The sequence below is a fragment of the Meles meles genome, chromosome 7 (genome assembly GCF_922984935.1).
Source record: "Meles meles chromosome 7, mMelMel3.1 paternal haplotype, whole genome shotgun sequence".
NCBI classification, from domain to species: Eukaryota; Metazoa; Chordata; class Mammalia; order Carnivora; family Mustelidae; genus Meles; species Meles meles.
Window position 1 is genome coordinate 94,241,034 of NC_060072.1, and position 144,179 is coordinate 94,385,212.

The 144,179-nt window shown below is 37.1% G+C and overlaps 2 protein-coding genes and 5 pseudogenes across 2 annotated transcripts; 6 read left to right on the plus strand and 1 right to left on the minus strand.

Moving 5' to 3' along the window:
* Positions 1–32,300: 32,300 nt before the first annotated feature.
* LOC123947332 lies at positions 32,301–33,245 on the plus strand (annotated as a pseudogene).
* A 24,272-nt stretch (positions 33,246–57,517) lies between these two features.
* Positions 57,518–58,456, plus strand: LOC123946973 (olfactory receptor 6C1-like). Its single transcript, XM_046012881.1, has one exon. It carries the CDS (start codon positions 57,518–57,520, stop codon positions 58,454–58,456), a length of 939 nt encoding a protein of 312 aa, XP_045868837.1.
* Positions 58,457–73,377: 14,921 nt separating this feature from the next.
* LOC123947673 lies at positions 73,378–75,576 on the plus strand (annotated as a pseudogene).
* Positions 75,577–82,202: 6,626 nt separating this feature from the next.
* LOC123947203 lies at positions 82,203–83,141 on the plus strand (annotated as a pseudogene).
* Positions 83,142–86,398: 3,257 nt separating this feature from the next.
* On the minus strand, positions 86,399–87,027 carry LOC123946437 (annotated as a pseudogene).
* A 23,724-nt stretch (positions 87,028–110,751) lies between these two features.
* On the plus strand, positions 110,752–111,296 carry LOC123946438 (annotated as a pseudogene).
* A 19,104-nt stretch (positions 111,297–130,400) lies between these two features.
* LOC123947161 (olfactory receptor 6C3-like) lies at positions 130,401–131,324 on the plus strand. Its single transcript, XM_046013170.1, is given in 1 exon segment — positions 130,401–131,324. A coding segment is annotated over 1 exon segment (924 nt).
* Positions 131,325–144,179: the final 12,855 nt, after the last annotated feature.

Here is a 144,179-nt window from a genome sequence, read left to right on the forward strand (position 1 = left end):
TTTATGAGACCAGCATCACCTTGATCACAAAACCAGACAAGGATCCCACCAAAAAAGAGAACTACAGACCAATATCCTTGATGAACACAGATGCAAAAATTCTCGACAAAATACTAGCCAATAGGATTCAACAGTACCTTAAAAGGATTATTCACCACGATCAAGTGGGAATTATTCCAGGGCTACAAGATTGGTTCACCATCCGCAAATCAATCAATGTGATAGAAAACATTAATAAAAGAAAGAACAAGAATCATATGATACTCTCAATAGATGCTGAAAAAGCATTTGAAAAAGTACAGCAACGCTTCCTGATCAAAACTCTTCAAAGTGTAAGGATAGAGGGCACATACCTCAAAATTATCAAAGCCATCTATGAAAAACCCACCGCAAATATCATTCTCAATGGAGAAAAACTGAAAGCTTTTCCGTTAAGGTCAGGAACACGACAGGGATGTCCATTATCACCACTGGTATTCAACATAGTACTAGAAGTCCTAGCCTCAGCAATCAGACAACAAAAAGAAATTAAAGGCATCCAAATTGGCAAAGAAGAAGTCAATCTATCACTCTTTGCAGATGATATGATACTATTTGTGGAAAACCCAAAAGACTCCACTCCAAAACTGCTAGAACTTGTACAAGAATTCAGTAAAGTGTCAGGATATAAAATCAATGCACAGAAATCAGTTGCATTTCTGTACACCAACAACAAGACAGAAGAAAGTGAAATTAAGGAGTCAATCCCATTTACAATTGCACCCAAAACTATAAGATACCTAGGAATAAACCTAACCAAAGAGTCTAAGAATCTATATGCAGAAAACTATAAAGTACTCATGAAAGAAATTGAGGAAGACACAAAAAAATGGAAAAATGTTCTATGCTCCTGGATTGGAAGAAGAAATATTGTGAAAATGTCTATTGTACCTAAAGCAATCTACACATTTAATGCAATCCCTATCAAAATACCATCCATTTTTTTTTCAAAGAACTGGAACAAATAATCCTAAAATTTATATTGAACCAGAAAAGACCTTGAATAGCCAAAGGAATATTGAAAAAGAAAGCCCAAGTTGGTGGCATCACAATTCCGGACTTCAAGCTCTAGTACAAAGCTGTCATCATGAAGACAGCATGGTACTGGCACAAAAACAGACACATAGATCAATGGAACAGAATAGAGAGCCCAGAAATAGACCCTCAACTCTAGGTCAACTAATCTTCGACAAAGCAGGAAAGTATGTCCAGTGGAAAATAGACAGCCTCTTCAATAAATGGTGCAGGGAAAATTGGACAGCCACATGCAAAAAAATGAAATTGGACCACTTCCTTACACCACACATGAAAATAGACTCCAAATGGATGAAGGACCTCAATGTGAGAAAGGAATCCATCAAAATCCTTGAGGAGAACACAGGCAGCAACCTCTTCGACCCAGCCGCAGCAACATCTTCCTAGGAACATCAGCAAAGGCTAGGGAAGCAAGGGCAAAAATGAACTATTGGGATTTCATCAAGATCAAAATCTTTTTGGGGTGCCTGGGTGGCTCAGTGGGTTAAGCCGCTGCCTTTGGCTCAGGTCATGATCTCAGGGTCCTGGGATTGAGTCCCGCATTGGGCTCTCTGCTCAGCAGCGAGCCTGCTTCCTTCTCTCTCTTTCTGCCTGCCTCTCTGTCTACTTCTGATCTCTCTCTGTCAAATAAATAAATAAAATTTTAAAAAAAAGATCAAAAGCTTTTGCACAGCAAAGGAAACAGTTACAAAACCAAAAGACAACTGACAGATTGGGAGAAGATATTTGCAAACGACATATCAGATAAAGGGCTAGTGTCCAAAATCTATAAGGAACTTAGCAAACTCAACACCCAAAGAACAAACAATCCAATCAAGAAATGGGCAGAGGACATGAACAGACATTTCTGCAAAGAAGACATCCAGATGGCCAACAGACACATGAAAAAGTGCTCCACGTCACTCGGCATCAGGAAAATACAAATCAAACCCACAATGAGATATCACCTCACCCCAGTCAGAATGGCTAAAATTAACAAGTCAGGAAATGACAGATGCTGGCGAGGATGCGGAGAAAGGGCAACCCTCCTACACTGTTGGTGGCAATGCAAGCTGGTGCTACCCCTCTGGAAAACAGCATGGAGGTTCCTCAAAATGTTGAAAATAGAACTACCCTATGACCCAGCAATTGCACTACTGGGTATTTACCCTAAAGATCCAAACGTAGTGATCCGAAAGGGCACGTGTACCCGAATGTTTATAGCAGCAATGTCTACAATAACCAAACTATGGAAAGAACCTAGGTGTCCATCAACAGACGAATGGATAAAGAAGAGGTGCTATATATACACAATGGAATACAATGCAGCCATCAAAAGAAATGAAATCTTGCCATTTGCGACGACGTGGATGGAACTAGAGGGTATCATGCTTAGTGAAATATCAATCGGAGAAAGACAACTATCATATGATCTCCCTGATATGAGGACGTGGAGATGCAACATGTGGGGTTAGGGGGATAGGAGAAGAATAAATGAAACAAGATGGGATTGGGAGGGAGACAAACCATAAATGACTCTTAATCTCACAAAACAAACTGGGGGTTGCTGGTGGGAGGTGGGATTGGGAGAGGGGGAGGGGGTTATGGACATTGGGGAGGGTATGTGCTATGTTGAGGGCTGTGAAGTGTGCAAACCTGGCGATTCACAGACCTGTACCCCTGGGGATAAAAATACATTATATGTTTACTAAAAAAAAAGAAAAAAAAAGGATGAATACCCAACTTTTGTAGCAACATGGACTGGACTGGAAGTGATTATGCTGAGTGAAATAGGTCAAGCAGAGAGAGTCAAGTATCATATGGTTTCACTTATTTGTGGAGCATAACAAAGAACATGGAGGACATTGGGAGATGGAGAGGAGAAGGGAAATCAGAAGGGAGGTGAACCATAAGAGACTATGGACTCTGGAAAACAACCTGAGGATTTTGAAGGGGCGGGGGTGGGAGTTTGGGGGAACCAGGTGGTGGGTAATAGGGAGGGCACGTATTGCATGGAGCACTGGGTGTTTTGCAAAAACAATGAATACTGTTACACTGAAAAAATAAATAAATTAATTAATTAATTAAAAAAAAAGAAATACCTTAGGAGCCAATGGTTTTATTATTGGATATTTTCTATCCTCCTAAAAACCCACCTATTTGAATAATATACACATCCATATGCTTGCTGACAGTATTTTACATTTTTACAATAACCAAGACATGAAGGCAACGCAAGTGTCTGACAATAGATGAATGGATAGGGAAGAGGTGATATATCTATATCCATATCTATACACACATATATGTACATATGTATATGTGTACATATGTATATATATATATATATATATATATATTAGTGTGTGTAAGCATATGCAATACATGTAATGAAAAAATACACAGCCATAAAAAAGGGTGAGATCCTGCCATTTGAGGCAATGTGGATAGACATAGATGGTATTATAAGTGCAATAACTCAGATTGAGAAAGACAAATACCATATGATTCTCATCATAAGTGACTTATTTTTAAAAATTTATAAAGAAATAATAATCATAATCAGGTATTTAAATATGGAGAATAAACTGATGGTTGTGAGAAGAGAGGTGGGGGGTGGTAAAAGGGGTGAAAGGGAGAGGGAGATACTGACTTTCAGTTATGGAATGAATAAGTCATGGGAGTAAAACACACAGAAGGAATACAATCAATGATATTATAAAACCAGTGTAAGGGGACAGAGGGTAACTAAATTTGTGGCAAACATAGCATAATGTAGAAACTTGTCAAATCACTAAGTGTATACCTGAAACTAACATAACATTGTGTGTCAACTATATTCACATTTTTTTATAAAGTAATAACTTAAAAAAGAAAGCATAGAATTTGTTGAGCACAGAGCAGGCATTCTTCAAGGGAATAATGAGATCCAAAATTAGTTATGTAGGGTGTGGATATAATAAAGCAGGTTGGGGCTGAGAGTTGAAAGGATAAGGGATTTCTGGAGAGGCCTTTAGGTCTGGCAGTGGATTTAATCGTGAATGGTTTTTGGAAGAAGATGGGCAATAGCCTAACACTGATGTCTGAAAATGTTTTGCTTTTTTTTGTTTGTTTGTTTGTTTGTTTTTAACAAATCTGGTAACTGTTTGGACATTATTATTTCAGAGCTCTATTTTCATTTTAAGGTTAGTAATAAAAGTACACAACAAAAATAAATTGCAACCTTCCCATTTAGATCAGGAACACAACAAGGATGCCCACTCTCACCACTCTTGTTCAACATAGTATTAGAAGTCCTAGCAACAGCAATCAGACAACAAAGAGAAATAAAAGATATCCAAATTGGCAAGGAAGAAATCAAACTCTCTCTCTTTGCAGATGACATGATTCTTTATATGGAAAACCCAAAAGACTCCACCCCCAAACTACTAGAACTCATACAGCAATTCAGTAATGTGGCAGGATACAAAGTCAATGTACAGAAATCAGTGGCTTTCTTATACACTAACAATGAAAATACTGAAAGGGAAATTAGAGAATCAATTCCATTTACTATAGCACCAAGAACCAGAAGATACCTGGGAATCAACCTAACCAAAGAGGTAAAGGACCTGTACTTGAGGAACTATAGAACACTCATGAAAGAAATTGAAGAAGACACAAAAAGATGGAAGACCATTCCATGCTATTGGATTGGAAGAATAAACATTGTAAAATGAAGTGCTACTTCAGTGAAAGGCATGAGTGATAAGAAAGTGAAGCAACCTTGTTGCTGGTAGGGAGAAATTTTTATTGATCTGGATAGATCAATACAAGCACAATATTCCTTAAGCCAAAGCCTAATCTAGAGCAAGGCCCTGATCCTCTTCAATTCTATGAAGACTGAGAGAGGTGAAGAAGCTACAGAAAAAAAAAAATCTGAAGCAAGCACACATCATGAGGTTTAAGGAAAGAAGCCATCTACGTAACACAAAATACAGGATAAGCAGGATCAATGTAGTAGCTGAAGTGAGTTATCCAGAAGATCTAGCTAAAGTCATTAATGAAGGTGACTACACTAAACCATACACTCAATGCTAATGAAAAAGACTTATAGTGGATGAAGATGCATCTAGGACTTATAGATAAAGAGTAGCTAATGCCTTGCTTCAAAACTTCAAAGGCTAGGCTGATACTCTTGTTAAGGCTATTGCAGATTGTGGTTCTAAATTGAAGCCAATGTTCATTGACCATTCTGAAAGTTCTAGGCCTCTTAAAAATTATGCTTAATGTATTCTTCCTGTGCTTCATACGTGGAATAACAAGACCTGAATGAAAGTACTTTGTTTACAAACAAACATGGCTTATGAATATTTTAAGCTCACTGTTGAGACTTACTCTTCAGTAAAAGATTCCTTTCAAAATATTGTTGTTCATTGACAAGCACCTGACCATTCCAGAGCTCTAATGGAGATGTACAACACAATTAATATTGTTTTCATGACTGTTAACACCACCATTCAGCAGTATGTGGATTAAGGGATAATTCTCGCTTTCAAGTCTTATAACCTTAGAACTACATTTGATAAAGCTAGAGATGCTATGGATAATGATTTCTCTGATGGATCTGGGAAAAGTAAATTGAAAATTTTCTCATAAGGATTTACCACTCTAGATGTCACTAAGAACATTTTTTGATTCATAGGAAGGGGTCAAAAAGAGTCAATATGAACAGGAGTTTGGAAGAAGTTGATTGCAATATATAATATTTATAAATTTTATCAGTTGTTCTGTGTAGAAATAATTGAACATCAGACTTCGGTCAAAATCATTTATATTATACAAATGTTAGTGAACCTTGGAAGAAATTCAAGGTGTGATTTATTTATGTCTGTGTTTGGGGGTCTTCCCATCCTTTAAACCATCTATAAGTTAAATATTATTGATTCATTATTGATTCATTATAGTTATGTCAATGTAAAGAAATATATTAATGTACCTTGCATAAAAGTGTGTGCAATAATTTTAATCCAATATATTTAGATAACTACTGAGAAAGCATATTTAGAATATCCACATCATATTAAATAATTCCCTTTGTATCTTCAGAGCCATTCCCTATACTCCCCATGCCAGCCATTGGATTCAGGTATCCATTGATGTCCTTCAGCCATACACATTATTTTTGCTTTTTCTGGAACTTTTTATAAAAGAAATCAGAAATTGTGAGATTTAAAGTCTGGTTTCTCTTCCTCAGCCATATTTTGGAGGCTCACCCAATTTATTGTGTACATCCTTAATCTCTCTCATTTTTGCTCATGCAATTTGGCTAAATCTAAATTTAGCATATTTGATTTAGGAAATTTAGAATCTCCAGCATCCTTTGTCATGGCCAGCTTTCCCTCCCCCATTCCCACATGCTGGTGTTTTTATTCTCTGAGGAATCTCTCCACAAGACTGAATCATTTGATTCGATCAGTCTAATATCAAGTACACACCATATTCTGAAATGCCAATGCCTAAAAGCCTGTATCCTCCCATTATGTCCTTCTGAAATAAGTGTCTGCCAAGGGAAAATTAATTGGGGCAGGGAGGTTAGTCCCCTGTGCCTTGGTGACTCTACTCCTCAATTCCCATTCTCCATGGCAGTTGGAATTACAGAATTACAGGAACTGTCTATAGAGAAAAGTAAGAAGGATACATGAAGAGGAACACCATTCACCATTTTGTTGTTCTTTTTGGCATCTCATCCCAACTTCCTTTTTTTTTTTATTTAACTTAATTTTTTTTCAGTGTTCCAAGATTCATTGTTTATGCATTACACCCAGTGCTCCAGGCAATATGCATCCTCCTTAATACTCACCACCAGACTCACCCAAACCCCACCCTCCTCCTTCCTAATTAACATCTGCTACTCTCCTTTTTGATGCAACATGTTGCAAGACTCAACCTACTTTTCTCCTTTGTGCTAGTAGCTACTTGATCTTTTAGGGTTTATAACTGCAAAGAGTTGCTGAGGAATAATACACTGTCTTACCTCCCATCTTTGTTAATCTCTCATGAATCAGCATATTTCGTTTAAAGTTATACTGTCAGTTACATATGGAATCACAAAATTTTGTAATTATAAGAAATCATAAATTTGTAAATTCTTACAGCAAGGGTCCTACATCACTCAGGGTTCAAGTGAAGGCAGGACTTCTGTAAGGACTCTGGAAAGAAAGGAGATAATGGAGGAATTAGAGCTTTTAAAAATAATAAAAGACATAAGGAAGGAAAAGTTTGAGCACCAGGGAGAATGTTGAAGAAACAAATGCCAAAGATTGAATGTTGAAGCCCTGGAGAATGGTTCAAGAAAGTTTAAGACATGTGTTGCAGTGGTAGGGAGAGAGTCTACTTAGACAGGTACCACAACAATAGTAAGGATACAAACCAGGCTAGAAAAAAGCTCAAAAGACACTAGAGAATCAATAACTACAGAGAAAAAAGAATGAAAATGTAGTCAGGCCAAAATTAAAAATGTTATAACTGCAATGTAAGCACAAATGGAGGGCATGAAAAGGAGAACGGATGAAGGAGAGGAGGAAATCAGTGATATAGAAGATAAAAATATGGAAAATAATGAAATAAAAAAGAAGTGAGAAGGAAAGGTAATGAACTATGAAGGTAGACTTAGGGAATATAGTTATTTAGTGAAACATAATAACATTCATATCATAGGACTCACAGAAGATGAAGAGAGAGAGAAAGGGGCAGAGGTTTTTTTGAAGAAATTATTGCTGAAAACTTCACCAATCTAGGAAAGGACACAGACATCAAAATCTAAGTACAGATAACTTCCGTTAAACTCAACAAAAGCCAGCCATCATCAAGGCATATCATAATCAAATTCACAAAATACATAGATAAGGAAAGAACCCTGGAAAGGACATGGAGAAAAATGTCCTTATCCTACAATGGGAGACAGACCAGCTTCTCAGCAGATCTGTCCACAGACATTTGGCAGGCCAGAAAACAATGGAAGGACATATGCAATGTGCTAAATGGGAAAAACCTACAGCCAAGAATTCTTTCTCCAGCAAGGCTTTCATTCATAATAGAAGGAAAGATGAAGAGTTTTCCAGGCAAAAACTAAAGGCATTCTTAAAACCTTACCAGTCTTGCAAGAAGCTTTAAGAGGAATTCTTTGAATGGAGAAAAAAAAATACCAAAAGCAAGAAAGACTAGAAAGGACTTAAAAACATCACCAGGAATACCAGTTCTACAGGTAACACAATGACACTAAATTCATAACTCTCAATAATCACTCTGAATGTAAATGGACTAAATGCTCCAATCAAAAGACATAGGGTATAAGAATGGATAAAAAAATCCATTTTTATGCTTCCTACAACAGACTCATTTTAGACCTTAAGACACCTGCAAATTGAAAGTGAGGGGATGGAAAACCACCTATGATATAAATGGATGTCAGGAGATAGCTGGAGTAACCATGCTTATATCAGACAAACTAGATCTTAAAATAAAACCATAATAATAGATGAAGAAGGGTATTATATCTAAATTAAGGGGTCTAATCATCAAAAAGATCTCACAATTGTAAATATTTATGCTCCCAGCTTAGAAACACCTGACTATATAAATCAGTTAATAGCAAACATAAAGAACCTCATTGATGATAATACAAAAATAATAGGGGACTTTAACAACCCACTTAAAACAAGAGATCGATCATGTCAGCAGCAAATCAACATGGAAACAATGGCTTTGAATGGCACACTGGATGAGATGGACTTAACAGATATATTGAGAACATTTCATCTTAAAGCAGCGGAGTACACGTTCTTCTCGAATGCACATAGAACATTCTCCAGAATACATCACATACTGGCTGACAAATCAGCCCTCAACAAGAGCAAAAAGAATGAGGTCATACCATGCATAATTTCAGACCACAACACTATGAAACTGGAAGTCGACCACAAGAAAAAAATTCAAGAAGAACACACTTACATGGAAATTAAAGAACATCCTACCAAGAAATGAATGGGTTAACCAGGAAATTGAAGATGAATTAACAAAATAAACAGGGAACACCAGGTTGGTTCAGTCGTTGAGCATTCAACCCTTGATTTTGGCTCAGTTCATGATCTCAGGACCCTGGGATCAAAACCCAAGTCAGCTTCCACACTCAGCAGGGAGTCTGCTTGAGGATTCCCTCCCTCTCACTCTGCCTGACTCCCCTTGAAATAAATAAATGAATCTTAAAAAAAAAATACATGGAAGGAAATGAAATTAAAGGTATGAAAGCCCAAAACCTTTAGGATGTATTAAAATCAGTTCCAAAGGGCACCTGGGTGGCTCAGTGGGTTAAGCCTCTGCCTTTCGCTCAGGTCATGATCCCAGCGTCCTGGGATCGAGCCCCACATCGGGCTCTCTGCTTGGCGGGGAGACTGCTTCCTCCTCTCTCTCTCTCTATGCCTGCGTCTCTCCCTACTTGTGATCTCTATCTGTCAAATAAATAAATAAAATCTTAAAAAATAAATAAATAAATAAATAAAATCAGTTCCAAGAGGGAAGTGTATTGCAGTATAGGCTTACCTTAAGAAGCAAGAAAAGTCTCAAATATATGATGTAACCTTATACATAAAGGAGCTAAAAAAGGAACAGCAAATAATGCCTAACAGTAGCAGAATGGAGATAAAGATTAGAGCAGAAAAAGTGGTATAAAGACAAACAAATGAAACTAAGAGCTCGTTCTTGGAATGAACTGATAAAATTGATAAATTGCTAGCCAGACATACCAAAAAGAAAAGAGAAAGGATCCAAATAGATAAAATCATGAATAATAAAAGAGAGATCACAACCAACACCACAAAACAAACCATTATAAGAAAACACTATGAAAAATTATATGCCAACAAAGTGGGTATCCTGGAAGAAATGGACAAATTCATGAAAGTGGCTGAGCTGTGTTTTCCTTTAAAACTGTCAGTTCTATGTTAATGAGTTATAATAGTGAATATAAAACCAGTAGTTTTGGAACACAAATCACTTTGCTTACTATTGTAAAAAATAAAAATATTTTAAAAAAAACACTAATTCCAAAAATATATGCACCCCCCTATATTTTTTGCAGCATTATTTGTAACATCCAAGGTATGGAAGCAATCCAAGTGTATGTTGATAGATTAATAAAGAAGAGGATACACACACACACACACACACACACACACACACACACACACAGTGGAATACTACTTGTCTATAGAAAGGATGAGATCTTGTCATTTACAACTTTGATGAACAGAGGATACTATGCCAAGTGAAATATACCAGATAGAGAAAGACAAATACCATATGCTTTCACTTCTAGTAGAATCAAAAAATCAAAATGAACAAGTAAACCAACAAACAAAGCAGAAACAGACTCATCAATACAGAGAACTAATTGATGGTTGTCAGATGGGAGCTGTTGGGGCAATGGATAAAATGGGTGAAGAGGACTGGGAAGTACAGGCTTCTACTAATGGAATAAAAAGTCAGAGGAATAAAGGGTATAGCAGAGGGAATGTAGTCAATGCTATTGTAATCCTGCTGTGTGGTGACAGATGGTATTTACTCTCAAGGTGAACATAGCACAATGTATGTATAGACTTGCTGAATTGCAATGTTGTACACCTGAAGCCAATGTAACATTGTGTGTCAGGAATATTCAGCAAAAACAAAGTGTTACGGATGAATGATTAGAAATGAATTGAATTGCCAAAGGGAAAAGACCATATGCGACTATGAACACCCTAAAGAAGAAGAAAAGTATGATTATTAAAACAAATTAGGAAATAAAGCCACAGCTATTCTGGAATGGAAAAGGTGAGGGTGGATGGGGTGAAGTGAAATTGCAGAAAAGGGTCAAATACTATTGTGCTTTGACCTTGCTAAAATTAGACACTTATATTGAGGATACTAAGAAACTTTTTTTTTCTTTTCCTGAAAAATAAGAAGTATGAATTTCTGAGACCCATGTTCTCTGAGCTAAAAACATTACTTGCAGAGGATACCATGGCTTTGATGCTCTAAGTGACTCACTGTCCAAACTCTCATGTTGTCTCTAGTCTAGTGATATTAGAGAAGTTGATTATTTATTTAAAAGAAACAAAAACCAGGGCACCTGGGTGGCTCAGTGGGTTAAAGCCTCTGCCTTCAGCTTAGGTCATGATCTCAGGGTCCTGGGATCGAGCCCCGCATCAGGCTCTCTGCTCGGCGGAGAGCTTGCTTCCTCCTCTCTCTCTCTCTCTCTGCCTGCCTCTCTGCCTACTTGTGATCTCTGTCTGTCAAATAAATAAATAAAATCTTAAAAAAAAAGAAACCAGGTTCATATCTTATATAAGAACAAATTCTGGGTGGATTAAAGAGGCAAATGGGAAGAGCAAAACCATAGAAATAGTCAACTCTTTATTCTTGTCTGTGGAAGAGAAATTCTGAAATATCTATCAAAATTTATTATTCACAGGGATACCTGTGTGACTCAGTGATTAAGCATCTGGCTTCAGCTCAGGTCATGATTACAGCATCCTGGGATTGAGGCTCCTTGCTCAGTGGGGAACCTGCTTCTCCATCTGTGAGCTGCTCCCCCTGTTTGTACTCTCACGCTCTCATTCTTTCTCTGAAAATAAATAAATAATATATTTTTAAAAAATTCAGTCCTCACATAAATGCTGTACAAACACTTATATACTTGCAAGTGAATGCAAACAAATGGCTTTAACACTGTAGCTAATAATGTGCATTGGTACCAACCTGATTTCCTCAAATATAATCAACAATGAAACTACTAAATTATACAGAAATCTCCTCTGTTATTCTATGCAATTATAAATGGATGATAAATTGACCATGAATGATATCTACCACACTTTGTTAAAGGAAACTTGCAGAATATTTTCTATAGTACATATTATTACCATATTATATAAGGAAAAAGACAAGTCTGAGTGTATGAATGTGACTGTGTGAGGGAATATATATAAAAACATCTGGCAGAAAGAAAACTCTGGTAGAATATACTATAAATGTTTAATCCCAGTTATACTGAAAATGTGAGTGAGGATTGGTCAAACATCAAAGGGCCATTCTATATATCCCAAATACTATTGATACTTCATTCTTTGACATTATTTTCTCATTACCGTAGGCATATATTATCCTTAAATTAAAAGTGAAATGCTAAAGTTTCAAGTGCTCTTGAGGCTTTTCAAGATGTTAAAATGTTCTTTTGAATGGAGAAGATGGTGAGATAGGAAAACCCTGAACACACCTCCTCCATAGGTCACACCTAATTACACCTATTAGTAGTACGATTCCTCCTGAAAAAGATCCTGAAGGGCTGACTGAACAGCTTCTGAATAACCAAAGACAAAGAAAAGGCAAGAGCACAGAATAAACAGGGAGACACAGTAACAAAGGGAGCACTCCCCCCCCAACCTTTACTGGAAACATAAGTGAGGAGGGATACTACTGAGGGACTGGGAATAGATTCCTCTGACCTGAAGAGCTGCAGGGATCCTCTCTCCCCATCTATCCAAAAAGCAAAGACTAGAGTAGGATCTGGTTCAGTGGCTTGAGACCTCAGTGAGCAATCCTTATGAAAATACCGAAGCATTTTTCACAAAAACAAATAATCCTAATATGTGTAGGGACCCACAGAAGACCCCAAATAGCCAAAGCAATCCTGAGAAAGAACAAAGCTGGAAGCATCCCAATCCCAGCTTTCAAGATATACTACAAAGGTATAGTAATCAAAACAGTAGGGTGCTGGGACAAAACTAGAAACATAGATCAATACAAGAGAATAGAGACCCCAGAAGTAGAAGCTATGATTCCATGGTCAATTAATGTATGCCAATGGAGACAAGAAAATTCAATGGGGAAAAAACAGTATTTTCAAACAGCAGTGCTAGGAACCTGGGCAGTTACATGTAAAACAATGAAGTTGGACTACTAACACCACACATTCAATCTAAAAAAAATGTGAAAAAAATCAAAACAAAAAGGCAAACTCAAAATGGATTAAAAATCTAAATATGTGACCTGGAACCATGAATAATTCTAGAAGAAATCACAGGCAGTAATTTGTCTGACATCTACTATAGCAACATTTAAGGCAAACAAAAACAAAAATAAACTATTGGGACTACATCAAAATAAAAAGTTGTTGCATGACAAAAAAAAAAAAACACAAAAAACTAATATGTACTGAAAGGGGGAAGATATTTGCAAATGATATACCTGATAAGGGGTTAATATCCAAAATATATAAAGAACTTACACAACTGAACACCAAAAAACCCAAACAATCTCATTGAATGGGCAGAGGATCTGATAGACATCACTCCAAAGAAGACATATAGATGGCCAACAGACATATGAAAAGATGTTCAACATCACTCATTATCAGGGAAATAAAAATCAAAACCATGCTGGGATGTTACTTTATACAAGTTAGAATGGCTAAAATCAAAATGTCAAAAAGTAACACACATTGACAAGCATGTGGAGTAAAAGGACCAAAATGTACTTGGTGAGAAAGTAAATTGGTACAGCCACTGTGGAAAACATTATAGAATTTCCTCAAAAAGGCAAAAATAGGAATGCCTTATGATCTCATGATTCCATACAGGGTATTTAGACACTCCTCATGGAAAAACAAAAACAAAAACAAAAACAAAAAAGACAAACCAAACACGCTAAATTGAAAAGATATATGCACTGCTATGTTTACTGCAGCATTATTTATAATAAAATCAGCATTATTTTTATTTTTTTTAAGTTTTTATTTTATTTATTTGACGGAGATCACAAGTAGGCAGAGAGGCAGGCAGAGAGAGAGAGAGGAGAAAGCAGGCTCCCTGCTGAGCAGAAAGCCTGATGTGGGATTGATCCCAGGACCCTGAGATCATGACCTGAGCCAAAGGCAGAGGCTTTAGCCCACTGAGCCACCCAGGCACCCCAGAAATCAGCATTATTATAATATAAATCAATATCAGTAGAAAGATGGAAAAGGAAGAGGGGAGATATAGATAGGTACGTGAATTGTATGCAGCAATAAAAAAGGATGAGGGTTTTGGTTTTTTGTTTTGTTTTGTTTTGTTTTGTTTTGTTTTTTTCCTCATGAGATAACATGGGAGGACAAAGAGAGTATTATTCTAAGTGAAATAACTCTGAGAAGGACAAATACTAGATGATTCTCCTCATAAGTGATTTCTTTAAAAAAGATAATAAATAAACAAAAAGCAGGATCAGATGTGTAAATATGGAGAACAAACTGATGGTTACCAGAGGGGAGGTGGGTGAGGGGTTGGGTAAAATGGTTGAAGGGAGAGGAAGATATAGGCTTTCAGTCATGGAATGAATAAGTCATGGGAGTAAAACACAAAACAGAAGGACAATTATCTATGATATTATAATACCAATGTAATGGGACAGATGTAGTTACACTTGTGGTGAACATAGCATAATGTATAAACTTGTCAAATCATTAAGTGGTACACCTCAAGCTAACATAACATTGTGTGTCAACTCTACTCATTTTTTAAAAATAATAATAACTTAAAAAAGAAAGCATAGGTAAGTTTGTTGAGTACAGAGCAGGTATTTTGCAAGGGAATAATGAGATCCAGATTTGGTCACATGGAGTGTGCATATACTAAGTAAGTTGGGGCTGAGAGTTGACAAGATAAAGGATTTTTAATGAGACTTTTAGATCTGGCAGAGGATTTAATCCTGAATGGTTTTTGAAAGAAAGTGGGCAACAGGTCTAAGATGGTATATCAATGCGGTTTTGATTTGAAACTCCCTGATGGCTAGTGATGATGAACTTTATTTCATATGTCTGTTAGCCATTTGACACCAGTTAGAATGGCCAAAATTAACAAGATAGTAAGCAACATGTGTTGTAGAGGATGTGGAGAAAGGGGAACCCTCTTACACTGTTGGTGGGAATGCAAGTTGGTACAGCCACTTTGGAAAACAGCGTGGAGATTCCTTTAGAAATTAAAAAATAGTGGGGCACCTGGGTGGCTCAGTGGGTTAGCCTCTGCCTTCAGCTCCTGTCATGATCTCAGGGTCTGGGATCGAGCCCCGCATCGGGCTCTCTGCTCGGCCAGGAGCCTGCTTCCCCCTTTCTCTCTCTGTCTGCCTCTCTGCCTACTTGTGATCTCTCTCTCTCTCTCTCTCTGTCAAATAAATAAATAAATAAGAAATTAAAAATAGAGCTTCCCTATAACCCTGCAATTGCACTACTGGGTATTTACTCCACAGATACTGATGTAGTGAAAAGAAGGCCATCTGTACTCCAATGTTCATAGCAGCAACGGCCACAGTCTCCAGTGGAAAGAGCCAAGATCCCCGTCAATGGATGAATGGATAAAGATGTGGTCCATATATACCATGGAGTGTTATGTCTCCATCAGAAAGGATGAATACTCAACTTTTGTATCAACATGGACAGGACTGGAAGAGATTTTGCCGAGTGAAATAAGTCAAGCATAGAGAGTCAATTATCATATGGTTTCGCCTATTTGTGGAACATAAGGAATAACACGGAGGACATGGGGAGATGGAGAGAAGGGAGTTGGGGTAAATTGGAGGGGAAGAAAAACCATGAGAGACGGTGGACTCTGAGGAAATAACTGATGGTTTTGTAGGAGAGAGGGTTGGGAGGTTGGGTGAGCCTGGTGGTGGGTATTGTGGAGGGCACGTATTGCATGGAGCACTGGGTGTGGTGCATAAACAATGAATTCTGGAGCACTGAAAAGAAATTTCCAAAATAAATACAAAAATTTTGAAAAGAAAAAAGAAAAATTACCACCAAAAAAAAAAAAAAAAAAAAAAAAAGAAAGAGGGCAACAGCCTAACAGTGAAGTTTGAAAATATTTTTTGTTTTTTGTTTTTTGGAGCAATAAATTTGGTAACTGTTTGGGACATTTTCATTTCAAAGATCTGTTTTCACTTTAAAAATAATACTAAAAATACACAACAAAAATGAATTATTTATTTATTCATTCTATTTTATAATGATGGAGATGTATAAATGTAAAAAGCCTGGGTGCTACCCTCAGTAGAAGGTCCACTACTTTGCAGCTCAGCCCTGAATTTAACCAGTCCCAAAGCAACTGAGAATAAGCTATCTCCTGAGTGTAGACTGAGCTCCATGAGCATATCAGGAAAAATAAGTACAGACAAAGGGAAACCCTGTTGATGGATTGCTGGTGAATACACTTCTGCTTTTATTTCACTATTTTGTTAGCTGTCTGGAAAGATACCTGTCATGGCATGACAATGCTTCTTGAGTTTACTTCTCTTTGCACCTTTTCCTTTCTTTACTCTGGTCTCTCAGGGATTTATACCATGACCAGAGAAGGTAAAATTGTTTTGTCTTTGGATAGTATTCAATCTTCATCTTACTCAGGGAGCTGTGAAGGGTTTTACCTTCCAGTCATAGGGATTTACCCCTGGGAAATCTCTTAGAATTCACAGGTTTACAATAGTACTTCTTGGAGTTTAGGTCACAACAATGTTTATGGTAATATGGAAAGATAAAAGTGATGAAAACTAATTCCTTTGCTTAGAGCAGAGGCTATAGAAAGCTTGGGTGCAATCAAGTCTGCATTTTCTCAGTGTGAGAGGCTTTTACATGACAGAGGCAAGGATAAACTCATGACAAAAACCTCCTGAAGTAGATTATGAGTGCATTGCCTCTCACATTTTAAGTAAATTAAGAAAATCTTGGGCTATATTTATGACTTGAATCATTAAAATAGCAAAAAGAAAGTATGTTTCATATTGTCAATGAATGTGTTTATCTCTCCTCCATTCCAAAGGTTATTTTGCTGAAATAAATTACAGAGGTCTCCAAGTTATCACATCAGTATATTTAGGATCACTAATTTTATAATTTAACATTTCAGTCACTGTTAAAATACACTAATAATCTCTGCCTTTTGATCCAGTTTTGCTTGTGTCTGATAACAAATATGTGTCTATTCCTAAATGAAAAGAATGCTGGTTGTCAGAAAAATATAGAAGAAAAAAAGAGTCACAGTGCAAGTTTGACACTTAGCTCCTACTTACTTGCCAAGTTCATCCCACAGAAAGAAAATAATACAGCAAATATTATTAAGAACTTAGAGCATAGACAAAATGCTGTTGCTAAGAATGAAGAAAGAACATGATGGATAAATGTCATATAGATTACATTTTAACAATTTGTGGTTTTTACACAGTTAATTTTAGAGAGAATTTTTATTGATTCTATGTTTTAGTCTTTTAGAAAGAAGATATTGAGATATTTTGTCATCAAAACCCTCCCTTATTATAGGGCACCTAGATGACTCAAATGGTTAAACATCTGTTTTCAGCTCTGGTCATGATCCCTGGGTCCTGAGATCTAGCCCTGGGTGGGGATTTCAGCTCATCTGGGAGTCAGCTTCTCCCTCTTCCTACTTCCCCTGCTCTCTCTCTCTCTTTGTCTGTCTCTCTCAAGTAAATTAATAAAATCTTAAAAAAAAAAACCTGCTTTATAAATCCCTTCTTGTCCTCAGGGAAATTTGAGAGTAAAAAGGCAAGGTGAACATAGTAGAAAAAGAAAAGAAAAAACAAACAAACAAAAAAGGCAATTTCTATTTTAAATAAGAAATATAAAAATGATATAAATGGATCAGCATGCTGTACAAATTATATATTGATATAGATCTATCTATGTGAATATTAATATCTCTGGCTTCTGTTTTCTTTCCCACAAAACAAGAACTTTGCTTTTATTTACAACCAAGGCAATTCTGGTCTTATAGTTCTAAGACAGGAAATACATTTCTTTCTTCTAGCCACATTTAAAAGAATATATATTAAGAATAGCAATAATCATAGCTCTTATTAAGCTCAGGAATAGTGACTGGGTCATCAGCTTCCACCAAAATCTAGGAAGAAAATGAAGTCTGTAATTGGCATCAAACTTAAAACTCAGAATTAGGCATTTCAGCCCTAAGAGCACACAATCCTGGAAACTGGAGAACAGTGTCTCGATATCTAAATTATAGACAGATAACAATTGTTGCAGAAACATATTTCCTTTGCCTCTGGAGACATATCTAGAAAAATGTTGCTTTGGCCAGTTTCAGAGAGATTACTGCCTGTGCTCTCTTCTAGGATTTGTATGCTTTCAGGTCTCACATATAGATCTTTAATCTATTTTGAGTTTAATTTTGTGTAATTTCATTCTCCTACAAATAGCTGACCAGTTTTCCCAACATCAGTTTTGAAGAGACAAATATATATGTATATATATATATATATATATATATATATATATATATATATAGCTACCCCAGTAAAACCAAAATAGCAGAATTAAAATAATTATTTACTTATGGATTTTTGAACCATAGATCATAATCTAGGATTTCAATCTAGGATTTTCAAAAACTTTCTATGTCATGAACATAGTGTTATAATTATTGGGTCAGGGGCTCCTGGAATGCAGGAGGAACAGTAGAAATGACCTTGGGGGCCGCTATCTTTCGGCCCCTCTCCCCCTTCCTGAACCCTTGACTCTCCTGCCAAAAGGATATATGCCCAGGTCATGTCTCCATAGGTAACTCAATACCTATGCAGGAAACAGGAGCATCAGGACACCGCCCCCCGCCAATACCCTCTGATCAGCAAATACCTTACCATGTATGGATGTGAATCCAGGCCCTGCCTTGGCCTGATAAAAGACCCCGCCCACTCTAGTTCCATTCATGTTGCTGCAAATGGAAAGATTTCATTTTTTTGATGGCTTTGTAATATTCCACCGCATAATATTCCACATCTTCTTTATCCACTCATCTGTTGAGGACATCTGGGCTATTTCTACTGTTTGGCTATTGTGGCTATTGCTGCTATGAATATTGAGGTGCAGGTACCCCTTCAGATCACTACCTTTGTATCTTTGGGGTAAATACCCAATAGTGCAATTGTTGGGTCATAGGGAGCTCCTTTTTCAACTTTTTGAGGGACTTCAATACTGTTTTCCAGAGTGGCTACACCAGTTTGCAGTGTAGGAGTGTTCCCCTTTCTTGGTATCCTCACCAACATCTCTTGTTTCTGGCTTGTTAATTTAGCCATTCTGAATGGTGTGAGGTGGTATCTCATTGTAGTTCTGATTTGCATTTCCCTGATGCCAAGTGATTTTGAGCACTTTTTCTTGTGTCTGTTGGCCATTTGTATGTCTTCTTTGTAGAAATGTCTGTTCATGTCTTCTGCCCATTTCTTGACTGGATTATTTGCTCCTTGGGTGTTGATTTTGTTAGATTCTTTATAGATTTTAGAAACGAACCCTTTACCTGATATGTTACTTGCAAATATCCTCTCTCATTCTGTCAGTTGTCTTTTGACTTTGTTGACTGTTTTCTTTGTTGTACAAAAGCTTCTGATCTTGATGAAGTCCCAATAGTTCGTGTTTGCCTTTGTTTCCCTTGCCTTTGGAGATATGTTTAGCAAGAAGTTGTTGCTGTCAAGGTTGAAGAGGTTGCTGCCTGTGTTCTCCTCTAGGATTTTGATGGACTTCTGTCTCACACTGAGGTCTTTCATCCATTTTGAGTCTATTTTTGTGTAAGGAAATGGTCCATTTCCTTACACAAATGGTCCATTTTCTTTCTTCTCCATGTGGCTGTCCAATTTTCCCAGCACCATTTGTTGAAGAGGCTGTCCTGTTTCGATTGGATATTCTTTCCTGTTTTGTCAAAAATTAGTTGACCATAGAGTTGGGGGTCCATTTCTGGGGTCTCTATCATTTTCCTTGATCTGTTTTCTGCCAGTACCATACTGTTTTGATGATTACAGCTTTGTAATAGAGCTTGACATCAAGAATTGTTTTGCCACAACTGTGGTTTTCTTTTTCTTTTTTCTTTTTTTTTTTAAAGACTTTATTTATTTATTTGACAGAGAGAGATCACAAGTAGGCAGAGAGGCAGGCAGAGAGAGTGTGAGGGAAGCAGGCTCCCTGCCGAGCAGAGAGCCCAATGTGGGACTTGATCCCAGGACCCTGAGATCATGACCTGAGCCGAAGGCAGCGTCTTAAACCACTGAGCCACCCAGGCGGCCCTGTGGTTTTCTTTTTCAACATTCCTTTGGCTATTTGGGGTCTTTTCTGGTTTCATACAAACTTTTGGATTATTTTCTCCAATGCTGTGAAAAAAGTTGATGATATTTTGATAGGGATTTCATTGACTTTTTCAATGAAGAATTGAAATTAAATTCTTCATTGATTTTGAAAATTAAAATGAATTTTGAAATTAAAATTTTAACATCATTTGTTCTTCCAATCTGTGAACAGGGAATGTTTTTCCAATTCTTTGTGTCTTTCTCAATTTCTTTCAGGAGTATTCTATAGTTTTCTGAGTACAGATTCTTTGCCTCTTTGGTTAGATTTATTCCTAAGTATCTTATGTTTGGGGTGCAATTGTAAATGGGATCAGTTTCTTACTTTCTCTCTCTTCTGTCTCATTACTGCTGTATAGAAATGGAACTGATTTCTGTACATTAATTTTATATCCTGCCACATTGCTGAATTACTGTATGAGTTGTAGCAGTTTTGGGGTGAAGTCTTTGCAGATGACATGATACTGTATATGGAAAACCCAAAAGAGTGAGCATTTTGATATTTCACTTTGTTCAAAATATGTGTCTATTTATAAAGGAAGACAATGCTGAGCATCAGGAAAAAAAATTGAAACAGGAAAATAAGGCACGATACAGCACTGACAATTATCACCTACTCACTTGACCAGTTCATGTTATAAAATAAAGATCAGCAAATATTAGGAACCTATAGGACAAAGAAAATTCTGGTTACCAAGATAAAAAGAGAACAACACAGGGTAAAGTCATATAGACTAGTTTTGCAGTTTGTGTTTTCTATAAAGTAAATCTTAGAATTTTCTTTATTCTACCTATTTATTCTAGAAAGAAGGCAATGAGATATGTTGGAATTTAAAAACTCCTTTATGAGAACTCCTTCTTGTTCTCAAACAAATTTAAGATTGAAAAGACCAAGTGAACATAGTTGCAAAACAAAATCAATTGTTAATTTACAAAAAGTACATTAAAAATGATAAAAATAGATCAATAATCAATATGAACTATATTATTGATACAGGTCTATCTAGGTGAGTATTAATTAGTGTCTCTGGCGTCACTAGTGTTTCCCATAAATTAGGACGTTTACCTTTATTTGCAACCAAGATAATTCTAGTTTTTTATTTTCATGATTGGAAACACATTCATTTCTGCAGAGCATATTTAAAAGAATACACCTTAAGAAAAATAATTAAGCTATTCTTAAGGTCTCTAATTGTGCTGAGTCTTTAATTTCCATCAAAGCCTTACAAAACAAGAAAGTATTTTAAAGTCGTCAAAATTAGATATTTCACTCCTAAGAGCACACAATCTTGGAAACTGGAACATGGTGTCTCAATATGTAAATCCAAATACAATTAATGTGTTGTTATAGTAACATAATTAAGAGAGCTACTGCACATATTGACAATTTGGGTACAGGTACAGGTCTTAAATAAAGGCACTCAGGAGGGGAGTTTTAACATAGAACTGTGAATATGATGGAATACTATGCAGCCATCAAAAGAAATGAAATCTTGCCATTTGCGATGACATGGAACTAGAGCGTATCATGCTTAGTGAAATAAGTCAATCGGAGAAAGACAACTATCATATGATCTCCCTGATATGAGGACATGGAGAAGCAACATGGGGTGTTAGAGGGATAGGAGAAGAATAAATGAAACAAGATGGGATTGGGAGGGAGACAAACCATAAATGACTCTTAATCTCACAAAACAAACTGGGGGTTGCTGGGGGGAGGTGGGGTTGGGAGAGGGGGAGGGGGCTATGGACATTGGGGAGGGTATGTGCTATCGTGAGTGCTGTGAAGTGTGTAAACCTGGCGATTCACAGACCTGTACCCCTGGGGATAAAAATACATTATATGTTTATTAAAAAAAAAAATTGGAAGGGGAGGCGAACCATGAGAGACTATGGACTCTGAAAAACAACCTGAGGGTTTTGAAGGGTCAGGGGTGGGAGGTTGGGGGAACAGGTGGTGGGTAATATAGGGGGCACGTATTGCATGGAGCACTGGGTGTTGTGCAAAAACAATGAATACTGTTACGCTGAAAAAATAAATAAAATGGAAAAAAAAAGAGAGGTTATGTAAATTATTTGTGACAGACTGAGTGTATATTGCAAAAATGCACACAGGAAAAAGATCCATTGCTTCATTTATTTTGACTACTAATATGAACATTAAAATTTTTAAATCTTCAATTCCTTTACTATTAAAACACTCTTTTTTGAGGGGGTCTTGTTTCTCTATAGTACATAGATTTTGCTTAAAGACAATAAAAGCAGCATGAGAAACCATACACTGATTACAGATTTCATACTCTTGGGCATCTCACATGACCCACAGCCTCAGGTTGTAATCTTTATCTTTTTATTTATGGATTATGTATTAAGTTTCACTGTAAAAAAAAAAAACCATCATCATCCTCACCTGGATAGAATGACATCTCAGGACTCCTAAGTCTCACTTCCTGCAGATTTTCTCCTTCTTAGAAATCACATTTTTAGTTTCTCTATCCCCATATTTTGGGGGGCAATCATTAGGAATGCCAAGACCATTTCCTATAGCAATCGTTTAGCTCAACTATTTTTCTTCATCTTCATGGGTGTTTATGAATTTTTTCTTCTCACTGCCATGTCTTTTGATTGATACACTGCCACCTGCAAGCCTCTCATCATGATAATGAGCAAAAAAAATTTGCACCCTGCTTGTCTTTGGGTCCTGGCTAGGAAGATTTCTTACTATTTTCCCACCACTCATGTTCATCCTCCAACTAGATCTCTGTGCTTCCAATGTAATTGATCATTTCTCTTGTGACTATTTCCCCATCTTACAACTCTCATGCTCAGAGACATGGCTTTTAGAGATGATTGGTTTTACTTTGCTTTTGTCACTCTGCTCTTCACTTTAGCATTAGTGATTCTCTCCTACCTGTGCATCCTTAGCACCATCCTGAGAATTCCACCTGCTAGTCAGAAGAAAAGGGCTTTCTCCACATGCTCCTCTCACTTGATTGTCATTTCCATCTCTTATGGAAGCTGTATATTCATGCATGTCAAGCCTTCAGCAAGTGATGATCTTTCTCATCACTGACCAAAGGAGCAGCTATTCTCAACACCTTAATTGCCCCTATGTTGAACCCTTTTATTTATACCCTGAGGAACCAGCAAGTAAAACAAGCTTTCAAAAACTTGCTGCATAAAGTACTGTTTTCTAGAAACTAGTGAAAGTATGTATTAACATGAATAGATGTTATTATGAAGATCCAATAAGGGGCAAATAAAATTTCAACTTCTGGAGTATCCTCCAATATCTATCTCACAGATACCTGCAATGTTGTGTTCATTTCGTTAAGCTTACTGTTAAACCTGAAGTAACTTTGTTGTGTCTTTCTTTCAAACCCTGAATAGGTTCCATTTCCTCATTGATTTACAATACCAAATAGAGCATTAGTGGCTATAAAACAATAATCATTTTCCTGAGTGTTCCAAATAATAAAAATATTTATTTTACTGTAAAGCCTTGAGTAAATGCTCACTTCATTGATTTATTCTTAAATTTTTTGTTGTTCCTAATATCACATTTTCTTTTTTCTTACATTTTTGTTCTTAAAACTAAAAAAGTATGAAATAAATTGTGTAACAACCATATTCTGTGCACATTAGCTGCATATCTGCCCAGTTCTTCCCACTCAGTTGAGTGTTTATTTCACAGCTTATAGGTTATTTTATAGTCACACATCTTTTGCTTTCTAGTTATGCTTAGGGCATGTGTTATGTCTTTTTTATGTACTACCCTTGTTTAACTGTGTTATTATTACTTTTTAAAAGATTTATTTATTTATTTGAGAGAGAGAGAGAGAGAGAACATGAGCAGGGAGAAGAGGAGAGACTGAGGGAGAGGGACAAGCAGACTCTCTGCTGAGTGGGGAACCTGATGTTGGCCCGAGTTCTAGGACCCTAAGATCATCACCTGAACAGAAGCCAGATGTCTAACCAACTGAACCACCAGACAACCCATTTCTGTGTAATTTGTTTAAATATGCAACAGATGAAATTATAGGCAGTCACAATTACACCTATGTCACGTGAGTGTTTGATAGGAATTTTTAAATAATAGTATCTCTTCTATAGAGAACAATTATTCTGTGCCATATGCTCAACCATATATGTGCTTAAAATATCATATTAAACCTTCACAGATATATGAAAACATAGATTTATTTTTTCTGTTACAGGTGTGCAAAGTGATGCTTGGAAAGGTTGATTAATTTTCCAGAGGTCTTGAGGTATAACAGCCAATGTGATAACTGGTTTGTAAAAGAAAACAAAGAGACAAAAAGTTGTGTTTCTTTCATGCATATTTAGAATTGTGGGAACCTGAAAATATCTATAGCTTTTACTTAGGACCTGCACAATTTTATTGGTGTTTTACACTCACATTATATCATTTAGGCATGGTTATATTGTTATAGCTGTGCCAGGGAAGGTACTAACTCCTAATTTTATACTTGGCATGTAAATTAGAATTTTATTTTGTTTTATTTTATTTTAAGATTTTATTTATTTATTTGAGAGAAAGAGTAATTAGTGGATGAGGAGCAGAGGGAAAACTAGGCTCTACACTGAGCAGGAGAGCCAGATGCAGGGTTTGATCCTGTGACTCTGGGATCATAATCTGACCTGAAGGCAGACACTTAACCAACTGATGCACCCAGGTACCCCTACATTAGAACTTTAAGCAATCAAAGCAAGAAACTCTTCAACACCTATTACTGGTGAGCAACAGAGCAAGGAGAAAATATATAAAGTGTTAGTAGTAATACTAAACATCCTTATTGTAAGGCAGATGAAAATTATGGAGTAAAGAATGGACTTAGTACTATGCAATAGATGATCTGTTTTAAAAAATGGCATGGGGTAGATATGCATTCAGTAGAGATATGCATAAGGAGCTAGATTTTATCTATTAATCTCTGAAAAATAATACCAAGAGAAACAAACTTTACCTAGTGTGGTTCTTTGCTTGCTTTTTTTTTCTGTCTCATTGGACACTGTCCCACAAGATTCATTTTCAAATTCAATATTATTGTGTATGATGTTTTATATTCCTTAGTGTTTTGTGTATAGTCCTACTCTGGCAATTTTGATTCACTGAATTATTCCCAGTGAGCCAGCAGCAGAGAGAACAGATAAAACAATAAGTAGTTTATGATACATAAAATCTATGTAGAAACCATGCCAGACAGTTTTAAAACAACTTTTGATATTTTTTCTTCCTCATCTATTTGCTCCTTTCTCATTCTCTGTACTCAAAGAAATATACTTCTTCTAGATAAAATGGAAAATTTAAGACAGCAAAACGGTTCACCGAGAGGAAGTGTATCCAGGAATGCTGAGTTTCCCTGGATTACAACAATGACAGCTGCTAATATTTTTTTTTATGTTCCAGCCATTCTGCATGTTAGTGAGCCTGTATGAAAATCAGAGGTAAGTCGGACATATAGAAAGCAATAGAGTCTCCCAAACTATATCATTGCATCATTACTTATCAGCTCAACCTTTAACTAGATTAAATAGGTGTAGGTATACTGGAGTTCTATTTTGCAAGTGGGTATAGAAGTCCATGTTTTGTTTTATTAATCAATTTATTCATTCTCTAATAAATAAAAAGCAGGAAATTACCATCTCTGTGCCTGTTTTTCTAAACAGGCTAGGTAGTACCTTCTTTAAGAGAATAGACTTTAATTTTAGGTAGTCCCTGATTACATTGAACAGTTGTTAGTTATATGAATATACCTAAGGTACAAAACCAAACTGACTCCAGTTCTTCATTTGGTAATAAAGATAAAGTTGCATAAGTGTGTCATGAAGCCTGAATGAGATAGAATATATAAATCCTTAGTATGTCATTGGAATACATAATGCCTTTCTTTTTTTTTTTAAGATTTTATTTATTTGACAGAGAGAAATCACAGAGAGGCAGGCAGAGAGAGAGGAAGGGAAGCAGGCTCTCCGCTGAGCAGAGAGCCCGATGTGGGACTCGATCCCAGGACCCTGAGATCATGACCTGAGCCGAAGGCAGCGGCTTAACCCACTGAGCCACCCAGGTGCCCCCATAATGCCTTTCTTTAAACACAGTTACTAAGAATATTCTGCCCAAAGTTGGAAATCAATTCTAACCATAAGAAGATAAATAAACCAGCTCTTCTTAAAGCATAGTTAGTGCCACATGGTTTATACAGCACTTTCATTTATATTATTTCAATTAATTTCCAAAAGATGCTTGAAGTTTCATGTACAAGGTAAAGAGAGAAAATGGATGCCTAAGGAAATGAAGTACCATTCAAAATCACAAATCTAATAAGTGGCCCATTTATATTTTTAACCCACATTTTTCTAACTGTGGAGACCATATACTTTCTGCAATAGCAATTTACTTTAGAGTGTCATAAGTAAGAAATAAATAGGATTTTTATGCCATGATCTTATTATGAGTTTATATAGTTTTCCTTTTTATTTATTGATGACTAAATAGAGAATGGAACAGTGGTGTTTTCAGGATGAAATCTTGAAGGTACTTTGTGGCCATCTTATTTAACAAATATGAAGTATTATTGCTAACTTTCATTTGGAAGAGCTCAAAGTATATGCCTCAGGGATTCTCAGAAGCGGTCCTTGATTTTGGCCAAATGGGTGGAGGATAATTTAAGTTGACCCTAAACTATGTTCTTCCAAGGGAAATATGGATCTGTGTTCAGAAATAAAAAGATGAACTAAATGTTTAGAGACGTCCTTCATACTCTGCATGAGTACATCCTTGGGGTGGCTTCAGGCTTGAGGAATCATATGCACTTTGTTAAACATTGAGGGTTTTTCTCCCCAAAGCCTGCTGAATGAAAGAATGAATGAATATCATCCATCAGGCTTAGTTGATGTTGGTAAATGAATACTGTCCATTGAATTTTCATAAATATTTTTACACAAGTAGTATAGTATACCTCCCCCAATTCTGTGATATTGGACCATTTTCTCTGACAGTTTCTTTAAGTATGTTCTCTGCTCCTACAAAATTGACCTATTAGTACTGATTTTCAGTGTTGTTTACATGAACCTTTCCTTATCTATTAATACCTTCTTTCTTAGCTTTTCATATATTTCCTCAAAGGTTTAATCAGTAGCCAAAATATGTAAGTCAGTCATGGTATTATTTTTCAGAACAGTCTTAAAATTGATAGGAAATCTAAAAGGAAAAAAGAACATGCAAAAAAATGAAATAAGAGTAAAAATACAGTGCAGTAGCACATTATTACCTATGGAAGAGTAATAATATACTTTTTATTTTTAAACTGGATCTCCAATTTCAATAAAATAGTGCAGAAATTTCAATCTTGAAATTTAAACCAAAAATTGCCTATTTATTAAAAATGTATTTTAAGACTTCAAGGTGTTATGAAAAGCTAGCGCTATCAATGAAAAACCCTGATGAAGGAAGAGAGATGCTGGTGAGCAAAATACAGATAATTAAAGGAATGAATGCTAAAGAAATTTAATGAAAGTAATTTTAAAATAATGTCTTATAAACTTTTAATTATATATAAAAAATGGCTTCTTCTATATGTCCTTTGTCATAATTTACTTGATATGGGGATTTTAGGCCCAGTGAATATATACATCTTGAAAAGTAGGTAAACTAAGAAAATACATCTCTTTTTTTTTAATTGTGTTTTGTTAGTCACCATACAGTACATCATTAGGTTTTGATGTAATGTTCCATGATTCATTTCTTTGATATAACACCCAGTGCTCCATGAAATCTGTGCCCTCCTTAATACCCATCACCAAGCTCACCCATCCTCCTACCCCTGTCCCTTCTAAAACCCTCAGTTTGTTTCCTGGAGTCCGTAGTGTCTCATGGTTCCTTTCCCACTCCATTTTCTCCCCCTTCATTTTTCCCTTCCTCCTCTTAATGTCTTCCATGCTATTCCTTATGATCCACAAATAAGTGAAACCATATGATAATTTACTTTTTCTGATGACTTATTTTCACTTAACAAAATCTCCTCCAGTCCCATCCATGTTGATGTAAAAATTGGATATTCATCCTTTCTGAAGAGTGAGTAATATTTCATTGTGTATGTGAACAGATCTTGTAAAACAAAGATTCAACCTACATATTACACAGCCAAGAATTGGGCATACAATAGAGAACTTCACCTGATGGATGTCTGTGTTGCAAGAACAAACTCAAAATGAATGAATGAATGAAGAAGACAAATGTTTACTTTAAGTCTTCTATGATATGACTCTTCCAGACACTGGACTGTGTTGCAAAGGCTTTGAAGGTCAGACTCTGTCCTAACTTTCAGACATGCACAACATAGTGGGGGTATTCACAGGATATTTCAGCACAGATGTGTCACGGACTAGGAAGAATCACTGAAAGATTTTTATGAGACTCACACAAAGAGTGATAAACCTATTGTTGTGGGAATAAGGAAGAAGGGGTTTTGGAGTGTCACTGAAATCTGCTACCCATAAGGCTACTTACATACACATATTCTATTTAACACAAGTTTCACAGTCGTTGTCAAAAAGGTTACTCTCACAGAGGAACAGCAGAGAATCAACGTGGATATCAGTAGCCTTTAGTAGCAATAATGAAGTGTTACAAATATCTAACATGCCTCAAATGTGGTGACCATATCCTAGCAGAATGAAAGCAGTGAATTGTTGATGGTGTGATGGAGTGCAGGAGACAGATAAACCATAGTAGGGAGAGGTCACCATGTTCACAAAGTGGAAAATCAAAGCTAAAATTCACTTGCCCAGAGCCTCCCAGATACTGTACAATGAGATGATTCCACCTCATTTTTTGTTGTTGTCATTGCTCCTATGTGATTTTCTTGCTGTTACTTTATTCATTACTATTACTTTAAGACAAAGCTTTTAATACAGGACACCCTCTTAATCCTGTAGCTTTTCACCCAGGGATTTGTCCATTGATCAATCCTTATATAGCTTTTTAAAAAATATTTCTTTATATATTTGAAACTGAGAAAGAGAGGGAGGGAGAGAGAGAGCACAAGTAGTGGGAGAGGCAAAGGGTGAGAGAGAAGCAGGCTCCCCATTGAGCAAGGAGCCTGATGTGGGGCTTGATCCCAGGACACTGGGTCATGGCCTGAGCTGAAGGCAGATGCTTAACTGACTGACCCACCCAGGCACCCTAATCCTTATATAGCTTTTTTTTTTTTTTTCATGTAAAGCATTTCCCCAAATGCTTCACATATTAACTCGTTTAATACAATAACTTTATAAGAAAGGCCTACATAGAAGACATGAAAAGACATTTCTTTTTCTTTTTTTTTTAAAGATTTATTAATTTGACAGAGAGAAATCACAAGAGAGGCAGGCAGAGAGAGAGAGGAGGGAAGCAGGCTCTCCGCTGAGCAGAGAGCCCGATTCGGGACTCGATCCCAGGACCCCGAGATCATGACCTGAGCTGAAGGCAGTGGCTTAACCCACTGAGCCACCCAGGCGCCCCTGAACAGACATTTCTGCAAAGAAGACATTCAGATGGCCAACAGACACATGAAAAAGTGCTCAACATCACTTGGCATCTGGGAAATGCAAATAAACCCACAATGAGATATCATCTCACACCAGTCAGAATGGCTAAAATTAACAAGTCAGGAAATGACAGATGTTGGCAAGGAAGCGGAAAAAGGGGAACCCTCCTATACTGTTGGTGGGAATGCAAGCTGGTGCAGTCACTCTGGAAAACAGTATGGAGGTCCCTCAAAAAGGTGAAAATAGAGCTACAGTATGACCCAGCAATTGAACTACTGGGTATTTACCCTAAAGATACAAAGGTAGTGATCTCAAGGGGCACATGCACCCAAATGTTAATAGCAGCAATGTCCACAATAGCCAAACTATGGGAAGAGGGTAGATGTCCATCAACAGATGAATGGATAAAGACGAAGTGGTATATATATATATATATATATATATATATATATATATATATACAATGGAATACTATATACAATGGAATACTATGCAGCCATCAAGAGAAACACATTCTTGCCATTTGCAAAGACATGGATGGAACTAGAGGGTATTATGCTGAGCAAAATAATTCAATTAGAGAAAGACAATTATCATTTGATCTCTTTGATATGAGAAATTTAAGAGGCAGAGAGGGAGGTTGTGGGGTCAGGGAAGGAAAAAATGAAACCAGATGGGATCAGGAGGGAGACAAACCATAAAAGACTCTTAATCTAATGAAACAAACTGAAGGTTGCTGGGGCAGTGGAGAGGTAGGGATAGGGTGGTGCCACGGCCCGCGTGACAAATCGACCAGGAAGCACGAGGGTAAGAGGATGGTGAAAAGAAATTAAAAAGACAAAGAGATGGGGGCAGGAGGAGCATAGGGGATGATTTCTAACAAAAGCCAAGTTTATTCAAGGCAGCAAGGCATTATATAGCCAACAATAACTATTTTTAACTGATTACAAAAGAATTCACTACATGCACAAAAAACCCTCCAGACTTCCCCATTGTCTACTTCTCATGGTCTAAATGCAGACTCTCCAAGGCCAATGGTCTCTGTCTTCAGATAATTACTTAACCAGCTGCACTGACTCCAACGTAACTCAAAACATACAAGAAGTAACAACAAACCTGAGAGTGATTCATAAGCTGTGCTGGAATAGCAAGGACCAGTTATGAATTTATGACCCCAACCAAATTGCTCTCATCTAACAAGTAAATGTGTGGGAAATCACGTAGGCGAGCACAGAACACATAGCACAGACCCTTTCTCAGTGCTACTCAATTTTTCCATCCTAAACCTTTTGTTAGGCTATTCGGACTTCAAAGGAGACACAAGTCAGGGCCTGGTTTGGTCCTCGTCTCAAGCCTTATCGCGGCCTCCCACAGGGTGGCTGGGTTATGGACATTGGGGAGGGTATGTGCTATGGTGAGTGCTATGAAGTTTGTAAACCTGATGATTAACAGACCTGTACCCCTGTGGAAAATAATACATTATATGTTAATTAAAAAAAAAAGAAAGAAAGAAAGGCCTGCATACAGAAGAATAAATGGTATTTATAGAAGAAATGCAGACATGGTTTCAGGCCTAGTAATTAGCTTGGATTCATGCCTAGGTATCCTCACTCTTCCTTATGGAAATAACTATGGTAGTATCATTTAATATAAAAAAGAAATTAAAATGTACTATCTTAAAACCACATACAAGTAAAGAAATTAAACTATTTACCCGAGTTTTATTGGAGAGTGTTTACCTAAGTCTTTAGCTGGGAACATACTTCAATAATAATAGTGATTATTATTTTAAATAGAAAGAAAAGTCACTTGTATATGAATAAGGTCATAATAATTACATATAGGCTGAAACACCATAAACTATGGCAAGGGATTCAGATGGGATTAAACTCTCTCTAAACTCTCCAGCTTAAATTATTTCCTGCCTCTTTCTCCCCTCTATCTCTAACTTCTAAGGTTGCTGATGGCAATGAGAAGTATATCAGACCAGTGAGATAGGCGGAATTGGAAAAGCTGAGTGTTAGCAAAAGTTGATCAATGTATAAGGACAAAATACTCACAAGTCATTAAAAAATATAGGCTCTTTCCCATTTCTGAGGATTCTCAATGTAATTAAGCTTTAACTTACAGAGAATAGGAAACTAGTAAACAATCAGAGCAAAAGCACAAAGATGGTCTTCGCTGGGAAAAAAACTTCAGGGGCACATCATTGAAAGCTACCGCATATTATCCGGAGTCAGAAAAGCCTGAGAAAACTCCTTGCTCTAGCAATTTTAGCTCTGTGATATTGAATATTTTCAAACTTGCCTTAACTGGAGATTTCACTGGTAAAAGAGAGGAAATTAATGGATCATTGTTATTATCAATTCAAGTAAATTTTCATCTGTAGATGGAAACATGGTGTATTTCAGCCAAATTCTGGCTCCACACTTAGACCTTTGCTAATCCTCTCTTCAAATTTGTTCCTTGTGTTTTCTCCTAGAAGTCTGGCAGGAGAACAACAAACAAGCAACTGGAGAATGAGAAACCACACAGAACTAAGAGAGTTCATTCTCCTGGGACTGTCAGATGTCCCGCAGCTTCAGGGAGTGATCTTTGTCTTTCTGTTCATCACCTACATGCTCAGCATCACTGGGAACCTGGCCATTATCACCCTTACCCTGCTGGATGCTCACCTCCAGACACCCATATATCTCTTCCTCAGAAACTTCTCCTCATTAGAGGTTTCATTCACCACTGTCAGCATACCCAAGTTCCTGGGCACCCTGATTACAGGAGATAAAACCATTTCCTTTGGTGATTATATTGCTCAGTTATTATTATTTTTTTTTCATTCTGTTTGGAGTCACTGAATTTTACCTCCTGGCTGCCATGTCCTATGACCATTATATTGATATCTACAAACGTTTGCATTACATGACTATCATGAATCCCAGAGTCTGCAAACTCCTTGTCTTCTCTTCATGGCTGATTTTATTCTTAATAATATTCCCTGCACTCATGTTGCTCTTAAACCTTAATTACTGTAGGTCTAATATTATTGACCATTTTACCTGTGATTATTTTCCCCTACTGCAACTTCTTGTTCAGACACAAAATTCCTAGAGATGATGGGGTTTTCCTGGTCTCTGTTTACTTTAATGTTTACCTTGTTAATAATAATTCTGTCCTACATATATATCATCAGAACAATTTTGAGGATTCCTTCTGCTAGTCAGAGGACAAAGGCCTTTTCCACCTGTTCATCCCACATGATTGTCATCTCCATCTCCTATGGCAGCTGCATTTTTATATATATTACACCCTCAGCAAAAGACAGAGTGTCTCTGAACAAGGGAGTTGCTGTGCTAAATGCCTCAGTAGCCCCCATGTTAAACCCTTTTATTTACAGTCTAAGGAATGAGCAAGTCAAGCAAGCCTTCATGGACAGGGCAAGGAAGATTGTATTTTTCTCAAGCAAATGAAATACTACGGCACATGAATTAGACACGCCCACTGCAGGCAATTTAAAATATACAAAAATGATGTGCTGGTTTCGGCAGCACATATACTAAAATATGCAAAAATGAAGTGTGAGCAACTTCTTTGATTTACAATGGCCTTCCCGTCAGCCTATTCATTACTTCTTTCTAACAGTTTACAAGCACATTTAATATATTTCCCATTCAATTAATATAACTTCATATGCCTGTCTGGTTCTCATTCTTCTGAACCCATTGTTAGCTGAAACTTCTTGAACAGTAATTATTTTAATTCGGAAAGGTGTACTTTGAGATTTATTTGGGAAAACAACCATCACCGAGAATGGAAGGGATGTTATATAATTATGGATATATTTTCCATATTCTATACAGACAATATAATTTGTGATTTTCATTGACCTTTGTCAGAAATTGCTTCATCATCTTGCAGTTCCTCTAGGAAAAATTTTTCAAATGCCATATGATTTTTTGAAAATTGTGAATGTTTTCATTTAAAAAACAAAAAATATTGCTTACCTAATAGAGTATGGCCATATAATCTACCTATTGCTAAAATTTAAAAAAAAAAGCATAGATCTTTAAAAACATAAATGGACCTCCATATTTCCAAATCTCATAATGAGTCAGTAGATATAGACAGATATAGACAGTAGATATAGACAGATATAGACATATAAATTCATGCATGCATACATCCACAGATATACAAATAATGTAGAAATTAGTGAAGAAATAGCTGTTTTAGATGTGTAGGAAGTTCACTTTCTGTATTTCCATGGAATGTAAACTCTGCTTTCTGACTACAATGGAATATATATGTATAGCTCCTTTCTTAGCTTTGGACTAGTTTGAAACTGGGCATGTATTTAAATTTTAAATGCCTAAACAGTAAAATCATTTAAGTTTTGTAGAAATAAAACTTCATAACAGAGCAAAACTTAGAATTTCAGCAGTTAAAATACTCATCCACTCATTCAACTTAAAGTATTAGGTGCCTAAAGTATTTTGGACGATGTGTGTGTGTGCATGTGTGTGTGTGTGTGTGTGTGTGTGTGTGTGAGAGAGAGAGAAAGTGAAAGAAGATTATGGATATAATAAGGTATTCTAAATAATATGACATTATTTAGTAATATAAATTATACTATAATCCTAATTAGTGCTGCACCATTCCTAATGATCTCTATGCAATATATTCAACTGAGAAATATAGCACAGGACTTATTGAGCTGGGCTCTTTTCATAGTTTCACTATTATGGACATTGGGGTCTAGTTACCCCTTCGGATCACTACCTTTGTATCTTTGGCTAAGTGCCTAGTAGTGCAATTGCTGGGTCATAAGGTATCTCTATTTTTAACTTCTTGAGGAACCTCCATACTGTTTTCCAGAGTGACTACACAACCTTGCATTCCCACTAAGAGGGTAAGAGGGTTCCCCTTTCTTTGCCACCTCGCCAACAACTGTCATTTCCTGAGTGGTTAATTTTAGCCATTCTGACCAGTGTAAGAGGTACATTGTGGTTTTCATTTGTATTTCCCTGATGCCAAGGGATGTTGAGCATTTTTTCATGTGTCTTTTGTGCATTTGTATGTCTTCTTTGGAGAAGTGTCTGTTCATGTTTTCTGCCCATTTCTTAATTGGATTATTTGTTCCTTGGGTGTTGAGTTGGAAAAGTTCTTTATAGATTTTGGATACTAGCCCTTTATCTGATATGTCATTTACAAATATCTTCTTCAATTATGTTGCTTGTCTTTTCGTTTTGGTGAATGTTTCCTTTGTTGTGCAAAAGCCTTTTATCTTGATGAAGTCCCAATAGTTAGTTTTTGCCTTTGTTTCCCTTGTCTTTGAAGGCATGTTTAGCAAGAAGTTGTGTGGCTGAGGTCACAGAGGTTGCTGCCTGTGTTCTCCCCTGGGATTTTGATGGATTTCTGCCTCACACTGAGGTCTTTCATCCATTTTCAGTCTATTTTTTTGTGTGATGTAAGGAAATGGTCCAGTTTCATTCTTCTGCATATGTCTGTCCAACGTTCTCAACAGCATTTGTTGAAAAGACTGTGTTTTTGCCACTGCATATTTTTTCCTGCTTTGTCAAAGATTAGTTGACCATAGAGTTGAGGGTCCATTTCTGGGTTCTCTATTCTGTTCCTTGATCTATGTTTCTGTTTTTGTGGCAGTACCATACCGTATTGATGAGTATAGATTTGTAATAAACTTGAAGCCTGGAATTGTGATGTCACCAGCTTTGGTTCTCTTTTTCAACATTCCTTTGGCTAGTCAAGGACGTTTCTGGTTCCATACAAATTTTAGGATTATTTGTTTCAGCTCTGTGAAAAAAGGTGATGGTATTCTGACATGGATTGTGTCGAACATATAGATTGTTCTACGTAGCATAGACATTTTAACAGTAGTTATTCTTCCAATCCATGAACAGAGTGGTTTTCCATTTCTTTGTGTCTTCCTCAATTTCTTTCATGAGTGTTCTATAATTCTATGAGTATAGACACTTTGCCTCTTTGGTTAGGTTTATTCCTAGATATCTTATTATTTTTGGTGCAATTGTAAATAGGATCAACTCCTTCTTTTCTCTTTCTTGTCTCATTGTTAGTGTATAGAAATACAACTGACTTAAGTGTATCAATTTTCTATCCTGCCACTTTGCTGAATTCCTGTTTGAGTTCTAGTAATTTGAGGGTAGAGTCTTTTGGGTTTTCCATGTAAACTATCATGTCATCTGTGAAGAGAGAGAGTTTGACTTACTCCTTTTCAATATGAATGCTTTTCATTTCATTGTCTGATTGCTGAGGCTAGTACTTCTAGGAGTATGTTTAACAACAGTGGTATGAGTGGACATTCCTGCCATGTTCCTGACCCTAGGGGAAAATCTCCCAGTTTTTTCCCATTGAAAATGATTTTTGCCTGCGTTTTTTGTGTATGGCTTTTATAATATTGACGTATATTCCCTCTATCCCTACACTGTGAATGGTTTCAATCAAGAAAGAGTGGGGGGAGGAGTCAAGATGGCGGAGAAGTAGCAGGCTGAGACTACATCAGGTAGCAGGAGATCAGCTCGATAGCTTATCTAAACATTGCAAACACCTACAAATCCAATGGGAGATCGAAGAAAAGAAGAAAAGCAATACTAGAAATAGAAAATCAAGCACTTTCTGAAAGGTAGGACTGGCAGAGAAGTGAATCCAAAACGACGGGAAGATAGACCACAGGGGGAGGGTCCAGCTCCTGCAAGCAGCGGAGCAACGGAGCACAAAATCAGGACTTCTAAAAGTCTGTTCCACTGAGGGACATTGATCCAGAGGCTAAATCGGGGTGAAGCCCATGCAGTGTCAGCATGGCCCCAGGTCCCGCAGGGTCACAGAAGGATCGGGGCTGTCGGAGTGTCACAGAGCTCACAGGTATTAGAAAAGGGAAGCTGGCTACAGAGACAGAGCCGAGGACTGAGCTCTCAGCTCAGGGTTACCTTGAACTGGTCTCAGGCTGGGTGAGCTCAGAGCACGACTGGAGGCTAGGGTTATGGGAGTGATTGGGCGCTGTTCTCTGAGGGTGCACTGAGGAGTGGGGTCCCGGGCTCTCAGCTCCTCTGGGCCGGAGACTGGGAGACTGCCATTTTCATTCCTGTCCTCCAGAACTCTATGGAAAGCATTCAGGGAACAAAAGCTCCCGAAAGTGAACCCAAGCGGATTACTTAGACCGGCCCCCAGTAAGGGTGGTGCAATTCTGCCTTGGGAAAAGACACATGAGAGTCACTACAACAGGCCCCTCCCCCAGAAGATCAACAAAAAATCCATCCAGGACAAAGTACATCTACCAAGTACAGCAGGTTCAATACCTAGGACAGAAGCAGAATTCCAGAGGAGGAGAAAGCAAAGCAACGGAACTCATGGCTTTCTCCCAATGATTCTTTAGTCTTGCGGTTAATTTATTTTTTTTTTCAATTTTTTTTCTTTCTTTTATCTTCCTCTGCTAAATTTTTTAAAACATTTACCCTTTTCTTTTTTAACGTTTTTTGACTAGTTTATCTAATATATATATGTGTGTGTGTGTGTGTATTTTTTTTCTTTCTTTTTTATATTTTTCCTTTATTTCTTTTCTTTTTTAACATTTTTCTTTTTTTTCCTTAACCTCTTTTTTTTATTATTTGTTTATTTACAGCATAACAGTGTTCATTGTTTTGGCATCACACCCAGTGCTCCATGCAGTACGTGCCCTCCCTATTACCCACCACCTGGTTCCTCAACCTCCCACCCCCCCAACCCCCCACCCCTTCAAAACCCTCTGGTTGTTTTTCAGAGTCCATAGTCTCTCATGGTTCATCTCCCCTTCCAGTTTCCCTCAACTCCCTCTCCTCTCCATCTCCCCATGTCCTCCATGTTATTTGTTATGCTCCACAAATAAGTGAGACCATATGATACTTGACTCTCTCTGCTTGACTATTTCACTCAGCATAATCTCTTCCAGTCCCATCCATGTTGTTACAAAAGTTAGGTATTCATCCTTTCTGATGGAGGCATAATACTCCATTGTGTATATGGATCACATCTTCCTTATCCATTCATCCGTTGAAGGGCATCTTGGTTCTTTCCACAGTTTGGCGACCATAGCCATTGCTGCAATAAACATTGGGGTACAGATGGCCCTTCTTTTCACTCCATCTGTATCTTTGGGGTAAATACCCAGCAGTGCAATTGCAGGGTCATAGGGAAGCTCTATTCTTAATTTCTTCAGGAATCTCCACACTGTTCTCCAAAGTGGCTGCACTAACTTGCATTCCCACCAACAGTGTAATAGGGTTCCCCTTTCTCCACATCCTCTCCAACACACGTTGTTTCCTGTCTTGCTAATTTGGCCATTCTAACTGGTGTCAGGTGGTATCTCAATGTAGTTTTAATTTGAATCTCCCTGATGGCTAGTGATGATGAACATTTTTTTTCATGTGTCTGATAGCCATTTGTATGTATTTGTTGGAGAAGTGTCTGTTCATCTCTTCTGCCCATTTTTTGATATGATCATCTGTTTTGTGTGTGTTGAGTTTGAGAAGTTCTTTATAGATCCTGGATATCAACCGTTTGTCTGTACGGTCATTTGCAAAAAACTTCTCCCATTCCGTGGGTTGCCTCTTTGTTTTGTTGACTGTTTCCTTTGCTGTGCAGAAGCTTTTGATCTTGATGAAGTCCCAAAAGTTCATTTTCGCTTTTGTTACCTTTGCCTTTGGAGACATATCTTGAAAGAAGTTGCTGTGGCTGATATCGAAGAGGTTACTGCCTATGTTCTCCTCTAGGATTCTGATCGATTCCTGTCTCATTGAGGTCTTTTATCCATTTCGAGTTTATCTTTGTGTACGGTGTAAGAGAATGGTCGAGTTTCATTCTTCTACATATTGCTGTCCCGTTTTCCTAGCACCAATTATTGAAGAGACTGTCTTTTTTCCATTGAATATTTTTTCCTGTTTTGTCGAAGATTATTTCACCATAGAGTTGAGGGTCCATATCTGGGCTCTCCACTCTGTTCCACTGGTCTATATGTCTGTTTTTAGGCTAGTACCATGCTGTCTTGGTGGTCACAGCTTTGTAGTAATGCTTGAAATCGGGTAACGTGATGCCGCCAGTTTTGTTTTTGTTTTTCAACATTTCCTTAGCCATTCGGGGTCTCTTCTGATTCCATACAAATTTTAGGATTATTTGCTCCAGCTCTTTGAAAAATACTGGTGGAATTTTGATAAGAAGGACATTAAAAGTATAGATTGCTCTAGGCAGTATAGACATTTTAACAATGTTTATTCTTCCAACCCAAGAGCATGGAACAGTCTTCCATCTTTTTGTGTCTTCTTCAATTTCTTTCATGAGTGTTCTGTAGTTCCTTGAGTACAGGTCCTTTACCTCTTTGGTTAGGTTTATTGCCAGGTGTCTTATGGTTCTTGGTGCTATAGTAAATGGAATCAATTCTCTAATTTCCCTTTCTGTATTTTCATTGTTAGTGTATAGTTTCTGTACATTGTATGTACATTGTATAGTTAGTGTATAGTTTCTGTACATTGACTTTGTATCCCGCCACGTTACTGAATTGCTGTATGAGTTCTAGTGGTTTGGGGGTGGAGTCTTTGGGGTTTTCCTTGTAAAGAATCATGTTATCTGCGAAGAGAGAGAGTTTGACTTCTTCCTTGCCAATTTGTATACCTTTTATTTCTCATTGTTGTCTGATTGCCGTTGCTAGAACTTCTAATACTATGTTGAACAAGAGTGGTGAGAGTGGGCATCCTTGTCGTCTTCCTGATCTCAACGGGAAAGCTGCAAGCTTTTTCCCATTGAGGATGATATTTGCTGTGGGTCTTTCATAGATAGATTTTATGAAGTTCAGGAATGTTCCCTCTATCCCTATACTTTGAAGTGTTTTCATCAGGAACAGATGCTGGATTTTGTCAAATGCTTTTTCTGCATCAATTGAGAGGACCATGTGTTTCTTCTCTCTTCTCTTATTGATGTGTTCTATCACATTGATTGATTTGCAAATGCTGAACCAACCTTGCAACCTAGGGATGAATCCCACCTGGTCATGGTGGATAATCTTTTGAATGTGCTGCTGGATCCTGTTTGCTAGGATCTTGTTGAGAATCTTTGCATCCATATTCATCAGTGATATTGGTCTGAAATTCTCCTTTTTGGTAGGGTCTTTGCCTGGTTTGGGGATCAGGGTAATGCTGGCTTCATAAAAAGAGTCTGGAAGTTGTCCTTCTGCTTCAATTTTTTGGGACAGCTTCAGGAGAATTGGTGTTATTTCTTCTTTGGAAGTTTGGTGGAATTCCCCAGGGAATCTGTCAGGTCCTGGGCTCTTGTTTTTTGGGAGGTTTTGGATCACTACTTCAATATCGTTACTAGATATTGGTCTATTCAGTTTGTCAATTTCTTCCTGGTTCAATTTTGAGAGTTTTTAGTTTTCCAGGAATGCATCCATTTCTTCTAGGTTGCTTAGCTTATTGGCATATAACTGTTGGTAATAATTTCTGATGGTTGTTTCTATTTCTTTGGTTTTAGTTGTGATCTCTCCCTTTTCATTCACAATTTTATTAATTTGGGCTTTCTCTCTTTTCTTTTGGATTAGTGTGGCCAATGGTTTATCGATCTTATTGATTCTTTCAAAAAACCAGCTTCTAGTTTCATTGATACGTTCTACTGTATCTCTGGTTTCTACCTCATTGATCTCTGCTCTAATCTTGATTATTTCCCTTTTGCGTGGGGAGTTGGTTTGATTTGTTGTTGATTCTCCAGTTCTTTAAGGTGTAGAGACAGCTGGTGTATTCTGGATTTTTCAATGTTTTTGAGGGAGGCTTGGATGGCTATGTATTTTCCCCTTAGAAATGCTTTTGCTGTATCCCATAGGTTTTGGACCGAGGTGTCTTCATTCTCATTGGTTTCCATGAATTGTTTAAGTTCATCTTTGATCTCCTGGTTGATCCAAGCATTCTTAAGCAAGGTGGTCTTTAGCTTCCAGGTGTTTGAGTTCCTTCTGAACTTTTCCTTGTGATTGACTTCCAGTTTCAAAGCATTGTGATCTGAGAATATGCAGGGAATAATGTCAGTCTTTTGGTATCGGTTGAGTCCTGCTTTGTGACCCAGTATGTGGTCTATTCTGGAGAAGGTTCCATGTGCACTTGAGAAGAATGAGTATTCTGTAGTTTAGGTTGGAATGTTCTGTATGTCTATGAGGTCCATCTGCTCCAATGTTTCATTCAATGCTCTTATTTCTTTATTAATTTTCTGCTTCGATGATCTGTCTATTTCTGAGAGAGGCATACTAAGATCTCCTACTATTATTGTATTCATATCAATATGACTCTTTATCTTTTTTTTTAAGATTTTATTTATTTATTTGACAGAGAGAGATCATAAGTAGGCAGAAAGGCAGGCAGAGAGAGTGAGAGGGAAGCAGGCTCCCTGCTGAGCAGAGAGCCCAATGTGGGACTCGATCCCAGGACCCTGAGATCATGACCTGAGCTGAAGGCAGCAGCTTAAACCACTGAGCCACCCAGGCGCCCCTATGACTCTTTATCTTGATTAATAGTTTTCTTATGTAATTGGGTGCTCCCATATTGGGGGCATAGATATTCACAATTGTTAGATCATCTTGGCAGATAGTCCCTTTAAGAATTATGTAGTGTCCTTCTGTACCTCTGACTACAGTCTTTAGTTTAAAATCTAATTTATCTGATATGAGAATCGCTACCCCGGCCTTCTTTTGAGGCCCATTGGCATGAAAGATGCTTCTCCATCCCTTCACTTTCAGTCTGGGTGTATCCTTAGGTTCAAAATGGGTCTCTTGTAGACAACATATGGATGGGTCCTGTCGTTTTATCCAATCTGCAACCCTGTGTCATTTTATGGGCACATTTAGGCCATTCACATTGAGAGTGATTATTGAGAGATAGGTTTTTATTGACATCGTGTTGCCTTTGAAGTCTTTCTGTCTGTAGATTGTTTCTATATTTCTGTTCAATGATATTCTTAGGATTTTTTCTCCTTTATAGGACCCCCCCCCTTAATATTTCCTGCAGTGTCGGCTTGGTGGTTGCATAGTCTTTTAAGCCTTGCCGTTCTTGGAAACTCTTTATCTCTCCATCCATTTTGAATGTCAGTCTTGCTGGATAGAGTATTCTTGGTTGCATGTTCTTCTCATTTAGTACTCTCAATATATTTTGCCAGCCGTTTCTGGCTTGCCAGGTCTCTGTGGAAAGGTCTGACATTATTCTAATGCGCTTTCCTCTGTATGTAAGGAGCTTCTTTGTCCTAGCTGCTTTTAAGAGGGTCTGTCGTGAAACATAATTCCTCATTCTAACTATAAGGTGTCATGAGGGCTTTCAAGAATCTAAAATCTCGGGAGGAAATCTCTCTGCCTCTAGTACATGAACGTTGTTTCCATTCGTGAGATTGGGAAAATTTTCATAGACAACTTCTTCCACTATATCTTCTAGACTTCTTTCTTTTTCCTCCCCTTCAGGGATTCCAATAATTCTGACGTTGGAATGTTTTGTGGCATCATTTATTTCCCTGATTCTGTTTTCGTGGCTTCTGAGCTGTTTGTTCCAGGCTTCCTCCTGATCCTTTCTCTCTATCCGTTTGTCCTCCAGATCACTAATTCTGTCTTCTGTCTCAGTTACCCTAGCTTCTAGAGAATTTAGATTAGATTGGAACTCATTGAGAGCATTTTGATCATCATCCCTGGTGGCTTTCAGTTCTACCCTAACATTGTGAACATCATCCCTGGTGGCTTTCAGTTCTGCCCTAATCAATTCTGTTTGGTCTTCCATGGCTTTCTCCAACTTAGCTATTGCCTGGATAATTGTTAGTCTGAATTCCTTTTCTGACATATTGTCTATGTCGATAGCCAATAGCTCTGTTGCAGAAGGCCCATATTCTGTGTTTTTTTTCTGTTGGGTATTCCTCCTCCTCGCCATTTTGGTAAGAGATGACTGAATAGATGGAGCTTGACTTATCGATTGTGGTGCAGTCAATGTGCACCCTGGAACGCTTTTGTGCAATCAGGATTCCCCACCCAAATGAGAGAAAAAAATAAAAGAAAAAGAAATAGAGAAGAATAAAGAAAAAAAAAGGGAAAAGAAAAAGGGGAAAAAAAGAGAGAGAGAGAGAGATAGGAAAAAAAGGGAAGATAAAAGAGAAGGCTCAGCCCAAATGGGCCACAAGGTAATATTTGTGAAGTATACAAAGAAAAACAGACAAACAAAAAACTTATAAAAGTATATGACAAGAGAAAAAAAATATATATATATAAGAAAAAAAAAAGGGAAGACCCTCATCAGAAAGAACCCCAAGTATAATATTTATGTATTACCAGGACAAGCACAAATTCACAGAAACACTGACAGAAGGAGAAATTGGGAGAGTGGTTATAAATTCCCAGTGTGGGTGAGGAAGGTTATTTTGATTCTTCCTGAATTTATCTTGATGTTTTTGTTAAGGGACTCAACTTTCCTAAGTGACAGGGGGATTAGAAACTGGTTTGCCTATAGGGGTAGCATTGATTGGGGAAAGGGGATTACCTTGAAGTTTAACTCTATATGTATAGTAGAAAATAAAAATTAAAAAAAGAATAAACTAGACTAAACTAAGTTAAAATTAAAAAAGAATTAAAAAAATAGAAAAGCAAAAGAAAAACATGGGTGTATGTATCAAAAAGTTCAGGTTAGAAGGTTATTAAAGTATTTGATGTACTGGTCATCTCAGTGTGGTGGTAAATAGGTTAAAAAATTATCTGTATGTATAAAAAAAAGAACCAGAATATTGGTAAAGAGTTAAAAATAAAAGTTGTATTTATGAAGTAGTGGTGGTTGTTCTCTTGTAGTCGTTTATTTTTCTTTTTTTTCTTCTTCCTTCCTGGTTGGTTTTCTGGGGAAGGGGCCTGCCACGTGGGTTTTCAGACAATGATGTTCCCTGAGTTAGGTCCTCCAGATCCCCTCAAGGGGGTGGGCTCTGAGGAAACTGTTTTTTTCAAGCTCTTGTTCTCTGGGGGTTTTTATGTTCTTTCATCTGCTTTCTCTTGCCTTGACAGCTTTTGATGGTGTTTGGAGGTTTAGAGGAGAGCAAACTGCACCCCGACCTCTCTCTCAGAGAGAAATCTTAGAATGTTTTGCAAGAGCTCCTGGCAGAGTCGGTTCTGAGTCACTGTCCCTGGGGATGCAGGAGCTCCTCGTTGTACCCAAAACCAGGGCAGTGGTGGCTGTCTGGGCATCTCCAGACCACCAGAGAGGTTCTGAGCAGAGATCGCACACTGAGATTTTCCCACTGTCCCGGGCTGGGAATGTCTGGTTTTTCCGGATGCCAGAGCTCCAGGCTAGCACCCATGAGCACCTATCCCACGGGAGGGTGTGGGATGCATGCATTTCAGGATTGCCATCTGGCCAGGCTCACAGCCCCTCATGGGATCCGGACCCCACTCGTTTTTGGGCACGCTGGCGTTCAGGCACACTGGCGGCTCAGGGACAGAGACTTGATTTCTCCACTGCACTCTCTCTGGCTCAGAGCCAGGGGAGGATTTCCTGGGTCTGGGGACTTAGGTCCCTGACCCTAACCACCCAGGTTCCCACTGTTACCTCCCGCGATCCTTTGCTGTTTGTTTTTTGAGTGCTTTCAACCAGACTCCAAGTTAATGCTGGTCCCCAGATGCAGGGCACTCTTGTATTGGGGTATTACTTTCCAATCGGTCACCTCTGGTTGCTCCCTCCCCCTTTTGTTTATCGTTCGATATCAGTTCAATGCTCCCAGTCTGCTTTACCTGCCACTAGTGTCTTCTGTTCCTGTAGAGATCCAGACATGTATAATTCTGATCTCAGGCTGATTTCATGGGTGGTTGGAGTTCTTTGGTAGGTAATCAGCTCACTTTAGGGCACAGGTTGAAACTGTGCCTCCTCCTACTTCCCCGCCATCTTGACACCTCCCTTCCTTAACCTCTTTTTATCCCCTTTCTCCACCCATGATTTGGGGTCTCTTCTGATTTGGTTAAAGCACATTATTCTGGGGTCTTTGCCACCCTTTTAGTATTTTACTTGCTCCTTCATACACTCTTATCTGGACAAAATGACAAGGGGGGAAAATTCACCACAAAAAAAAGGAACAAGAGGCAGTGCCGAAGGCTAGGGACCTAATCAATACAGACATTGGTAATATGTCAGATTTAGCATTCAGAACGATGATTCTGAAGGTTCTAGCCAGGCTCAAAAAAGGCATGGAAGATATTAGAGAAACCCTCTCTGGAGATATAAAAGCCCTTTCTGAGAAATTAAAGAACTAAAATCTAACCAAGTTGAAATCAAAAAAGCTATTAATGAGGTGCAATCAAAAATGGAGGCTCTCACTGCTAGGATAAATGAGGCAGAAGAAAGAATTAGTGATATAGAAGACCAAATGACAGAGAATAAAGAAGCTGAACAAAAGAGGGACAAACAGCTACTGGAACACGAGGGGAGAATTCCAGATATAAGTGACATCATAAGACAAAACAACATTAGAATAATTGGGATTCCAGAAGAAGAAGAAAGAGAGAGGGGAGCAGAAGGTCTATTAGAGAGAATTATTGGAGAGAATTTCCCTAATATGGCAAAGGGAACAAGCATCAAAATCCAGGAGGTGCAGAGAACCCCCCTCAAAATCAACAAGAATAGGCTCACACTGCTACACCTAATAATAAAATTTACAAGTCTTAGTGACAAAGAGAAAAATCTGAAAGCAGCCCGGGAAAAGAAGTCTATAACATACAATGGTAAAAATATTAGATTGGCAGCAGACTTATCCACAGAGAACTGGCAGGCCAGAAGGAGCTGGCATGATATATTCAGAGCACTAAACTAAAAAACATGCAGCCAAGAATACTCTATCCAGCTAGGCTATCATTGAAAATAGAAGGAGAGATAAAAAGCGTCCAGGACAAACAAAAACTGAAAGAATTTGCAAACACCAAGCCAGCTCTACAGGAAATATTGAAAGGGGTCCTCTAAGCAAAGAGAGAGCCTAAAAGTAGTAGATCAGAAAGGTACAGAAACAATATACAGTAACAGTCACCTTACAGGCAATATAATGGCACTAAATTCATATCTCTCAATAGTTACCCTGAATGTTAATGGGCTAAATGCCCCAATCAAAAGACACAGGGTGTCAGAATGGATAAGAAAACAAAACACATCTATATGTTGCCTACAAGAAACTCATTTTAGATGCGAAGACACCTCCAGATTTAAAACGAGGGGGTGGAAAATAATTTACCATGCTAATAGGCATCAGAAGAAAGCTGGGGTGGCAATCCTTATATCAGATCAATTAGATTTTAAGCCAAAGACTATAATAAGAGATGAGGAAGGACAGTATATCATCCTCAAAGGGTCTGTCCGACAAGAAGATCTAAAATTTTAAATATCTATGCCCCTAACGTGGGAGCAGCCAACTGTATAAACCAATTAATAACAAAATCAAAGAAACACATCAATAATAATACAATAATAGTAGGGGAATTGAACACTCCCCTCACTGAAATGGACAGATCATCCAAGCAAAAGATCAACAAGGAAATAAAGGCCTTAAATGACACACTGGACCAGATGGACATCACAGGTATATTCAGAACATTTCATCCCAAAGCAACAGAATACCATTATCCTCTAGTGCACATGGAACATTATCCAGAATAGATCACATCCTGGGTAACAAATCAGGTCTCAACCGGTATCAAAAGATTAGGATCATTCATTGCATATTTTCAGACCACAATGCTCTGAAGCTAGAACTCAATCACAAGAGGAAAGCTGGAAAGAACCCAAATACATGGAGTCTAAACAGCATCCTTCTAAAGAATGAATGGGTCAACCAGGAAATTAAAGAAGAAAAAATTCATGGAAACAAATGATAATGAAAACACAACAGTTCAAAATCTGTGGCACACAGCAAAGGCAGTCCTGAGAGGAAAATATATAGCGGTACAAGCCTTTCTCAAGAAACAAGAAAGGTCTCAAGTACACAACCTAACCCTACACCTAAAGTAGCTGCAGAAAGAAGAAGAAAGAAACCCTAAACCCAGCAGGAGAAGAGAAATCATAAAGATCACAGCAGAAATCAATGAAATATAAACCAAAAAAACAATAGAACAAATCAATGAAACTAGGAGCTGGTTCTTTGAAAGAATCAATAGGATTGATAACCCCCTGGCCAGACATCAAAAAGAAAAGAGAAAGGACCCAAATAAATAAAATCATGAATGAAAGAGGAGAGCTCACAACTAACACCAAAGAAATACAGACAATTATAAGAACATACTCTGAGCAACTCTACACCAACAAATTTGACAATCTAGAAGAAATGGATGCATTCCTAGAGACATATAAACTACCACAACTGAACCAGAAAAATATAGAAAGCCTGAACAGGCCCATAACCAGTAAGGAGATTGAAACAGTCATCAAAAATCTCCAAACAAACAAAAGCCCAGGGCAAGATGGCTTCGCAGGGCAATTCTACCATACATTTAAAGAAGAACTAATACCTATTCTGCTTAAACTGTTCCAAAAAATAGAAATGGAGGGAAATTTTCCAAACTCATTTTATGAGGCCAGCATCACCTTGATCCCAAAACCAGACAAGGATCCCACCAAAAAAGAGAACTACAGACTAATATCCTTGATGAACACAGATGCAAAAATTCTCACCAAAATACTAGCCAATAGGATTCAACAGTACATTAAAAGGATTATTCACCACAACCAAGTGGGATTTATTCCAGGGCTGCAAGGTTGGTTCAACATCTGCAAATCAATCAATGTGATACAGCACATTAATAAAGAACAAGTACCTTATGATACTCTCAATAGATGCTGAAAAAGCATTTGACAAAGTACAGAATCCCTTCCTTATCAAAACTCTCCAAAGTGTAGGGATAGAGGGCACATACCTCAATATTATCAAAGCCATCTATGAAAAACCCACTGCAAATATCATTCTCAATGGAGAAAAACTGAAAGCTTTTCGTTAAGGTCAGGAACACAGCTGGGATGTCCATTATCACCACTGCTATTCAACATAGTACTAGAAGTCCTAGCCTCAGCAATCAGACAACAAAAAGAAATTAAATGCATCCAAATCGGCAAAGAAGAAGTCAAACTATCACTCTTTGCAGATGATATGATACTCTATGTGGAAAACCCAAAAGACTCCACTCCAAAACTTCTAGAACTTGTATAGGAATTCAGTAAAGTGTCAGGATATAAAATCAATGTACAGAAATCAGTTGCATTTCTGTACACCAACAAGACAGAAGAAAGAGAAATTAAGGAGTCAATCCCATTTACAATTGCACCCAAAACTATAAGATACCTAGGAATAAACCTAACCAGGGAGGCTAAGAATCTATATGCAGAAAACTATAAAAGTACTCAGGAAAGAAATTGAGGAAGACACAAAGAAATGGAAAAAATGTTCCATGCTCCTGGATTGGAAGAATAAATATTGTGAAAATATCTATGCTACCTAAAGCAATCTACACATTTAATGCAATCCCTATCAAAACACCATCCATTTTTTCAAAGAAATGGAACAAATAATCCTAAAATTTATATGGAACCAGAAAAGACCTCGAATAGCCAAAGGAATATTGAAAAAGAAAGCCAAAGTTGGTGACATCATAATTCTGGACTTCAAGATCTATTACAAAGCTGTCATCATCAAGACAGCATGGTACTGGCACAAAAACAGACAAATAGATCAATGGAACAGAATATAGAGCCCAGAAATAGACCCTCAACTCTATGGTCAACTAATCTTCGTCAAAGCAGTAAAGAATATCCAATGGAAAAAAGACAGCCTCTTCAATAAATGGTGCTGGGAAAATTGGACAGCCACATGCAGAAAAATGAAATTGGACCACTTCCTTACACCACACACGAAAATAGACTCAAAATGGATGAAGGACCTCAATGTGAGAAAGGAATCCATCAAAATCCTTGAGGAGAACACAGGCAGCAACCTCTTCTACCTCAGCCGCAGCACCTTCCTAGGAACATCAGCAAAGGCAAGGGAAGCAAGGGCAAAAATGAACTTTTGGGATTTCATCAAGATCAAAAGCTTTTGCACAGCAAAGGAAACAGTTAACAATACCAAAAGACAACTGTCAGAATGGGAGAAGATATTTGCAAACAACATATCAGATAAAGGGCTAGTATCTAAAATCTATAAGGAACTTAGCAAACTCAACACCCCAAGAACAAACAATCCAATCAAGAAATGTGCAGAGGACATGAACAGACATTTCTGCAAAGAAGACATCCAGATGGCCAACAGACACATGAAAAAGTGCTCCACATCACTCGGCATCAGGGAAATACAAATTAAAACCACAATGAGATATCACCTCACACCAGTCAGAAATGGCTAAAATTAACAAGTCAGGAAATGATCGATGCTGGCAAGGATGCGGAGAAAGGGGAACCCTCCTCCACTGTTGATGGGAATGCAAGCTGGTGCAACCACTCTGGAAAACAGCATGGACGTTCCTCAAAATGTTGAAAATAGAACTCCCCTACGACCCAGCAATTGCACTACTGGGTACTTACGCTAAGGATACAAACGTAGTGATCTGAAGGGGCACGTGCACCCGAATGTTTATAGCAGCAATGTCTACAATAGATAAACTATGGAAAGAACCTAGATGTCCATCAACAGATGAATGGATAAAGAAGAAGTTGTATAAATACACAATGGAATACTATGCAGCCATCAAAAGGAATGACATCTTGCCATTTGAGACTACGTGGATGGAACTAGAGGGTATCATGCTTAGTGAAATAAGTCAATCGGAGAAAGACAACTATCATATGATCTCCCTGATATGAGGACGTGGAGATGCAACATAGGGGGTTAGGGGGATAGGAGAAGAATAAATGAAACAAGATGGGATTGGGAGGGAGACAAACCATAAGTGACTCTTAATCTCACAAAACAAACTTGGGGTTGCTGGGGGGAGGTGGGGTTGGGAGAGGGGAAGGGGGTTATGGACATTGGGGAGGGTATGTGCTATGTAGAGTGCTGTGTAGTGCGTAAACATGGCGATTCACAGACCTGTACTCCTGGTGATAAAAATACATTGTATGTTTATAAAAAAATAAATAAATATGATATTAAAAAAAAAGAAAAAAAAAGAATTGCTGAAGTGAATATGACAAAAAAAAAAAAAAAAAAAAACATGCTGATAAGATCCGGAGAAAAAAGACCCCACATGCATTTTTGGTGAGAATATAAATTGTTACACCTTCTGTAGGAAGCATTATGAAGTTTCCTCAGAAAATTAAGAGTTTAAAGAATTTAGGTCAAAAGTACTTTTGACCTAATGATTTTATTATTGGGTTTTTACCAGTGCCCCCAAAACTCACTCATTTCAATAATATACACACCTCTGTGTTTATTACAACATTATTTACAAGAGCCAGGATATGAGACAACTTAAGTGTCTATCAATAGACACAATAGATGAATGGACAGGGAAGAGGTAATTTTATATGTATATACATATATATAATATATAATTATATACAATTGTGTATACAATATATAATATATACAATTGTGTGGATGTATATACATGTATATAAAATAAGGTGATATACATATATTGTGTGTATATTCTGTATATATGTGTGTGTATACATACATAAGTGTATGTGTATATATACAGATATGCATATATGTGTGTATATATACATATCTACAATAGTATAATACACAGCCATAAAAAAGGGTGAGATCCTGCATTTGAAATAACATGGATGGATGTGAAGCTATTATCATAAATGAAAGAGCTCAGACTGAGAAAGACAAACACCATATGATTCTCCTCATAGTGGTACTTTAAAAAAAAAATGAATAAACAGGATACCTGGATGGCTCAGTCAGTTAAGTGTCTGCCTTCAGCTCAGGTCATAATCTGAAGAAGCTAGGATGGAGGCCCACATGGGACTCCCTGTTGAGTGGGGAGTTTGCTTCTCCCTCTCCCCTGCCCCTGCTCATGCTCTCCCTCACTCTCTCTCTCTCAAAAAATAAATAAAATATTTTAAATAGACAAATAAACAAACAACAAAAAGCAGAACCAAACATGTAAATATGGAGAACAAACTGATGGTTGTCAAAGGAGAGGTGGGTGAGGGGTTGGGTAAAATGGGTGAAGGGAGAGGAAGATGTTATGAAATAAGTAAGCATGGGAGTAAAACACACAATAGAAGGAATACAATCAATGATATTGCAATATCAGTGTAAGGGGAGAGATGGTAGCTAGACTTGTGATGAACATAGCATAATGTATAAACTTGTCAAATCACTAAGTGTGTACTTGAAACTAACGTAACAGTGTAAGTCAACTATACTCATGTTTCTTAAAAAAATTAATAACAAAAAAGAAAGAATAGGTAAGTTTGTTGAGCACAGAACAGACATTTTCAAGGGAATAATGAGATCCAGAACTGGCCCCATGAATTGTGGATATAGTAAGCAGGTTGGGACTGAGAGTTGACAAGATAAAGGAGGCTTTTAGATCTGGCAGAGGATCTAATCCTGAATGGCTTTTGGAAGAAGGTGGGCAATAGCCTAATAGTAAAGTCTGAAAATATAAATATTTTTTGGGTTCGGTTTTTTGTTTTTGTTTTTTTGTTTGTTTTTGTTTTTTAATTTCTTTTCAGTGTAACAGTATTCATTGTATTAGCACCACACCCAGTGCTCCATGCATTATGTGCGCTCCCTAATACCCACCACCTTGTTCCCCCAACATCTGACCCCCCGCCCCTTCAAGACCCTCAGGTTGCTTTTCAGACTCCATAGTCTCTCATGGTTCACCTCCCTTTCCAATTTCCCTCAACTCTCTTCTCCTCTTCATCTCCCCATGTCCTCCATGTTATTTATAATGCTCCACAAATAAGTGAAACCATATGATAATTGACTCCCTCTGCTTGACTTATTTCGCTCAGCATAATCTCTTCCAGTCCCGTCCATGTTGCTACAGAAGTTGGGTATTCTTCCTTTCTGATAGAGGCATAATACTCCATAGTGCATATAGACCACATCTTCCTTATCCATTCGTCTGTTGAAGGGCATTTGGTTCTTTCAGAGTTTGGCAACCATGGCCATTGCTGCTATAAACATTGGGGTACAGATGGCCCTTCTTTTCACTACATCTGTATCTGGTAAATATCCAGTAGTGCAATTGCAGGGTCATAGGGAAGCTTTATTTTTAATTTCTTAAGGAATCTCCACACTATTCTCCAAAGTGGCTGCACTAACTTGCATTCCCACCAACAGTGTAAGAGGGTTCCCCTTTCTCCACATCCTCTCCAACACACGTTGTTTCCTGTCTTGCTAATTTTGGCCATTCTAACTGGTGTAAGGTGGTATCTCAATGTGGTTTTAATTTGAATCTCCCTGATGGCTAGTGATGATGAACATTTTTTCATGTGTCTGATAGCCATTTCTATGTCTTCATTGGAGAAGTGTCTGTTCCTATCTTCTGCCCATTTTTTGATATGATTATCTGTTTTGTGTGTGTTGAGTTTGAGAAGTTCTTTATAGATCCTGGATATCAACCTTTTGTCTGTACTGTCATTTGCAAATATCTTCTCCCATTCCGTGGGTTGCCTCTTCGTTTTGTTGACTGTTTCCTTTGCTGTGCAGAAGCTTTTTGGGGTTTTTTTTAACAATGAACTTGGTAATTGAGACATTTTCATTTCAAAGCCCTACTTTCACTTTAAAGTTAATAAGAAAAATACACAACAAGAGTAAATAAATAAAATAATGTGCTTATTCATTCTACTTTTCACAGGTGGAGGTGTATCAATTAGTAAAGTCTGGCTGCTACTTTTGGAGAAGGGTCCACTACTGTGTACCTCAGCCCTGTATTTAACCAGTCCCAAAGGAATTGAGAATAAACTATCTCCTGAGTGTAGACTGAGGAAAAATTAGTACAGACAAAGGGAAACTAGTCTGATTGTGTTGCTGGTAAGTACACTTTTGCTTTTATATCACTGCATTGGTAGCTTTCTAGGAAGATGCATGTCACGGCATCACTATATACTTGAGTTTATCTCTTTTTTCAACTTTTCCTTTCTTCACTCTGGTCTCTCAGGGATTTATACAATGACCAGAGAAGGTAAGATTGTTTAGTATTTGGATAGTATTCAGTCAATCTTCATCTTATCAAGGGAGCTGTGAAATATTTTACCTTCCAGTAATAGGGTTTTACCCCCTGGAAATCTCTTAAAGAACTCACAGGCTTACAATAGTACTTCTTGGAGTTCAATTCAGAACAATGTTTATGGTAATATGGAAAGATAAAAGTGATAAAAAGAAATTCCTTTGATTAGAGCGGAGGCTATGGAAAGCTTGTGTGCAATCAAGCCTGCACTTTCTCAGTGTGAGAGGCTTTTACATGACAGAGGCCAGGGTAAACTCATGACAGAAACCTCCTGAGGTAGATTTAGAGTGTATTGCCTCTCACATTTTAAGTAAATTAAGAAAATCTGGGGTTATATTTATGATTTGAATCATTAGACATAACAAAAAGTAAGTATGTTGCATACTTGTCAGTGAATGTGCTTACTTCCCATTCCAGAGGTTATTTTGTTGAAATAAATTGCAGGGATCTCCAAGTTATCACATTAGTATATTTATAATTACTAATTTTATGATTTAATATTTCAGTCATTTTTCATATATGATAGCAATCTCTGTCTTTTGATCTGACAGTTTTGCTGGTGTCTTATAACATAAGTGTGTTTATTCCTAATGGAAGAAATGTTGAATGTCAGGAAAAATTAAAAGAAAAAAAGAGGCACAATATAAGCTTGACACTTATCCCCTACAGGAAGAAAATAATACAGCAAATATTATTGAGAACTTATAGCATAGATAAAATATTGGTTTCTAAGAATAAAGACAAAACGTGATGGATAAAAGTCATATAAGATTACATTTTTTTATGGGCAGAAGACATGAACAGACACTTGTCCAATGAAGACATAGAAATGGCTATCAGACACCTGAAAAAATGTTCATCATCACTATCCATCAGGGAGATTCAAATTAAAAACACATTGAGATACCACCTTACACCAGTTAGAATGGCCAAAATTAGCAAGACAGGAAACAACATGTGTTGGAGAGGATGTGGAGAAAGGGAAACCCTCTTACACTGTTGGTGGGAATGCAAGTTGGTGCAGCCACTTTGGAGAACAATGTGGAGATTCCTCAAGAAATTAAAAGTAGAGATTCCCTATGACCCTGCAATTGCACTACTGGGTTTTTACCCCAAAGATACAGATGTACTGAAAAGAAAGGCCTTCTGTACCCCAATGTTTATAGCAGCAATGGCCATGGTCGCCAAACTGTGAAAGAACCAAGATGCCCTTCTTGGCGAGACAATGGACAAATGGATAAGGAAGATGTGGTCCATATACATGATGGAGTATTATGTGTCTATCAGAAAGGAAGAATACCCAACTTCTGTAGCAACATGGATGGGACTGGAAGAGATTATGCTGAGTGAAATAAGTCAAGCAGATAGAGTCAATTATCATATGGTTTCACTTATTTGTGGAGCATAACAAATAACATGGAAGACATGGGGAGATGGAGAGGAGAAGGGAGTTGATGGAAATTGGAAGGGGAGATGAACCATGAGAGACTATGGAGTCTGAAAAGCAACTGTGGGTCTTTCAGTATGTTTCTCAAGAGAAAAAAATCACATTTAGAATGGTTGTTTGTTCATTATTATTTTTTCTGTCTCATTGGACACTGTCCCCCAAGCTTCTTTGTCAAATCTCAATTCTAATGTGTATTATGTTTTATATTCCTTAGTGTTTTGTGTGCAATCCTTTTCTGGCAATTTTGATTCACTGAATTATTCCCTGTGAGCCATCGGCAGAGAGAACAGATAAAACATTATGTAACTCATGCTACATAAGATCTGTGTAGAGACCACATCAGAAAGTTTTAAAATACTTTCTCATATTTTTTCTCTGTCATACATTTGCTCCTGTCTCACTCTCTATACTCAAGAAATAACAGGAAATTTAGGACAAAATCATTAACAATAGAAAGCAAAGACGTACACTAAGAGGAAATGTGTTCAGGAATGCTGGTTTCCCTGGATTGCAACAATGGCAACTGCTAGTATTTTTTATGTTCTGGCCATTCTGCATGTTAGTGAGCCTGTATGAAAATCAGAGGTAAGTCAGACATGTAGAAGGCAATGGAGTCTCCCAAACTCTATCTTTGCTTCATTACTTATCAGCTCAACTTTCAGTCAGATTAAATAGGATATATTGGATTTTCATTTTCAACTGGACTTATTTTTAAAAATGTAAAGAGATGTTAGTATATTTTGCCTTATTATATAATTTATTCATTCTCAAATAAAAGGAAGAAATTATCATCTCTGTGTCTGTGTTTCTAATTGAATATAGGTTATGTAGTACTTTCTTTAAGAGAACAGACTTTAATTTTAGGTAGTCTCTGATATATTGAACACTTGTTAGCTACACAAATATATCTAAGGTACAAAACCACAGTACCCTAGTGCTTCATTTGGGAACAAAGATAAAGTTCAATCAGGGTATCATAAAAGTTAGTGAGATAGAATATAAAAGTCCTTAATATTTCATTTGAATAAATAATGCTTTTGTACAATCACAGTTACTATAAATATTCTGCCCAAAGTTGGAAAACAATTCCAACTAAAAGAAGATAAATAAACCAGCTCTTCTTAAAGCGTATTTAGTGCCACATGGTTTATACAGCACTTTCATTTACATTATTTCAATTAATTCCCAAAATGCCCTTTAAATTTTACATCCATAGTAAACCGAGAAAACAGATGCTTAGGGAAATTAAGTACTATCTAAAGTCACAAATCCATTAAACAGCCCATTTGAATTTTTAGCCCATGTTTCTCTAACTGCAGAGCCCATAAACTTTCTGTAATAGCAATTTACCTTAGAGTGTCATAAGAAATTAATAGGATTTTTATACCATGATCTTGTTATGAGTTTATGTATTTTTCCTTTTTTATTTGATTATTGATGACTAAATAAAGAATGGAAAAATGACACTTTCAAAATGAAACATGAAAGTACTTTGTGGCCATTTTATTCAACAAATATGAAGTTTTACTGCTAACTTTCATTTTGAATAGCTCAAAGTATATGCCTCAGGGGTTCTTAGAAGGGGTTCTTGATTTTACCCAAATGAGTGGAAAATAATTTAAGTTGAACCTAAATCATGTTCTTCCAGAGGAAATATGGATCTGTGTTCAGAAATAAAAAGATGGGCTAAATGCTTAGAGATATCCTTCATACTCTGCATGAGTACATTATTGGGGTGGCGTCAGGATTGAAGAATCATATGCACCTTGTTAAACACTGAGGTTTTTTTTTCTCCCCAAAGCCTGCTGAATTAATGAATTAATAAATGAATGAATGAGTGAATAACATCCATGTTGGTAATGTTGATAAACATTAGGTGAACTTGGTAAATGAATACAGTCCATTGATTTTCATTAATATTTTTACAGAAATAGTATAGTATACTTCCCCCCGGTCTGTGATATCGGATCATCTCTTGGTAGAGTTGTTTTAAGCCTATATTCACTGATCCTAGAAAACTGGCCTTTAAGTACTCCTTTATAGTAATGCTCACAAAAACGTTTCTATATATATTAATACCTTCTTTCACGGCTCTTCATACATTCCCTCAAATGTTTCATCAGTAGCCAAAATGTGTAATTCAGTCAAGTTATTCTTTTTCAGAAAGTGTTAAAATTGGTAGGAAAGTGAAAAAAATAAAAATATGCAAATAATTTGAAATAAGGTTAAAAATGCAGGGCATTGGCACATTATTACCTATGGAAGAGTAATAACATGCCTTTTTAAAACAGTATCCCCAAAGACAGTAAATTTAGTGCAGAAATTTCAATTTGGGGGTTGAATTGAAATTCAATTCAAATGAAACCAAATATTGCCCATTTGATGAGAATGCATATTGAGGCTCCCAGGTGTTATGAGAAACTAGTGCTTCCTAGGAAAAGCAAACCCTGATGAAAGAAGAGTATCGTTACTGAGCAGGAGTAAAGTTAATTAAAAGAACGCATTCTAAAGAAATTTAATGAAACCTATTTTGAAATAAAGTTTAATGAAGTTTTTTTTTTAAATTACATGTCAAAAAATTGGGGCTTCTTCTACATATCCTTTCTTATAAATTTACTCCAGATGGGGGAAAACATCTTGTAAAACAAAGACACAACCTATGTAATATGCAGCCAGGAATTGGGCATACAATAGAGAACTTCACCTGATAGGTGTTTGTGATGCAAGAACAAACTCAAAATGAATAAGTGAATTAAGTAGAAAGTGTTTATTTTAATCCCCCTGTGACTTCCAGGCACTGGACTGTGTTGCAAAGGCTTTGAAGGTCAGACTCTTCCTAACTTTCAGACATGCACAGCACAGTGGAGGAGTCCACAGGAGATTTCAGCACAGAAGTTTGTGGGTTGGGAAGAATCAGTCAAAGATTCATAAAATCTCCCCTGTAGATGAAAGCACATAGGTTTTTTGCCAAATTCTGTCTCCAAACTTGGACCTCTGCTAATCCTTTCTTCGAGTTTCTTCCTTGTGTTCTCTCCTAGAGATCTGGTGGGAGAACAACAAATTTAAGCAACTGGAGAATGAGAAACCACACAGACCTAACAGAGTTCATCCTCCTGGGATTGTCAGATGACCCGCAGCTTCAGGGAGTGATCTTTGTCTTTCTGTTCATCACCTACATGCTCAGCATCACTGGGAACCTGGCCATTATCACCCTTACCCTGCTGGATGCTCACCTCCAGACACCCATGTATTTCTTCCTCAGAAACTTCTCCTTATTAGAGGTTTCATTCACAACTGTTAGCATACCCAAGTTCCTAAGCACTCTGATTACAGGAGATAAAACCATTTCCTTTAATGATTGCATTGCTCAGTTCTTTTTTTTCATTCTGTTGGGAGTCACTGAATTTTACCTCCTGGCTGCCATGTCCTATGACCGTTATATTGCCATCTGTAAACCTCTGCATTACATGACCATCATGAATCCCAGAGTCTGCATACTCCTTGTCTTCTCTTCATGGCTGATTTCATTCTTAATCATATTCCCATTACTCATGCAGTTCATACAGCTTGATTACTGTAAGTCCAATGTTATAGACCATTTTACCTGTGATTATTTCCCCCTGCTGCAACTTTCTTGTTCAGACACAAAATTCCTAGAGATAATGGGGTTTTCCTGGTCTCTGTTTACTTTAATGTTTACCTTGGTAATAATAATTCTGTCCTACATATATATCATCAGAACAATTTTGAGGATTCCTTCTGCTAGTCAGAGGACAAAGGCCTTTTCTACCTGTTCATCCCACATGATTGTCATCTCCATCTCCTATGGCAGCTGCATTTTTATGTATATTAAACCCTCAGCAAAAGACAGAGAGTCTCTGAGCAAGGGTGTTGCTGTGCTAAACACCTCAGTAGCCCCCATGCTGAACCCCTTTATTTACAGCCTAAGGAACCAGCAAGTCAAGCGAGCCTTCATGGACAGGGCAAGGAAGATTGTGTTTTTCTCAAGCAAATGAAATCTTATGGTTTTACAAATTAGACACATTGCAGGGCAATTTAAAATATGCAAACATGAAATTTGAGCCACCTTTAAATCACAGTGGTCTTCCTGCTATCTTTATTCATTCTTTCTTTCTAAGAGATTATAAGCACATTTAATATATTTCCCATTCGGATGAAATAAGTTTGTAGGTTTTTCTGGTTCCCATTCTTCTGAAACTTTGATTAGTTGAAAAGTCTTGATTATTAATTGTTTTAATTTGTAAAGTTCTACTTTGCATTTTGTTTAGGAAAATGACTATCACACAGAAAATTTAGGAGGAGGCACTGTAATTATTGTTGTGATATTTTCCTTACTCTACACAAAAAATATAATTTTGTGATTTTCAGTGATCTTTGTCAGAAATCCTTTCACCATTTTGCAGCTTCTCTAGGAAAAAAAATTCTTCAAATGCAATATGATTTTTTGGAAAAATGTGAAAGCTTTCATTTAAAAACCACTAAACAGGGGCGCCTGGGTGGCTCAGTGGATTAAGCCACTGCCTTAGGCTCAGGTCATGATCTCAGGGTCCTGGGATCGAGCCCCGCATTGGGCTCTCTGCTCCACGGGGACCCTACTTCCTCCTCTCTCTCTCTGCCTGCCTCTCTGCCTACTTGTGATCTCTCTGTGTCAAATAAATAAATAAAATCTTTAAAAAAAAAACCACTAAACATTACTCACTAAATAGGGTGTGTTCATAAAATTTATCTATTGTTTAAAAAAAGAATAGATATTTAACCTATATCCTTTTGTAGATATGCTGCTAAATACATGTCCTTATTTCCAAAATCCATTATGACTCACTAGATATAGGTAGATATACAAGTAGATGCAGATATACATACACACACACACACACACACATACTGTAGAAAATAGTGAAGAAATACTGTCTTAGATATGTGGAATAAGTTTGATTTCTCTAATTCCATGGAATGTAAGCTTTGCTTTCTGACAATGCTGAAATATATACGTATAGCTCCTTTCTAGTTTTGGACTAGGTTGAAACTGGGCATGTGTCTAAATTATTTGATGCCTAAAAAGCAAATCATTTAAGTTTTATATAAAATAAAATCTTCATAACAGAGCAGAATTTTCCATTTCATATAAAGTTAGAATTTCACCTGTTAAAATACTCCTCCACTCACTCTACTTTAAGGTATTAAGTGCCTAAAGTATTTTGGAAAGATGTATGTGTTTTTCTGTATATGTGTGTGTGAGAGAGAAAATGAAAGAAAATTATGGATACAATTAAGTATTCTAAATAATATAAACCACTATTTAGTAATAGAAAATATACTATAATCCTAATTCATGCTGTACCATTCCTAATGATTTCTGTGTAAAATATTCAACTGAGAAAAACAGCATAGGAGTTGTAGAGAAAAAAATAAAATAATAGAAAATTGAAGGGTATTCAAAATGTAATAGAAAACGTATGAATTGTTTCTCAATTTCATTCTATCTGAAGTATATTTTGTACGCAAAAGAAGGCAAATAGTTGACAAAGTTAGGGTTTCTATGACATCTCAACATATATTTTCCCAGTGGTAAATCCCATATATAATATACCATAAGGGTGGGAATGAACCTTTCAAGCACATAGCATAATTAGCTATCAATAAATAGCTATTATTATTAACACTGGTCTCTATAGTTAACTGCTATGGTTGTGAATAAGCACAAATTTTATTTATAAAGTGGTGAGAACACTTAACTCGAGATTTACCCACTTGTATTTTTAAAGGCACAATACAGTATTGTTAACTGTAGGCAAAATGTGTACAGCAAACAATGTTCTTCAACAGTATTCATCTTCAACTTCTTGAAAGTTTATCCTTCTTACAGAACTGAACTTTATAACAGCTAATAGCAACTCCCCATTGCTGACCCTGCTCCATCCTAAGACAGTAACCATTATACTCCATTTCCATGAGATAGACTGATTTTAACACCTCATATAAGTGGAATGATGCATTTTTTTTGTCCTTCCACTTGTTTCACTTAGAGTAATGTCCTCCAGATTCATCAGTGTTGCCTCATATCTTTAAAAGAGATAAAAATGGAAGAAAAGAAATAAACCACCACATGATGATCAGAGTTTGTCCCGCTGAGCCTTTCTGATGATTCTGATTTCTGATTCTGATTTTACTCTATTTATCACATACATGTTAAGTGTCAATGGCAACCTATCATCACCCTAACTTGGGTGAGCTCTCATCTACAGAGGCTTCTGTATTTCTTAGCTAGAACTTCTCTTTCTTAGAAATCCCATTTACAATTACATGTATTCCTTGATCTCTGGGGGTAATTATCACCAGGGATAATATCATTTCCAATAACGTTTGTGTCGCCCACCTATTCTTTATTTTCATGGGGGTAACTGAATTTCAAATTCTTTTTTTTTTTTTAATTTTTTTTTTTATTTGACAGAGAGAGATCACAAGTAGAGAGGCAGGCAGAGAGAGAGAGAGAGAGGGAAGCAGGCTCCCTGCTGAGCAGAGAGCCCGATGCGGGACTCGATCCCAGGACCCGGAGATCATGACCTGAGCCGAAGGCAGCGGCTTAACCCACTGAGCCACCCAGGCGCCCCTGAATTTCAAATTCTAATTGCCATGTCCTTTGATCACTATTATTGCCATTTGCAAGGCTCTTCATTATACAACCACCAAGAACAGGAAATTCTGTAACCTGTTTATTCTATGTGCATTACTGGGCAAGTTTCTGACCATTTTCCCACCACTTATATTGGATTACTCAGCTGGATTACTGTGTTTCCAATGTCATTGAACACTTTGCATGTGACTATCTTTCCTTTTTGCAACTGTCTCATTCAGATACATGGCTCTTTGTAGTAACTGGCTTTTGCTTGGTTGGGGTACTTTGCTATTTACTCTGTGTTGGTGATTTTGTCTTACATATACATCACATCTCCTAGTCAGAGAAAAACAATGTTTTTCTCTATTTGTTCAACGCACATGAGTGCCATTTCTATTTCCATATATGCTAATTTTTCTGCAAAAAAAAAGGCATTAGTGACAAAAGAAGTAGCTATTCTCAATAATTTTGTTGCCCTCATGTTGAACACTTTTATTTACACCCTAAGGGACGAAAAAGTACACAGAACTTCAAAGATTTGGTCCTTGAAGTACTATTTCATACAAACAAAGTTTTGGGTAGTATGAATGAATGTCATCATGAAGATTCAATAAAAGAACATGAAATTTAAACTAATTTCTATTATCTTTCTATAATCATGTCACAGCTACAGGAAATGCTGAGCTCTTTTGCTAAACACTCTTGATAACATAGATGCATTAATAATTATTAACACATGAATTGTGTTAACATGATAACATGAAATATGTCTTCCTTTAAAACTATCTGTACGTTCCATGTCAGGGATTTATGATTATGAATATAAAACCAGTAGTTATGGAATGTAAATCATTTGCCAACTATTTTGATTAATCAAAATGTTCTATCAAAAACACTAATTCCAAAAAATATATAACCCCTGTATTTTTTGCCACATTATTCACAATAGTCAAGATACAGAAGCAATCCAAGTGTATATTGACAGAGGAAAGGATAAAGATGTTGTGACATATATAACAGAATATTACTCAGCCATAAAAAAAGCATACAAACCTGCCACTAGCAACAATATGGATTGATCTAGAGGGTGTTTTGTTAAATGAAGTAAGTCAGACAGAGAAATACAGATACCCTATGGTTTCACTTATATTTGGAATTGCAAAAATAAAACAAAACAATGAGCAAAGAAGCAAACGAAACTGAAAGAGATCCATAAATACATAGAATAAACCGATGGTTGCCAGAAGGAAGGGTGGGTGATGGGCAAATTGTGTGAAGGGGAGTAGAATGTACAGACTTCCAATTCTGGAATAAATAAGTCACAGGAATAGAAGGTACCGCATAAGGAATGTAGTCAGTGCTATTTTAATAGCTCTGAATGGTGACAGATGGCAGCTGCACTTGTGGTGAGCACACATAATGTATGGATTTCTTGAAATGTTATGTTGTACAACTGAAACTAATGTAATACTGTGTGCCAAATAAACTTCAGTAAAAAATATTTTATGCTGTAATGACTTAAAGTTGATATTGTTTCAATTTATTTTAAATTATTTTCTCTTATGGATATAAAATTAATTTCCTTTTAAAAGTTACCTGAATCATGAAATAAATATCTATAGCACCATTGTTTTTGCACGCTATCTGTAGTGTCTGTCCAATTCTTCCCATTTGGCTAGTAAACTTGGACGCATATATTATGAGTTATGAATTATCTGTAGGTCATATATCCTATGTTTTCTAGATTTGAAGTCAGGTATTACATCTTGTTTTATAAGGTCTTCTTATTTTCTGCATTATTTTTTATAAAAATATATAACATAAATATTTAGGCAGCCACTATTTTTTTATTTTAAAAAAAATGTTATTTATTTATTTATTTTAGAGACAGAGTGAGAGACAGAGAGAGAGGATGTGCAGGGGTGAGGGAGGAGCAGAGGGAGAGGGACAAGCAGACTCTGCTGTGGGCATGGAGCCTGACACAGGGCTTGATCTCAAGACTCTGAGATCATGACCCAAGCAGAAATTAAGAGTTGGTCACTTAACCAACTGAGTCACCCAGGCACCCCAAGGCAGCCACTAACTCTTATGCCAACTAAAAGTTTGAGAGGAATTCCATAAATAGCAACTCTTCTATAGAGAACATATATTTTATGTCATATGCAAGACAAGGTATGTTCTATACCATATCATATTTAATCTTTGCAGCTATATGACAAATTAGACATGATTATCCCTTTTTACCAATGTGTAAATTGATGTTAGAAATGTTGAATGATTTGCCTAAGGTCTTGAGCTATAACAGTCAATATAATAGTCCAACTTGAAAAACAACACAAAATTTTGTGTTTGCTCTCTCATATATATATATATATATATATATATATATATATATATATATGAAATGCTGTAAGATCTGCAAATTTGGCATAGCTTTACCATAATAAACACAGTTCTACTGGTGTTTTTGCTAACCTTATCTTCTCTTATCTGTACATAATTATATTATTATGGTATTATAGTATAGTCAAGGAGGGTACTAACTCTGAATATAATACTTGGCATATAGGATGGGAGGAGAAGATGGTGGAGGAGTAAGAGACCGAAATATCATCAGGTCCCAGGAGTTCAGGTAGATAGTCATCAAACCATTCTGTTCAGAATGTGTTCACCTACAAACTCAGCAGGAGAAAGAAGAGAAAAAGAGCAGCAGTTCTAGGAACAGAAAATCAACCACTTTCCAGGTGCAGAGAAGTGAATCCAAGGCAACCATGAGGGAGGGGCCGGCCCCCGACAAGTGAGAGAGCAACAGAACACAAAATTGGAATTTTAGAAGTCTATTCCACTGAGGGACATTGCTCCAGAGGCTAAGCTGTGCAGAAGTTTTGATCTTGATGAAGTCCCAATAATTCATTTTTGCCCTTACTTTTCTTGCCTTTGGTGATGTTTCTAGGGAGAAGTTGCTGCAGCTGAGGCTAAAGAGTTGCTGCCTGTCTTCTCCTCAGGGATTTTGAAGGATTCCTTTCTCACATTGAGGTCTTTCCTCCATTTGGAGTATTATTGTGTGTGGTGTAGGGAAATGGTCCAGTTTCATTCTTCCGCATGTGGCTGTCCAATTTTCCCAACACCATTTTTTGAAGAGACTGTATTTTATCCATTGGACATTCTTTCCTGCTTTGTCAAAGGTTAGTTGACCATAGAGTTGAAGATCTATTTCTGGGCTCTCTATTCTGTTCCATTGATCTATGTTTTGAGCCAGTACCATACTGTCTTCATGATGACAGCTTTGTAACAGAATTTGAAGTCTGGAATTGTGATGCCACCAACTTTGGCTTTCTTTTTCAACATTCTTCTGGCTATTTGAGGCCTTTGTGGTTCCATACAAGTTTTAGGATTATTTATTCCATTTCTTTGGGAAAAAAAAGTGATGGTATTTTGATAGGGATTGCATTAAACTTGTAGCTCACTCTAGGTAGCATAGACATTTTCACAATATTTGTTCTTCCAATCCATGAGCATGGAACATTTTCATTTCTTTGTGTCTTCTCAATTTCTTTCATGAGTACTTTATAGTTTTCTGAGTACAGATTCTTTGCCTCTTTGGTTAGGTTTATTCCTAGGTATCTTATGGTTTAGGGTGCAATTGTAAATGGGATTTTCTCCTTAATTTCTCTTTCTTCTGTCTTGTTGTTGGTGTATAGAAATGCAACTGATTTCTGTTCATTGACTTTATACCCTGACACTTTGCTGAATTCCTATACAAGTTCTAGCAGATTTGGAGTGGAGTCTTTCGGGTTTTCCAAATAAAGAATCATATCATCTGCAAAGGGTGAGAGTTTGGCTTCTTCTTTGCTAAATTTGGATGCCTTTAATTACTTTTTCTTGTCTGATTGCTGAGGCTAGGACTTCTAGTATTATGTTGAATAGCAGTTGAATATGGTGATAATGGACACCGCTGACACATTCCTGAAGTTAGCAAAAAAAAGCTGTGTTTTTCTCTATTGAGAATGATATTCGCTGTGGGTTTTTCATAGATGGCATTGATGATATAGAGGAATATACCCTCTGTCCCTACACTTTGAAGAGTTTTGATCAAGGAAGGATGCTGCACTTTGTTAAGCCTCTATTGAGAGTATCATATGGTTCTTGTTGTTTCTTTTATTAATGTATTGTATCACATCGATTGATTTGTAGATGTTGAACCAACCTTGCAACCCTGGAATAAATCCTACTTGGTCGTGGTAGTAAATCTTTTAATAGATCCTATTGGCTAATATTTTGGTGAAAATTTTCATGTCTGTGTTCATCAACGATATTGGTTTGTGTTCTCTTTTTTGATGGGATCTTTGTCCGGTTTGGGGATCAAGATAATGCTGGCCTCATAAAATGAGTTTGGAAGTTTTCCTTCTATTTCTATTATTTGGAAGAGTTTCAGGAGAATAGGAATTAATTCTTTAAATGTTTGGTAAAATTCCCCTGGGAAGTTGTCTGGCCCTGGGCTCTTGTTTGTTGGGTGGTTTTTGGTGACTGCTTCAATCTCCTTACTGGCTATGGGTCTGTTCCGGTTTTCTATTTCTTCCTGGTTCAGTTGTAGTAGTTTATACGTCTCTACGAATGCATCTGTTTCTTCCAGATTATCAAATCTGTTGGCATATAGTTGCTCATAATATGTTCTTATAATTGTGTGTATTTCTTTGGTGTTGGTTGTGATCTCCCCTCTTTAATTAATGATTTCATTTATTCTGGTCCTTTCTCTTTTCTTTTCTTTTTTTTTTTTTTTTATTTATTTATTTTTTTTCAGCGTAACAGTATTCATTCTTTTTGCACAACACCCAGTGCTCCATGCAAAACGTGCCCTCCCCATCACCCACCACCTGTTCCCCCAACCTCCCACCCCTGACCCTTCAAAACCCTCAGGTTGTTTTTCAGAGTCCATAGTCTCTTATGGTTCGCCTCCCTCCCCAATGTCCATAGCCCCCTCCCCCTCTCCCAATCCCACCTCCCCCCAGCAACCCCCAGTTTGTTTTGTGAGATTAAGAGTCATTTATGGTTTGTCTCCCTCCCAATCCCATCTTGTTTCATGTATTCTTCTCCTATCCCCCTACCCCCCCATGTTGCTTCTCCATGTCCTCATATCAGGGAGATCATATGATAGTTGTCTTTCTCCGATTGACTTATTTCACTAAGCATGATACGCTCTAGTTCTACTATGCAGCCATCAAAAGAAATGAAATCTTGCCATTTGCGACGACGTGGATGGATCTCTTTTCTTTTTGATAAGTCTGGCCAGGGGTTTCCAATCTAACTAATTCTTTCAAAGAACCAGCTCCCAGTTTTGTTGGTTTGTTCTATTTTTTTTGTTGTTTCTATTTCATTGATTTCTGCTGTGATCTTTAATATTTCTTATCTCCTGATGTGTTTATGCTTTCTTTGCTGTTCTCTCTCCAGCACCTTTAGGTATAGGGTTAGGTTGTGTACTTGAGACCTTTCTTGTTTCTTGAGAAAGTCTTGCATTGCTATATAATCTCCTCTCAGGACTGCCTTTGCTGTGTCTCAAAGATTTCGAACAGTTCTGTTTTCATTTTCATTTGTTTCCATGAATTTTTTAAAATTATTCTTTAATTTCTGGTTGACCCATTCATTCTTCAGTAGGATGCTCTTTAGCCTCCATTATTAAGGTTATTTCCAAAATTCCTCTTGTGATTGAGTTCTAGCTTCAGAGCATTGTGGTCTGAAAATATGCAGGGAATGATCCCAGTCTTTTGGTACTGGTTGAAACCTGATTTGTGACCCAAGATGTGATCTATTCTGGGGAATGTTCCATGTTCACTAGAGAAGAATGTGTATTCTCTTATTTTGGGATGGAATGTTCTGAATATATCTATGTTGTCCATCCAGTGTGTCATTTAAGGCCTTTATTTGCTTGTGATATTTTGCTTGGATGATCTATCCACTTTAGTGAGGGGGGTGTTAAAGTGCCCTACTATTATTGTATTATTGTTGAGTGTTTCTATGATTTTGTTATTAATTGGTTTATTTAGTTGACTGCTCCCATGTTAGGGACATAGATATTTAAAATTGTTAGAACCTCTTGTTGGACAGACACTTTGAGGATGATATAGTGTCCTTCCTCTCTCTTATTGCTGTCTTTCACTTAAAATCTAATTTATCTGATAAATGGATTGCCACTTCAGCTTTCTTTTGATGTCCATCAACATGGTAAATTGTTTTTCACCCCCTCACTTTAAATATGGAGGTGCCTTTGGGCCTAAAATGAGTTTCTTGTAGACAGAACACTGATGGGTTTTGTGTTTTTATCCATTCTGATACCCTGTGTCTTTTGATTGTGGTATTTAGCCCATTTACATTCAGGGTAACTATTGAAAGATATGAATTTAGACATGCTATGTCATTGTATTGACTGTAAGGTGACTGTTACTGTATAATGTCTCTGTTCCTTTCTGGTCTACTACTTTTAGGCTCTCTTTTTGCTTAGAGGTCCCTTTCAATATTTCCTGTAGAGCTGGTTTGGTGTTTACAAATTCTTTTAGTTTTTGCTTGTCCTGGAAGATTTTATCTCTCCTATTTTCATTGATAGCCTAGCTGGATAGAGTATTCTTGGCTGCATGTTTTTCTCATTTATTGCTCTGAATATATCATGATTATTCTTTCTGGACTTCCTGGTCCCTGCCTGGATAAGTCTCATGCCAATCTAATATTTTTACCATTGTTTGTTACAGACTTCTTGTCCCGGGCTGCTTTCAGGATTTTCTCTTTGTCACTAAGACTTGTAAATTTTACCATTAGATTATGGGCTATGGACTTATTCTTGTCAGTATCTTTAAATTAACATAGATAACTCATATTAAGTAAATAAGATAAGTGCATACAGTCTTTCACTGTCTCAAAAATGGTTTTGGTTTTTTAAAGTGGGGTTGTATTCTTCAAATATGTTCATTGACTTTATTTTTGGGAGAATAAAGATAATATTAACCACTGTCTGGGAGTACATTTTATATAAATTTTGTATAATTTAATTTTGCTTTTTCTTAAATTACCCTTCATGATTATTCCATGAATTATTATTCCCATTTTTTAAATGAAGGAAAGAGTAAAATTCAGAGAGATTAAGTAACTTGTCCAAAGTCACAATACTATAATGTGACTAAGTTGCATTTTTAATCCATTTCTTTTTGAAGGTAAAGGCCACAAGTGCCCCAATAATATCATTCCTTATAAATAAATATTAATTTCTGCTGTCTTATTTTTTTAAGGATTCATTTCCTTCTTTATGTGAAAAATTATCTCCAAATATAGATAATTAGTTAACAAATTGCGATAATCAGGATGTATGTAGAATATCTCTATGAAAACCCACAGATTTTGAGAATAATTTATATGATTACTGCTTTTCCTTCATTATTCCTATTCATACTGGTTGATGCTTTGATCTGATTTGGAATCCAAATTTTCCCTTTCTATTAGGAAAAAAACAAGGTGATTTTTTTTTTCAGGGGACTCAGGGAAACAAGATTCTGAACCAATTTGAGGAATATTCTGAGACATTACTGAACTAATAATCTGGAAAAAAAAAAAACCTAAATTGGTTCTTCATGAGATTTTTTTTTATATTCAGTCACCATAAAGTTCTTGCATGACTTTACTTGTCAGTAAACATGATCAGGAATAGAATGAATCATTCCACAAAAAACAGTTAATGGTTGTTATAAAACCAAATTATTACTCGAGATACCACATTAAACCAATATTTTGTTCTCTTCTTTGACAAATTATCCTCACATCTAAATCTAACACCAAGAAAAGGAGTGTCATATAAAGGAGAAAGAGAATTGGAAAATTGTGTACTAATTTGTGGATGAAAATTTCCTTCAATATATGTGTTCATAACTTTCTTTAAGGAGTTTTAACTTACAAAGAGAGAATGTAGCACAAAGAATTTAAAAGTTCTCTCTTTTTAAATTAAGAGGAGAATGCAGTATGATAAAGTTAATTTCCAATTATATTGTGGAATCATGGTGTTTTTTGTCTATTTCTTCTAATTATTACAAAAATAAAGAAAACAATCTCTTCATCTTAATAGGCCTTTAAAATTGTTGTTTCTTTAAATTGGACAATCTGGGGAATGCTATTGTTCTTTTTTCAAAATGTATGTGGAATAGCAGAAGTGTTCTAAGAATCATTCCCAGTTATTTTATTTAACAAAAGAGCAAGTAGCTGTTTATACAATATATTAATTTTCACTTTCAATGAATGACACACTTGATTTAACAATTAGATCTCCATGACAGAGTAGAATTCATTGAAAAGAAAGGAGCAAATGGGACTACAAATCTTGTGAATATAAGTTACATGTGACTGGGTAAAAGAAACATGGATAGGTAGTTAGGAAGGAAAGCTTGAAATGATGTTTTAGAGTCTTGGATATATTTTTCATCACTCTACCAAAAACATCACAGAAATAACTTACAGATCAAAGAGTGTACACAAAGTGTTAATTATAGATGATTGTTCATTGAGAACAATGACTGTTATGATTGAAATATAGATCATACACTTGAATTGCCATAAGATTGTTTACAATATATGTCACAGTGATGTCTGTTTAAAAGTTCTTTAGCCTGCTTCCTCCAGTCCTGAGAAATAGCAAAAGAAATGTTCATTTCCTGTGTCTTTCACATGCATTCCATATAGCATTGACACTCTCCATCTCAGTTGGAATTTGCCTTAAATAATCAACAGCAATATTTTTTTTGCTAAACAGTGTGAAATGAGTGAAAAGAGAACTCAGACATGTAAGGGGAAAAAGAGATCAAGAAACTTCACAGTATTATGACGTATTATATACCAGTAATCAATAACTCTACATCTTAAACTGCATATCCTATTGCAAAACTTCCTTCATGACTCTGAGTTGAACACTTTACTATTTAGTGAAAATGCACAGAATGAGGGATATGATAACGGACTGGTTTGATTTACTGAGAAAAATATAGCTTCACTTTAAAATACATTGTATAGGTTCCTGGGTGGCTCAATGGGTTAAAGCCTCTGCCTTCGGCTCAGGTCACCATCTCAGGGTCTGGGATAGAGCCCCGGATCGGGCTCTCTGCTCTGCAGGGAGCCTGCTTCCTCCTCTCTCTCTGCCTGCCTCTCTGCCTAGTTGTGATTTCTCTATGTCAAATAAATAAAATATTAAAAAAATAAAATACATTGTATTATTATTGTTATTATTATTCAGGAAAAGAATATAAATGGATTTCACGTGCTCTCTGATCCTATACTCCAAGGTGTTGACATAATAAAACTTCTATAACTGAATACTCATGAAGATAAAAGGAAAAATATAAAATTATAATATGGATAGAAAACAGAATTCATATAGAAAGAATAATACCAACAACATTTAGATAGAAGAAACTCTGAAGGAAAAAATGTTCTATAACACAATTTTAGATATAAATACATTGTTTCTTTAGCCCATGAATGTGTAGATCGACCTGCTAAATTTCTACAATGCCTTCTGTCAACTCTGTGCTCTCTATAGTCCGAGGACATCATGTTAAAGAATTCATTAACTGTGGCTTCAGATGAGACATAGGAGGTTGGAAAAGAAGAGTGTAAACCAGAGTGAAAACTTAGGAATTTTGTCACAATGTTAAAAATTGATCTTCAGGGGCACCTGCGTGGCTCAGTGAGTTAAGCCGCTGCCTTTGGCTCAGGTCATGATCTCGGGGTCCTGGGATCGAGTCCCACATCGGGCTCTCTGCTCAGCAGGGAGCCTGCTTCCCTCTCTCTCTCTCTCTCTCTCTCTCTGCCTGCCTCTCTGTCTACTTGTGATCTCTCTGTCAAATAAATAAATAAAATCTTTAAAAAAAATTGATCTTCACTGATTTTCAAATTTTGGTCACATCCCCATTTGAGTGACCTCCCTCCATACATACTGTTTTTTCTATGTTATACTTCCAAGTAATAATGCTAATATTAATACTAATAATACTATGTAATAGTGCACTTAATTCAGGTGACAGAAATGAGGAAATGAGGCAATTTGTGGTTGGAAGAGGACAAAGATTTTTTCAATGGGAAGGAAATCCTTCAGGGAATTACTCTGAAGAGTCAACAAGAAGCTTTTCTATTTCAGTTATCAAATATTCAGAAAAACCCAGGTTAAAATTCCTGTTCTTCTCAAGTAGGGGATGTAATGCAGATAAGATTTTTATTTTATTTTTTTTTTAGATAAGATTTTTAAAAATCTTTTTAGAATCAATTCCCAATCAGTGAAATAAAGGATTTGTTTGCTTGTTTGTTTTTGTTTTTGTTTTACACACTAGGTTGGTGCATTTTTTAAAATTTCTTTTCAGTGTAACAGAATTCATTGTTTTTGCACCACACCCAGTGCTCCAGGCAATATGTGCCCTCCATAATACCCACCACCTGGCTCCCCCAACCTCCTATCCAATGCCCCTTCAAACCATCAGGTTGTTTTTCAGAGTCCATAGTCTCTCATGGTTCACCTTGCCTTCCAATTTCTCTCAACTCCCTTCTCCTCTCCATCTCCCCATGTCCTCCATGTTATTTGATATGCTCCACAAATAAGTGAAACTATATGATAATTGACTCTCTCTCCTTGACTTATTTCGCTCAGCATAATTTCTTCCAGTTCCGTCCATGTTGCTACAAAAGTTGGGTATTCATCCTTTCCAATGGAGGCATAATACTCCATAGTGTACATGGACCACATCTTCCTTATCCATTCATCCGTTGACGGGCATCTTGGTTTTTTCCACAGTTTGGCGATTATGGACATTGCTGCTATAAAAATTGGGGTATAGATGGCCCTTCTTTTCACTACATCTGTATCTTTGGGGTAAATACCCAGTAGTGCAATTGCAGGGTCATAGGGAAGCTCTAGTTTTAATTACTTTTTTTTCCCATTTTATTTATTTTTTCAGCGTAACAGTATTCATTGTTTTTGCACAACACCCAGTGCTCCATGCAAAACGTGCCCTCCCTATTACCCACCACCTGTTCCCCCAACCTCCCACCCCTGACTCTTCAAAACCCTCAGGCTGTTTTTCAGAGTCCATAGTCTCTTATGGTTCGCCTCCCCTTCCAAATTTTTTTTTAATAAACATATAATGTATTTTTATCCCCAGGGGTACAGGTCTGTGAATCACCAGGTTTGCACACTTCACAGCACTCACGATAGCACATACCCTCCCCAATGTCCATAACCCCTCCCCCTCTCCCAATCCCACCTCCCCCCAGCAACCCCCAGTTTGTTTTGTGAGATTAAGAGTCATTTAGTTTTAATTTCTTAAGGAATCTCCACACTGTTCTCCAAAGTGGCTGCACCAACTTACATTCCCACCAAGACTGTAAGAGGGTTCCCCTTTCTCCACATCCTCTCCAACACACGTTGTTTCCTGTCTTGCTAATTTTGGCCATTCTAACTGGTGTAAGGTGGTATCTCAAAGTGGTTTTAATTTGAATCTCCCTGATGGCTATTGATGATAAACATTTTTTCATGTGTCTGATAGCCATTTGTATGTCTTTACTAGAGAAGTGTCTGTTTATATCTTCTGCCCATTTTTTGATATGATTATCTGTTTTGTGCATCTTGAGTTTGAGAAGTTCTTTATAGATCCTGGATATCAACCTTTTGTCTGTACTGTCATTTGCAAATATCTTCTCCCATACTGGAAAAAAAGAGAGTCTCTTCAGTAAATGGTGCTGGGAAAATTGGACAACTATATGTAGATGAAACTCGACCATTCTCTTACACCATACACAAAGATAAACGTGAAATGGATAAAAAACCTCAATGCGAGACAGGAATCCATCAGAATCCTAGAGGAGAACATAGGCAGTAACCTCTTCGATATCAGCCACAGCAACTTCTTTCAAGCTATGTCTCCAAAGGCAAAGGAAACAAAAGTGAAAATGAACTTTTGGGACTTCATCAAGATCAAAAGCTTCTGCAAAGCAAAGGAAACAGTCAACAAAACAAAGAGGCAACCCATGAAATAAAGGTTTTATAAAGAAACATTCTATGTAAAACACAGAGTGTGGCACATGGTAAAATCTTACTTTAAACATGTCACCTATTTTTATTAAGTTGTCTTAAAGTTCTCTTACTTTAAATTAATCAAATTAAATTAAACTAAATAAAATTAGTTTACTTCCAGAGACCAACTCCACTGGTTTCCCATTTGTAATCCCCTTTCTGTAATCCTTCTGTGTTTTCTCCTCTAGTCTACACAAACGAAGAAAAAAAAAATGAAAAACCACACAGAAATAACAGTTTATCCTCCTGGGATTGTCAGATGATCCACAGCTTCAGGAGGTGATCTTTGTCTTTCTGCTCATCACCTATATGCTCCGCATCACTGGGAACCTGACCATTATCACCCTTACCCTGCTGGAAGCTCACCTCCAGACTCCCATGTATTTCTTCCTCAGAAATTTCTCCTTGCTAGAGGGTTCATTCACCACTGTCACGATACCCAAGTTCCTGGGCACCCTGATTACAGGAGATAAGGCCATTTCCTTTAATGATTGCATGGCTCAGTTGTTTTTTTTTTTTTTTTTTCATTCTGTTGGGAGTCACTGAATTTTACCTTCTGGCTGCCATGTCCTATGACCGTTACATCGCCATTTGCAAGCCTCTGCATTACATGACCATCATGAATCCCAGAGTCTGCATACTCCTGTCTTTGCCTCTTGGTTGGCTTCATTCTTAATCATATTCCCATCACTCATGCAATTCATACAGCTTGATTACTGTATGTCCAATGTTATAGACCATTTTACCTGTGATTATTTCCTCTTACTACAACTTTCTTGTTCAGACACAAAATTCCTAGAGACAGTGGATTTCCCTGTGCTGTGTTTACTCTACTGTTCACTTTGGCATTAATAATTATGTCCTACCCTTGCTTCCCTTGAAGCAAGGGCAAAAATGAACTATTTGGATTTCATCAAGATCAAAAGCTTTTGCACAGCAAAGGAAACAGTTAACAAAACCAAAAGACAACTGACAGAATGGGAGAAGATATTTGCAAACGACATATCAGATAAAGGGCTAGTATCCAAAATCTATAAGGAACTTAGCAAACTCAACACCCAAAGAACAAACAATCCAATCAAGAAATGGGCAGAGGACATGAACAGACATTTCTGCAAAGAAGACCTCCAGATGGCCAACAGACACATGAAAAAGTGCTCCACGTCACTCGGCATCAGGGAAATACAAATCAAAACCACAATGAGATATCACCTCACACCAGTCAGAATGGCTAAAATTAACAAGTCAGGAAATGACAGATGCTGGAGAGGATGTGGAGAAAGGGGAACCCTCCTCCACTGTTGGTGGGAATGCAAGCTGGTCCAACCACTCTGGAAAACAGCATGGAGGTTCCTCAAAATGTTGAAAATAGACCTACCCTATGACCCAGCAATTGCACTACTGGGTATTTACCCTAAAGATACAAACATAGTGATCCGAAGGGGCACGTGTACCCGAATGTTTATAGCAGCAATGTCTACAATAGCCAAACTATGGAAAGAACCTAGATGTCCATCAACAGATGAATGGATAAAGAAGATGTGGTATATATACACAATGGAATACTATGCAGCCATCAAAAGAAATGAAATCTTGCCATTTGCGACGACGTGGATGGAACTAGAACGTATCATGCTTAGTGAAATAAGTCAATCAGAGAAAGACAACTATCATATGATCATATGATCTCCCTGATATGAGGACATGGAGAAACAACATGGGGGGTTAGGGGGATAGGAGAAGAATAAATGCAACAAGATGGGATTGGGAGGGAGACAAACCATAAATGACTCTTAATCTCACAAAACAAACTGGGGGTTGCTGGGGGGAGGTGGGATTGGGAGAGGGGGAGGGGGCTATGGACATTGGGGAGGGGAGGCGAACCATAAGAGACTATGAACTCTGAAAAACAACCTGAGGGTTTTGAAGGGTCAGGGGTGGGAGGTTGCGGCAACCTGAGGGTTTTGAAGGGTCAGGGGTGGGAGGTTGGGGGAACTGGTGGTGGGTAATGGGGAGGGCACGTTTTGCATGGAGCACTGGGTGTTGTGCAAAAAGAATGAATACTGTTACGCTGAAAAAATAAATAAAATGGGAAAAAAATAATAATAATTATGTCCTACATATATATCATCAGAACAATTTTGAGGATTCCTTCTGCTAGTCAGAGGACAAAGGCCTTTTCTACCTGTTCATTCCACATGATTGTCATCTCCATCTCCTATGGGAGCTGCATTTTCATGTACATTAATCCAGCAGCAAAAGACAGAGAGTCTCTGAGCAAGGGTGTTGCTGTGCTAAACACCTCAGTAGCCCCCATGCTGAACCCCCTTATTTACAGCCTAAGGAACCAGCAAGTCAAGCGTGCCTTCATGGACAGGGCAAGGAATATTGTATTTTTCTCAAGCAAATAAAAAAAAGATAAAAGTGTTGTCATAAATTAGAGACATAAAAAAAAGTCTATGAATATCCATGTCGTCTCACTGGAGTTCTGTTTCATTGCTTGTATTTCTATTGCCAGCAGTATACTGAGGATTTTTGAGAAATACTGATTTTATATATATATATATATATATATATATATATATATATATATATATATATTTCCACTTAAATTCCAATCACTTTCTCATGCATTTCCTCTCCATAGTCTTTCCACTCTGTAACTATGAAACTGATCTCATTTCCTTCTTCTAAATATTTTTAAATACCAATTTAAATACCAATTTTTTCACAATAAAACTTAGAAAATCAAAGAAAGAAAAAAAGACACTAGAAGATCAGTGAGTTAAAATTGTTTTATGATTTCACCAGGAAACATTCTTTCAAGGAATTCAGAAAGTATTGTCATGTTTAACATTAGTACTATTTTACTATACAAAAACTAAAAATATAACTTAGTCTTACTGGAATATTACATGTACTATCCTCTCCATATGATAGCATACTTAGTAACTATGTAAAAAACTATCACTAAGAAAGCGATATATTTACTATTTTTGAGAATCTCAAAGTATTTTCCAAGTACCCAGTTTAAAATTTTCTGTGCCATATAATTTATCATTTAAAATGTAATTATAATGTCACACTTATTTATGGAAAACGTGAAGTAGCCCTTATTTCTAGCAACTCCTTAATTAACACATAAACCATATTGGTTCTTTAAAAAAGCCTGAAGACATAAATATTCCTAGATACCAAATATGAGTACATTTACTGTTTCGTAGTAGTGTATTAATTTTTTTTAAGATTTTATTTATTTGACAGAGAGAGAAGTCACAAGTAGGCAGAGAGGCAGATGGCGGGGTGGGGTGGGGGTGAAACAGGCTTCCTGCTGAACGGAGAGCCCGACATGGGGCTCGATACCAGGACCCTGAAATCATGACCTGAGCTGAGGGCAGAGGCTTAACCCACTGAGCCACCCAGCTCCCCTTAGTAGTGTATTTAAATACTCGACTTTAAACTGCTCTTCTTGATAATCAACACCTAAGATTATAAGTTTCTCATACCTTTTCTGGCTCTTTTGATATAATACCTTACAAACACAATTTATTTAGGTACAAATGATGCAAAACCTTATTTGTTTCATGATATACTTTGTTCATAGAAAAATCATTTTAACAAATTCAGTTACAAGCTCACTATCACTGTATTTGTTCAGTACTATACTGGATGTTCTATCCAGAAGACTAGCAGGACAAGGACCAATGCATTTACTAATATTAGAAAGGAAGAAATAAATAAACCTTTCTTAGCAAGTCACATGATTTTTCCTCCTAAGGCCTTAGTGCATTTACACTAGATGGTACTTAAACCAGACAAACTCCTCTCCCAGATATCTGCATGTCACCTCAATAAGGCCTCCCCCAATTTCTCTACATAAAATTACAGTAGCCCCTCATTTCCAAGGTTTTTCAGTTTTCTCTTCCTTTACAAAATAGTTATTAATTTATAAAAGACCCTATGATTTAGGAATCAATCATGTTCATTGTTTATTGTCTGCTTTCTCTCACATCCCTCACCCTAGGAGAGCAGATATCTCGGTCTCCTCTGCAGATGAAATGCTATGGCCCCCGCAGTGGGGTGCAGGGTCTGCCTAGATGCTTCCCAAAAGCCAGTTGTGCCGTGTCTTCTCAATTCTTCACTCAAAAAGCCCACATCAGTAGCTTGAAACCTTCCATGTGAGAGATATCACATCTTGGAACAAGATCAGCTCTACACATCAGCCCCTCACCTCCACCCCCTGAGAAGCCATTGTTAGACTTTTACCAGAAATCACTAATACTCCTCCCTTAGAACCAGCATCTGCCATGTAGTGGATTTTTGATAAACATTTTTTGAGTACATAAATACATTTGAATAATTTAGAATGGTTCCAATGCCCTAGTGCTCTGACTAAATATTTTACCCAACATAAACACATGTAATAATGTACATAACAGTGAGTTACCTTTTAAAACAGTGATCAAATAAAGTGTGCATTTTATCATAACTAGACATTTTGTATGACAAAGGAATAATTAATTGAATATTTTCTAATGCATTTGGTGTTCATATTCCTCTTTTTACATTAGGCCTTTTGACAACTATGCAAAAATCAATTTATTTGATGTGTATTGCATATTCATGAAGTTACTGAGAACAATTCTTGTTAAGGTTTGCATTGGAACTTTCTAATGGTAAGAACTGCTATGATGCAAACCCTTATTTTTTTCACACACAAAAAATTCTTAAAACTATTTGGGTTATATCTAGTAATTTATGAGGTCCAACATCATTTGTCAATCATTACACTTCTGAGATTAAAAATTTGACTTATAGACTAATAGTTCAATTAAATAATGGTAGTCAGTAAGTAGGAGGCCAACCAGCATCTTGTGGAATGACTTATCTCCACAAGAGCATATAATATATCACTGAAAATGATTAGTAATACATGCTGGAAGTATTCAGTAAAATGATGCCAGTTTAGGTTTTGAGAAAGTCTTAAAACATTTGCATCCCTTAACCATTTGATTTAATAAATTTTATCTTTTGATTTCGAACATGTTACAGCAAACCATTATTTGTAATTAAAATCCCTCCTCCACTCTCTGAGGAGAGTGAAACCTGGTAGCTTGAACGATGTTTCATTGACCTAAAACATAGTCACTCATCAACCTCAGAATACATGGTGGTAATTGACACATTATTAAAAAGCAGATGCCTACTAGCTTGTGGATAGAAAGGTAACAGGTGTAATCAGTCCTCATTAAAAGTAAATTATTCTGAGACCTAGAGAAAAGCTAGACAGCTATTAGGAACTAGGAATAAAGCAGTAAGGGTAGAAAGTTAGAGAGTGAGAGGGTGATCAAGGAGGAAAGAGAGGGACAATCCAGTATCTAGGAATTTGAGAAAAGATATGGAGAAGAAACATGTCTAATAGGATATTTCATGAAGTGCAGTGCTTTGTGAGATAGAAATTCATTCCCTTTCCCTGTGAGTCACTAAAGATTGTGTTGCTCACAAACACACAAATGGTGGACACCAGACACTTTAATTTCTTTCTTCATCAGACTCTTTCTTTACCTGAATAATAATAGCACTGACCTCAGTTGGTTTTGTATTGTCTGCCTGTTTGAAAAAATGAGATAATTTTATGGTCAGTGCCTGGTAATCAATAAAAGTTCTGAATAAAATATAAAAAGAATGGCTATTTGGATACAAAACTAAAGGCAAAGGAATAGAATTTTCACAAGTAGAGAATCAGTTTCACCATCTCCACTGAAATATCTTGAATAAATATTTTCAATGCCTATTTTAATGTGTAGCAGTTATAAATTCAACACATCTCAGTATCTATGTATTGTCTCTGCTGAGCAGAGAGCCTGATGTGGGGCTTGATCTCAGAATCCTGAGATCATGACGTGAGCTGAAGATAGAGGCCCAAGCCACTGAGCCACTGAGGCGCCCCTATATTTCTATACTATATTACCTTTCTATGGGATAAAAATGACATCTCTCATTGAAGGAATTGTGGAAATAAACAAGTTCAAAATATCCAATGCCAACTTTCCAGATATTTATTTTATTGATTCATAAGTATTCTTAATATGAGAAGATGTCATATGCACAAATACAAGTAACTGTTTAATGAAAGTAAATAACACAGTGAAGAAAGTAGTCAAAAGGCAATAAAAGCCACATTAGGAAGGGGCTTGGGAATGACTTCCGCAAATTCAAAGGGTCAGTATAGGTATAAACCTCCTCATCAGTCTTTAAGAGATTGTCCATTTCAGAAGACAATCAGTCATACTAGAAATCCACAGCAGTGTGTTCCACCATTTCATCCCGATAAAGAATTCTTCTCTAGATAGCCAAAATTCAAAAGATATCAGCACACTATTCTACTGAAGACAAGTCCAGTTTCTGGAAGAAAAATGGGGATTCCTTATGCAATCACAGAAGACTGAAATTCTACACTTGGTCTTAGCCAAAAGGCCGAGAAGCGATAGAAGTGTGAAATTCTAAATCAAGCTTTCACATACTAAGGATCTCGTTGTTTGTATATTTGTCTATTTACCTGAGTCATTTTGCTTTTTGTAACTCTTAATCAATATTTATAAAAATGATTCATCTCTGTCTTTAATGATTCTTCTCCTTGGCACTCTATTTACTTAATGAATTCCCCCGAGCCAACAAAAAGACACAGATAAAATAAGTCCAGTTCCATTTGTATGTCAGACGAAGAGAAGAATATTCCATATATTCTGTTTCTCAAAACAGTGTTTGCAGGAAAATATAGCAGTCCGTGTGCTTAAGGAAAAATATTACTTGGGTTTTACAGATGTATAATCATAGAATTACAAAATATTTATTTTAACTGTTTGCATGAATAGAAAGAAAAATGATTGGATAAATAAGAGTTTTGTAGTATATGAAAAGAGGCAAATGGAAAAGTATTAGTCAGCCTAGGTGTAACTGAATTTGTATGTGGAGTTTGAGAGAGATGAAAAGCAAGAATGAGTTGAATTATAATAAAATGTTGTCAGCATTTTATAGTATCAGGAATGAAGGATATTGTGAGTCAAAGAGAATTATAATCCCTTAGAACCATGAAAAAGTTAAATCAACACACTTTTTTTGAGAGCACAGTAGAAACCAAATATTTTGCTAACTCGATTCACCACTCTGAAATTGTGTAAATGTTTAAGCAAATCAGATGATGAAATTTGAGACTAGATCATCAAGAAGAATCAGGAAGTAAGTAAATTTTTTATTCTTCAGTATAATATATGGAATATTCATTTTACTTAAATGTTTTAAAAATCATGTTTGCATATATGTTTCTGGATTTACAACCATTATAATATTAAAAATTAAATAATTGCTGGGGCACCTGGGTGCCTCAGTGAGTTAAAGCCTCTGCCTTCAGCTCAGGTCATGTTCCCAGGGTCCGGGTATTGAGCCCTGCATCCAGATCTCTGCTGGGCGGAGAGCCTGCTTCCCCCCTTCTCTGCCTGCCTCTCTGCTAACTTGTGATCTCTGTCTGTCAAATAAATAAATAAAAGCTTTAAACAATGAACACTGTTATGCTGCAAATAAACAAATAAACAAAAAAAAGAAAAAAAAATTAAATACTTGCTTACTACTAATAGACTATTAATAAAATCCTAAAGCAGAAACAGAAATAAATACTGGGTTGTTCATTATTTTTTCTAATTTAAAAACGTACTCTGTCACAAAAATGAGATTATTTTTAAAACTGGAAAATGGCGCCTTGGGTGGGTCAGTGGGTTAAAGCCTCTGCCTTCATATCAGGTCATGATCTCAGGGTCCTGAGATCCAGCCCCACATCAGAGCCCCTCTCTGCTCAGCAGGAAGCCTGCTTCCTCCTCTCTCTCTGCCTGCCTCTCTGCCTACTTTTAGTTTCTATCTGTCAAATAAATAAAATCTTTAAAACATAAATAAATAAATAAATAAATAAATAAAACTGGAAAGAATATCTGCTTCCCAGTTGATGTTAATTGGACCATCCACTTGTTCATTTTCCATAGTGGTATTGTAAACAAAACAAAACAAAAAAAAAAGGAAAAGAAAAGGATTATGCATTGAATGATTTCAACTACTCTAGGCAACTAATTTACTAATAGAAGGTTACCTTTTGTCCTTCTGATCTTTTTATCAATAAAGCAAAAAAAAAAAAAAAAGATGAGTGAGATAGCATCAACCAAACCCTTAAGAAAGTAATTTATGAGAGAATGCCAACAGAACATTCTCATGGATAAACATGAACATTCTACAGTGAGATGATTACAATGGTGACTAATTGTGTGACCTTGTGAAAGTACCCTAAGGAATGTGAGTCTCCAAATACAAAATGTGGAGATGGTCCTAAATAACCCCTGTGAGATTTCAAACTCTATTTATATTATCCATAATCCAGACTAGTTTTTATAATATTGAGGAAAAGAAAAATGTCAATTAGAATATTTTCATGTTTTTTTTAAGAAGGAGCTAAATATTTTCAAGAATAATTAGAATCTTAATATTAAAAAAAAAACATTAGAATAAATAGCTTCTGCTTAAATGTTAGCACAAGATTTTTTTTATCGATGGCCTGTGACAGCGCATTTTCAACAAAAAGAAATCAGTATTTAACTTCAAATAATATATATTACTTGAATATGAGGTCCAGTAGAAATTGGAAAGTTCTTGAAGGAAAATATTTGTTTTTGGGTTTCATAGATTATTCATCACTGTGGATATTTTTAAGACTCTGTACTCCAGGGGCACCTGGGTGGCTCAGTGGGTTAAAGCCAATGCCTTCGGCTCGGGTCGTGATCTCAGGGTGCTGGGATCAAGCCCCGCATTGGGCTCTCTGCACAGCAGGGAGCCTGCTTCCCTCTCTCTCTCTTTCTGCCTGCTTCTCTGCCTACTTGTGATCTCTCTCTTAAAAAAAAAAAAGACTCTGTACTCTAACCTCAATCTGGTTTAAATTTTTATGTCCTACAGGGGAACATACAGTTTCCATTCTAAAGGGGGGAAGAAAGGATCTGCAATGAAAAACCGCACAGTACCCACAGAATTCATTCTTCTAGGACTATCAGATGACCCAGAGCTTCAGATTATGATTTTTCTCTTTTTAATTATCACAAATGTATGACGTGTCACTGGTAATTTGACCATCATCACTCTCACCTTGGTGGACTCCCATCTACAGACACCCATGTATTTCTTCCTCAGGAACTTCTCTGTATTAGAAATATCCTTTACAACTGTCTGTATTCCTAGATTTCTGGGCACAATTTTCACCAGAGACAAGACGATCTCATACAATAATTGTACAGCTCAGTTGTTTTTCTTCATCTTCATGGGTATAACTGAGTTTTACCTTCTAACTGCCATGTCCTATGACCGCTATGTTGCCTTCTGTAAATCCTTGCATTATACAACCATCATGAACAAAAGAGTCTGCATATTACTTGTCTTTTGTGCTTGGTTAGCAGGATTCTTAAATATCTTCCCACTAGTTATTCTTTTTCTCCAGTTAGATTACTGTGGCTCCAATATCATTGATCACTTTTCTTGTGATTATTTTCCCCTCTTGCAATTATCTTGCTCAGACACATGGATCTTAGAAGTGATAGGTTTTTACTCTGCCATAGTGATACTGCTTTTCACTTTGGCATTAATAATTTTGTCCTACATGTTCATCATTAGAACAATTCTGAAACTGCCCTCTACAAGTCAGAGAAAAAAGGCATTTTCTACATGTTCCTCACACATGATTGTCATTTCCATCTGTTATGGAAGCTGCATATTCATGTATGCCAACCCTTCTGCAAAAGAAAAGGCATCATTGATCAAAGGAGTGGCTATTCTGAATACTTCTGTCGCTCTTATGATGAATCCATTTATATATACGCTCAGGAACCAGCAAGTAAATCAAGCCTTTAAGGATACTATCCAAAAAGTTATGATTTTCTCCAGTAAATGAAAGTGTAAGGAGCATTAAAAGGATGACATTCTTGTAAATACTATTATTCACACTTTCTCAAAACTCCCTTTCCTTTACTAGAGTTATGTATTTTTTTCCTTTTTTCCACTCCCGTATTAAAGTTTCCCAATCATTGAACTCAATACTTTTGATAAACTGAATATTGTTTCAGAATTTTCTGTAAACTCAAGTGTTTTTTTTCAATGCAATAAAATATTTGGGTTAATGATTGTGATTTTGAATGATAGTGGTTTCCCTTTGAAGAGACACTGGGCATTTAGTTTGATGGAAAGAGTGTCAGGATAGATGTGGATTTCTGAACTTTTCATTCATATCCAGTAATAGAAATGAATGTTATTAGAAAACTTTGATTCTCTTTGTCATTTCCATGAAATCAAGTAAACACAATCACCAGAGGACTGGGAATAAGATATAAATATCTACTTTAAAATATTAAAAGATTAGAGACTCATACATACTAAAAAATATTTATACCATTTATCATAATTAAGGTGCTAATGAGGTGGAAGAGAAAGGAGCTAGAAGGGGGTAGAAGATAACATAAAATTTTCAGCAATTCTTACCTTCTAGAGCTATTGTTTTCTTTGTATTGACTCATTTAATCCTGCCAACAACTTTATGGGGTGCTATTAATTACTAATCTCTCTTAGTCAGAGATATTTTTCCTTAGGCAGATCAAATGCCTCCAAAAATTAAAAAATAGGCAAAAAACAGACAATGTAAAAATACACCAAATGTATAAAATGGATGAAACTATGATAAACCACTGGAAATTCACCTTTCTGGAGAACCAAGCTTTATTTGTGGCACCTAGAACTGACTTTAGGGTTTTGGGAAGTATGGAAGAGAAATAACATTTACTGATAATATTCTACATGCTCCATTCTGTATTAAGCAAATCACATGCAGTATTTATTTTACAAAACTTCTTAGAAAGTGAATATTATTGCTTCTGATTTATAGGTAAATGAACATGATGAAATTGAGGTTGAAAGTTCAATGTATAGAGATTGCAGTTTTCAGAACTGGCATTTCAATCACTTTCCTTTCACCTCAAAACCCAGACTAGATGGGTTGCTTTCATCTTCACCCTGACTTTCACTTTTAATAATCTATGAATAAAAGCTCATGTTCAATATTAGGATTGTTACATTAAAGGACTTTGTAATGTTTAATGAACTCATTCAGGCTTTTCTTACTTAAGGTCAGCTTTGGGGATTGAGTGATGAGAAAGAGGATTCTTGCTCTAACTTATCTCAGATTCTAGTGGGGGAGAAAAACTACATGAAATTAAAATTTAATTTGATCAATGCAGTAACTTCAGCATGAGAGGCCTATGGGCCAGGTAATGTTATCATTGTCAAAGAAAATGTCAGTTTTCCTGCCTTAGCACAATTAGTGTCAGATTCACTATAATTGTGAAACGTTGATTCTTTTTAACCCTAAAGTCACATGCATAACAGAAACCTTGTCTGCTTTGGGTGTTATCTCAATTTTCAACTTTATTTCTTGGTCATTATCACATATGTTTTTTTTTTTTTTAAGTCACACTATTTCCTCAGTAAGAATTTAAAAATGTATATATACATACATATTTATTTATTTATTTATTTGACAGAGAACGACACAGTGAGAGAGGGAACACAAGCAAGGGGAGTGGAAGAGGAAGAAGCAGCCTTCCCGCCAAGCAGGGAGCTGATGTGGGGCTCAATCCCAGGACCCTGGAAACATGATCTGAGTGGAAGGCATACACTTAACTACTGAGCCAACCATGTACCCCAGTAAGTAGGGTTTTTGAGAATAGGATTATGATAGTCTCCAAGACTCTCCAGCAAGCTTCCCTTTACCCTCAAACTGCATGTGGATCATACATCCATCTTAAAACACTCCGTTTAACCTGTTACCACACCATATCTATTACTATCTCAGATCTATTTTGAAGGAATTTATATCAAGACACAGTCAAGATTTCTAAGACTTTTTCAGGCATTTATCAATGTACATTAGGAAACACTGAGATATATTTGACAAATTAAGTCCATGCACAAACTAGGTAAACTAAAAGAAAAACCAATAACAATATTTAATACCTATTATGTGGATATTAACAGCTTATTATAAGCAGATTAAGAAACTCACAAATATAATTTCTTCCTCCCTTTTTTCTTACCTATTGTACTTTTTAATGCTTTATAGGAACAAATGATCAAAAGGTTTTTTTGGCTCTCCACATTCTGTGACTTCTTTGCCTTTGCTATTTCATTATATGAAAAAAATGCATTTTTTTCATAAATGCATTATTTGCTTCATGAGTACAGGTCCGTGAATCATCAATCTAATACAATTCACAGCACTCACCATAGCAGATGCCCTCCCCAATGTCCACCAACCAGCCACCCTGCTCCTCCCTCCCCACTCCCCAGCAAACCTCAGTTTGCTTCCTGAGATTAAGTGTCTCTTACAATTTCCACCTAATTCTTTTTTTTAATATTTTATTTATTTATTTGACAGAGAGATCACAAGTAGATAGAGAGGCAGGCAGAGAGAGAGAGAGGGAAGCAGGCTCCCTGCAGTGTAGAGAGCCCGATGCGGGACTCGATCCCAGGACCCTGAGATCATGACCTGAGCCAAAGGCAGTGGCTTAACCCACTGAGCCACCCAGGCACCCTCCACCTAATTCTTATAGTGAAAATCATTCAGATGTTATTTCTGAAAACACTTCCAAAGTAACTACATTTCAGGCATGCACTAGCCATTTGGATTATTAGAATAGACCATCACCACCTTATAAAATTTTGAGCAACAGATAAAAAGGTAGACATTTAGGTATGGAATTATTAATCTCTTATAAAAACATATACCCAGGGCCATATGAATATAAAATATAGGACTGCTCACAGCATTTGCAATAATGCAGTAAGTATTCCAAGTAAAAGTAAAAAATATAATTAAACGGATATCCTGGGCAAAGAGAATAATGATTGCAAATGACAGTTGTTAAAGTGAGTGAAGTGAATGGGAATAATGTGAATAAAAATAGAAAATAAAAAGGAATCATTACTTCTCTTTTATGCTTTCCATGAGAAGCTGATTTTATTGATTCAATTCAGTATGCACAGAAAAAATTATGCTATAAAACCAACACTAGTGTTCCTCATATGGATATTACACTTTTTTCTTTTTTTCTTTTTTTATGTTAACTCTAGGGTTTATTGAGGTGTGCCTCAGTACAGGTGCTAGCGCTTGTCCAAGATGCTTTTGATGTATAAAGCACAGACCTCCTGTCAATTCTTCTTGAGTAACAACACCTGGAAGTTGACAGCTAAGTGGGTGTTGCACACAAGCTCATCATCTGCCATCTTCATGTGGCCAACAGCCACTGCCGACATAGCAACTTCTTTATCTGGAATAGGACTGTGGACTTTACTTCATTCACTTTGGGCCCCATATTCTCATTGTGGGTTGAGAATGGAAGGGAAATTGCCAGCTTTATTCAGGCCTGGACCAAAAACTTGTGGAATCTACTTGATCAGAGATTCTAAAGCCAAAAAGGCATCACACTTCTTGGTCATCTTCTTAACTAATTTTTTATTCTTGTTGAGTTTCTTTAGTGTCTCAGTGTCCATGTGGGGAATATCCACAATCATGGACTCATCATAGTGCTGCTGGTCCCCCAAAACTTGGGTCAGGGAGTGGACTTAAGCCTGAATGTGCCTGAGAAGCATTTGTTCTTCTGTGGGTTGTAGTTCTCCAAGCTGATCTGCAGCTCCACCATCTCCAGAAACTTCTGACACTGGCACTGATTCCCATTCAAGACTTCCCACACCACCAGCACAGGGTGTCACTTGGAGACTTTGCTGCTCATGGGGCCTAAGGACACAAAACCAGATGAAAAGAGCAACATTATATGTTTTAAACTCTGTTAAACATTTTGCCTATCCCCCACAAGATATTAACAATCCCTTTAAATGAACATGCTTTCTTCTCCTTCTAAAGAATGAGACAGATATTCATAGGGAACAAATAATGTTTATACGGCCAATATGCATCTAAACAGTGATTCAGATCAATGCTGTGCCTCCCCAAAGAAGCCATTGTACCAATTGCTGGGGGAGGTGAGAAATCTTGCAACATGAACATATACCAAAAAATCTTAGAATGTCAGAATAGGTTGCTATTTTTTCCACAAAAGCCCTTCCTTCACAAGAGTACTAAATAAGCTCATCTAAAATGCCAGGCTAGCCTTATGGGGATTTCTCTCCAAAATAATGTATCTTAGAAAATTAAAAATTCAGAAAACAACTACTCTTTTGGAATTAAACGTAATCCCTAAATTTAGATGCAGAAAATTGCTTTCACTAAAAAAGCTTAGAATCCCAAACTCTTCCACTGGTAATCTCAGATGTAACATATGCCTGTATGATAATACCATCTCTCATTGGCAAGAGTTTCTGTCATTTTTGGATTGAACACTGAGTTATCCACAACAACTACTACAGCCATAACCATAGAATATGGGATTAACAACTGATTCTCTCACTGATAGATAATACTTAGTCATTCTCCATCAGTCTAATTTGAGTCACAGTAAGTCTTTGTATATGTAAATAATCAGATCTCTTTGGTGTTCATCATGCCCTATACCACTCGGTCTGATGGTAGATCTCCAGCACTAAAGTCCTCAAATTCGCATTGCTCTCTTTGCTCCATCTATAAAATTGGCTTTGTATTGCTGTAATTTATAATCAAATAGGATTACATGAGTTTTGTGATACAGTATGCTTATCAATATGATTAGATGATTTCACCATATACTGAAATGTCATCTTTCTTGATGCTAGATCTTCATAGACTATGAACATTCTGCTAGAAAATGGGATACTTTGTTCATTATTGCCTGTCAAAGGGCTTACCATAGTGCCATCATTTACGAAAATATTTGTAAATTAATCAGCAAAAGGATGGAGATCTCAAAAAGCATATTCCTATCTAAATTGTTAATATCTTCTGCCTGAAATTATTATTGCTCTCCTCTGATGTCTTGTTTGAATAATTTTATATGACTGGGTTTTCTACAATGGGAACTGAAATTAACCTCTCAAGCCATAAGAACTGTCCAGTCAGCAAGGCTCCACAAGAGTATCTCCAAGACAGTGATCAATTTCAATTTACTGCCTGCCTGCCCCTACCAACTCACATTTCCCACATGTCCTTTGTATAAGTCTGGGAGGACTTTGGTACTTTGGACGCAGTCTTTGAGATGCTAGTCCACTGTGTTACTGGTGTTAGTGTCACTGAAATAAATTCTTTTCTTGTTTCACCACCATGCATTTCTTTACCTTTGTATTTTGTCAGCAGTGAGTGGCCAAACTTGGTCTCTTTGGAACACTAGAGCAAGGGGCACTTACTCCCCTGCATCCTGGTTACAGTAGAAACTAAATGTAAGTCTTAAATAATGAATATAAATTACATATTAGAGATGTCTTTTCAGATCATTGCAGTGAACAAGAAGACGAGTGGGGTGGAGGATATGTTCCTTATATCAGATATGAGAGAAGGAATCTGAGATTTCTAAAATAATGTAGAATTCTCACCCTTTGCTTTAAGAAGAAAATTACACATACAGCTGTCACTAGCATCTTTGTATTCTCCAAAATTAAGTTTTCCCAACACATAATAAACATCTAAAAAGTAATTATTGAATGAATAAATGGTAAGGACTCTAATCATGGTCAGGTGTTCTATGTCACTATTCAGTGGGAAGATACAAACATAAAGGCAAGCCTGACATCTCTTATGGTGTAGAAGGATAGAGACCTCAGCCCCAGTCTAAATCATCACAATGAATTTTTAATATTTTCCCTAAGATTAGAGAAAAAAGTCACTTATTCACAAATTAATCTTTGCTATTGAGAAATTGTTATTCTGTGTTACCCAACTGTTAAGTTTCTTGTCCTTGTGCAGTTATGGACTCTTATAAAAATTTAAACTCTTCTATTATTTTTCTGCTCTGATTTCAGGCCATTATCGCTGAAATATTGTATCTAAATTATGTACTAATTTGGACTACAGGTTAATGCTGGTGTCTTGAGAACACAAAACTCCACGGTATCTTTTGTTTATCCATTCAACTAATCTCCCTGCATCCATTGTTAAGAAAGGAGGTAAAATTATACCTAGCCTGAAGCATTAACATTACTAAGATCATATCAACTTGCTCACCTAGCTTGGAAAGACATTGTATTAACCCTTATTTTAACTATAACTTGCTTCATTTTAAGTGTTAAAATAATACTTCTTTAAGTGACAATACATAGGATAACTTGGGACCTAAGACCCTTAGTGAAAGTTGGGTTAAGGTGTAGAAATGAGTTTATCTATGCCCTTTGTGTGAAATTATAGAGAAGCTCCTGGAATTATTCTTTATTTTCAATATTTCAAGATGTTTATAAGTACAAGATGGCAGAGGAGAAACAGATTGCAAAGACACTTGAAAAATCTCAAAGCACTTATGGTTAAACAAATTAAAGAAGTCATTAAAAGTGACATTGTCTAAACCAGTCATAGTTACCATAAAATATGTCTTTAATACTTTCAGGAATATATTTTTGCTTTAATAGGATACATTTATGCTTTCTACAAGTAATCTCAATTATGCTCAATGGTATATGTGAATAAAATTAAGCCACACAATTTATATGAAATACATAAATGAAGACATTTTTAAAACTGCTGCAATTTAGTAAGAGTTTCATACATCTTTGTTCATTATAGCACAAATAATTGGTGACTGATAGGACGAATGATGGTTTTGTGTTCTTATCTAAATATCTTTTAATGATTATTTTAATATGGTCAATATCACCACACCATGTAATCATTCCTGTACAAAATTTAAAACAATTTATTTTATGTGTCTTAACACTGAGCAGATCTACTTTATGCTTCAGTTTTGCCCAATGTGAATTTTTTAGAGTGAAAGTTAGCATCCAGCATATAAAGGCAGAAGTCAAAAAAATGCATATCTTATGACCACAGAAAGGACAGATGATGGCAAGTGGAGTAATTCCCTGCCAGGAATTTTGTAGGTAAAGAATTTTAGTAAGTTTATTAACATTAAATTAATTGTCTAATTAGGAGTAAATATTATTCCTTTTGAAAACTCTGAAACCTCTGAAGAGAACAAATGACACATTACACACTTGGACGGGTGTCTGGACAGTTAAGCATTTCTTAAAATGATCTTAGATGGCAGTATCAGTCCCAGAATGGGAAGACCCTTTCCCAAAGAACCAGTGCAGTTCCTTCCACACCATGAAATTCTAAAAGGCAGCAGGCCTGGCTCATATATAGCCCAATGCGCACTGTGTAACTCCAGGCCGGAAAGTGACCCAGAGACAGTGTCAATTCAGCAAAATGAAAAATGTCAGTGATGCAACAGGAAGAATTATTTGCTCCTCTGAAAGTGCTTCTGTGGGAGAAGTAAGCATGGACCCTCTTCTCTGGGGAAAAGGAGTGGGCGGTGCCATTTTCCTCCTGTGCCCCTTAGCATAAACCAACTTCAGTAAGCAGCACAGTACCAACACTGGAAACAACCTGCTTAAGCCAAGTCCTACCCTGCTGTGATCTACTAGTACTACTTTTGAAAAGAAAGTGTGCCTTAGGATCAGCTTGGTGTGCCCCCAGACCAGCACAAACCCCTGCACACAGCACATCTACTGACTAGAGTTCTGCAAAGCTTCATCTCTAGTGGAAATAGCCTCAGGTCCCTTTTAGCAAGCAGACCAGAACACACTTGGTTAAAACTCAACCACACTCTGGAAAAGGTCCAGACACTCCCCACTGGAGGCAAGGAGAAATACTGCAGAGGATTGACCTGAAGAAAAGAGCTGCCATAACATAGGAGCAGAGTCTACACAGCACACAAACAGAGACACATTCTGGAGCACTGGGCATGGGCCTTATATGAACTCTTCTTCATAATCCATTATTATCAGGAGCAGGAAACATAATACGATTTCACAACACACAGAAGAAGACAGAGACCTAGGCAAAAAGCCAAGGAATTCATCTCAAAAGAAAGAACAAAAAAAGGTCAGGGCCAGGGATCAAACTGAAACAGATATATGTAATATGCCTGATCCAGAGTTTAAAGCAACAATCATAAAGATATTAACTGTGCTTGAGAAAAGCATAGAAGACTCCAGGGAGGCCCCTACCACAGAGATAGAAAAGCTAAAAATTAATGAGACCTGAATGAAAAATGAAAAACTAAGACGTGAAACACATTGGGCATAATGACTTCAAGGATGGAAGAAGCAGAGAAATGAATAACTGATATAGAATTATGAAAAATAATGAAGCTGCACAAGAGAGAAAGAAAAATTTAGATCATGAAATTGAGAACTCACTGATATCATCAAAGGTAATAAAATTTGTATCATAGGAGTCCCAGAAGAAGAAAAGAGGGAAAAGGGGGCAGAAGGTTTATTTGAGGAAATTATAGCTGAAAATTTCCCTAATCTTGGAGAAGAAACAAACATCCAAATTCAGAAGGTGCAGAGAATTGCCATTAAAATCAGCAAAAGAAGGCCAACAGCAAGACACACTGTAGTTAAATTTGCAAAATATAGAGATAAAGAAAAAATCCTGAAAGTAGTTAAACAAAAGAAGGACCTAACTTATAAAGACCAATAAGATTAGCAGCAGATCTCTCCACAGAAACTTGGCAGGCAAGATGAAAGTGGCATGTATATTCAAAGTACCCGATGTGGAAAATCTGCAGCCAAGATTATTCAATCCAGCAAGGCTCTCATTCAGAGTAGAAGGAGTGTTAAAGAGTTTCCCAGACAAACATAAATTAATGGAGTTCAGGCCCACTAAACCAACTGTGAAAGTAATATTAAAGGAGACTCTTTGACTGGAAAAGAAAGACCAAAAATGACAAAAACTAGAAAGGAATGGAGAAAACCTCCAGAAACAAAGAGTTTACAGGTAATAAAATGGCACTAAATGCATATGTATCAATAATTACTCTGAATGTAAATGGACTAAATGCTCCAATCAAAAGACTTAGGGTGTCTGAATGGATTAAAAAAAAAAAGAGAGAGACCCATCTATATGCTGCCTACAAGAGACTCATTTGAGACCTAAAGACACCTGCAGATTGAAAGTGAGGGGATGGAGAAATATTTATCACGGAAACAGATATCAAAGGGAAGCCAGAGAAACCATAATAATAGCAGATAAACTAGCCACACTTATATCAGATAAATCAAAGTCTGTAACAAGACACAAAGAAAGGCACTGTATCATAATAAAAGTTCTATCCAAGAAGAAGGTCAAACAATTATAAATATTTATGCCCCGAACTTGGGAGAACCCAAATATATAAAAATATTCTTCACAAACATAAAGGAATTCCTTGCTAATAATACAATAATAGTAGGGGACTTTAATACCCCAGATGGTCTCAGCAAGAAATCAACAAGGAAACAATGGCTTTGAATGACACACTGGACCAGATGGAGTTAATAGATATATTCAGAACATTCCATCCTAAAGGAATAGAAGATACATTCTTTTCAAGTGAACATGGACATTCTCCAGAATAGATCATCTACTGGGTCAAACGGGGCCTCAACAGCACAAAAATACTGAGATAATACCTTGCATATTTACCAACCAGAGCACAATGAAACTTGAAGTCACCCACAAAAACAAATTTGGAAAGACTGCAAATAAATGGAGGCTAAAGAATATCCTACTAAAGAATGAATGGGTCAACCTGGAAATTAGAGAAGAAATATGTATGCATATATATATGCATATATATATATATATATATATATATATATATATATATATATGGAAACAAATGAAAATGATAACACATTAGCCCAAACCCTTGGGAAAAAAGAAAAAGTGGTTCTAGGAGGTAAGTATACACCAATACAGGCCTACTATATGATGCAAGAAAAAATTCAAATAAGCAATCAAAATTCAAACTTAAAAAAGCTAGAAAAAGAACAACAAATAAGCCCTAATGCCAGTAGAAGAAAGGAAATGATAAAGATTAGAGCAGATTAAAAAAAAATGATATAGAACCAAAAAAAAAAAAATCAATAAAACACATCAATGAAGCCAGGAGCTTGTTCTTTGAAAAAAAAAAAAAAAAGAATTAATAAAACTGATTGGGAGGCAAGATGGCGGGGAAGTAGGAGGAGGCACCATTTCAACCTGTACCCTAAAGTGAGCTGATTACCTACCAAAGAACTCCGACCACCCATGAAATCAGCCTGCGATCAGAATTATACACGTCTGGATCTCTACTGGAGCAGAAGATGCCAGTGGCAGGTAAAGCAGACTGGGAGCATCGGACTGATGTCGGAAGATAAACAAAAGGGGGAGGGAACCACCAGAGGTGACCGATTGGAAAGTAACACCCCAACACGAGAGTGCTCTGCGTCTGGGGACCAGCATTAACTTGGAGTCTGGTTGAAAGCACTCAAAAAACAAACAGCAAAGGATCGCGGTGGGGGGGGTAATAGTGGGAACCTGGGTGGTTAGGGTCAGGGACCTAAGTCCCCGGACCCAGGACAGCCTCCCCTGGCGCGGAGCCAGAGAGAGTGCGGCGGAGAAATCAGGTCTCCGTCCCTGAGCCGCGAGTGCACCTGAACGCCAGCGCGCCTGAGAACGAGTGGGGTCTGTCTCCCATGAGGGGCTGGGAGCCTGGCCTGACGGCAATCCTGAAACGCGCGCGTCCCACACCCTCCCTTGGGATAGGTGCTCATAGGCGCTAGCCTGGAGCTCTGGCAGCAGGAAAAACCAGACATTCCCAGCCCGGGACAGCGGGAAAATCTCAGTGCGTGATCTCTGCTCGGAACCTCTCTGGCGGTCTGGAGCTGCCTAGAGAGCCACCGCTGCCCTGGTTTTGGGCACAACGAGGAGCTCCTGCATCCCCAGGGACAGTGACCCAGAACCAACTCTGCCAGCAGCTTTTGCAAAACAGTCTGAGGCTTCTCTCTGAGAGGGAGGTTGGGGTGCTGTTTGCACTCCTCTAAACCTCCAAAAACCATCAAAAGCTGTCAAGGCGAGAGAAAGCAGATGAAAGAACATAAAACCCCCCAGAGAACAAAAGGCTGAAAAAAAAAAACAGTTTCCTGAAAAAAAAAGAGCTCACCCCCTTGAGGGGAGTGGGAGGACCTAACTCAGGGAACATCATTGTCTGAAACCCACGTGGCAGGCCCCTCCCCCAGAAAACCAACCAGGAAGGAAGGAAAAAAAAAAAAGTTACAAAAGAACAACCACCACTACTTCATAAATACAACTTTTATTTTTAACTCTTTACCAATATTCTGGTTCTTTTTTATTTTATACATACAGATAATTTTTTAACCTATTTACCATCACACTGAGATGTCCAGTATATCAAATTCTTTAATAACCTTCTAACCTGAAATTTTTGATACATACACCTGTGTTTTTCTTTTGTTTTTCTATTTTCTTAATTTTAGCTTAGTTTAGTCTAGTTTATTCTTTTTTTAATTTTTATTTTCTACTATACATATAGAGTTAAACTTCAAGGTAACCCCCTTTCCCCAATCAATGCTATCCCTATAGGCAAACCAGTTTCTAATCCCCCTGTAACTTAGGAAAGTTGAGTCCCTTAACAAAAACATCAAGATACCTTCAGGAAGAATCAAAATAACCTTCCTCACCCACACTGAGAATCTATAACCATTCTCCCAATTTTTCCTTCTGTCAGTGTTTCTGTGAATTTGTGTCTGTCCTGACAATATATAAATCTTATACTTGGGGTTCTTTCTGAGGGGGTTTTTCCGGTTTTTTTGCTTATATATACATATTTTTTTCTCTTGTCATATACTTTTATCACTCTTTTTGTCTGTCTGTTTTTATTTGTATACTCCACAAATCTTACCTTGTGGCCCATTTGGGCTGAGCCTTCTCTTGTATCTTCCCTTTTTTTCCTATCTCTCTCTCTCTCTTTTTTTTTCTTCCTTTTTTCTTTCCCCCTTTTTTTTTCTTTCTTCTTCTCTATTTCTTTTTCTTTTCTTTTTTCTCTCATTTGGGTGGGGAATCCTGATTGCACAGAAGCGTTCCAGGGTGCACATTGCCTGCACCACAATCGATAAGTCCAGCTGCATCTGTTTAGTCATCTCTTATCAAAATGACTAGGAGGAGGAATACCTAACAGAAGAAAAATACAGAGGATGGGCCTTCTGCAACAGAACTAATGGCTATCGATATAGACAATATGTCAGAAAAGGAATTCAGACTAACAATTATCCAGGCAATAGCTAGGTTGGAGAAAGCCATGGATGACCAAACAGAATTGATTAGGGCAGAACTGAAAGCCACCAGGGATGATGTTCACAATGTTAGGGCAGAACTGAAAGCCACCAGGGATGATGTTCAAAATGCTCTCAATGAGTTCCAGTCCAATCTAAATTCTCTAAAAGCTAGGGTAACTGAGACAGAAGATAGAATTAGTGATCTGGAGGACAAACAGATAGAGAGAAAGGATCAGGAGGAAGCCTGGAACAAACAGCTCAGAAGCCACGAAAACAGAATCAGGGAAATAAACAATGCCATGAAACGTTCCAACGTCAGAATTATTGGAATCCCTGAAGGGGAAGAAAAAGAAAGAAGTCTAGAAGATATAGTGGAAGAAGTTGTCTATGAAAATTTTCCCAATCTCACGAATGGAAACAATGTTCATGTACTAGAGGCAGAAAGATCTCCTCCCAAGATTTTAGATACTCGAAAGTCCTCACGGCACCTTATAGTTAAAATGGGGAATTATGTTTCAAGAGAGACCCTCTTAAAAACAGCTAAGACAAAGAAGCTTCTTACATACAGAGGAAAGCCCATTAGAATAACGTCAGACCTTTCCACAGAGACCTGGCAAGCCAGGAAGGGCTGGCAAAATATATTCAGAGTACTAAATGAGAAGAACATGCAACCAAGAATACTCTATCCAGCAAGACTGACATTTAAAATGGATGGAGAGATAAAGAGTTTCCAAGACCAGCAAGGCTTAAAAGACTATGCAACCACCAAGCCGACACTGCAGGAAATATTAAGGGAGGTCCTATAAAAGAGAAAAAATCCTAAGAATATCATTAAACAGAAATATAGAAACAATCTATAGACAGAAAGACTTCAAAGGCAACACGATGTCAATAAAAACCTATCTCTCAATAATCACTCTCAATGTGAATGGCCTAAATGCACCCATAAAATGACACAGGGTTGCAGATTGGATAAAACGACAGGACCCATCCATATGTTGTCTACAAGAGACCCATTTTGAACCTAAGGATACACCCAGACTGAAAGTGAAGGGGTGGAGAAGCATCTTTCATGCCAATGGGCCTCAAAAGAAGGCTGGAGTAGCAATTCTCATATCAGATAAATTAGATTTTAAACTAAAGACTGTAGTCAGAGATACAGAAGGACACTACATAATTCTTAAAGGGACTATCCGCCAAGACGATCTAACAATTGTGAATATCTATGCCCCCAATATGGGAGCACCCAATTATGTAAGAAAACTATTAATCAAGATAAAGAGCCATATTGATATGAATACAATAATAGTAGGAGATATTAATACGCCTCTCTCAGAAATAGACAGATCATCGAATCAGAAAATTAATAAAGAAATAAGAGCATTGAATGAAACATTGGACCAGACGGACCTCATAGACATATACAGAGCATTCGACCCTAAAACAACAGAATACTCATTCTTCTCAAGTGCACATGGAACCTTCTCCAGAATAGACCACATACTGGGTCACAAAGCAGGACTCAACTGATACCAAAAGACTGACATTATTCCCTGCATATTCTCAGATCACAATGCTTTGAAACTGGAGCTCAATCACAAGGAAAAGTTCAGAAGGAACTCAAACACCTGGAAGCTAAAGACCACCTTGCTTAAGAATGCTTGGATTAACCAGGAGATCAAAGATGAACTTAAACAATTCATGGAAACCAATGAGAATGAAGACACCTTGGTCCAAAACCTATGGGATACAGCAAAGGCGGTCTAAGGGGGAAATACATAGCCATCCAAGCCTCCCTCAAAAACATTGAAAAATCCAGAATACACCAGCTGTCTATACACCTTAAAGAACTGGAGAATCAACAACAAATCAAACCAACTCCACATGCAAGAAGGGAAATAATCAAGATTAGAGCAGAGATCAATGAGGTAGAAGCGAGAGATACAGTAGAATGTATCAATGAAACTAGAAGCTGGTTTTTTGAAAGAATCAATAAGATCGATAAACCATTGGCCACACTAATCCAAAAGAAAAGAGAGAAAGCCCAAATTAATAAAATTATGAATGAAAAGGAAGAGATCACAACGAACACCAAGGAAATAGAAACAATCATCAGAAATTATTACCAACAGTTATATGCCAATAAGCTAAGCAACCTAGATGAAATGGATGCATTCCTGGAAAGCTACAAACTCCCAAAATTGAACCAGGAAGAAATTGACAACCTGAATAGACCGATATCTAGTAATGAGATTGAAGCAGTGATCAAAAACCTCCCAAAAAACAAGAGCCCAGGACCTGACGGATTCCCTGGGGAATTCTACCAAACTTTCAAAGAAGAAATAACACCAATTCTCCTGAAGCTGTTCCAAAAAATTGAAGCAGAAGGAAAACTTCCAGACTCTTTTTATGAAGCCAGCATTACCCTGATCCCCAAACCAGGCAAAGACCCTACCAAAAAGGAGAATTTCAGACCAATATCACTGATGAATATGGATGCAAAGATTCTCAACAAGATCCTAGCAAACAGGATCCAGCAGCACATTCAAAAGATTATCCACCATGACCAGGTGGGATTCATCCCTGGGTTGCAAGGTTGGTTCAACATTCGCAAATCAATCAGTGTGAGAGAACACATCAATAAGAGAAGAGAGAAGAACCACATGGTCCTCTCAATTGATGCAGAAAAAGCATTTGACAAAATCCAGCATCCGTTCCTGATGAAAACGCTTCAAAGTATAGGGATAGAGGGAACATTCCTGAACTTCATCAAATCTATCTATGAAAGACCCACAGCAAATATCATCCTCAATGGGAAAAAGCTTGCAGCCTTCCCGTTGAGATCAGGAACTCGACAAGGATGCCCACTCTCACCACTCTTGTTCAACATAGTATTAGAAGTCCTAGCAATGGCAATCAGACAACAAAGAGAAATAAAAGGTATCTAAATTGGCAAGGAAGAAGTCAAACTCTCTCTCTTCGCAGATGACATGATTCTTTATATGGAAAACCCCAAAGACTCCACCCCCAAACTACTAGAACTCATACAGCAATTCAGTAACGTGGCAGGATACAAAGTCAATGTACAGAAATCAGTGGTTTTCTTATACACTAACAATGAAAATACAGAAAGGGAAATTAGAGAATCAATTCCATTTACTATAGCACCAAGAACCGTAAGATACCTGGGCATAAACCTAACCAAAGAGGTAAAGGACCTGTACTCGAGGAACTACAGAACGCTCTTGGATTGGAAGAATAAACATTGTTAAAATGTCTATACTGCCTAGAGCAATCTATACTTTTAATGCCATTCCGATCAAAATTCCACCGATATTTTTCAAAGAGCTGGAGCAAATAATCCTAAAATTTGTATGGAGTCAGAAGAGACCCCGAATTGCTACGGAAATGTTGAAAAACAAAAACAAAACTGGCGGCATCACGTTACCCGATTTCAAGCTTTACTACAAATCTGTGATCACCAAGACAGCATGGTACTAGCCTAAAAACAGACACATAGACCAGTGGAACAGAGTGGAGAGCCCAGATATGGACCCTCAACTCTATGGTCAAATAATCTTCGACAAAACAGGAAAAAATATTCAATGGAAAAAAGACAGTCTCTTCAATAAATGGTGCTGGGAAAACTGGACAGCGATATGTAGAAGAATGAAACTCGACCATTCTCTTACACCGTTCACAAAGATAAACTCGAGATGGATAAAAGACCTCAACGTGAGACAGGAATCTATCAGAATCCTAGAGAAGAACATAGGCAGTATCCTCTTCGATATCAGCCACAGCAACTTCTTTCAAGATAAGTCTCCAAAGGCCAAGGAAACAAAAGCAAAAATGAACTTTTGGGACTTCATCAAGATCAAAAGCTTCTGCACAGCAAAGGAAACAGTCAACAAAACAAAGAGGCAACCCACGGAATGGGAGAAGATATTTGTAAATGACAGTACAGACAAAAGGTTGATATCCAGGATCTACAAAGAACTTCTCAAACTCAACACACACAAAACAGATAATCATATCAAAAAATGGGCAGAGGATATGAATAGACACTTCTCCAACGAAGACATACAAATGGCTATCAGACACATCAAAAAATGTTCATCATCACTAGCCATCAGGGAGATTCAAATTAAAACAACATTGAGATACCACCTAACACCAGTTAGAATGGCCAAAATTAGCAAGACAGGAAACAACGTGTGCTGGAGAGGATGTGGAGAAAGGGGAACCCTCTTACACTGTTGGTGGGAATGCAAGTTAGTGCAGCCACTTTGGAGAACAGTGTGGAGATTCCTGAAGAAATTAAAAATAGAGCTTCCCTATGACCCTGCAATTGCACTGCTGGGTATTTACCCCAAAGATACAGATGGAGTGAAAAGAAGGGCCATTTGTACCCCAATGTTTATTGCAGCAATGGCTACGGTCGCCAAACTGTGGAAAGAACCAAGATGCCCTTCAACGGATGAATGGATAAGGAAGATGTGGTCCATATACACAATGGGGTATTATGCCTCCATCAGAAAGGACGAATACCCAACTTTTGTAGCAACATGGACGGGACTGGAAGAAATTATGCTGAGCGAAATAAGTCAAGCAGAGAGAGTCAAGTATCATATGGTTTCACTTATTTGTGGAGCATAACAAATAACATGGAGGACATGGGGAGATGAAGAGGAGAGGGAGTTGAGGGAAACTGGAAGGGGAGATGAACCATGAGAGACTATGGACTCTGAAAAACAACCAGAGGGTTATGAAGGGGCGGCGGGAGGGGGTGGGGTGTGGTGGGAGGTTGAGGAACCAGGTGGTGGGCAATAGGGAGGGCACGTACTGCATGGAGCACTGGGTGTGACGCCAAAACAATGAACACTTTTATGCTGTAAATAAGCAAATAAAAATAACTAAATTAATTAAAAAAAAACTGATTAGGAGCAAGGTGGCAGAGGAGTAGGAGACCTAAATTTCCTCTGGTCCCAGGAATTCAGCTATATAGCTATCAAACCACTCTGAACATCTACAAACTCAACAGGAGATCGAGGAAAAGAATAGCAGCAATCCTATGAATAGAATAGCGGCCACTTCCTGGAGGGTAGGATGAGCAGAGAAGTGAATCTGAGGCAATTTGCAAACACCAATCCAGCAGAGCACAAAATCAGAACTTTTAGAATCCTACTCTGCTGAGGGACGTCACTCCAGTGGCTAAGCCGGGGGGTGGGGGGAGAGCAAGGGGGGGTATGGAACCCTCAGTGGGACAGTGTGGTCTCAAGACCCTCAGGGTCACAGAAAGAGAGGGGGTGCCTGAGTGTGACAGAGTTCCCAAGTATCATAGTGTGGAAGCTGGCTGCAAAGACAGAGCCGAGAAGTGGGCTGTAAGCTCTGGGTTACCCTAAACCATGATCTGTAGCACAGTAGGGATACTATTCTTCAAGCAGGGAGCCAGCAAACACCAGATCTAAGAAAACTCCCCTCCCCCCCACCCCCTTGGAGGAATGGCATGGGAGCTCATGGTAGGAATCCACTGGGTTAGGAAACTCCAAACAGGGCCATGTGCCAGAGATACAAAAGCTTGGTCACAGGCCAGGTAAGCATGGAGTGTGGCCAGAGACCAGGGAGACAGGAGCGATTGGCTGCTTTTGTCTGAGGGCTCACTGAAGAATGGGGCCCTGAGTTCTTAGCTCCTCTGGGGCCAGAGATTGGGAGGTCACCATTTTCATTCTCATCCTCCGAAGATGTGTTGAAATCACTCAAGGAACAAAAGCTACCAAGAGCAAACCAGAGCAGATGACTTAACCTGGCCCTTGGCAAGGGAGGTACAATTCTGCCTCAGGCAAACACATTTGTGAATCACTGCAACAGGCCCTTCCCCCAGAAGATCAGCAAGAATATCCAGCCAAGACCAAGTTTACCAATCAATGAGAACTCCAAAACTCCAGTGCTAGAGGAATACAGCACATAAAATTCATTGCCTTTGTCCCATGATTCCTTTTTTTTAAACAAATATTATACAATTCTACTTATAGAAGAAACTAGAATAGACAAATTCATACAGAGAGCAAGTAGAACAGTGGTAGCAACTCTGTTGGGGGGCAGGGGAGAATGCAGAGTTATTGCTTAATGGGTACAATGTTTCAGTTTTAGGTGATGAAAAAGTTCCAGAGATGGATAGTGATGATCATTGCACAAACATGTGAATGTACTGGATGTCATAAACTGTACACCTAAAAATTTTCCCATGTTTCTTTAGTCTTTCAAAGTTAATTTCTTTACTTTTCATTTTTTCTTTTTCAATTTCTTTTGAATTTTTCTTCTTTCCTATTTCAACCAACATCTTATCAATTCCTTTTTTAAAGTCTTTTTAATTTTCATTTTTACAGTCATAGTCTATCCCTTCATTGTATTTAACCTTATTTTTTGTATATATATGTTTTTCTTTCTTTAAAATTTTGGGAGGCAATTTCTTCAAACAGACCAAAATACACCCCAAATCTAGTTGTGTGCTTCTGTTCTTTTTTTTAATATTTTTTAATATATTTTTTTTATTATTTGTTTGACAGACAGAGATCATAAGTAGGCCGAGAGGCAGGCAGAGAGAGAAGGAGGGGAAGCAGGCTCCCTGCCGAGCAGAGAGCCTGATGCAGGGCTTGATCCCAGGTCCCTGGGATCATGACCTGAGCCGAAGGCAGAGGCTTTAACCCACTGAGCTACCCAGGCGCCCCTGTGTGCCTCTGTTCTATTCACCAACCTGATCATACTCTATTTTTCCCCCTTTCTTTTTCCCCTGGCTTCCTGTCTCTTCTGATTTGTTCAGTGTCTATTTTTCTGGGGTTGTTGTTACTCTTTTAGCAGTTTATTCTCTTGTTCTCATTCATCTATTCTTCTTTGGACAAAATGACAAAATGGAAAAACTCACCTCAAAAAAATAAATAAATAAAAGAACAAGAGGCAGTACTGACTGCCAGGAACCTAATCAATATGGATATTAGTAATATGTCAGAACTGATGTAAAGATACTAGGTGAGCTTGAAAAAAAGCATAGAAAATACTAGAGAATCCCTTTCTGGAGAAATAGAAGAACTAATATCTAACCAAATCAAAATCAAAAAGGCTACTAATGACATGCAATCATAAATGGAGGCTCTAACTGCTAGGATAAATGAGGCAGAAGAGAGAATGAGTGGTATAGAAGACCAAATAATGAAAAATAAAGAAGCTGAGAAAAAGAGAGATAAACAACTACTGGATCATGAGGGGATCAAGAGATAAGTAATATCATCGGATGAAACAATATTGGAATAATTGGGATCCCAGAAGAAGAAGAAAGAAAGAGAGGGACAGAAGGTATATTGGAGCAAATTATAGCAGAGAAATTCAGCAATTTGGGGAAGGAAACAAACATCAAAATCCAGGAGGTACAGAGTACCCCTCTTAAAATCAATAAAAATATGTTCACACCCCATCATCTAATAGTAAAACTTACAAGTGTCAGAGACAAAGAGAAAATCCTGAAAGCAGCTCAGGACAAGAGATCTATAACATACAATGGTAGAAACAGTAGATTGACAGCAGACTGATCCACAGAGACCTGGCAAGTCAGAATGACTGGCATGATATATTCAGAGTACTAAATGAGAAAAAGATGCAGCCAAGAATACTATATCCAGCTAGGTTGTCACTGAAAATAGAAGAGATAAAAAGTTTCCAGGACAAACAAAAACCAAATGAATTTGCAAACACCAAACCAGCCCTACAGGAAATATTGAAAGGGGTTCGCCAAGCAAAAAGAGATTCTAAAAGTAACATAAATCAGAAAGAAACAGACAATATACAGTAACAGTTGTGTTACAGGCAATAAAATGACACCAAATTCATATCTTTCAATAGTTACTCAATGTAAATGGGCTAAAGGCCCCAATTAAAGACACAGGGTATCAGATTGGATAAAAAAACAAGACCCACCAAAATGCTGTCTGCAAGAGACTCACTGTAGACCCAAGGACAACTGTAGAATTAAAATGAGGAGGTGGAAAACAATTTACCATGTTAATGGACATCAAAAAAAGCCAGGCGTTGCCTGGGTGGCTCAGTGGGTTAAAGCCTCTGCCTTCGGCTCAGGCCATGATTGGGTCCTGGGATCAAGCCCCACATTGGGCTCTCTGCTCAACAGGGAGCCAGCTTCCCCTCTCTCTCTTCACCTGCCTCTCTGCCTACTTGTGATCTCTGTCTGTCAAATAAGTAAATAAAATCTTAAAAAAAAAAAAAGAAAAAGAAAAGAAAGAAAGGAAACCAGGGTGGCAATCCTTATATCAAACAAATCTGATTTTTAAACCAAAGACTATGATAAGAAATGAGGAAGGACACTATTTCATGTTTAAAGGGTCTATTCAAGAACACCTAACAATTTTAAATATTTATTCCCCTAACATGGGAGCAGAAAATTATACAAGCTAATTGATAACAAAATCAAAGAAGCACATCGACCATAATACAATAATATAGGGGACTTTACCAACCCCTCCACTGAACTGGACAAATCACTTAAACAAAAGATTAACAAGGAGATAAAGGCTTTAAATGACACACTGTACTAGATGGACTTCTAGATATATTCATATCATTCCATCAAAAGCAACAGTATACACATTCTTCTCTAGTGCACATGGACCATACTCCAGAATAAATCATATCCTGGGTCACAAATCAGCTCTCAACCAGTACCAAAAGGTAAAGATCATTCCCTGCATATTTTCAGACTACAATGCTTTAAAACTAGAACTCAACCACAAGAGGAGAGTTGGAAAGAACTCAAATACATGGAGGATAAAAAGCATCCTCTTGAATGGGTCAACCAGGAAATTAAAGAAGAATTAAAGAAATTCATAGAAACAAATGAAAAGGAAAATAGAGCTGTTCAAAATCTTTGGGTTGCAACAAAGGTGGTGCTAAGAGGAAAGTATATAGTAAAACAAGGCTTTCTCAAGAAATAAGAAAGGAAGTGTGCCTGGGTGGCTTAGCAGTTAAGCATCTGCCTTTGGCTCAGGTCATGATCCCAGGGTCCTGGAATTGAGCCCCACATTGGGCTCCTTGCTTCATGGGACGCCTGCTTCTCCCACTCCCTCTCCCATTCCCCCTGCTTCTGTTCCCTTTCTCACTGTGTTTCTCTCTGCCAAATAAATAAATAAAATCCTAAAAAAAAATAAAGAAAGAAAATAAAAGAGAAAGAGAGCAAGAAAAGAAGGAAAGAAAGAGAAAGAAAGAAAGAAGAAAGAAAGAAAAGAGAAAGAAAGAAAAGTCTCAAATTCACAGCCTAACCCTACACGTAAAGGACCTGGGGAAAGAAGAGCAAAGAAACCCTAAACCCAGCAGGAGAAGAAAAATCATAAAAATCAGAGCAGAAATCAATGAAATAGAAACCACAAGAACAGTAGAACAGATCAATGAAACTAGGAGCTGGTTCTTCAAAAGAATTAATGAGGTTAATAAACTCTTGGCCAGACTTCTCAAAAAGGAGACAGAGGACTCAAATAAATAAAATCATGAATGAAAGAGGAGAGATCACAATCAACACCAAAGAAATACAAACAATTATAAGACCACATTATGAACAACTAAACGCCAGCAAATTTGACAATCTAGAAGAAATGGATGCATTCCTAGAGACATATAAACTACCACAACTGAACCAGAAAAAAAAATAGAAAACCTGAACAGACCCAAAACCAGTAAGGAGATTGAAGCAGTCACCAAAAATCTCCCAACAAACAAGAGCCCAGGGCCAGATGGCTGCCCAGGGGAATTCTACCAAACATTTAAAGAAAAATTAATACTTATTCTCCTGAAATTGTTACAAAAAATATAAATGGAAGGAAAACTTCCAAACACATTCTATGAGGCCAACATTACCTTGATCCCAAAACCAGACGAAGTCCCCATCAAAAAGGAGAATTACAGACCAGTATCCCTGATGAACACAGATGTAAAAATTCTCACCAAAATACAAGCCAGTAAGATCCAACAGTATATGAAAAGGATTATACACCACAAAGAAATGGGATTTATTCCTAGGCTGCAAGGTTGGCTCAACATCTACAAAGCAATTAATGTGGTACAAATACATTAAAAAAAGAAAAAAACAAACAAACAATACTCTCAATAGATGCAGAAAAAGCATGTGACAAAGTATGGCATCCTTCCTTGATCAAAACTCTTCACAGTGTAGGGTACATACCTCAATATCATCAAAGCCATATATGAATAACCCATAGAAAATATCATTCTCAATGAGGAACAACTGAGAGCTTTTCCCCTAAGGTCAGAAACACGGCAGAGATGTCCGCTATTACCACTGTTATTCAGCATTGTGCTAGAAGTCCTAGCCTCGGCAATCAGCCAACAAAAAGAAATAAAGAGCGTCCAATTTGGCAAAGATGTCAAACCCACACTCTCTGAAGATATGATACTTTATGTGGAAAACTCAAGACTCCACCTCAAAACTGCTAGAACTCATATGGGAATTGAGTAAAGTGTCAGGATATAAAATCAATGCACAGAAATCAGGTGAATTTCTATGTACCAACAACAAGGCAGAAGAAAGAGAAATTAAGGAGTCAATTCGATTTACAATGGCACCCAAAGCTATAAGATGCCTAGGAATAATTCAACCAATGAGGCAAAAAACCCACGCTCAGAAAACTCTATAATATTCATGAAAGAAATTGAGGAAGACACAAGGAAATGGACAAAAAATGTTCCATGCTCATGGGCTGGAAGAACAAATATTGTGAAAATGTCAATGATGTCTAGGGCAATCTACACATTTAAAGCAATCCCTATGAAAATACCATCAATTTTTTCAAAGAAATGGAACAAATAATCCTAAAACTTGTATGGAACCACAAAAGTCCCCAAATAGCCAGAGGAATATTGGAAAACAAAACCAGAGTTGGCGGCATCACAATTCTGGACTTCAAACTCTATTAAAAAGATGTGATCCTCAAGACAGTATGGTACTGGCACAAAAACAAACACATTGATCAATGGAACAGAATAGAGAGCCCATAAATGAACCCTTCACTCTGTGGTCAGCTAATCTTTGACAAAGCAGAAAAGAATATCCAATGGAAAGAAGACAGTCTCTTTAACAAATGATGTTGGGAAAACTGGACAGACAGATGCAGAAGAATGAAACTGGACCATTTCTTTACCCCACACACAAAAATAGGCTCAAAATGGATGAAAGACCTCAATGTCAGACAGGACTCCATCAAAATCCTTGAGGAGAATACAGAGAGCAATCTTTTCAATTTCAGACACAACAACTTCTTCCTAGAAACTTCACCAAAGGCAAGGGAAGCAAGGGCAAAAGTGAACTATTGGGACTTCTTCAAGACAGAAAACTTTTGCACAACAATGGAAACCGTCAACAAATCCAAAAGACAACTGACAGAACCGGAGAAGATATTTGCAAATGACATATCACATAAAGGGCTGGTATCCAAAATCTTTAAAGAACTTATCAAGCAACACCAAAGAATAAATTTTAATCCAATCAAGAAATGGGCAGAAGATATGAAAAGATATTTCTGCAAAGAACACATTCAAATGGCCAACAGACACATGAAAAAGTGCTCCACATCAGTCAGCATCAGGGAAATACAAATCAAAACCTCAATGAGATACCACCTCACCCCAGTTAGAATGTCTAAAATTAACATGTTAGGAAACTACAGATGTTGGTGAGGATGCAGAGAAAAGGGAACCCTCCTACATGTTGGTGGGAATGCAAGTTGGTGCAGCCACTCTGGGAAAAAGTATGGAGGTTCCTCAAAAAGTTGAAAATAGAGCTATCCTACAACCCAGCAATTGCATTATTGGATATTTACTGCAAAGATACAAATGTAGTGATCCAAAGGGGCATGTGCACCTGAGTGTTTATAGCAGCCATGTCCACAATAGACAAACTATTCCAAGAGCCTAGATGTTCATCAACAGTTGAATGGATAAAGAAGAGATAGTGTATATATATGCAATGGAATATTATGCAACCATCAAAAATGAAGTCTTGCCATTTGCAATGATATGGATGGAACTAGAGGGTATTATGCTAAGCGAAATAAGTCAATTAGAGAAAGACCATTATCATATGATCTCATTGATATGAGAAATCTGAGACACAAGACAATGAATAATAGGGGAAGGGAAAGATGAAACCAGAGAGGGAGACAAACCATAAGAGACTCTTAATCTCAGGAAATGAACTGAGGGTTGGAGTGGAGGTGGGTGGGAGGGATGGGGCATCTGTGTGATGGACATTGGGGAAGGTATGTCCTACGGTGAGTACTATGAATTGTGTAAGACTAATGAAACAGAGACATGTACCCCTGAAACAAATAATGCATTATATGTTAATTAAAAAAATTTTTTTAAATTTAAAAACTGGGTGGCTCGGTCATTAAGCATCTACCTTCTACTCAGGTTATGATCCCAGGGTCCTGGTTTTGAGCCCCACATCAGACTCCCTGTTCAGTGGAAGCCTGCTTCTCCCTTTCCCACTCCCCCTGCTTGTATTTCCTCTCTTTCTATGTCTCTCTGTGTCAAACAAATAAAAACTTCAAAAATAAATAAATTAAATAAAAATTTTAAATTTAAGTATCAATAAAACTGACTAACCTTTGGCCAGACTCATTAAAAAAAATAGGACTAAGAAATCACAAATGAAAGAGGAGAAATATCAACACCACAGAAATACAAAGAATTTTAAGAGAATATTATGAAAAAGTATATACCAACAAATTGGACAGCCTGGAAGAAATAGATAAATTCCTAGAAATATATAAATTATCAAAAGTCAAATAGGAACATAGTGGAAAATTTTAACAGACTGATAACCAGCAGAGAAATGAAATCATTAATCAATAATCTCCCAACAAACAAGAGTCCTGGTCCAGATGGTTTCCCAGGTGAACTCTACTCAACATTCAAAGAATAGTTAATACCTATATTTCTTGAACTGTTCCTAAAAATAGAAATTGAAAGAAAACTTCTAAATTCATTCTTTGAGGCCAGTATTACCCTTATACCAAAATCAGACAAAGATTCCATTAAAAAAGAGAACTATAGGCCAATATCCCTGATGAAAATGGATGTGAAAACTCTCAACAGAACACTAGCAAATTGAAAAACATACTAATAGAATCATTTAACATGATCAAGTGGGATTTATTCTTGACCTGACAGGGTGGTTCGAGATCCATAAATTGATCACTGTGATACAACATATTAATAAAAGAAAGGATAAGAACCATACGATCCTTTCAATAGATGCAGAAAAAGAATCTGACAAGTACAACATCCATTCATGATAAAGAAAAACTCTCAAGAAAGTTGGGAGAGAGGAAGCAAACCTCAACATAATAAAGGCCATATATGAAAACCCCAAACTATATATCATCCTCAATGGGGAAAAAACTGAGCATTTTTTCTCTATGGCCAAAAGCAAGAACCAGGATGTCCACTGTCACCACTCTTATTTAACATATTAGCAGAAGTGATAACCTCAGCAATCAGACAACAAAGAGAGATAAAAGACATCTAAATTGGGAAAGAAGTCAAACTTTCACTTTTTGTAGATGCTATGATACTCTATATAGAAAACCCAAAAGACCCCACCAAATAATTGCTAGAACTGACAAATTCATTCAGTAAAGTTGCAGGATACAAAGCCAATGTACAGAAATCTGTTGCATTTGTATATATCAAAAAATGAAGTGGCAGAAAGAAAAATTGAGGAATCAATACCATTTACAATTGCACCAGAAAACAATAAGATACCTACATGAAAGAGCTGTACTCTGATAACTATTGAACACTGATGAAAGGAAGTGAAAATAGCACAAGGAAATGGAATGCCATTCAATGCTCATGGATTTGAAGAACAAATATTGTTTAACTGTCTACAATACCTAAAGTGACCTATCCATTTAATACAACTCCTATCAAAATACCAACAGCATTTTTCACAGAACTAGAACAATCCTAAAATTTGTATGGAATGACAAAAGGCCTCAAATAGCCAAAGCAACCTTGAAAAAAGGCAGAGCTGGGTGCACAGTAATGCCGACTTGGAAGTTATATTACAAAACTGTAGTGATGAAAACAGTACAGCACAAAAACAGACAGATCAGTGGAACAGAATATGAAGCCCCAAAATGAAACAACAACTTTATGATCAACAAAGCTTTGACAAAACAGGAAAGAATATCCAATGAGAAAAAGACAGTCTCTTCAAAAATGGTGTTAGGAAAACTGGACAGCAACATGCAAAAGAACGAAACTGAACCACTTTCTTACACCATACACAAAAATTAAATTCAAAATGGATGAAGGACCTAAATGTGAGACAGCACATTTACGTTTGTAGCAGCATTATCAACAGTAGCCAAATTATAGGAAGAGCCCAAATGTCCATTAACTAATGAGTGGGTAAAGAAAATATGAGGTGTGTGTGAGTGAGTGTGTGTGTGTGTGTGTTGTTATAATAAGTAAAATAAGTCAATCACAGACAGATAAATACCTTATGATTTCACTCATATGTGGAATTTTAAAAACAAAACAATCAATCTTAGGAGGAAACAGAGTGGCAAACCAAGAAACAGACTCTTAACTATAGAGAACAAACTGATGGTTACCAGGGGGAGTTGGGTGCAGGGAATGGGTGAAATAGGTGATGGGCATTAAGGAGGACATTTGTAACTTGCACACATGTAGTATGTAGGAATTGAGCCACTCAGTTGTACATCTGAAACGAGTATTGCATTATATGTTAACCAACTGGAATTTAAATAAAAATTTTTAAAAAGAAGCAAATGTGAACATTTAAATCCTCAAATCCTTTACTATTCACATACTCTTTCTTTCTGTTTTATTTCTCAACAGTAGATTTTGCTTAAAGAAAATAAAAAGCATCATGAGAAATAATACAATGATTACAGAGTTCATTCCCTTAGGCATCTCAGATGACCCACAGCTTTATCTTTTTATTTGTGGCTTATGTATTAAGTGTCACTGGAAACCTAACCATCATCATCCTCACCTTGATAGACTGTCATCTCAAGGCACCTATATAGTACTTCCTGCAGAATTTCTCCTTCTTAGAAATCACATTCACCAGTGTCTCTATCTCAAGATTTTGGGGGGCAGTCATTACAAATATCAAGACCATTTCCTATAACAATTGTTTAGCTCAACTATTTTTATTCATCTTCATGGGTGTTTCTGAATTTGTTCTTCTCACTGCCATGTCTTTTGATCGTTATGTTGCCATCTGCAAGCCTCTTCATTACACCACCATCATGAGCAAAATAATCTGCACCCTGCTTGTCTTTGGGTCCTGGCTTGGGAGGATTTCTTACCATTTTCCCACCACTCATGTTCATCCCCCAACTAGATTTCTGTGCTTCCAATGTACTTGCTCATATCTCTTGTGACTATTTGCCCATTTTACAACTCTCATGCTCAGATACATGGCTTTTAAAGATGACTGGCTTTTACTTTGCTTTTGTCACTCTGCTCTTCACTTTGGCATTAGTGATTCTCTCCTACCTGTGCATCCTTAGCATGATCCTGAGAATCCCATCTGCTAGTCAGAGGAAAAAAGGCTTTCTCCATGTGCTCCACTCACTTGATTGTCATTTCCATCTCTTATGGGAGCTGTATATTCATGGATGTCAAGCCTTCAGCAAGAGAAATAGCATCACTGACCAAAGGAGTAGCTATTCTCAACACCTCAATTGTCGCCCCCCCATGTTGAACCCTTTTATTTATGCCCTGGTGAACCAGCAAGGAAAACAAGTTTATAAAAACTTACTTAACATTGTTGTTGAGAAAGAAGTGAAAATATGTATTAACACGAATGGATGTCATTGTGAAGATTCAGCAAAGAAAAAATAAAATTTCAACTTCTACAATATCCTTCCATATCCATCTCAGAGATACTCGCAGGGCTGAGCACTTTGTTGAAGATTTCTTTAAACTGAAAGTAACCATGTTGTGTCTTTCCTTCAAACTGTCTGCAGGTTCCATTTTCTCACTTATTTAAGGTTCCAAATAGAAATTCCATGGCTATAAAATATAAGCTATTTTCTGATTGTTCTGAATAATAAAAATATTGCCTTGTATTGTATACTGGAATGGTGAATGTGTAAACACTGTCTTAATCAAGTCTTAATTTTTTTGTTACTAATATCACAGTTTCTTTCCTAAAGTTATAAAAAATATGAAATTAGCTGTAACAACCATATTTTTTGCACACCATCTTCAGTGCCTGTCCAATTCTCCAATTCAGCTTGTTGACTTGAGGGTTTCTATTACTACAAATGATTTGAAGGTCATATGTCTTCTGTTTTCTAGTTATACTTAAGGCATGTGACATGCCATTTTTTACATACTCTCCTTCTTTATCTGCATTATTTTTAAATATATAATAGGTGAATAGTTAGGTGAATTAGTGTAATGATGACACTCATGCCACCAGGACATTTGATGGGAATTCCATAAAATCTGTTCTATAGAGAACATTATTATTGTGCCTTATGCTAAACTAGATATGTCCTAAACCACATCACATTTAATCTTCACAGGTATATGGCAAATTAGACTAATTATCTCTTCTTTACAAGTGTGTAAATAGATGTTCAAAAAAGTTGCACTATTTGCCTGAGGTCTTCAGCTATAACAGCCAGTATCATAACCTGATTTGAAAAATGAAACAAACTGACAAAAAATTATTTGCTTTAGTATATATACAATTGAAACTCACTAAAGACCTCCATATTTTGCATAGCTTTCACAAAGGACCTGCATAATTTTACTGGTGCTTTTCATTCATACTATCTCATTTGGACATGACTATATTATTGTAGTCTAGTCAGAGATGGTACTAACCCCTATTACTATACTTGGCATACAAATTAGAACATTAACTAAAATAAGAATTTCTTCAACTGCTGTTGGTTATGAACAATACTATGAGTGAGAAAAAAAATCTAAAGTATGAGCATTATTATGACACTAAAACTTCTTTTTAGAAGTCAGATTAAAAATAATGGAGTGAATGAATAGACTTTGTACAACGTGGTACATCACCAGTTTAAAAAACACGCCATTGAATAGAGATGCATTCAGTAGAGATCTGCATTAGGAATTAAGATATTTGGTTGCTAATCTCTGTCTGAAAAGTAATGTCAAAGGAAACAAACTTCACACTTAGTGCTTGTTGTTGCTTACTGTTGGGTTTTATTTCTCCTATCTCATTGGACAATCTTTTAAGCTTCCTGTTTCAACTGCAATACTAATGTGTACTGTTTTATATTCTTTAGCGTTTGTACACATTCCTGTTCTTGCAATTTTTTTAAGATTTTATTTATTTGTTTGACAGAGACCACAAGTAGGTAGAGAGGCAGGTGGGAAGGGGGGGAAGCAGATGCCCCACTGAATGGAGCTCCTGATGCGGAACTCAATACTAGGACCATGAGATCATGACCTGAGCCAAAGACAGAGGCTTGACTCACTGAGCCCCCCAGGTGCCCCCTTTTCTGGCAATTTTGATTCACTGAATTATTTCCGTTGAGCCAGGGAACTCATAAAATATTAACTACTCTGTACAAGTTAAATCTGTGTAAAAACCATGCCAAAAATTAACACACCTTCTGATTTTTTTTTTGTCCTTTATATATTTGGTCTTTCTTACTCTCTATAGTTAAATATGTATATTCCTCCTGGAAAAAATGGGAAGAACAAGACAAAAATATTGATGATAGAAAACATCATTGTTCAATGGCACAGAGAAGGCTATCAGAAATGCTTGCTCCCCTAGATGACAATGATGATATTTGCAATATTTTACTATTACAGGCAATCTGTGTTTGTGAACCTGTATGAAAGGCAGTTAAGCCTGGCATACAAAAGGCAGTGAAAGTCTCCCAAGCCTTATTATTGACTCATTAGTTCAACTTTTAATCAAATTAAATGGAGTATATTGGGGTTAGGATTTGCAATTGGATATATTAAAAAAATATAAAAACAGGATAGTATATTTTGTTTTACTAAACCAATTAATTCCTTTTCAGTTAAGAACAGGAAGTTACTATGGCTATGTGTGTTGCCGTTTGGAGTTCGGTTACAGATATTGTGTTCAAGAGGACAGACTTTAATTTCAGGAAGCCTAAGATTATATTTGACACTTGCTAGCTATGTGAATTTGTGTAAGGTATACCATCTCTACGAGCCTCAGTTCTTCAATGGGAATATAGAATAAGAGAATAAAACTTTTCATAACTGTGTTTAAGGACTGTGAGATAAATAATAAAAGTTCTAAATATCACTAAAATAAATTGCCTTTGAAAAATCACAACTACCAAAGCTTGGTTTGCTTAAAATATTTTCTTATTGCTAGTGATTTATTGTTGTTCTTCCTACTTATTTCAAATAGTTAATAAAATGTTCTTTTTTTTTTTAGATTTTTTATTTATTTGACAGAGAGAAATCACAAGAGAGGCAGGCAGAGAGAGAGGAAGGGAAGCAGGCAGAGAGCCTGATGCGGGACTCGATCCCAGGACCCTGAGATCATGACCTCAGCCGAAGGCAGCGGCTTAACCCACTGAGCCACCCAGGTGCCCCAGTTAATAAAATGTTCTTAGTTATCACTAAAAAAAAAAAAAAAAAAGAAAAATCACAACTACCATGAGCATCCTTCCCAAAGTTTGAAATTAATACCAACTAAAACAAAAATAAATAAAGCAGTTATTCATATATCCTAGTGTCACATAAATTATAGAACATGTTCACGTATATTAGTTGAATTAATTCTCAGAACACTCCTTACATTTTAACTCCATGTCAAATGAAGAAAAATGAAGCTTAAAAAACTTTAGAAACATCTAAAGTCACAAATCACTAAGTGGCTCATTTTTCATCCATGCTTTTTTTTTTAAGTTTTTATTCATCTCCTTGACAGACAGAGATCACAAGTAGGCAGAGAGGCAGGCGGAGGTGGGGAGGAGCAGGCTCCCTGCTGAGCAGAGAGCCAGATGTAGGGTTCCATCCCAGGCCCCTGATTGGAAGGCAGAGGCTTTAACTCATTGAGCCACCCTGGAGCCCCAATCCATGCCTTTCTAATGACAAAAAAAATATGTTCTGTAATAAATAAACTAACCCTGTAATGTCAAAAATATGAATTAATAATGAATTTTAATGTCATAATTTTATTAATAATCTATTTAGTTTCCTTCTTTGTTCAAATTATAGATGACTGATTAATAAACTCAAAATATAAGGTTATGTGTTAATATTCAGCAAAAACCCCTAGAGATATGAGAGTAATTATTTCTGAAAATATTATTAAATATAATTTGGTGCTTTCTTTTTTCCTTGATTTGTTTCTATGCACAAATGTATGAATTATAAAACCTGATATTCTCATCCTTGATGAAATGAATAAATGTAAATAATTGAGATTTCTCCAGGAAAATGGTCATCCAAAATAATTATGAAGAACAGTGAAAGACAATTCCAATAAACTAATTCTTCCAGTCACTCAGTGGAGTCAACTGTGGAGATGTTGTTTCATTCGGGCAGAGTTTTCACATGATCTCTAGTTAATTTGTCAAGAATGAATGAGTAGTGCCAGAAAAGCATTTCAGTGTTCCTATCAAGCTGAGCTAGATATTGTCCATAATATTAATTAAATTATTTTTCTTTCCTCTAATATATTAAGATGAATGTGAACAACTCATTCTGAACAATTTAATAAAGGAAAAAGAAACTTCATAACATGATCAACAGAGCAAATTTCTTTGGAGTACTCTCTGAATATATTTTTCTAATGACTTTTAAAGGACTTTAACTAAACATAAGTGAATAAATACATAAAATTAAAAAAAAAACCAGACTATCAAAGTTAATGCATCACTAAGGGAGACTTCCATCCAGCACAACAGAAAGAATTATTTAAGTTTTTTCTATTTCAAAATACCTGAAATGAAGTGCAACCAGTCAAAAGTCTTGACACCTGTTAGAATGGCCAAAATTAGCAAGACAGGAAACAACGTGTGTTGGAGAGGATGTGGAGAAAGGGGAACCCTCTTACACTGTTGGTGGGAATGCAGGTTAGTGCAGCCACTTTGGAGAACAGTGTGGAGATTCCTCAAGAAATTAAGAATAGAGCTTCCCTATGACCCTCCAATTGCACTGCTGAGTATTTACCCCAAAGATACAGATGTAGTGAAAAGAAGGGCCATCTGTACCCCAATGTTTATTGCAGCAATGGCTACAGTCGCCAAACTGTGGAAAGAACCAAGATGCCCTTCAACGGATGAATGGATAAGGAAGATGTGGTCCATATACACAATGGACTATTATGCCTCCATCAGAAAGGATGAATACCCAACTTTTGTAGCAACATGGATGGGACTGGAAGAAATTATGCTGAGCGAAATAAGTCAAGCAGAGAGAGTCAAGTATCATATGATCTCACTTATTTGTGGAACATAACGAAGAACATGGAGGACATGGGGAAATGGAGAGGAGAGGGAGCTGAGGTAAACTGGAATGGGAGATGAACCATGAGAGACTATGGACTCTGAAAAACAACCAGAGGGTTTTGAAGGGGCGGGGGTTGGGAGGTTGAGGAGCCAGGTGGTGGGTAATAGGGAGGGCATGTACTGCATGGAGCACTGAGTGTGATGCCAAAGCAATGAACACTGTCATGCTGTAAATAAACAAGTAAAAAAAAAATAAACAGACTATCAAAGTTAATGCATCACTAAGGGAGACTTCCATCCAGCACAACAGAAAGAATTATTTAAGCTTTTTCTATTTTAAAATACCTGAAATGAAGTGCAACCAGTCAAAAGTCTTAGACTGCCAAAGTGGCATCCTTTGAGACTTCAATCTCATGTATTTTTAAAAATAGAGTTATTTTCTTACCTTGAACATCAATGAAATTGCCATTGACTAGTTTATCAGAGATATTAATTAATCACCATACATATTTACTTGATGGTAAAAATTTCAAAACTGTAAGATATCAACTTTTTAAAAGAGATTTTATTTATTTCAGAGAGAGAGAGAGTGGGTGTGAGCTGGCAGAACAGAGGGGACAGAGAGGGAGAGGGGAAACAAATGTGAAGCACACTCCATGATGGGCATGGAGACCGACTCAGGGTTCCATCCCACAATCTTGAGATCATGATCTGAGTCAAAACCAAGAGTGGGTCGGTCATTCAACTGACTGAGCTACCCAGGCACCCCAAGATACCAATGTGTTAAGAACAAAACCTCTGAAGATGCTTTCTATACTTCTTATTTAGCCAATATTCAATATTATGTTTCAATTTCAATTTTATTTAATATTCTTAAAAATTATTTATTTTTGTGAGAGAGAAAGAGAGAGAGAGAGTGGAGGGAGGGCCAATGGGGGGCACGGAGAGAATCCCAAGCAGCCTCCTCACTGAGCACTGGGCCTAACGCAAGCCTGGATCCAATGACCCTGAGATCATGACCTGATCAAAACAAACAGTCAGTGGCTCAACTGACTGGGCCACCAAGGCACCCCTCTAGTTTCACTTTTCAATGGCTCTGTGAATCTGTCTCAGGAATCCTTAGAAAGCAAGTCAAAATTGTTTGAAAGGAGTGGAAAGAATGTGTATCCTACTGGCATAAGCCATTACACTGAACTGGAATAAGTATATTAAATACATATTTAGTTAGTGAGATAACCAAATGAGGTGGAATTATTCCAAGAGGTCTTAAGTGCTATAATTGAACTGTATGTCCAAGTGGGATTTAATCTAAGAGCAAAAACAATAGTTTAAAAAAATCTTAAGTTGTTCCTAGGAAGGAATAATATGGCGGATAGTAGTGCTGTCACTGTTATTCTAATGCTGCTCTATATACAGTGTGAGGAAAAGAAGCAAATGAAGATGAATACGATATTAGAAACTTCTCTAATTCCATCCATAGCCAGAGTTCTCATTATGAGATAAAGAATATATAAAGGGGGGTGCCTGGGTGGCTCAGTGGGTTAAAGCCTCTGCCTTCGACTCAGGTCATGATCCTGGGGTCCTGGGATTGAGCCCCACATCAGGCTTTCTGCTCTGTGGGGAGCCTGCTTGTTCCTCTCTCTGCCTGCCTCTCTGCCTAGTTGTGATTTATCTCTGTCAAATAAATAAAATATTAAAAAAAAAGAATATATAAAGGGGTCCCTGGGTTGTTCAGTTGGTTATGCATCTGCCTTCATTTTAGGTCACGATCCCAGAGTCCTGGGATTGAGCCCTGCACCAAGGTCCCTGCTCAGCAGGTGAGTCTGCTTCTCCTTCTCCCTCCACCCTTAGTGCCTGCAACACATATGCTCTCTCTCTCAAATAAAGAAGACTTTAAATTAAGGATATATGTATAGATAGATAGATAGATAGAGAGATAGATGATATATCTTTATTTTATTAATAAATATATATTAATATATAACATATATATGTATATGGTAGAAGGAGTTTCATAAAAATATTGCAGTCCTAAATTGGAATGATAGATTGAAATTGCCCTCATAGGCATTTTACTTTAAAAAATATATATACGTGGGGCACATGGGTGGCTCAGTGGGTTAAGCCACTGCCTTTGGCTCAGGTCATGATCTCAGGGTCCTGGGATTGAACCCCACATCTGGTTCTCCACTCAGCAGGGAGCCTGTTTCCCCCCTCTCTCTCTCTGCCTGCCTCTCTGTCTACTTGTGATCTCTCTCTCTCTCTCTGTCAAATAAATAAATAAAATCTTTTAAAAAAAGAAATATATATATATATATATATATATATATATATATATATATATATAAGTCACCCAGGTGCCATATATATATATATATATATATGGCACCTGGGTGACTCAATGGGTTAGGTGGCTGCTTTTAGTTCAGGTCATGATCCCAGGGTCCTGGAATTGAGCCCCACCTTGGGCTCCCTGCTCAGTGAGCAGTCTGCTTCTCCCTCTCCCTCTGTTTCTTCCCCCATTCGCCTGCCACCACCCACTCCTGCTTTCTCTCTCACTTGTGCTCTTTCTCTCTCAAATAAATAAATGAAATTTTTTCTTTTTTTTTAATTTGATTTCTTTTCAGTGTAACAGAATTCATTATTTATGCACCAAACCCAGTGCTCCATGCAATATGTGCCCTCCATAATACCCACCACCAGGCTCCCCCAACCTCCCACACCCACCCCTTCAAAACCCTCAGATTATTTTTCAGAGTTCATTATCTCCCATGGTTCATCTCCCCCTCCAATACATCACCACTAGCCATAAGGGAGATTCAAATTAAAACTACATTGAGATACCACCTTACACCAATTAGAATGGCCAAAATTAGCAAGACAGGAAAAAATGTGTGTTGGAGATGATGTGGAGAAAGGAGAACCCTCTTACACTGTTGGTGGGAATGCAAGTTGGTGCAGTCACTTTGGAGAATAGTGTGGAGATTCCTTAAGAAATTAAAAATAGAGCTTCCCTATGACCCTGCAATTGCACTGCTGGGTATTTACCCCAAAGATACAGATATAGTGATAAGAAGGGCCATTTGTACCCCAATGTTCATAGCAGCATAGGCCACAGTCACCACAGTTTCCACAGTCACTGTGGAAAGAACCAAGATGCCCTTCAATGGATTAATGGATAAGGAAGATGTGGTCCATATACACAATGGAGTATTATGCCTCCATCAGAAAGGATGAATATCCAACTTTTGTAGCAACATGGACTGGACTGGAAGAGATTATGCTGAGTGAAATAAGCCAAGCAGAGAGAGTCAATTATCATATGGTTTCCCTTATTTGTGGAGCATAACAAATAACATGGAGGACATGGGGAAATAAATGAAATCTTTTTTTAAAAATTCTGTGTGCTGGCCCTATCCACTGAAAATACCTAGAAAGGACGATCAAACTCATAGTAATTTTCACAGCTAGTACCCAGTTTCTTACCTTGATTCACATTTCCTAATCAATATAAGGAGGCCCCTTTGGAGAAATGACTCAGTCCAGTTCTAATACAGAAAAATGTAGCATGAGCCTGGAAACACTTGCCCTACAAGATGTGAAGGAAACAATCAAAGAGGAAAAGTGTACTCCCCAAAAAAGAAGGGTCTCCCCCCTGACTAAAGCATTCCAAAGAGAGAGGAATGACAATTTCAATCTCCCTTGAAATACGTAAGTCAATCACTAATGTGTCCTACAACAAATACAAAATTTATAGAGCCATGTATTCCTAAATTTACCAACAAAAAGATACTAGACAACCAACTCTGACTACTGAATAGAAATGAAGTAGATATTCACCTGTGCTTTTTCATGTAAACTGTAACAATGAATAAGCAAATGATAAATAACAGATTAAGAACATTGTTATTTTGCAGCACATCATTAATTAAAGGATCCAGCCATTGATCAACAGTAGCTGCTAAGAATAAAAAAAGAAGACTAAGCATGTATCTCCTCTTGATAGTTGCAAAAAATTCCCAAACCTAAATTTTTGGGAAAAAAAAGTTCCCAAATCTAAACCTGGATTAAGAATCTAAATAGCAATTACAGGAAATCCTGGGAATGAGAATGTAGTCAAATGAGCATTACTGCACCGGTGCCCTCCATGAATATGAGAGAGCTTCTTCTTGCCTATTAATTGGGCTTTTAGGGTAAAAACATGACACCATTTCATTCTTGCAACAGAACTGATCTACAAGATCACCATATTATATACTTAAAGTTCCTGAGAGAGTAAATCTTAAATGTTCTCACCACAAAAAAAGAAAAGGTAAATATACCAGTGAAAGATGTGCTAACTAACCATACCTTTGTAATCATTTCACAATGCACAAGTGTCTAAAATCAACACATTGTTCCCTTCAAACTTACACAATGTTATATAGATCAATTCTAGCTCAACAAAGCTGAAAAAAATATAAATGAAGTGGACAAGGGTATCACTCTCTATGATATAAAGCCACATCTGCCAGCATGCTCCTTTACAGACTGCTCCTTTAAGTAGGTTAAATAAATATAGTGTGCAGTCATAAAGTTGAGTTATGCCTATCTTTTCCTTCCATTTTTCACCACACTCTGCTCTAATTCCCCTCTTCTAGTAAGTAATTTATTTCCAAATTTTATCCTAGCTGTGATTTAGTTCTGAATTGGTGACTGTATTATTTGATTGTATAAATTCATTATTATGTATTTTATGTTAAATGTATGTTTTGTTATTTAATTTAGATGCATAACACTTATTTAATATTAAGAAGTTATTACATCATATCTAGTTATAGCAGTGTTGATAATCCTGACTCCATCTCTCGTCCTCCATTTCAAGAGCAATGATCCAGGCTCCCTAAAGTTTAATGGATGCCCTGACCAGAATGCAGGAAGGCTCCTTCTGAGGTCCCTAAATCAGCACACAAGAAGGCACCACTAGAGATAAAGGCCAAGATGAAAATTAAGATGATCAAATTGACCCTGCAATTAAATATTGCTATTGTAAAGAGAACTAAATTGGTTAAACAATGTAATAATGATTTTTGAAGACTGTGAGTATGATATGTGCATTATAACAGTTATTATTGGACTTAGAATTATTAAATGGCCTTGCTTCTTGAGGCCTCAACATTAATAAAGCCTAAGGATAAACAACAGAAAAAAGGTATGTTGAAAACTTTATATTTTAAGAAGATTAAATATAAATTAGATTATGATTTATTTTTGTAAGAAAGATTTCACAACTGTTTTTGTTTCTCATGAAATATTAAGTAATTGTGATTAGTGGAAGTAATTATTCTGTAGAAGTCAACATTATAGGACTTCTGTGAGATACAGGATGAACACAACCATTCTCAAGGGAGATTCACTATAGAGAAGAGTTTAAAAGCTACTGTGAAATGCAAGAATGGCTTCCAGAAATCCCTCATGGTCTATAAATATACAGTGTGAACTGGACTTGGTCTTGTTCCCAGGAGATCCATGAACAACCTTATTTTGAGGTCAAAACAAGTAGTCTTGGAAAATTTGAGGTATAAGTCCAAGTGAAGGGAAATCAATCTAGTTTAAGAATACCCTAATAATGTTATATAACTTTCAGTCCTCTCTTTAAGTCGTGCTTTCTTAAATTTTTAGATTAACATTATTGAAGAGGACTATTGTATTATTTCCACATTTTAAAAGTTTCTGACATTCCATTTTTATTTCCTGAATTATTTTCCTTGAGCCATCATAAAATAGAGACAAAGCAAATCAAATTTGATTAGAGTTAATGTTGCTGGAGTCTGGCAGAGATGCAATGATTTACATTCTTTTATTTTTTAAATATATATATTTTTTGTTTATTTACAGCATAACAGTGTTCATTGTTTTGGCATCACACCCAGTGCTCCATGCAGTACGTGACCTCCCTATTACCCACCACCTGGCTCCTCAACCTCCCACCCCCCGCCACTTCAAAACCCTCTGGTTGTTTTTCAGAGTCCATAGTCTCTCATGGTTCATCTCCCCTTCCAGTTTCTCTCAACTCCCTCTCCTCTCCATCTCCCCATGTCCTCCATGTTATTTGTTATGCTCCACAAATAAGTGAGACCATATGATATGTGACTCTCTCTGCTTGACTTATTTTGCTCAGCATAATCTCTTCCAGTCCCTTCCATGTTGCTACAAAATTTGGGTATTCATCCTTTCTGATGGAGGCATAATAGTCCACTGTGTATATGGACCACATCTTCCTTATCCATTCATCCGTTGAAGGGCATCTTGGTTCTTTCCACAGTTTGGCGACCGTAGCCATTGCTGTAATAAACATTGGGGTACAGATGGCCCTTCTTTTCACTACATCTGTATCTTTGGGGTAAATACCCAGCAGTGCAATTGCAGGGTCATAGGGAAGCTCTATTCTTAATTTCTTCAGGAATCTCCACACTGTTCTCCAAAGTGGCTGCACTAACTTGCATTCCCACCAACAGTGGAAGAGGGTTCCCCTTTCTCCACATCCTCTCCAACACACGTTGTTTCCTATCTTGCTAATTTTGGCCATTCTAACTGGTGTCAGGTGGTATTTCAATGTGGTTTTAATTTGAATCTCCCTGATGGCTAGTGATGATGAACATTTTTTCATGTGTCTGATAGCCATTTGTATGTCTTCGTTGGAGAAGTGTCTGTTCATATCTTATGCCCATTTTTTGATATGATTATCTGTTTTGTGTGTGTTGAGTTTGAGAAGTTCTTTATAGATCCTGGATATCAACCTTTTGTCTGTATTGTCATTTGCAAATATCTTCTCCCATTCCGTGGGTTGCCTTTTTGTTTTGTTGACTGTTTCATTTGCTGTGCAGAAGCTTTTGATCTTGATGAAGTCCCACAAGTTCATTTTCGCTTTTGTTTCCTTTGCCTTTGGAGACATATCTTGAAAGAAGTTGCTGTGGCTGATATCAAAGAGGTTACTGCCTATGTTCTCCTCTAGGATTCTGAAAGATTCCTGTCTCACATTGAGGTATTTTATACATTTCGAGTTTATCTTTGTGTACGGTGTAAGAGAATGGTAGAGTTTCATTCTTCTACATATCACTGTCCAGTTTTCCCAGCACCATTTATTGAAGACACTGTCTTTTTTCCATTGAATATTTTTTCCTGTTTTGTCGAAGATTATTTGACCATAGAGTTGAGGGTCCATATCTGGGCTTTCCACTCTGTTCCACTGGTCTATGTGTCTGTTTTTAGGCTAGTACCATGCTGTCTTGGTGATCACAGATTTGTAGTAAAGCTTGAAATCGGGTAACGTGTTGCCGCCAGTTTTGTTTTTGTTTTTCAACATTTCCTTAGCAATTCGGGGTCTCTTCTGATTCCATACAAATTTTAGGATTATTTGCTTGAGGTCTTTGAAAAATATCAGTGGAATTTTGATCGGAATGGCATTAAAAGTATAGATTGCTCTAGGCAGTATAGACACTTTAACAATGTTTATTCTTCCAATCCAAGAGCATGGAACAGTCTTCCATATTTTTGTGTCTTCTTCAATTTCTTTCAGGAGTATTCTTTAGTTCCTTGAGTACAGGTCCCTTACCTCTTTGGTTAGGTTTATTCCAAGGTATCTTAAGGTTCTTGGTGCTATAGTAAATGGAATCGATTCTCTAATTTCCCTTTCTGTATTTTCATTGTTAGTGTATAAGAAAGCCACTGATTTCTGTACATTGACTTTGTATCCTGCCACGTTAATGAATTGCTGTATGAGTTCTAGTAGTTTGGGGGTGGAGTCTTTGGGGTTTTCCATACAAAGAATCATGTCATCTGCGAAGAGAGAGAGTTTGACTTCTTCCTTGCCAATTTGGATACCTTTTATTTCTCTTTGTTGTCTGATTGCCATTGCTAGGACTTCTAATACTATGTTGAACAAGAGTGGTGAGAGTGGGCATCCTTGTCGTGTTCCTGATCTCAACGGGAAGGCTGCAAGCTTTTTCCCATTGAGGATGATATTTGCTGTGGGTCTTTCATAGATAGATTTGATGAAGTTCAGGAATGTTCCCTCTATCCCTATACTTTGAAGCGTTTTCATCAGGAACGGATGCTGGATTTTGTCAAATGCTTTTTCTGCATCAATTGAGAGGACCATGTGGTTCTTCTCTCTTCTCTTATTGATGTGTTCTCTCACACTGATTGATTTGCGAATGTTGAACCAACCTTGCAACCCAGGGATGAATCCCACCTGGTCATGGTGGATAATCTTTTGAATGTGCTGCTGGATCCTGTTTGCTAGGATCTTGTTGAGAATCTTTGCATCCATGTTCATCAGTGATATTGGTCTGAAATTCTCCTTTTTGGTAGGGTCTTTGCCTGGTTTGGGGAGCAGGGTAATGCTGGCTTCATGAAAAGAGTCTGGAAGTTTTCCTTCTGCTTCAACTTTTTGGAACAGCTTCAGGAGAATTGGTGTTATTTCTTCTTTGAAAGTTTGGTAGAATTTCCCAGGGAATCCGTCAGGTCCTGGGCTCTTGTTTTTTGGGAGGTTTTTGATCACTGCTTCAATCTCATTACTAGATATCAGTCTATTCAGGTTGTCAGTTTCTTCCTGGTTCAATTTTGGGAGTTTGTAGTTTTCCAGGAAAGCATCCATTTCATCTAGGTTGCTTAGCTTATTGGCATAAAACTGTTGGTAATAATTTCTGATGATTGTTTCTATTTCCTTGGTGTTAGTTGTGATCTCTCCCTTTTCATTCATAATTTTATTAATTTGGGCTTTCTCTCTTTTCTTTTGGATTAGTGTGGCCAATGGTTTATCGATCTCATTGATTCTTTCAAATAACCAGCTTCTAGTTTCATTGATACATTCTACTGTATCTGTCATTTCTACCATATTGATCTTTGCTCTTATCTTGATTATTTCCCTTCCTGCATATGAGTTGGTTTGATTTGTTGTTGATTCTCCAGTTCTTTAAGGTGTAGAGACAGCTGGTGTATTCTGGATTTTTCAATTTTTTTTGAGGGGGCTTGGATGGCTATGTATTTCCCCCTTAGAACCGCCTTTGCTGTATCCCATAGGTTTTGGACCAAAGTGTCTTCATTCTCATTGGTTTCCATGAATTGTTTAAGTTCATCTTTGATCTCCTGGTTGATCCAAGCATTCTTAAGCAAGGTGATCTTTAGCTTCCACGTGTATGAGTTCCTTCTGAACTTTTCCTTGTGATTGAGTTCCAGTTTCAAAGCATTGTGATCGGAGAATATGCAGGGAATAATGTCAGTCTTTTGGTATCAGTTGAGTCCTGCTTTATGACCCAGTATGTGGTCTATTCTGGAGAAGGTTCCATGTGCACTTGAGAAGAATGAGTATTCTGTTGTTTTAGGGTCGAATGCTCTGTATATGTCTATGAGGTCCATCTGGTCCAATGTTTCATTCAATGCTCTTATTTCTTTATTAATTTTCTGCTTCGATGATCTGTCTATTTCTGAGAGAGGCATATTAAGATCTCCTACTATTATTGTATTCATATCAATATGACTCATTATCTTGATTAATAGTTTTCTTATGTAATTGGGTGCTCCCATATTGGGGGCATAGATATTCACAGTTGTTAGATCATCTTGGTGGATAGTCCCTTTAAGAATTATGTAGTGTCCTTCTGTATCTCTGACTACAGTCTTTAGTTTAAAATCTAATCTATCTGATATGAGAATCGCTACCCCAGCCTTCTTTTGAGGCCCATTGGCATGAAAGATGCTTCTCCATCCCTTCACTTTCAGTCTGGTTATATCCTTAGGTTCAAAATGGGTCTCTTGTGGACAACATATGGATGTGTCCTGTCGTTTTATCCAATCTGCAACCCTGTGTCGTTTTATGGGCGCATTTAGGCCATTCATATTGAGAGTGATTATTGAGAGATAGGTTTTTATTGACATCGTGTTGCCCTTGAAGTCTTTCTGTCTGTAGATCGTTTCTATATTTCTGTTCAATGATATTCTTTGGATTTTTTCTCCTTTATAGGACCCTCCCCCCTTAATATTTCCTGCAGTGTCGGCTTGGTGGTTGCATAGTCTTTTAAGCCTTGCTGGTCTTGGAAACTCTTTATCTCTCCATCCATTTTAAATGTCAGTCTTGCTGGATAGAGTATTCTTGGTTGCATGTTCTTCTCATTTAGTACTCTGAATATATTTTGCCAGTCCTTCCTGGCTTGCCAGGTCTCTGTGGAAAGGTCTGACGTTATTCTAATGGGGTTTCCTCTGTATGTAAGGAGCTTCTTTGTCCTAGCTGCTTTTAAGAGGGTCTCTCTTGAAACATAATTCCTCATTCTAACTATAAGGTGTCATGAGGACTTTCGAGAATCTAAAATCTTGGGAGGAAATCTCTCTGCCTCTAGTACATGAACATTGTTTCCATTCATGAGATTGGGAAAATTTTCATAGAAAACTTCTTCCACTATATCTTCTAGACTTCTTTCTTTTTCCTCCCCTTTAGGGATTCCAATAATTCTGACGTTGGAACGTTTCATGGCATCGTTTATTTCCCTGATTCTGTTTTCGTGGCTTCTGAGCTGTTAGTTCCAGGCTTCCTCCTGATCCTTTCTCTCTGTTTGTCCTCCAGATCACTAATTCTATCTTCTGTCTCAGTTACCCTAGCTTTTAGAGAATTTAGATTGGATTGGAACTCATTGAGAGCATTTTGGACATCATCCCTGGTGGCTTTCAGTTCTGCTCTAATCAATTCTGTTTGGTCATCCATGGCTTTCTCCAACCTAGCTATTGCCTGGATAATTGTTAGTCTGAATTCCTTTTCTGACATATGTTCTATGTCGATAGCCATTAGCTCTGTTGCAGAAGGCCCATCCTCTGTATTTTTCTTCTGTTAGGTATTCCTCCTCCTATTCATTTTGGTAAGAGATGACTGAGCAGATGCAGTTGGACTTATTGATTGTGGTGTAGTCAATGTGCACCCTGGAACGCTTCTGTGCAATCAGGATTCCCCACCCAAATGAGAGAAAAAAGAAAAGAAAGTGAAATAGAGAAGAAGAAAGAAAAAAAAGGGAAAAGAAAAAAGGAAAAAAAAAGAGAGAGAGAGAGAGAGAGAAAAGGGAATATAAAAGAGAAGGCTCAGCCCAAAAGGGCCACAAGATAAGATTTGTGAAGTATACAAACAAAAACAGAAAAACACAAAGATTGATAAAAGTATATGACAAGAGAATATATATATATATAAGCAAAAAAAAAAAAAGGGAAGAACCTCATCAGAAAGAACCCCAAGTATAAGATTTATATATTATCAGGACAAACACAAATTCACAGAAACACTGACAGAAGGAAAAATTGGGAGAGCGGTTATAAATTCTCAGTGTGGGTGAGGAAGTTTATTTTGATTCTTCCTGAAGGTATCTTGATGTTTTTGTTAAGGGACTCAACTTTCCTAAGTTACAGGGGGATTAGAAACTGGTTTGCCTATAGGGGTAGCATTGATTGGGGAAAGGGGATTACCTTGAAGTTTAACTCTATATATATAGTAGAAAATAAAAATTAAAAAAGAATGAACTAGACTAAACTAAGTTAAAATTAAAAAAAGAATTAAAAAAATAGAAAAGCAAAAGAAAAACACGGGTGTATGTATCAAAAAGTTCAGGTTAGAAGGTTATTAAAGAATTTGATGTACTGGACATCTCAGTGTGGTGGTAAATAGGTTAAAAAATTATCTGTATGTACAAAAAGAAAAAGAACCAGAATATTGGTAAAGAGTTAAAAATAAAAGTTGTATTTATGAAGTAGTGGTGGTTGTTCTCTTGTAGTCTTTTTTTTTTTTCTTCCTTCCTGGTTGGTTTTCTGGGGGAGGGGCCTGCCACGTGGGTATTCAGACAATGATGTTCCCTGAGTTAGGTCCTCCCGCTCCCCTCGAGGGGGTGAGCTCTGAGGAAACTGTTTTTTTCAGCCTTTTGTTCTCTGGAAGTTTTTATGTTCTTTCATCTGCTTTCTCTCGCCTTGACAGCTTTTGATGGTTTTTGGAGGTTTAGAGGAGAGCAAACTGCACCCCGACCTCCTTCTCAGAGAGAAGCTTCAGAATGTTTTGCAAAAGCTGCTGGCAGAGTTGGTTCTGAGTCACTGTCCCTGGGGATGCAGGAGCTCCTCGTTGTACCCAAAACCAGGGCAGCAGTGGCTGTCTAGGCAGCTCCAGACCGCCAGAGAGGTTCCAAGCAGAGATCGCACACTGAGATTTTCCTGCTGTCCCGGGCTGGGAATGTCTGGTTTTTCCGGCTGCCAGAGCTCCAGGCTAGTGCCTATGAGCACCTATCCCAAGGGAGAGTGTGGGACACGCGGTTTCAGGATTGCCCTCTGGCCATGGTTTCAGGATTGCCATCTGGCCAGGCTCCCAGCCCCTCACGGGAGCCAGACCCCACGTTCTTGGGCGCGCTGTCGTTCAGATGCACTGGTGGCTCAGAGATGGAGACCTGATTTCTCTGTTGCACTCTCTCTGGCTCAGCGCCAGGGGAGGCTGTCCTGGGTCCCGGGACTTGGGTCCCGGGACTTAGGTCCCTGACCCTAACCACCCAGGTTGCCACTATTACCCCCCACGATCCTTTGCTCTTTGTTTTTTGAGTGCTTTCAACCAGACTCCAAGTTAATGCTGGTCCCCAGCCGCAGAGCACTCTCGTGTTGGGGTATTACTTTCCAATCAGTCACCTCTGGTGGCTCCCTCCCCCTTTTGTTTATCTTCTGATATCAGTACAAAGCTCCCAGTCTGCCTTACCTGCCACTGGTGTCTTCTGCTCCTGTAGAGATCCAGATGTGTATAATTCTGATCTCAGGCTGATTTCATGGGTGGTCAGAGTTCTTTGGTGTGTAATCAGCTCACTTTAGGGTACAGGTTGAAACTGTGCCTCCTCCTACTTCCCCGCCATCTTGACTCCCCCCGCAATGATTTACATTCTATTCTTCATGCACAAATCTGGCAATCTAAATAAAGCTTTTTTTTTTTTTTTTTTTAGATTTTATTTATTTGACAGAGAGAAATCACAAGAGAGGCAGGCAGAGAGAGAGGAGAGAGGAAGGGAAGCAGGCTCTCCACTGAGCAGAGAGCCCGATGTGGGATTCGATCCCAGGACCCAGAGATCATGACCTGAGCCGAAGGCAGTGGCTTAACCCACTGGGCCTCCCAGGCGCCCCCAAATCTGACAATCTAAAACAAAACGGAGGACTGTCATAAACTTAACAATCAAAATCTACAGCACTGGATATCCAGCACAGCTGGAAAATAGCTGAATAGGTTAGTAGAAATGGCAGAGGTTTTCCTATATGCTTCTGGAATAACCTTATAGATAAGTTTTCTCATGTAAAAGGTAAGTGTGCGGCAGAATTGCAAGAAAATCAAACATTTCTCATAAAGCTAATAAGTAAGAAAGAAGGATCAGATGGAAAATCTGGGTGACAGTGCTGCTAAGATCTGAGGCAAGTACTTATTTTTTCAATTTGTACTTTAGTGTAAAATGGAAAAATAGATAAATATTGCATATCCCTTTTAGCTCAAATAAAAAAATGTTTCTATATATACATTTCTAGCAAGTCACAGATGTCAAACATTAATGATTTCAATGGACTTGTAAGACAAACCAAGAAGTATGTGAGTATGTTCTCTGTTAAATAAAGTATTTAGGTTATATATTTTATCATATGGTGAATACATATATATTACTCTATAATATATATATACTGCTCACATACAGTATAGATAACGACACTAGAAACTATTAATATAAAATACAGTTACTAATTAATTTAAATAATTTATAATTAATACTGTGCTTCATTTACTAGGAAAATTATTAATTGATTTCTCATCTCATAAAACATATAACTATACTGTTGTTAATTAGGCTTCTAAATTTCACTTTAACCTTGTGATGGAATTAAGATCATCCATCTCTATTTTTTAGGTGGGAGTATCCATTAACAAATATGTGACAGAAAAAAAAGAAAAATGCCTATTTCTCTTAATTTGTCAACAAAAATGCAACGATATGCATAAATTGGACAAAGCAAGAAGTACTGATTTTATTTACCATCTTTCAATGATGTGAGTTATTGTATAAAGGTTTCCAAATTTCTTCTGCTACATTTCTTTTTCTTTTTTTTTTTGACTCCTGCTAAATTTCAAAGAAATGTAAGAAAACTAAAAAAAAAACAAAACTCACAACCAAATGCAACCAAATGCAAACAAGAGGATCAAAAGAAAATAAGATCATCAAAGACTATTGAATGTATTTTACAATGGTATCAATGATGGTGATATTGATCATCATGAATTATAACTTGCATCTCCTCCCTTTAATTCTCTGGACACCTAAATAACTTTAAAAGAAGACAAGGAGAGAGAGAGAGGAATGAACCACACAGGGATCACAGAGTTTGTCCTGCTAGGCCTTTCTGATGATCCTGACCTTCAGATTGTGATTTTTCTCTTCTTATTTATCACATACTTATTAAGTGTCACTGGAAACCTGACTATCATCACCCTAACCTTGGTGGACCCTCATCTACAGACACCAATGTATTTCTTCCTCCGAAACTTCTCTTTCTTAGAAATCTAATTTACAACTGTGTGTATTCCTAGATTTCTGGGGGCCATTATCACCAGGGATAAGACTATTTCCTATAACAACTGTGCAGCCCAGCTCTTTTTCTTTATTTTCATGGGGGTGACAGAATTTTACATTCTAACTGCCATGTCTTATGATGGCTATGTTGCCATCTGCAAGCCCCTTCATTACACCACCATCATGAACAGGAAACTCTGCACAGTGCTTGTGCTCTGTGTGTGGCTGGGTGGGTTCCTGACCATTTTCCCACCCCTCATGCTTCTGCTCCAGCTGGATTACTGCACTTCCAATGTCATCTATCACTTTGCGTGTGACTGTTTTCCCCTTCTACAACTGTCCTGTTCAGATACGTGGCTCCTAGAAGTGATTGGTTTTTACTTTGCTTTGGTTGCTCTGCTATTCACTTTGGCACTGGTGATTTTATCTTATATGTATATTATCAGAACGATTTTGAGAATCCCATCTGCCAGTCAGAGAAAAAAGGCTTTCTCCACATGTTCCTCTCATATGATTGTCATTTCCATTTCTAATGGAAGCTGTATATTTATGTATGCAAAAGAAAAGTCATCATTGACAAAAGGAGTAGCTATTCTCAACACCTCTGTTGCCCCCATGCTAAACCCCTTCATTTACACTCTGAGAAACCAGCAAGTAAAACAAGCCTTCAGAGATGTGGTCCATAAAGTAGTATTTTCTTCAAGTAAATGAAATATTTCTCCAGGGGGCGGGGGGAAGGAGAGTCTAAAGAATAACTAGGTAAAATTCTGAAATTCCTAAATATCCATATCAGTATGCTTCTTCTTATTGTCTCTTATATGCCCCATTATAGTTAAATATTTTCCCGGTTCATTTCTTCCACTTCTGTACCAAAGTGTCTTCAATGCATTGTTTATTGACTTATTTGAAAATATGGTAAACTTTATTTCTCCTAAAAAACTTTGTCAAAATGAAGTGCATTTCTATAATACATACTCTATAGCACGGTATGGAAAATAGTGTTAATTCTGTTAATAAATTCCCTAAGTGGCACCTATAGTTTCAAAATTCGAGTGTGATCTCTTGTGTGTTTTCAAGTAGTTCATTGATGATCTCTTAACATTTTTTTTAAAAAAGACATTTAATCTCACAAAACAAACTAAGGGTTGCTGGGGGTAAGGTGGTAGTGTGGGATAGCTGGGTTATGGACATTGGGAGGGTATGTGCTATGGTGCGTGCTGTGAAATGTGTAAGCCTGATGATTCACAGACTTGTACGCCTGGTGCAAATAATAATTATATGTTAATTTTAAAAATCTACACTCCCAAACTCTTGTATATTAAAATCCGTCCTTAAACGTAATAAGTAGTGATTTATACTTTAAATGTAGAGCATTTTGTGAAATTTAGTGCATATTACAAGGTAAATATTGGTCATGATATTACGTACTATTTATAGAATTTCCATGTCCTCTATCATTTTTTTAAGTATTTATACTTGGGGCACCTGGGTGGCTCAGTCACTTAAGCATCTGCCTTCCATTCATGTCATGATCCCAGGTCCTGAGATCGAGTCCTGCATCAGGCACCCTGCTCATTGGAGACCCTACTTCTCCCTCTCCCTCTGACTCCCACTCTGCCTACTTGGGCTACCTTTCATTCTCATTCGTTCTGTCAAATAAATAAATAAAATCTTTAAAAAACTATTTATACCTATTAAAGATTTGAAGCAAATGCAATAAAAATAAAACACATGACACTTTCCTAATTCATTGAGCATCTTATGGTAGTTATTTTGAATAATTTGTCAGATGTGCCTATATTTCTCTAGACTCTGCTAATGAAGATTTTGTTATTTAATTGGAGAATTTTCTCTGTTTCTTCATGTTTCTTGCACCTTTGGATTGATACTTGCATATCTGAAAAAACAATGGCCTCTCAGTCTTATAAACCTGGATTTGTATAGAGGAAGACCATACCCTTCAGTCCAGCTTCAGTCCACAAAATTCTGGGGGCCTCTCAAACCTTTTCCAAGGATGTGCCTTCTCACACTTCCATGGGGATCGTCCCAGTTTGAAGATTTTGCCCATTTCCTTATTTTCTTATTTTATGGAGGTAGTAATCTCTTGCTCCCTCTGTTTCTGTGTTACCTCAGGTCCTTGAAGCAACATCTTGCCATTCAGATCCTTCTTGTTCTCAGCAGCCTACAATCACCTAGGGTATGTCAAATGCCCTAAGTTAACAAACTAATGTTTTGTTTTTGTGGGTTTTTTTAAAAGATTTTATTTATTTATTTGACAGGTAGAGATCGAAAGTAGGCAGAGAAGCAGGCAGAGAGAGAGGAGGAAGCAGACTCCCTGCTGAGCAGAGAGCCCTATGTGGGGCTCCATCCAAGAAACCTGGGATTATGACCAGAGCCAAAGGCAGAGGCTTTTTTTTTAATTAATTGATTTATTTATTTTTATTTGTTTATTTTCAGCGTAACAGTGTTCATTGCTTTTGCATCACACCCAGTGCTCCATGCAGTACGTGCCCTCCCTATTACCCACCACCTGGTTCCTCAACCTCCCACCCCCCTCCCCCACTCCTTCAAAACCCTCTGGTTGTTTTTCAGAGTCCATAGTCTCTCATGGTTCATCTCCCCTTCCAGTTTCCCTCAACTCCCTCTCCTCTCCATCTCCCCATGTCCTCCGTGTTCTTTGTTATGCTCCACAAATAAGTGAGACCATATGATACTTGACTCTCTCTGCTTGACTTATTTCACTCAGCATAACCTCTTCAAAGGCAGAGGCTTTAACCCACTTAGCCACCCAGGAGCACCAACAAATTAATGTTTTTATTTTAACTTCGACTCTCCTTTCTGCACTGCTCTTCCTTACTTTATGTAAATCTCTGACACAGTGAACTATATTATTTTCCTTCTTTTTAAAGTATTTCTCTTAACAATTCCATCCAGCCTGGATATTGACTTCACATACATTTAATTTCTGTTTGTCTAAGAATTCTTTTTTTTTTTTAATTTTTATTTTTTTATTTGACAGAAAGAGATCACAAGTAGGCAGAGAGGCAGGCAGAGAGAGAGAGAGATAGGAGGAAGCAGGCTCCCCACGGAGCAGAGAGCCCGATATGGGGCTCGATCCCAGGACTCTGGGATCATGACCTGAGCCGAAAGCAGAGGCTTTAACCCACTGAGCCACCCAGGCGCCCCCTGTTTGTCTAAGAATTCTTTATTTCTTCAGGGATTTTTGTTGTTGGTGATGGTGGTTGTTTGTTTGTTTGTTTGTATGGGGTTTTTGGATTGTAACTCTATGCTTATCTTTCCATTCTGTTCTTGCTTTCCATCTACTTTACCCCCTAGATCCCTTGTGATATTAATCATATCAAATCATATCATATTTATTTCAAATTTCCAGGCTTAATATTCTAACACCTCTGCCATGTCTGGTTCTGAATCATGCTCTGACTCTTCATTTTTTTTTTTTTTTTGCCTTTGTTATGCTTGTATTCTTTTCTTGACACCCAGACACAATGCACTGGGTAAAAGAAACAGAGCAAGCAGACTTTTAGAAATGTGATGGTCAGGCATGGGAAGAGGGGAAGGATTCTATAGCCCTATGGTTAGGGCTCAGTGTCTTAGTGAGCCTTGGCCTCTGGGCTATAAATTTTGTAAGTGCTTCTCAGTTTTGTTTTTTTTTTTTCTCCACTTTAGTAGAACAGGAAGGTTAGAGTGGGCTGGAGTTCAGTATTTCCTTTTTCCCCACATGGAAGGCTAGAGGATACTGGAGTTGGGTATTTCCTTAACTGGGGTCAGTTAAGCTCTATAGAGTCCCAGCAGGTTAGGCTCTGATCAGCGAGATTTTTGTGAGGGCTGGCTCTCTTAAGGCACAGCACTATCATGTATTTCAGAATGGTCCCATTTCCTCTTCCCATGAAGAAGCATGAGGTGATTTTTCTGACATTATACTTCAGGTTTTCCTACTCTGGCACTGGACCTTATGGCAGTTCCTGCTCATGAGCTTCTACTCCCTTAAACCTTCACTTCTTATTTTTATCTGTCTGATTTTCAATCTGATTTGCCTGCTCTAAGGATCCAAAAGGAGTTGATTTTTCAGGCTGTTCATCTTCTTTCTTTCGTTAGACCCAGGTGGTGATTTGTGACTTCTTAAATGCAGAACAGGAAACTGAAGGTGTCATATGTCTTAGAGCACATTATTCTTTGTTTAATCTCACATTTCTATATGTTCTTTGCATGACTATTGATCTGTCTCAAGCTACTCCTTCTTTTGAAACAGAGAGCTCTACATATTATGTTTTATTTAATTTGTTAAATATTTGCATTGGGGGTGCCTGGGTGGTCAGTGGGTTAAAGCCTCTGCCTTCGGTTCAGGTCATGATCTCAGGGTCCTGGGATTGAGCCCCGCATTGAGATCTCTGCTCAGCAGGGAGCCTGCTTCCTCCCACTCTCTCTGCCTCTCTGCCTGTTTGTGATCTCTCTCTCTCTCTGTCAAATAAATAAATAAAATATTTTTTTAAAATTTGCATTGTTAAAACTATTTTAGAAATGAAGAAAGAAAGGCCTTTAACAATTTTCCTGTCTTACAATGTGAGTAAATAGCAAAGCTTGAATTTGAACCTCTCTCTCTTGGATCTAAAACTCCATTAAAAAAAAAAATAAAAAGATCTTTGGACACCTGGGTGGCTCAGTTGGTTAAGTGATTGCCTTCGGCTCAGGTCATCATCCCAGAGTCCCAGGATAGAGTCCTGCATCAGGCTCCAAGCTCCATGGGGAGTCTGCTTCTCCCTCTGACCTTCTCCCTCTCATGTTCTCTCTCACTCTCTCTCTCTCAAATAAAGAAAATCTTCAAAAAAAAATCCTTGTGATATACTGTCTTCCATTGATATTCTTGTGTATCATAGGCACTTATATATCAAACTAAAAATATTTTTGATCCCTAAAGTAACAAAATTTTGCATCTGTGAAACTTTAATAGAAATTAAAGATACCTATTTAAATAGCTTTTTTCACAGATATGCATGTTATATTGATTAACTGTGATATTAACAATTAGGTCATCCTCAAACTTAATTTTATTAAATATTATGGTTGAATAAGAATAATTTAGAGTATTTAGCTAAAAGTCACTGTTTTTGGACTTTTGGTAAACTTCATTTAACATAAAAGTTATAAAATATTAAAAGTAAATTTTGGTATACATTCATATTCAAAAAATGACTAAATATAATGAAATATATATATATATATATTACTTAGGATAATGGAGAAAGCCTCCTCATTAAAAATACCTTGGCATAGTATCAAAGTTCTGAAATGGGAGATTATCTTGTGTATTTTGGGACACTGTTATTTATTTTTAAAGATCATATTGATTTATTTAGAGAGGGTGAGAAAGAAAGCATGAGCAGGGGGAGGGACAGAGAAGGGAGAAAGAATCCCAAGTAGACTCTGCACTGAGCTCAGACCCTGAGGAGGAATCAGTCCTAAGACCCTGAGATCATTACCTGAGCTGAAGTTGAGTCAGACACTAGCCAAATGAGCCACTCAGGTGATTCATAACTTTGGCTATTATTATGTGACATTATATGAGTCTTTTTTTTTTTTTTTCCCCTTTTTATTTATTTATTTTTTTTTCAGCGTAACAGTATTCATTCTTTTTGCACAACACCCAGTGCTCCATGCAAAACGTGCCCTCCCCATCACCCACCACCTGTTCCCCCAACCTCCCACCCCTGACCCTTCAAAACCCTCAGGTTGTATATGAGTCTTTTTATCTCACAGGCTTGCCCTTGATCTTTAGTAATTGCATTTCAGTGGGAATCATCTATTTTGATTCCATTTTATCCCCAGTGCTTTGTATACTATTTAAAGATAGCAGATCCTCAAAAGATATTTGTTGAAAGAAAAAAAAAAAACTGAATGAGTCAGTATTTTGTCATTTCTAAAATGAAACAGAAATAAGAGTTGTAAAATCCTACAAAATTCCTAGATTTTATGCTTGCGTTAATTACAGGGTTAAACCCCGCACAACTTTCAAGTGGAAAAGGAACTTCTAGGTAGTAGATACTTCTCCATAAATAGCACCATAACTATGATGGGAGAATAATTTCAAGTGATTCTTGGAAAAGATTGAAGAGTTCAATGAGTATTTAATCCATAGTTTTTCATGTCTTTTTTTTTACATTTTTAAAAAATTTTTATTTATTTCTTATTTTTTTATAAACATATAATGTATTTTTATCCCCAGGGGTACAGGTCTGTGAATCGCCAGATTTACACACTTCACAGCATTCACCATAGCACATACCCTCCCCACTGTCCATTATCCCCTTCCCCTCTCCCAACCCCACCTCCCCCCAGCAACCCCCAGTTTATTTTGTGAGATTAAGAGTCACTTATGGTTTGTCTCCCTCCCAATCCCATCTTGTTTCATTTATTCTTCTCCTATCCCCCTAACCCCCATGTTGCATCTCCACATCCTCATATCAGGGAGATCATATGATAGTTGTCTTTCTCCGATTGACTTATTTCATTAAGCATGATACCCTCTAGTTCCATCCACATTGTCGCAAATGGCAAGATTTCATTTTTTGATGGCTGCATAGTATTCTGTTGTGTATATATACCATTCTTCTTTATCCATTCATCTGTTGATGGACATCTAGGTTCTTTCCATAGCTTGGCTATTGTACACATTGCTGCTATAAACATTCGGGTGCGTGTGCCCCTTTGGATCACTACGTTTGTATTTTTAGGGTAAATACCCAGTAGTGCAATTGCTGGGTCATAGGGTAGTTCTATTTTCAACAGTTTGAGGAACCTCCATGCTATTTTCCAGAGTGGTTGCACCAGCTTGCATTCCCACCAACAGTGTAGGAGGGTTCCCCTTTCTCCGCATCCTTGCCAAAATTTATATGGAACCAGAAAAGACCTCGAATAGCCAAAGGAATATTGAAAAAGAAAGCCAAAGTTGGTGGCATCACAATTCCGGAATTCAAGCTCTAGTACAAAGCTGTCATCATCAAGACAGCATGGTAATGGCACAAAAACAGACACGTAGATCAATGGAACAGAACAGAGAGCCCGGAAATAGACCCTCAACTCTATGGTCAACTGATCTTCAACAAAGCAGGAAAGAATGTCCAATGGAAAAAAGACAGCCTCTTCAATAAATGGTGCTGGGAAAATTGGACAGCCACATGAAGAAAAATGAAATTGGTCCACTTCCTTACACCACACACGAAAATAGACTCAAAATGGATAAAGGACCTCAATGTGAGAAAGGAATCCATAAAAATCCTTGAGGAGAGGTGCCTGGGTGGCTCAGTGGATTAAGCCACTGCCTTCGGCTCGGGTCATGATCTCAGGGTCCTGGGATCGAGTCCCGCAAGGGGCTCTCTGCTCCGCAGGGAGCCTGCTTCCTCCCCCTCTCTCTGCCTGCCCCTCTGCATGCTTGTGATCTCTCTCTCTGTCAAATAAATAAATAAAATCTTTAAAAAAAAATCCTTGAGGAGAACACAGGCAGCAACCTCTTCGACCTCAGCAGCAGCAACATCTTCCTAGGAGCATCGACAAAGACAAGGGAAGAAAGGGCAAAAATGAACTATTGGGATTTCATCAAGATCAAAAGCTTTTGCACAGCAAAGGAAACAGTTAACAAAACCAAAAGTCAACTGACAGAATGGGAGAAGATATTAGCAAACGACATATCAGATAAAGGGCTAGTATTCATGTCTTTTAATGGGAAAACATGGAGCACTGAACTCTATCCCATTCTTTTTATTGTTCTATATTCAGTGTTTTTGAATAATTTATTTGATACCTACCAGCTTAGAGAGCCACTTTTATGGAGACATTTTAGTATATGATGAAAATGTAATGTTTTCATTTAAGATTAAGTTGTCCCAGTATTTTACTCAGCAAAAGAAATGGGAACATCTAATCTTAAGAGAAATCTTGATTTAGGAAATTCAGGAAATCTCTCCCCAAAACCTTGCACTTTAATTATTTTCTCATTTAGATCATATGCAAAATATTCCATATGCTTCTGGCTGACTTCTTATGCCCTTTCTATCTCTTTGGGCATTATCCCAAAAAGTTTCCTGTTCCAATTTTGGTGCAATTGTTGATAACATTTGTACAATCCTTAGTGTCTTTTCCTCTAAGCCCTTGTTGACATATTTGATTCATTGGAGTATTTGTTGTGAGACATACGCATATATGGTAAATAAAACATGTGCCTCATGTAGGGGGAAATCCATATAGAATCTTTATCCAGAAAAGCCCAAAGTAACTCCAAATCTAACTTCTCTTCACTATTTTTGTTACCATAGCTAAAATGGAAAATGTGTAATAGAAAATTAGCTATAGGAATAAAGCAATACCAAATGTTTTGAGAGTGATTTTTAGAAATACTGAATCTCTTAACCTAAAACTGAAATAGTTGTCAATGTGCTTTTTGTATCATTTCAACCGGCTGATGCAGTACATTTATATGGCAAATACAGGTAAGATTATAAAACTGAAACCAATGGTAAATTTCCTTTTCTTAGCACTAATTCATTAATTCTTAACTCAACTTTTCATCAGATCATGCAGAATAACTTGAGGTTGCTATTTCTTTCCATATATGTCTAGTGTTATAAAAAATGAGTATGTTACATTCCCTGTTTGTCATAACAATTTATTCTTTTATTAATTTTCAGAAAATTATTTTCTTGCTTTGGTTTCTCCCACTGACTACAGGTTTGCTAAGTAGCCCATGATCCATTTCCCAGCACAAAGAAATTAGTATTTCAGTTCTACCATTTAGTAGCTGTCTGATCTTGTTTATGCCGTTTAACCTCTTTCTTTGTCAATTTCTTCAAATTAACATAAGGTTATCAAAAAGAATAAATGAGGTTAAAAGCATTGAGCTTTTAATCTCACTCAAATGAGTGAGAACAAAAATGGTTTTGTGAGTTTGTAATGGAGCTATATTCCTCAAATATGATAACTGATTTTATTTGGTAATAAGATATTAGTAACTACTGTCTAGGAGTACATGCTATAGTATTTTGGTACAATTTAATTGTGCTTGCAATTAAATTATCCCTAACTAATTCCATGATGTATTACTCTCATTTCAAAATAAAAAAAAAAAGAACTAAAATAAAGATTAAGAAATTTCTCCAAACTCGCAATACTATAATGTAGCTAAATTGCAGTTTAAAATAAAAATGATTTATTTATATAATTTAGAGGGAGAGAGGGAGAACCCAGTGGGGAGGAGAAGAGGAAGAGAGAGAGACAATTTCAGACTCCACTCAGAGAGCAGACTCCAAAGCAGGGCTCAATCTCATGTCCCTGAGATCATGACCTGAGTCAAAACCAAAGGCAGACTCTTAACAAACTGCGCCATCCAGGCACCCCTAAATTGCATTTTTATTCTATTTTTCTTTGAATGCAAAGCCCACAAGTTGCCCTAAAAATACCACACATTATACATTAAGTTCTGATGCCATACATTTTATAAGAATTCTTTTCCTTTTTTTTTTGAGTTGAAAATCATCTGCAAATGTAGATACTAAGTTAATAAACTGAGATAATCAGGGTATAAGTAGAACATCTCTATGACAATCTACAGATTGTGAAATGATTTAGGTGATTGCTGTTTTTCCTTCATTATTCCTATTCATACTGGTCGATCTGATTTGGGATTCAAACTTCCCCTTTCCATTAGGAAAAAAAAAAAAAGGGCAAGGTCATTTCTTTCTTTCAGAAGATTCAGATAAACTGCATTCCAAACTAGTTTTGGTAATACTCTAAGGCATTTCTAAAGTAATAATCTGAAAAAAAAACTACATTGTTTCTTATGAGATTTTTTGCATTCAGTCACCATGAAGTTCTTACATGAAATTAAATGTCACTAAACATTTTTTCATCAAAAATGGAATGAATCATTGCAGGAAAAAAATGGTACTTGGTATAAACCAAGAAATTAATCAAGATATCAAATTAAACCACAATTTTGCACTCTTCTTTGACAAATTAGCCTAGCATATAGACCTAACACTAAGAAAAAGAGTTTCAATGAGAGAGAAAGAGAATTGGAAAACTGTGTATTCATGTTATGGGTGCAAATTACCTTGAAGATATATATGTTCACAACTTTTTTAGGACTATAACTTTTTAAAAAAGATTTATTTATTTTATTTATTTATTTGACAGACAGAGATCACAAGTAGGCAGAGAGGCAGGTAGAGCGAGAGAGGGGGAAGCAGGCTCCCAGCTGAGCAGAGAGCCCGATGCAGGACTCGATCCCAGGACCCTGAGACTATGACCTGAGCTGAAGGCAGAGGATTTAACCCACTGAGCCACCCAGGTGCCCCTAGGACTTAAAACTTAAGAAGAGAGATTTCAGCACAGATAGAGAATGCAGAATGGTAAAGTTAGTGTCCAATTATATTGTGGAATTTAGGGAGCTTTTCACTCTAATTATTAAAAAAATAAATAAAAAGCAATTTCTTAATCCTCTACAGGTCTTTTTTAATTGTTGCATTTTTAAATTGGACAATTTAGGAGATGATACCATTCTTTTCTCAACAAGGCCATCCTTAAAATTCATATGAAACAACAGAAGAATCCTAAAAGTCATTTACTTAAATAAATAAAATAACTGGTTTGTGCTTATTATTTCATTCACATATCAGTTATTTCATTTAACACGATAGCAAGTATTTGTTCATTAAATTGATTAAATTTCAATTTCAATGGGCCACACAGGTAATTCAACAATAAGATACTCAGGACAGGTTAGAATTCATTGAAACAAAAAGAAGCAGAGGACACACTAAACTTGTGACCATAACTTATATGTGACTGGGAGAAAGAAGCATGAATGAGTAGTTAGGAAGGAAAGCCTAAAATTATATCTTCAAGTCTCAGGTGTATGTTTCATTTCTCTAGCAAAAACATCACAGAAGTGGTTAAGAGATCAGAGTCTATACACAGCTGTTAATTATAGAGGATTGTTCATTGAAAACAATGACTTTTATGATTGAAATATCCATCATACACTTGAAGTTCCATAAGTTTGTTTACAAAATGTCATTGTGATGTCTGTTTCTCTTGTAAGTGCTCTTTAGCCTGTTTTCTCCAGTCCTGAGAAATAATAAAATAAATATTCATTTCTTGTGAATCTCACATGCTTTTTCAATAGCATTGGCACTATCCATGTCAGTTGGAATTTGCTTTAAATAATCAACAGCAATATTTTTTGCGAAACAGTGAAGTGAGTGAAAAGAGAAGTCAGGCACATAAGGGAAAAAAAGAGCAAGAAATTTCACAGTATTATGAGGCATTATATACCAATAATCAACAATTCTACATCTTGAAACTAAATATCCTATTGCAAGATTTTTCTCATGACTCTGAATTGAAAACTTTACTATTTAATGAGAATGCACAGAATAAGGGATTAGATAATGGATTGGTTCAATTTATTGAGGGAAATTTTATAGCTTCACTCTAAAATGTATTATTGTTGTTGTTGTTGTTATTCAGGAAGAGAAGATAAAGGGATTTCATGTACGATTCATTGATTACTCCAGGGTTGATAAAAGCAAAGCTTCTATTAATGAATGCTGATGTAAATAAAAGGAAAAATATAAAAATATATTATGGAATGGAAAGTAGAATACATACATAGGGAGAATACACTAACAACATTTAGATGGAAAAAACTTTGAAGGAAAAACTTCTGTAGAAGACAATGTTTATTTTAATGTTCATCCAATTTTGCTTCTTTAGCCAATGAAATAGGTAGATCCAATCTACTAAATTTCTCTGTCTTTTCATATTCTGTACTCTGTAATATCTGAGGAGAGTATGTCAATGAATTCATTGTCTGTAGCTTAAGATCATGAGTAGGTGGTTGAAAGGAGAATGTGGGTCAGAATGAAAACACAGAAATCTGTCACATTGATAACGATTTAACTTCAGTGAATTTCAAATTTAGAGACACCTCCATTTTAGTGACTTTTTCCCTCAAATTTAGAGACACCTCCATTTTAGTGACTTTTTTCCTGACATGTCATCTTTCTATGTTACACTAGTACAGTAAGTAATAGTACAGGAAACTAAGGAACAGAAACGAGGAAAGGAGACACTTTTATTGTTTTTGGAAAAAAGACAAGTAGTTTCCCATTAAGAAGGGGACCCATGAAAGAAGGACCTTTATATCAACAGGCAGCATTTCTATTCCAGTTATCAAACATGCAAAAAAAAAAAAAAAAAAAAAAAACTAACTAAAACCCTGTTCTTCTCATTTGGAATACATGGTTTGGATAAGTTTTTTTTTTTAAGATTTTATTTATTTGACAGAGATGACAAGCAGGCAGAGAGGCAGGCAGAGAGAGATGGGGCGGGAAGCATGTAGTGGGTTTTCAATAAACACTGAGTACATAAATACATTTGAATAATTTAGAATGGTTCCAACGCCCTAGTACTCTGACTAAATATTTTACCCAACATAAACACACGTAATAATGTACATAACAGTGAGTTAGCTTTTAAAACAGTGATCAAATAAAATGTGCATTTTATCATAACTAGACATTTTGTATTATGAATAATTAATTGAATATTTTCTAATGCATTTGATGTTCAATTTCCTCTTTTATTTTACATTAGACCTTTTGACAACTATGCAAAAATCAATTTATTTGATGTGTATTGACCTTTCATGAAGTTATTAAAAGCAATTCTTGTTAAGGTTTGCATTGGAACTTTCTAATGGTAGGAACTTCCATGATGCAAACCCTTATTTTTTTCACACACAAAAAGATTCTCTTAACTATATGGGTTACACCTAGTAACTTATCAGATCCAACATCATCTGTCAATCGATAAATTTCTGAGATTAAAAATTCAATTTATAGAATAATAGCTCAATTAAATGATGGTAGTCAGTAAGTAGGAGGCCAACCAACATCTTGTGGAGTGGCTTATCTCCACAAGAGCATATAATATATCACTGAAAATGATTAGTAATACATGCTGGAAGTACTCAGTAAAACGATGCCAGTTTAGGTTTTGAGAAAGTCTTAAAACATTTGGATCCTTTAACCATTTGATTTAATAAATTTTATCTTTTGATTTAGAACATGTTACAGCAAACCATTATTTGTAATTAAAATCCCTCCTCCACTCTCTGAGGAGAGTGAAACCTGGTAGCTTGAACAATGTTTCATTGACCTAAAACATAGTCACTCATCAACCTCAGAATACATGGTGGTAATTGACACATTATTAAAAAGCAGATGCCTACTAGCTTGTGGATAGGAGGGTAACAGGTGTAATCAATCTTCATTAAAAGAAAATTATTCTGAGGCCTAGAGAAAAGCTAGACACCTATTAGGAACTAGGAAAAAAGCAGTAAGGGTAGAAAGTTAGAGAGTGAGAGGGTGATCAAGGAGGAAAGAGAGGGACAATCCAGTATTTAGGAGTTTGAGAAAAGATATGGAGAAGAAACATATCTAATAAGATACTTCATGAAGTGCAGTGCTTTGTGAGATAGAAATTCATTCCCTT

Excerpts from the sequence above, each read along its gene's own strand:
- LOC123946973 (XM_046012881.1), top strand. The coding sequence starts at position 57,518 with ATGAGAAACCACACAGACCTAACAGAGTTCATCCTCCTGGGATTGTCA.